The 143,099-nt window shown below is 44.2% G+C and overlaps 4 protein-coding genes, 1 long non-coding RNA gene and 1 other non-coding gene across 29 annotated transcripts in view; 2 read left to right on the forward strand and 4 right to left on the reverse strand.

The window, feature by feature from the left end:
- Window positions 1-9,840, reverse strand: part of TRMT61A (tRNA methyltransferase 61A) — a 22,991-nt gene extending 13,151 nt beyond the window's left edge. Inside the window, exons 1-2 of one of the 2 annotated variants that reach the window (XM_071426363.1) lie at window positions 9,654-9,840; window positions 6,714-7,073 (exon numbers count right to left, since the gene is read on the reverse strand). In XM_071426363.1, the coding sequence (XP_071282464.1) occupies window positions 6,714-7,073; window positions 9,654-9,744 (451 nt within the window). In that variant the 5' untranslated portion in view covers window positions 9,745-9,840. Of the gene's footprint in view, window positions 1-6,713; window positions 7,074-8,853; window positions 9,204-9,653 lie in introns of those variants that run through there. The other variant, XM_071426362.1, reaches the window with a different exon arrangement.
- A 4,251-nt stretch (window positions 9,841-14,091) lies between these two features.
- On the forward strand, window positions 14,092-23,824 carry CKB (creatine kinase B). Of its 3 annotated transcripts, none has more exons than XM_071426359.1 (8): window positions 14,092-14,252; window positions 15,119-15,331; window positions 16,449-16,603; window positions 17,501-17,633; window positions 18,527-18,698; window positions 20,264-20,387; window positions 21,084-21,273; window positions 21,856-23,824. In XM_071426359.1, the coding sequence occupies exons 2-8, from the start codon at window positions 15,139-15,141 to the stop codon at window positions 22,032-22,034; spliced, it is 1,146 nt and encodes a 381-aa protein (XP_071282460.1). In that variant the 5' UTR covers window positions 14,092-14,252; window positions 15,119-15,138; the 3' UTR covers window positions 22,035-23,824. The 3 variants fall into 3 exon arrangements, with proteins under 3 accessions (XP_071282460.1, XP_071282461.1, XP_071282462.1); XM_071426360.1 differs by lacking the exon at window positions 15,119-15,331 and adding an exon at window positions 15,780-15,967 and having other exon boundaries at window positions 14,095-14,252; XM_071426361.1 differs by lacking the exon at window positions 15,119-15,331 and having other exon boundaries at window positions 14,186-14,252.
- An 18,716-nt stretch (window positions 23,825-42,540) lies between these two features.
- MARK3 (microtubule affinity regulating kinase 3) lies at window positions 42,541-104,980 on the reverse strand. 19 transcript variants are annotated; one of them, XM_071426372.1, is made up of 21 exons: window positions 104,255-104,980; window positions 96,135-96,173; window positions 91,626-91,817; window positions 85,811-85,864; window positions 78,914-78,962; window positions 78,134-78,199; window positions 75,564-75,634; window positions 70,342-70,398; window positions 69,210-69,446; window positions 68,984-69,103; window positions 68,195-68,294; window positions 67,837-67,949; window positions 66,944-67,097; window positions 65,267-65,484; window positions 60,657-60,734; window positions 59,893-59,996; window positions 55,121-55,285; window positions 54,109-54,282; window positions 51,740-51,766; window positions 47,051-47,095; window positions 42,541-44,988 (listed from the first exon to the last, which is right to left on the reverse strand). In XM_071426372.1, the coding sequence occupies exons 1-21, from the start codon at window positions 104,303-104,305 to the stop codon at window positions 44,643-44,645; spliced, it is 2,460 nt and encodes an 819-aa protein (XP_071282473.1). In that variant the 5' UTR covers window positions 104,306-104,980; the 3' UTR covers window positions 42,541-44,642. The 19 variants fall into 19 exon arrangements, with proteins under 19 accessions (XP_071282473.1, XP_071282469.1, XP_071282465.1 ...); XM_071426368.1 differs by having other exon boundaries at window positions 54,109-54,324; XM_071426364.1 differs by having other exon boundaries at window positions 54,109-54,366; window positions 104,255-104,977.
- A 2,661-nt stretch (window positions 104,981-107,641) lies between these two features.
- On the forward strand, window positions 107,642-115,287 carry LOC139589743 (uncharacterized). The gene is made up of 3 exons (XR_011679101.1): window positions 107,642-110,595; window positions 111,068-111,159; window positions 114,917-115,287. It is a non-coding gene; the product is annotated as an uncharacterized lncRNA (long non-coding RNA).
- Window positions 115,288-134,534: 19,247 nt separating this feature from the next.
- On the reverse strand, window positions 134,535-142,126 carry EIF5 (eukaryotic translation initiation factor 5). 3 transcript variants are annotated; one of them, XM_071426385.1, is made up of 12 exons: window positions 141,983-142,126; window positions 141,623-141,815; window positions 139,325-139,604; window positions 138,999-139,080; window positions 138,620-138,792; window positions 138,203-138,314; window positions 137,386-137,525; window positions 136,722-136,880; window positions 136,359-136,520; window positions 135,940-136,104; window positions 135,585-135,719; window positions 134,535-134,933 (listed from the first exon to the last, which is right to left on the reverse strand). In XM_071426385.1, exons 3-12 carry the CDS (start codon window positions 139,394-139,396, stop codon window positions 134,841-134,843), a joined length of 1,293 nt encoding a protein of 430 aa, XP_071282486.1. In that variant the 5' UTR covers window positions 139,397-139,604; window positions 141,623-141,815; window positions 141,983-142,126; the 3' UTR covers window positions 134,535-134,840. The 3 variants fall into 3 exon arrangements, with proteins under 3 accessions (XP_071282486.1, XP_071282487.1, XP_071282488.1); XM_071426386.1 differs by lacking the exon at window positions 141,983-142,126 and having other exon boundaries at window positions 141,623-141,976; XM_071426387.1 differs by lacking the exons at window positions 141,623-141,815; window positions 141,983-142,126 and adding an exon at window positions 140,127-140,277.
- LOC139590748 (small nucleolar RNA SNORA28) lies at window positions 137,727-137,850 on the reverse strand. Its single transcript, XR_011679427.1, has one exon. It is a non-coding gene; the product is annotated as a small nucleolar RNA SNORA28 (small nucleolar RNA).
- Window positions 142,127-143,099: the final 973 nt, after the last annotated feature.

Genomic DNA, 143,099 nt, shown 5'->3' on the forward strand with positions numbered 1-143,099 from the left:
TATAATTATTACACTAGGATGCTCCTTTTCTGACAGCCTGCACAATAAATAGTCTTAGGAACTGTTTGCTCTCTACCACAGGACAATGCCCACTTGACTACCATGTTTTAATCATGAATGGACTCTACAGAAGAGAAGTAAAACAACAACAATTCAAACTGTACTGAAGACAACCTTAACATCACAGCTGCTGCTTTAGAGCTCACTTAGGTGAGCACTTATGTCATTGCTAATTTTCACTTGGAAAATGTGATGCTCTTTTACATTGACTGTTCTGTGATCTCAAACATCTTAGTCAAAAAGCAGACATCTGCATTGCAGGCATTTAATGAGACACTGCAGGGGCCCCAATATGCCATTCTCAAAGCTCAACATCTGAGGAGGCAGCACTGTGCAGGGGATCAGCACAGAGTAAACCAGGAATGGGCTCCACTTCACTCCAGAGGCAGGAATTAAGCTCCTGTGTTACACCCATGATTTAGGTGGCTAATGGCCCTGCACACTGATGCAGTATTCTTTCCTTCTTGGGCTCAAGCACATGACATTCTCCTTCTCTGATACCTATAAGCTCTAAGGGAATGTTTTTGCTCCTCTCCTAAGACATGCAGTTTTAGGATTTCAGTCCTAGCAAGTGGACATCTGTATAAAACACTCTAGCTCAGCACCTACTGATAGCTCCTTCTGATTTGCAGACAAGCAAGTATTGATCAGATTAACTTCTCAACTGCTCTTACCTCCAAGAGATCTGTTCTTCTCACTCTCTGCTTATTCAAGTGACAGGTTTTCCACAGAGAAGCCTCCACACACCTCAGCCATCTTGAAACAATGACCAGGTAAAATAACTTCTCACCTTCTCAAAAGCTGAAGTGGACAATATCTGAGCTGTTCAAAAATATAGCATGTACAGAATACTGCCAAGACTGAGTGTCACCACAGCATCAAGCACAGCACTTAATTGATACAGGATACAAAGTACATTTTACACTGTTTTCTGTTAGTCTGGTTTCCTTATTGCAAAGTGTATTTGTCTAATCTCCTGGAATCCTACCCATGCCATAAATATAAGTGACCTGATTCTGTGCTCCACTACATTTTCTCTTTGCAGGCTATTGCTTGGCTTGTCTTCCCTAGAAGTTTCTCATCGTGGTGCTTCTTTTTAAAAAAGGAGCTTCAAATTGTCATTTAGGATTTATAGATGTGTACAGCTGTGTGTAAGCAAAAGTATTTTGGAATAAAGCTGAATAAGCTCTTAAGTGCATAAAAAGGTTCATATTGCTTGGAAACAGGAATAAAAGAAAAGCATGCAAAGTGCTATTTAATACTGGGTCTCTAAAATATCTAGTAACATTTTAGGAGAGCTTAAGCTTCTGATGCATAATTTGGCTACCTAAGATATTCTGAAATGCGTAAATACAACAAAACAATGACAGTGTTGCTCTATTTGTCTCCTAGCTACACCACTTAGTCCTAGCAAAGAGTAAGATAGGTCATGAATCAGCCATGAGAACGGAAGGAGCCTCAAAACCAAGGGAAAATTAATCTTGAGACAGAGCTAACAACTCCACAGCTAAAATCTGTCAAGAAACAGAAAGACTGAACAGAAAGACTGCTCACTCTACATGACAAGTTAGTGTAATGACTTATAATGAATACATGAAAAGATATTAAGCATTTGATGGAAATTAACCTAAATATCTTCCTGGGAAGATAGTCAAGGGTCCAAATCATGGTAACAGAGGTAAGACACAGGAGGAGCAGGGACAGAGAGAAGGAAGAGAGGGAGGGAGAGAATTTCAAGGAGTTGAACTGATAGATGAAAGAGAAAACACCTAATAAAAAAAGTTCACTTTGCAGTCAAGAAGTTCCCATGACAGAAAATTAGCTTATCTGCCTATGTGTCATGGACACCGTGCTGAAGCAGGCATTTTAATTTTAGGCAACAGGCTGGAGGTCAGAGAGGGCCACTGCTCACTGACCAGACTGAGGAGCTGAGGGAAGGATAGTAGGGAGGTTTTCAAGGCTGGCACTGCCTAAAAAGAATATGAAGAATTAATTTTTCTTTAGAGATTCAAGTGAAGAAATACATTTTCCTTAGAGATTCAAAAGTCTGAATTTTTTAGGAGGGAATCTTCTACAAAATGAACATAATATGGTTAACAACAAGGTTAGGTTCGGAGCTAAGTGTAGTGGTCAGGTGAAATTACAAGATCAAAGTGAGTCCAGACAGTCTGAAAACAAACACTTGAGGGTATGAACAGCATTCCTCATCAGCTAATGACAGCCACAAGTCTGAATACATTCCAGTGATGCCTCGTGTGGTCAGAGGCACAGAATAATAGAATCATCACAGACTCACAGAATGGTTTGGGCTTAAAGATGTTTAAAGATTCTTTAGTTCCAACCCACTTGTCTGGGGCAGGGACACCTTTCCACCAGACCAGGTTGCTCAAAACTCATCCAGTCTGGGCTTCAACACCTCCAGGGATGGGGCATCCACAGCTTTTCTGGGCAGTCTGTGCCAGGGCTTCAGCAGCTTCACAGTAAGGGGTTTCCTCCTAATACATCTTTCTATTTAAACCTATTACCCCTTTTCCTACCACTCAGTGCCCTTGTAAAATTCCCTCTCCCAGCTCTCTTGCAGCTCCTTTAGGTACTGGAAGGTGCTGTAAGGTCTCTCTGGAGCCTTCTCTTCTCCAGGCTGAACAAGCCCAGCCTGTCTCCATAGGGAAAATGCTCCAGCCCCCTGCTCATCCTCATGGCCTCCTCTGGACTTGCTCCAAGAGATCCACATCTTTTCTACTCCCCTCTGTTGGGGCCCCAGCACCAGTTCAGTGTTTTGGTGTGGCAAGAGAATGTTGTGGTTTGTGACATTTGTACTGATGAGGCCTTCCTAATACTTCAAGAGGTCCTATACAAGGATCAGGTTTTCTAATTCTTCTCCCACTCAAACCTGAACAGCTGCTAAGAGGTAGATAAGGGAGACATTATAAAACACAGACATAATTAGTTTGGGCACATTCCAGAATCAAATTAACTTTGATCCATACTTTACACTAAAAACAGAGCTGCAAACAATTTAGATGTACTTATGACACAAAAATAATGAAGACAGGAGCAGTATTTGTCAATAAGTCCATAAGCACTTCAGAAGAGTCATAAGCATACAGCTGACTTGCTGGGACTTCACAATAAACTCTTAATCATTTATTAAGTATCCATTAATCATTAAGTCCTCATTAATTTTTAATGGGTGTACTCTTTAACAAAATCTATATCCAGGCTGTGAGTCTGAAAATTTCATAATTGTTTTTGAGAAGCTCTAGGGTAAGGCTGGGTGGCAGCTCCCATTACTCCTTCTCTGAGAAACTATGAGAACCCAGAACACTGCTCTCAGCCTTCAGAAATCCAGTCCCTCAGCTCAGAAACCCATTGCTGTGCAGCAATGAATAGGGTTTAGCAATTTTTAATTTGGGATTTAGCTGAAGGGAAACAAAAAATCCAATTAACATTTTTGCTCACGTGAATCTGATTTTGTGAATGCTGAAGGATCACTGGGATGGTGGTTAAAGTACTTTTGACTAAATTATGTTTTGTCTAAATACTACACTCCATCAAAGCCAAAATATTTCTGAGATTTATCAGATTAAATGAGATTTCACATGCTGTACTATTAAGACAGGCACTATTTTACATCTCACCATGGAGAGAGAACACTAAAAAGCCTTGATGTGTGGGGACTGGAAAGAAAAGGATTTTGCTTGGAAAAAATAATTGAAAGGTTTCATAGTATTAAAAATAAACATGAACCCCTAAAACCAGTTGTCAAATGGAATTATCCTACAGAGAGCCTAGCTTGGGAAATTGATGATTTGGAGAGTGGGGTGAGACAGAAGAAAAAGATTTAGCCTTTTCCTTTATCTAGGCATTGCTGCACATGCAATAAACACAAATGGGATTATTAGAGTTACCTGACAACAATGAAACTTTCATACTATTGGGCCACTCACAGCAGATATTTAAGCAGCTGTTTTGAATATCATAATTTTGGAAAGATAGAGCTGTTAAAAACTCTATCCAAGTGTGGAATTTCTTAGAGCAGGGACCAATATTTTAAAAAGATCTTAGCTCTAGTAACAGTGCTAACAGTTTTAAAACTCAACATACCTTTATAAATTAGAAATTAGCAGAAGACAGAAAAAGGATCATATTCCTACACCTCTGTCATGAAACATCAGGTAGATGCAGAGTCTCCTTATAGCCTCCTCAACAGAGCATGCCTGGGTCATTTTAATTATGCATGTGCTGCTGACAAGCTTGCTCTTCATGTGTTTATTGAAGATGATTAAACATGGTAAAAACTATATGAATATGTTTGTATCTTTTAGGACAAATAATGACTAATCAATTTAAACTATATAATTAAAGTGACATAAAATTAATCCTTCTGGTTATTCTACTCCATTTTTATAATCAAATGCAGAAGATCATTTATATTCAGAGCATTTCAACACAACACAGAGGGTATTTCCTCTTACTTTTTCAATCATTTCTTCTCACAGCTGGGGAGACCAATTCAAAATTCTGCTAGCTCACAATGGCTAAATACAGGACACACCTCTACAGCTGAGTTTGTAAGACAAGAGGAAAAGAGCCCAGCATGTTTTACAGAGCCTGCCTTGCCAGTTCACACAGCAACTGTATATCTAAGTTCAAATAATAAAAAATACAGACCTCTGTGCTAATTAATGCTTAAAATACACCTAAACTGGGCACCAGCAGGAAGCAGACTCAAGTTTTACTATACCAGATTTCCTGTCTTGTTTCTACTCATCACCATTGGGCTGGTTCTGTCTAGCCCACACAAGGCTGATCTAGAGCTAATGATTTTGGATCACCAAACACCACAGAATTTAGGATGGCACCAAAGCAGGCACTACATCACCACAAAGCAGGCACTACATCAGGCTACATCACTGTCTTGATCTCACCACACTGCAGGCTCCAATTGTCAATACCTGTCAAGTTTTTAATTCACAGTAAATCTGCAGTAAGGTCTCTTGCTTCAAAGTTAGCCAGATGGATTTATTAGAGTATTCTTTCTTCTTTCCTTTCTTTGTGAACACTGAACCTTGCAAGCAATACAAGCATAACTATAGCTGTAAAAGTATTCACTTTGCCTGGAAAGCTGAAGTTGCAATACAATGTCAGTACAAGCATTAAAATGAACCTGGACAGTTTCCCCTTAGCAAAAAGGATTGATTTGTGGCTATGACTTTTGACGCACAACATTTTTGGAAATCATCAAGTATTTCCATTTCTTAGATGTTTAGATAAGCAAGAGATTAAACATTTTCATCCTCTCCAGGCACCTTTGACATTATTGAAAATATTTTATATACAGCTCTGTACATTTGACTAGTCTGAGTGAGACAGGATATGGAGCAATTCCAATCTCTTCCCCCTGCCCCCCAAATAATTTTCTGCTTACTTTTCCCATCCTGTCTAAACATAGCAGGGAGGGGAAGAGCTGATGAATACAGAAACTTCCCATGACAAAACTAAAAATGTCTGGTTGTCCCGCAAACCAAATCACAAACTCACAGGACCCAGCTATTTTCACAGTATCAGAGGCTTCTGCACAGGGTTTTGCCTGCTTCAAGGGCTGCTGTACAGCAAGCAGCTAAACACAGTGCCTGGTTCTCAACTGGGTGCAGAGATAAGTGCTGTCTCAGTTGTGTTGGAAAGTGGTCATTATGCCTGAAAAGCTGCCCAAAATTATGCATGAGTGGGAACAGGAAATGGTGAATGTAAGAAAGCACAGTGCATCACAGCCCTATCATGCTGATCCTTTGCCATATCTATGCTTGAGAGGGAGGTGTATGAAACTGCTTCAAAAAATGCTCTAACAGCCAGAAAAAAACAAGGACAAACTACCTCAGCTGCTATTTCTCCAAACTACAGAGATTCACTCAAATGAAGCAAGCCTCATACTGCCTGTAGTAATAAAGTTATGAAGACATTATTATAAACTCTATGTAACCAAGATAACATTTATGTCAATTTTCTCCTTACTGCCAAATTAAGCAAAATCACAAAAGCTGTAATAAATTAAACCAAGTTTAGAAATAAACCAGAGCCCTGTGATGAACGCATCATCCATTGTATTTAATCAGTGATTTTGCATGAGGTTGTGGTGCTACAAGTAGATTACACTTGGGAAAAGAAAAATGAAATTGATGTATTTACATGGTACCATATATAAATACTGCCAATTTATTTCTCTTATTAGTTCAACACCCGATCACCAGAGTCTCTTTCACCAGTTTATCTCAACTACATCCTCTGAAGCTGCAAATTCAAAGCCTGAATCTTGATTTAAATCATGTATTTACAAACATTTTTTAAGTACTCAACAACGGTTTTAGCAAAGGGAAATGAAAATGTTTACATATTTGTTCTAAGATGAATTAACCAAACACATGCTCAGAGGTTTACCCACATAAATGGGGCTGCATGCTGAGGTAGCATCAATTTTTCAAGAAACAGTTGATAACGTGCACATGACATAGAATTCTTCAACACGTGGGCAGGGAAAATTGTATCACAGTGGGAAGAAAGTGCAACTTTTTGCAAAATATAAAGAAAACCCTGTTTTTTTCATGAAAGTGTTGGTGTTAGTTCCTAAAAAAGGATTTCAACGTAGTAATTATTACCTGATTCACATACTATGGAGCCTGGCTTCAGTTCCAACATCATGGTGATTATGGAGATGTCAGTGGAATACAGAATCTGCGTCCTGTGCGGGAGATTCATGGTCCACAGTTCTGGAGTTGGATGAAGAATGAACACCCATCCTCCTTTACTGCAGGTCACTTTGGAGCCATACTTCTTGCCTATGAGGTCTGTGGAGTGCCTGATGACCCCGTACTTAGTCTGTGTTACAGAGCCATGCTGCACCTTCACAGGAAACATGGACTCGTGGCCCAGGAACACAATAGCCGTGTCACCATCCTTTATCGTATCTCCATATTCCACAAAACTCATGGTCACAATCTTGTGATGATGATTGTCACCTAGAGAAGAATAAATATGTCAGGAGGGTTTCACAGGACCACAGTGGAGCTGAACCTACAGACATAAAACCAAGTAATTTATTTTCTCCAATACAGAACAAAACCGCACTGTGCAAATAAGATGCTACAAGAGAGTCCAGGGAGTTCAGGGAGCTGCTCTCCACTGTACTCTTGATCCAATTACAATCAATGGAAGGATCCCATAGATTTGAAAATAACAAGTATTTTTCTTGGTTTATGGTACATTTTAAAGAAAAATCAGGAAATACATTGTAATTTACTCAGCCTGCTACTGAGTAAATGCTCAAAATGCTACTGCAGGTTAGTACCAATTTCAGCACCCTGTTCAATTACAGTTCCTGAGCATGTTATTAAGTTTAACTTCTATTCCCATCTTCTTGCTTATTTTTTGATGATTTACAACATAAAGACATTCTGCTACTTGCCTGGACCTCAGTCACCAGCTATTAGGATCACTAACAAAAGTATACTTGAAAGTTTTCCAAATGAACGTTTAGAGATAGGCTAAGGGCATTAATTTATGCATAAACTTGACTAACTACATGAAAAAAGAATATTGTGGCCTTTAATTTGCCATTGGGGGTGCAAAGTAATTGTCTGGGAAGTGATCTCTGCTCCAGCTAAATGTAAACAACCACTTGCAAGCTAATGCCAACAGTTGAATCACTTCAGCCCCATGGTCTCAGAGCTGTTTTAGAGAATTACAATTAAATTTTGATGGCTTTGAGAAGACAATCTAGAAATCAGAAGGTGGCTTACCATGAAATCTGACATTGCCTTTCAGATAAAACAGCTAACTGTCTAAGCTGCAGGTTGATCAGTTCATGCAAGAATTGCTTAATGAAGTAACAGGGATCCTAAAGTTAGAAATTAAAGCCTATGACAGCAGGCTTTGAAAGTCAGATTTCTGGTACACCATCCCTGGCAGAACCAAAAGCAGTGTTACTTTTAGTTTCAGAACAATTACTGAATTCATGCACTTTTGTGTTGAATGTTTAAGAGTTTGGTCCTGCTTCATCATTTCAATTAAAAACATTCAGTTCTCAAAGTCTAGTCTGGTGTCTGTAGTCTGGTTCCTGCCTGGAGCTCCATGTAGCTCAATTTACTGTTAAGCAGCTAGATTTATAATTTTTCCACTGCTGGCACTGAGGTTGATAAACAGATGTGCTTGTGGCTGAAACTTCCAAAGCTTATGACATGCTTATTGCATAAGGTGTTCAGATGCCACGGCAGAGGAGGCTTGTCTGGACATCTGGTGAAATAGTAAGAAGAGCATCCCATGAATTCAGAAATGTATAGATAAAGGACTTTGTGAGATAGAACAAATGCTGTCTTTTATAGCTTGCACCCTATGATTATGTTCATGTCTTAATCTTTCATAAATGATACTCAGAGTTCTCATTCCAGATACTTTTAATTCAGTGCAGTTTTCAGCTCTCACAAGCGTCATCTGAAAGGACCTCGAATGGAATCCATTTTTTTCACAGTATTTACTGCAGTTACACCCATGTGAAAAGAATCTTGTAGCAAACCTGCAGGAACACTGAACGAATTCCTCTCCCGTTGATTACACCAACCAGCTGGTTCCCAGCTTCCTTGCCTTCCTTTGAGCCACTACACTTACCACAGCTAATAGTCACAGCAGTGAATCACAGAATCTTTAAGGCTGGAAGGGACCTTTAAGATCATCAAGTCCAGCAAGTCCATCCATGTCATGCAAGGTGACATCCCAAGTGACATCCCATCCCTTAGGCCTCACCTGCTACATTATATTCACACACTTGGGGTATAATTGGCGTCTGTGAGGAATTTTGGAAGTTTCTTTTCCTCGCCCCCTTGTCAAGGAGCACAGTGACACCACCACCTCCAGTATTCTCCATTGCCTGGCAGTGCAGAGGGTCCCACACTGTTAAATTTTCCCCCGGGCAGCACTCAGGGGATTGCTGCAGCACCGCTGTCGCGGGAAACTGAGGCCGTGCCGCCTGACACGCGGTCAGGACTTCTCTCTGCGTTTGCCATGGCTGCAGCGACCTAAACCCAACGCCCAGGGGATCCCCCGTAGCCGCACAAATAAAACCACTAACATGATTCTGCCTTCCCTTCAATCACAAGGCAGGCACACGTCTCTCTTCCCTGAGCAGCTCCCACAGGGACCTGGCAGGCTGCCCCTGCCCCCTCCTGAAGCCTGGCGGCTTGGCACGGGGAACCTCCGGCAGGCACAGCCGCCTCCCTGCCCAGGCGCACGCACAGCCGCCTCCCTGCCTCCGTGCCCCCGCTCAGAGGTGACCCCGATACCAGGGCTGCCCTCAGCCCCTTCCGTATCCCGAGGGCGGTAATGCGGCTCCTGCACCCCAGCAGCGCATCGGCCCGTGCCAGCGGAGCCGGGAACCTCAGCGGCGGGCAGGTGAGAAGCACGGGCTGGGCAGGGAAGGGGGGAGAGGCGGCATCCGCCTGCGGGAGAGCAGCGTTAACCCGTAACGGCCCCGGGGCCGGAGCGCCCTGGCCCCGGCACCCCGCGTCCCCGCGGGGACGGTTCTCCCCGTGCCCCGAGCCCTTTACCTCCCCAAGCCCGGCCCGGCCCGGCTCTCCTCACACGCGGAACCGCCCAGCGCCTTCTTCCGCCTCGGTCGCAGGCTGCTGACGCTCCCATCGCCTCCGCCCCCGCCAGCCCTGCCTGGAGCCGGGAGTCGCCGCCGCTTGTGCCCGGCGCGATCAGACCTAGTTCCTGCAGCCCTCCTGAGGCGTCTGTTTCTCTCAGCCCGTCGTGCCCTCAGCTCCATCAAGGCGCCCGTTCCCCTGAGCCCGTCATGCCCACAGTCCCATCGAAGCATCCGTCCCCCTGAGCACACCCCTGCCCCCAGCCCCTTCGAGGCGCCTGTCCCCCGCCTGTCCCCCTGCTGACCGCCCCCGCCCCGTCTTCTCAGCGCTCCTTGCTGGCTCCTGAGCAGTGGGGACGGTCACTGACCACCCTCAGCAGCCCCCAGGCACCCCGTGGGGTGCTCCTGCCTCGGGCAGCTGCCCTGTCAGTGAAAGTGACGGGTCCCAGTGGGTCAGTGGGAACAGCTGCAATGGGGACTGAGAGCCCCAGTGGGAACTCGGCGTTCATCACTCGTTGAACGTGTAGGGGGTCGCAAGGGCCACCACCAGCAGGGCTGAAGCCCTTTCCCCAGGGAATGGCTTTGCCATTGGCACACCTGGGCCTTGCCTCCATGGCCCCCAGGCAGACAGCTTCCAGAAAGTTCTGCATGCCCTTCCCCCAGGGCAGCCTCGGGGAAAGGCAGCTCAAGGCCAACCAAGCTCTTCACAGAGGTTTCATAAGGCTGCAGGAGAAACCACACTGTGGGCTCAGAAGCAGCAGAATTGTTATCTAACCCCCTAACAGCATGGTACTAACTCCTACTTCTGTCTCGTGTTTAGGATCGAAGTGATGTGGAGAGCCCTGCCTGCCCTGTGGTACGGGGGCTGTAGTCAGGAGGCAAGGAGGAGCAAAGGAGGAGAATGTTGCCTCATCTTCTGCTCACAACAAGCCCAGGCCACCTGGCATGGGAGCGGTATGGGCACAGCAGGGAGCATGTGAATCACCTTGGACGTGCTGCAGGTAGTGTTCCCAGCTAAATCAGATAACGCTCTGTACTGTGGTGCATTCACCAGTAACCTGTAATACACAATAATGGAGAAAAAGTCATCCTTTCACAATCACAAACCCAGTAACGGAGAGCTGTTTAGATGATGATCTGTGATTTTTTAAATTAATGTGGTTACACCAAGAATAAGGGATTTTTTTCCCATTACCTTCAGTGAAAACATATTTTTTGTTATGGTGTTGACCTGCCCATAGCATAATTGCAGTAGACTTTGTTAGTTATGAAACTCTTCTCCATCTAATCTAAACATAATGTATGCAGTTTCAGAGGTTTCTTAAACTGCAAACTCCTACTCAGCTGTTTTTCTGACTGGCAATCATGGCTCTACTGTGCCTTTATATTTGCACCCACTTTGTTTAATTTTCTGTCATTTTTAGTGTCATTGGTTATATTTGTCATTGTTTATGTTCTCATGTCCTTTCTTTCCCATGATGGGCTGCTGTTCAGATCACCGTGGGCCTGACTGTGTGCAAGATTGAGACACTCAGCAACTCCTCATTTCCATAGGCACTCAGCTCACTGGAAACAATCAGTAATTTTCAGCAGCCTGCCTAAGCAGTGAGAAAAACATACACCAAGGATAATAACTAAGCAAATACATTTTAAGTGATAAATGGGAAGAGAAGTTTCATTTGACAAGTTAAGCAGATGGAGCTATGGCCAATTTCCTTAATCTACTGGTACGTGAGTGTTATGTTTAATTTTCAAGTGCTGTTTAGTTGTAGATTAGGAATTGGAAACAATTCAGTTGTTCACAGCAAACCACTTTCTCTTGCTGTCTCCTAATTTGGAATATTGTTCTGTGTTTCCAAGATGATGTTTATCCCCTAATTCTTCAGGTTCATATTATGTTCACGCAAGTAATTTCAGAAGACACATTCACTGGCTAACACCCATTTTGTCTTGCACTTGCACACCACACAACATTTATAATTAAGCCTCTTAGGAAGTTAGCTTCGTGGCCCTTGATTAACTTCCCTTAATTCTTCATTGTTAAAGCTCAGCGCAAACATCTCTGGAGTAATCAGCCCACCTTTCCAACTGGAAATGTAGCATATAAATCAGTATTCACTAAGATACCATCCCAGCATGGAAAGTGAGTATTGGTGCCCTTATCACAGCCTAACAGGCCATACAGGCTTATCCAAAGCCAGTGTTTCCCAGCAGATGAGGCAGATAAAGCGGGCGATCAGAGGCTGTTGACACAGGGCACAGCATCTGTAATTAAGTCACTAGGGAAGCTGGCACGGAATGCTGTGACAAAGATAGGATCCAATTTACACACAGCTTTCAGCAAATCTTTAAGTGCTGTCTGAGTAAAACCCAGTCACTTCTGACTTACTGTGTGCTAGAAATTTGTCAAATAGTGGTGAGAAAAGGGGGGTAGAGGGTGCATTGTTTGTCAAACGTGTAAATTGGATATATTTTAGTGATTTTGTGTTCCTGACTCTTTCCATGCCACTCAAGTTCTGTGAAGAAGAGGTGTGTGTTTGTGTTGGAAGTGCTGTAATGTTTGGCACCCTGAGACTTCTACCTGCTCACCATGACTGGTATTCCCTGTTCTGCAAGACTGGGAGGAAAAGAGCATATGCAATGAAACGGATCCTTGGGTTTTGGATCTTGAGGTGACCTTGACTCCACAAGTCTCCTGAACAATTAAACTACAGAACAGTTGATTGCTTCTTTGTTTGTGTGGCAACAGATTATGGAATAAGATAAAAGGAGCCTTCAGAACCTACCCTGGTGCTTTTTTTTTTCTTTTTGTGGAGAAGACCACCACAAAAATATGCATAATGTAAGAAAATGGGTTTAGTATATTCCTGTTTCAAATTAAGAATAAAATATTTGTGGTTTACATTTAAAAAAAATCCAAAATCAGAATTATGTTTGTAGCTGAGGTAATCCAGTAATATTACATTTCTATTGTAATTTATTGAGGACTCTAGGTACAATTTTACACTTATAATAATTTAATACTTGTCTAGCCATGCATTATTTGCAATTTACACTATTCTGAAACATGAGCATTGTGTGAAACTATTAGTGCATAGGGGAAGACTTTGTGAGGTTAAAAGTGCAGAGGAGACCAAGAGAGAGGATTTGTTCTTTGATCCGGAAGCTGAGACCGGACTTGCACAGATGCTGAGCCCTTGGCTTCTCCTGGAGATCTGTATACTCAGCATCTCAGTCTACCAGACCTGGAATAACTCGGAAATCTGGATGGCAGCCAAACACAGCACATTTTTATTTGAAGCAGTCTAGGCTTTTTATTTTGCAATGATTTCCTCTATATGTATATTATTATTTTTAAGTCCTAAACAGTTCTGTAAAGTGCACATACTTCTTTTCGTTAGGGTGAGGGTACTGGTCATGGTGCTGAAAGGATTGTGATGGGGAAAGAGTTTCAGGTGATGTCTCCTGACATTCACAGCTCATGTCAAGGAAAGCAACTCTGCAAGTCAGATCTGCACATTCATGGATAAATACACTCTGTTTGGACAGGAGCATAAACATGGGTTCTGCTGTGAGATAAAGATACTATCATGTAAAGGTGAAAGTCAAATCAAGATACTCATTCAAATTGTTACCATACTGCAATTTCTGCAAACGGCAGGATTCTCAGCTGCATCTTTGCTTTGGGACAAACTTGCTCATTCCTACAAAGACCAGTGGAAGTCACTATTTTCATGAATTTCAGGTGAGCTTTAGATGGGTCAGATCCCAGAGTTCCTGTGCCTGTCTTTAGCAGGAAATCACCCCCTCTCCAATCAAAGCTGAAGAATTTATTTTTTTTTTTTGGCACATGACAAGAGCAGAGGATTCATTGCGATTTACACCAGCACCCTACTTCCTTTCGAATTAAACTGTAAAACGAGCCCACGGTTTCACAGGTGCTGGAGGCGAGGTGCAGGTCCTCCCTCTGCAGAGCCGGGCTGCCGGGGGCTGGGCGCCACATCCGCAGGCGCCTCAGAGCTTTCTGCCAGCTCGGGGCACTTGCCACTCACCAGGCTCTCAGCACGGCCAGTCCGCAGGCCACATAACCCGTACTTTGGGGTGATGCATTACCAGACCCGCGTTTGAACCCCCGACCAAGGTGTTGGCAAAGGTGTGAAGCCTACAACCAGCCACGCTGGTGTGCGGTGGCACGCCTCGGCCAGTGGCACACGAGATGGATTCCTGCCCTCACGCCGGCGGTAACGGACGCGCCGGGGCCGGGGCCGGGGCCGCCTCAGCGCCGCAGGAACGGCCCGCAGGGTCCCGCCACCCACAACCGACCTCCCCGACGCCGAGCAAAATGGCGGCGAGCGCGGGCCCAGCCGGCGGCGCAGCACCCGCCCCGCCCGCCGCTGCGCGGCCCAATGCAATGAATGGGCTATAAATAACGGCCAATGGGGGTGCGGGCTTGCACTCTATATAAAAGACGCGCGGCGGGGCCGCTGGAGCTTCACTCGGACTCGAGCGGTGTAGTACGCGGAGCGTCGCGGAGGTTCTTGCTGTAGCTGCGAAGCCCGCGGTAAGTCCCGGGGCAGCCGAGCCGTTCTGCAGCCTTTAAACAAAGGATTTTTTTTTTTTCCGTTTTTTTTTTCTTTTTCCCTTTTTTTTTTTTTTCCTCCCCCGCTGTGTGGGGCGGAGCCGGTCCGGCTGAGGAGGAGCGCGAGGGGCGGCGCGGGGCAGGGGCGCAGCCGGTGCAGGGGGCGCGGGGAGCGGCGCAGGTGCTCGCCGGGCTGGTTGGGCTCTAAAACCAGATTAACCCGGTATTTAGCAGGGTAGTTACATACGCTCGCCCCGTCCAGGTCCCCTGAGGCAGCCGTCTGTTGTGTAAGGGCTTTTTGGATGCTGCGCTGCCCTCCCCTCCCCGGTCGGGGAGCAGCCGGGTGTCCGCGGACGCGGAGGGCGCCGTCGCTCCTCCGGCTCCCCTCGCCCTTTAGCGGCGAGAGGAGGCGCGGCCGCGCACCGAGGGTGCGGCGGTGCCGCCCCGCTCACCTGCCGGCCGGCCCGGGGTCCCGGCGGGGCCGAGCACCCCCCGGCTGGCGGCGGCCCGGCCGCTCCCCGAGCCCTGGAGCCGCGCGGGGTCCGCCCGCTGTGCAACGGCTGCTCCGCGCGACCTTGGGCGCGTCCCCTCACCCAGGCGGCGCCCCGGAGCCGGGAGAACCTGTGCCCCTGCGGCCGGGATGGCGGGGACGGGGCAAGGCTGCTGGAGGTGAAGAACTTACTTTCTTTGCTCCTCCTCGGCGCCTGTGGAAGGTGGTGTAGCCGCAAAGGTGTGAAGGGCGCGGGTGGAACGTGAGCCAAGGTGACCTTTTGGGTGCCTGGCGTTCCCCCGGGCGGTCCGGAGGCTGCCAAACCCCCAGTGAAAGGCTTCCCGTCTTTCTCCCCTAGTGACTGCGGTAGGGTCAGCCATGCCCTTCTCAAACAGCCACAACCTTCTGAAGATGAAGTACAAGCCTGAGGATGAGTACCCTGACCTGAAAGCTCACAACAATCACATGGCTAAGGTGCTGACCCCGGACCTGTACCAGAAATTGAGGGATAAACAGACTCCCAGTGGATTTACCCTGGATGATTGTATCCAGACTGGGGTTGACAACCCAGGTAATGGGATCGTTAGGTCTGCATAATGATCTGTTCTCCCTCCTGACTGGAAGTGCTTCTTGACAATACTTGAGAACCCAAAGTTCTCAAGCTACTGAGGGACAAATCTAAAGCATTGAGAGACTGCTCTAAAGTCATGGCTCTGTTGGGAGGCCATGTTTCCATCCAGCTATGTTTCATGCTGTGATCTGACACACCAATTCCCAGACACTTCAATTATGTAACTGCTCTGCTAAATACTTTCAATCTGGAGAGGGAAAAAAAAAGTCAAACTAAATGCATTCTAATTATAACTCATCTGAGGAGGGGGGGGAAAAAAAAAGATTACCTGGCAATCTTGGTCTCTTCCTATTCCAGACTGGTTACATGATGTTTTCTAGCACTTCTATGAAAAAGGGGGAGCAGATGTATTTACATGTTAACATTACAGTATTTATTTTTACTCTAGCAATATCAAAATGGCCCAACTAAATAATCAGAGACTGCCTCCTGATGAGGAGTATCCGGACCTGAGCACCCACAACAACCACATGGCCAAAGTTCTAACCCTGGAATTATACGAGAAACTGAGAGACAGAGTCACGCCCAGTGGCTTCACCCTGGATGATGTCATTCAGACTGGGGTTGATAATCCTGGTAAAATGCATTGAGAATATTCTGTGTGAACCAGCTGAAGTAACTGGTGCTTTTGAATATGGTGACTTAAAACTAATCTTGTGGAGGTGGCATTTATGAGCAGACTACAGAAATGTAGCTCTGTAGCAGAAGGAGCAAAAAGCAAAGCTTGCTTGCTTGCAGCAAAGCATGATTGTTTAGACATAAAGTTCTATTCAGTGATCTAAATTAGCTAGTCAAATTAGATGTGCTGTGCAAATTTGTCCTAAACCAAGCTTGACAAATGAGCCTGGTTTAATGACAATAGCTATGGGTTTCCATAGCACTGCATTTGACAAACTGGATGAAGTGTAAAATGTAGGGTCTCTCCAAATGTTTCTATGTAAGAATGAACTTCTAAGTGACTAGACTTGCCACTAAAGAACTTGCCTGGTTAGTGCTGCACTGGAGTACAGCCAAATGTCACCCAAACTTAGCTCTTCTGACTTTATTACCACTCCAGGCCATCCCTTCATAATGACAGTAGGATGTGTGGCTGGTGATGAAGAATCCTATGAAGTGTTCAAGGAGCTCTTTGATCCAGTTATTGAAGACAGGCATGGTGGCTACAAACCAAGTGATCAGCACAAGACTGACCTGAATGCTGATAACCTGCAGGTATAAAGTTTTGATCAATTACAGATTATTGGTCTGAGGACTGTGAAGTTGTTGGCAGCTGCCTAAGCTGGTTGCTCAGGCTCTGTCCCCTTGCTTCCACTGAGCATGGACACCTGGGCTGTGAGTCTGGTGCAAGCAGCCTGAAGAGCTTGCTGCTGTGGGATGTCAGTGGCTGGGCAGCTTGTGTGCAGCAGGAGCTTTTTTCAGGTGCTGCTGCAGTGTGGGTTGTGCCAAACACTTCAGTGTGTGTTTCCGTGAGCTGTGGGCTCTAAAAGTCAACTTAAACACTGTCCTGGAAATCAAGGACTATCATAAAATTTAAACACTTTCTCTATCTGATCTTGGATCTTAATTACCAGCTGATGGCGTCATGCTATTGAATAAATATTTTTACAGCTAGGAGTAAGGATTCTTAACAATTTTACAGATTTTAAAGGTTATTGTAAACTAAATTCTGGGAGTTCCTAACTCCATATTGATTTGCTAGCCATAAATCATATTGAAAATAAAGAGATTTGGGAGAACAGAAATGAATAGTTCTCATTTGCAAGAATAAACACTTACCTAAAGAAGGTTTTGCCTCATGTTGATATCTCTAGATTGCAAATCTGTAGTGGGTAACAGAAGCCCAGACCACAGTCTGAAACGGACATGGAACTGATGTTCTGGTCAAATCCCTGTCTTCTAGGACTACTTAGTATCTGTAGCCTTGACCTCAGAGCAAGAGTTAAGTTACACAGGTACTTGATGAAATGCTGAAGAGAATTGCCCTGAAGTGAGGCACTGGCTTACAGGCCAGGGAGTCACTGCCTCAGGTGTAAAGTGGGTTCTTAAATGCGCAGGGGCTACGTGTGTTTAGGTATCTTGGTAACAGGGTTGTACTTGCTCACCTTGCAGGGAGGTGATGACCTGGATCCCAATTACGTGCTGAGTTCCCGTGTCAGAACTGGCAGGAGCATCCGTGGCTTCTGCCTCCCCCCGCACTGCAGTCGAGGAGAGAGGCGTGCCATCGAGAAGCTCTCTGTTGAAGGTAAGGTGAGAGCTGGGTGCATCAGGGACACTGTCCTGTCCTTTGTGCAAGAGGTGCTCTTTGCAGTTTGAAAATGGAGGTACTTGGCAAAAGGCAGCTCCCTGGAGGCTTAGTATGAACATGGAGCTTTTCCTGGAAAAGGCTCATTGCTTTTGAGCTGCCTCAGCATTGCAGCTTGTAGCTGAGAGCAAGAACACATGGCAGAGGGAAGTTGGACTGCATTAAAGTTGACCTCTGCTGATCTCAAAAGCTTTTGTCTGTGTGTGTGGGGAAAGAGGTTGGTTCATCAGGGCTCAAACCTGAAATGTAACAGGTATGTAGCAACTGTAGGGCTTGCGTCATGGGGTGCAGTGTTTTGTGGCTACATTTAATTGACTTTCATTAATGTTCAGCTTGCTTAGAGATGTAGTCTTGTTCCAAATCTGCAGCTGACTAGAATAAGCACTGGTTTTCATTGAAGCTCTTCAGCTGTTGTGTTTTTTTTCCTATTGCCTCCCAGTGCTCAAGGTGCAGTTCTGGAGGCTGAGAGTGTAGTTGTTTCAAAATTTCTCAAGGGCAGGGTAACAGTCCTTGACTAGAATAATACTGCTTGTTATATTCATAACCTTGGCTCTCCTTGGAAGAAAAAGCAGTCCCCTTTTTTAGAGTTCAGCAGCAGTAATGATCCAAAACTGCATGTAAGGGAACAAAGGCTACTTGTATAAGCCTGGAAGGTGCAGACAAATCATCTGACACTGCCTCAGGTTCTGCCACAAGGGCATTGCCATTGCAGATGAAAGCAAGGGAGGAACCAGACCCAGCAAATCAAACATTGGAGACCACACACAAAGTATGGCCGAGTGCTGGGAAAGTGTAGAACCTTTAGTCCCATTCTAAAAGTCTCTCTCTTTCAGCTCTGGGTAGTCTGGATGGTGATCTCAAGGGGAAGTACTATGCTCTGAGGAACATGACTGATGCAGAGCAGCAGCAGCTGATTGATGACCACTTCTTGTTTGACAAGCCAGTTTCTCCTCTTCTGTTGGCATCTGGGATGGCACGAGACTGGCCTGATGCCAGGGGTATCTGGTGAGTATGTCTGTGAGGAAGCAGTCATAGAAGTTGAATGCTGTTTCAGTGGTGACTTGTGCTGTTGGGCAAAGTAGTAACTTCTCACCTTATATTACTGTATTTGATGAGAAACCTCTACAGAGAACTTGCAGTTAACCAGCAAAATTTGGACAAGTGCTCTTATGCTGGTAAGAACAAGCCAGCTTGGCTAGCCCAGAACCAGAGCCTGCATGGGTTAGTGAGCTACAATGCAAAAACTTGCAGTTAACCAGCAAAATTTGGACAAGTGCTCTTATGCTGGTAAGAACAAGCCAGCTTGGCTAGCCCAGAACCAGAGCCTGCATGGGTTAGTGAGCTACAATGCAAAAACTGAATCAGCTTGTGGAAGTGGATCACTTGTAAAGGAGCAGATGTGCCACTACAGTCGGCTCTTCCCACAAGAGTCAAGAGTAACTTGTGGTACAAACCATAGCATTGTCTTAGCCCAGGGTTGATCCTGGATGCATAGTTAGTCCCCTGTAGTCTCTTCACTTCTGCTTGCAGAAACTCACTGGTGCTGGACTGGTGTGGCTTTATCTGTGCTAGTGATGAGATCTCCCCCTGTCCCCAGAGACTCAGTGACAGGAATTGACTGATGCAGAGGTGTGGAATAGAAGGATTCTGCTTGTTTTAAATGTAGGTCACCTACATAAAACTGCATCTCAGGAGCTTCTGCAGCATAATTAACTTGCTCCCTTGTAAGCTAAGGGCTAGGTTTTTATCAACAGGAATGCTCCAATCTTATTACTGCAGCTGTTTCAGTACAATCTGGAGGAAGCACACTTTGTTTCTGTAGGTCACCTTTAAGATTGCATCATCTACCTGCAGATTGCCAGCACCAGATAGCGCTGTCATCTGAGCATGACTAATCTACAGACTTGAAGTGTGTAATGTCTTAGTGTTGTCTGCATAAATAACTTTCCTTGGGTACCAGCTAATTTTTTATCCTAATCAAGTTCAGAAATTACTAGCAAGATAAACACGGATGATAGTACTTGCTGTCAGCTGCAAGCTGGGGCAGGAGGAGCCCATTGTTCAGAGGATTTTTATATAGCATCTCTGAAGAGCCCTGATCTAAAATTCATAGTGAAAGTAAGATACAAAGTGCAGTTTGACATAATCTGACAAAATACTGCTAAAGAGGCTTGTTATGCATGGTGTCATTATGAACATTATTGTGCAGGACTCCCTCAAAGTCTATTGATTACCTTTCTGGAAATTGCTGAGCAGAAATACCTTAACTTGTAAACTGGAGTCACAAGTGAGCTAGGGTGATGAGGGGGTTTTGGGTTTTGATACTGTAAGACTAGGTAATGCCATGTTATTACTCACTCTGTAAAGGCCAATTCAAATTACCTCTTGAAAAGAGCAGGGTAACAACTACCAGCTTAGCTCAGGTCCTGTGTGGGCAAAAGAAGGAAGATCAATCTTGTTGAAGCAGCTAAGTGAGTATCTTGAACTAAAAACTGCAGTGATGAGCAATTTGGGGCCATCTTCAAAATGTGAGGTGGGCAAGACAGCAAACTGATTGCTTTGTCTCCTAGGCACAATGATAACAAGACTTTCCTTGTTTGGATCAATGAGGAGGATCACCTCAGAGTTATTTCCATGCAGAAAGGTGGCAACATGAAGGAAGTATTCAGCCGCTTCTGTACTGGACTAACAAAGGTAAATCACCATTGTCTGGGCTGTGGGTTCAAATGGCACATGGCTCTCTGGTTAGAGCTGAGAATGCAGTTTTCAAGCCCCCTCTGGAGTCTTCCATGGTTGTGTTTCACAGTCTGGATCTCTGAGAACAACCTGATGAGATCCAGAGCTGTGAGGGCTCCAAAACAGGTGTTTTGGCAAAAAGCCTTGTAGCTGTGTAATCTAGAATGCTTGCTTGATGTGGTGGCACCCTTATCCAAATGTCTCAACTGTATTTTAAAGAAATTCTACATAGTTCTCTAAAGCTTTGAAACACCTTGGGGAGGAGGAGAGATTGCTTGAATGTGCATGGGCAAAGCTGGGTTCAAGTTCTCTATTTCTAGTCTTGATAGAAGCTTGAGCTTTACCAGCCCCTTTCCTGATCCTAAGAGATGTGTCAGCTTGACATGCATTAAATCCAGCTTCCCAACAGATAGTGACATAAGGAGTGTAGCTTTTAAACTTAGCCAGTTTCACTGCTAGGAGCAAGATGAAGGCCTTAAAAGCCCCTTGTTGGTGGCCATTTTTTCCATAGGGAGGAGGCTTATGTGGCTGAAATAGCTGTTCTGAGTGTTGTGGCTGTTGCTGAGTGACTGAAGCTGCAAGTGAGCAGTAATGGATGTTCTACAGTCTTAAAGTAGAGAACAATCTCTAAGCATTCATTCTTTCTATTTATAGATAGAAAGTCTCTTCAAGGCCAAAAACTACGAGTTCATGTGGAATCCACACTTGGGCTACATCCTGACTTGCCCATCCAACCTTGGAACAGGGCTCCGTGCTGGTGTGCACATCAAGCTCCCACACCTTGGGAAACATGAGAAATTTGGAGAAGTCCTCAAGAGACTTCGGCTGCAGAAACGAGGCACAGGTGAGAGTTGATAATAACACTGATGGGCTGAGTCAGTCTGCCCTAGGACACCAGCAAATGCCTGGTTATGGCCAGAGCCATCTCTTGGTTCATACTGTCAGTGCCTGTCACACCACCCAAAAGAAACCCTTGTAAAGCACATGTAGAGAAAAAAGTTTTCACATTGTATAGTGGAGGAGTTTAGGATGCCACTGCTCTACTTAGTTTGTACTTTGTCTAGTTAATGTCCTGTGTGTCATTTTGAGCACCAGGTAAGGTGGACCTGGGGACAGCTGTTCCTGTTCCTACGCAAGGGTGGGAATCCTGGTTTAACCTATGGCTAGGAGATGGCTCCAGTGGGTACTTGTGACCTCAGGTTAGATTGCTCATGGGTCAGAAGAATAAAGAACTGGCCTAATTGCATATTCTGTGGTTCATGTTGGCAGTCACACAGGGCTTTATCTCCTGCATGTAGGACGAGGTACCAGTGGCAGCTTGTAGAGAATGGTCCTGCTGTGTCCCTGCCTCAAGCTAGTGAGGGAGGAAAGGCAGACTCACGTGCTGTGGCTGAGGTCAATGTTGTAACTGCATCTCTTGCTGCAGGTGGTGTGGACACAGCTGCTGTTGGAGGAGTGTTTGATGTCTCCAATGCTGATCGTCTCGGCTTCTCTGAGGTGGAGCTGGTGCAGATGGTGGTGGATGGAGTGAAGCTTCTCATTGAAATGGAGAAACGCCTTGAAAAAGGCCAGTCCATTGATGACCTCATGCCAGCTCAGAAATAAAGCACTTTATTCTCATGCTTCCTAACTTATTGGATGAATAATAAAATGTCACTCCAATTCAAACCCTTGGGGTCAGAGCCCACTTAGTTACACTGTAGAGAAGTCTTCCATCCATCTGTGTTAGAGTTTATTTTTTTGATGGTTGAGATGTTGCTGAAAATGAAATAAACTATTGTTTGGCCTGAGATGTCTTAGATATGTTAACTGAATGTCTTTGAGATTTAAGTGACTTGGTTTTCATAGTTATGCTAGGTGGTCTGGTTTTGTGTGCAAGCACATCTTCCTAGGTGTGCTGCTGCAGACCAGCTGAGTTGAAATGTTGTTAAAGCAGTTTCAGAAGTTGAACCTCTTAACTTGATTGTAGTTGCTGTAAATTTGAGAACTAATGTTAAACATGAGTCACTGCAAACATGCCCTACCTCCAAGGCTTTGACTTGTGCATCTGCTCATGCCAACTGTAAACTCTCATTATCCTGGGTACTGCAAGCTAGGCTGGTTCCTGTGAGGGAGGGGAGACAGGGCTGGGATCAGAGGGCTGCTGCTCTCTCAGCTGGGCCCTCGGGGGGTGCAGGGCAAGGCTCTGAGGTCAGACTCCAGCCCATGGTATTAGTGACCCTGAGCTGCTTTGTGGGGAGGAGCTTGTCTTCAACCTAGCTAGTGTAAACAACCAGTTGCTCTTTTGTGAGTGTAAGGGGTGAGGTGAAATCTAGATTAATTCAGCCCATGCTTCTCAAGTGATTTTAGCTCAGCCAGGGCAGAGATGGGAGCTGGAAGCTGCCACTTAGAGGAAAGTACCAGCTAATGAGCTTTAGTCAGCTGACTCTTGCTGGCCCCTGCACCAGTTGCCCCATGAACCTAAAACTGAGCAGTACAGTCAATTAAAACATGAATAAATAGTTTTTTCCAAACTGGGCCTGGCTTGCAAGCTCAGGTAGTTCTCTGGATATGAGCTCAAGATTGCATCAAGTAGGTCTGTTCTCCAGAATGGCTGTACATGTGTGCTTGCTGTGTGGAAGCATCACATTATTAACATACAGGAGCAGTATTTCCCACAAGTATTGCTAACTGGGAGCATCAGACCCTTGGGAAGAGCAGCCTTTGCAGCTCATGCAGATGCACCTGCTCAGCAGCTCTACCCACTGCTAAAACACAGATTTGATGGAGGGAGCGTGATGAGAGGTTGTTGCAGAGCTCCTTGGCGTGCAGCTTTATATAGGTTTGTGTAGATAACTGAAGCTTTCTTTTGTAAAGGCTGTGATATTTCTAAGGCTGTGATTGCAGGCTGTCACTTAGCTGAAGAGATGATTCCAGCTGGGGTAAGCTAATTTAATTTTGGTGAGAAAAGGCTGAGTGAACATTTCAGATAAGATTTTTTTTTTTCTTTTAATACAGCTTTGTATGTGTTTCAAAGTTAATTGGGTGGGGGAGAGGAGATCATATGTAAGAGTTTTGTTCTGTACTGGGTGTTCCTGTATTAAGTTAATCAGCACAGGAGTTTTCTGTGTGAAGCTTGTGAGAGCAGGGAAGAGAAAATGGTGCAAGATACAACCGATTGGTTCTGTATATTCTTTAGATCCCCCATGCTGTGCTTCATGTCACTGTTCACAGACGCTTGGCAAATAGCTGGTTTTGCTTCTTGTAATCAGAGAGTGTTCATTTAGTGGTGCCTCTCCTCAACACAGCGTCGTTACTGCGCTCACAGCAATTACCTAATGAAAGGAGTTGCCTGAAAACTTGTCTATTTTTTTCTAGCTATATCAGCTGGACTAATAAAAACATTTCTCTCTCTATGCATCTTGTTTCTCCTATGTTCTTAACCCATCAGAGCTGTTACATTTGTCTGCTTTCAGCCCCTGAGTCCCTGCAATCTGAGACAGCACCTGTAGCTGGCTAAACAATCGTGCTCAAAGCAGCAAGCCAGTCTTTAATGCCTGCATCCAGCTAGAAAATACTTCTTTTTAATTGGTTTTCTTTCCCACGCACTACCTTTGCTGTGTTCCCTCGTGTTGCTGCCATGCGACCATGCTTTTGTTTCAGCTTGTACAAAGCAAAGCAATTGCAAGTATTTCAGAGAAAGAATGTGTCCTGGCAAAAGGTGGATACTGTGACCAACCCCAGGTGGGACTTTCTAAAAACCTCTGATCAAGAGAGAGATTAAAGCTCCTGCCCCTTCACCTTAAAAGCTTTGGTTTGGTCTTTGGCATTACTCACCCTTGTGCCCTGGGTGCCCATCGTGGATTGTATGGAGCAGCCACTTGTTTGTGCTCTGGGCACTCAAATGGTGCCAGGTGCTGGCAGGCTGCCATGGGGCAGGAGAGGAGAGGAAGCTTATCAGTCAGTGCTGTGCTTTATCCAGGGAACCTGCATTAACCACCTGTGTCCCGTAGCTTTTGTAAAGGAGCCATGTGGCTCCTGCTCTCATCACCCCCACGGTGATGGCAGTGTCCTCACCAGGCCGGAACGGGGACTGCTCTGTTGGTCCCAGCAGTGCTGGGGGAGGAGAGGGGTCAGGAGCCCTTTGTGCCATCTTTGGGCTTTCCTGTGATGCTTCAGCTGAGCTTTTCTCCCCTATAGACTGGTGAGCAGGGATGGTTGCTGCCATCCTGCTGCTGCAAGGCAGCCCCTTGTATTGTCCTGTTTCACTGCCCCTGCTCCCCCAGGCCAGCACATTGTCCCTTGGGTGCTGCGAGACATGCACCACTTTTATGATGTTCTAAAGAGAAATTTCTGTTTGTCATTACATTTTCCTCCTGTTCCTGCTTCCCTCAGGGAGCAGCTGGCCAGCCCTGGCTGGTGTGGTGCCAAGCCTTGCCTCTGGACACGTGTGGCACAGGCAGCGCTCTGCCTGCTGGCACCCCAGAGCCCTTGCTCAAGAAATGAATCTCTTTGGGAAACCATTTGCCTCTCATGTTACACTCACTGGCAGCTTAAATGCTCCTTATCCCACTTCCGTGCTATCTACTGGAAAATGATTCATGGTGTCTCACCCTCTGGAGGACTCAGCACCGCAGCCCTGGTGGGGGAGGCTCCCAGCCCTCAGAGCAGGGCTCAGGCTCCCCGCACGCTCCCCTGTGCCTCCGGCCAGGCCAGGGACAGGGTGGCTGCTTCCTGAGCAGCTCCAGCTGCTCCAGAGTGGCTCCTGCTTCCCAGGACAAGGTGGCCAAACCGTGTCCCTCCTCTCTCACAAAAATAAGGGATGGAGCAAGGTGGTTTTACCTGCTGGATTCCTGGTGAGTGCTCTGCCTGGGGCACAGGAGGCTCCTGCTCCAGTCCGGCTCTCCGCAGAGGATTCTTGCTCAGCTCCAACCACAGCCTAGGGCAGGGCAATGCTTTCTTCCAGCTTTCCATTTTGCTCAGCATCCATTGCTAGGCCAAGAAGGAAAAGGAAGGTGCTATTGCCTAATGTCTCCAGCACTCACCTGGGAGGGTTTAGGCTCCAGCCTGTCCTCAGATGAGCATTACCATATTTTTACGCAACATGGAATAACTTGAGCAAAGACTTTGAGTGATCTTTGTTCTTTTCTCCACCCACCCACCCACACACAAAAAATGTGGTAGTGTGGTAGGCAAGGCACTCTTCTGAGGATGGAGATGGCATCTCAAGCTTTTCATCTCCTGTTTGCTTTGCTTTTCCCCTGGGGAAGCAGCAGGCCAGCAGGCTCCTTTGGCTGCTCCACATTCCTCTGGCTAGTCTGCCTTCCCTCCTCCTAAAAAAACATAGTTACAAAGCTGGAAATAGCCTGGTGACATTTTCTCCAGCTCTCTCCCAGTGGGGCAGGGCACTTCCCCACCATCATGGGGTTTTGTTGGGTTTTATTTGTCTGCAGTGGAGGGGAGCCCAGCCCAGTGATGGAGAACACCCCACAGCACAAGATGAGAAGCTAATCATAACTGGGCCTCTTGCATTGCTTGACCCTCTTCCCCTGGCTATGACATTTTAGATTTATTTTCTTACACAGAAATCACACAAGCCCCAGACAGCTGCTGTTCAAGGGCCATGTGGACCACTTGCCCTGGACCCAAGCACCTCACCAGCCACGAGCCACTGGCCAGGGGTGAGGGCTGCCCAAGGTGTCAGTCCTGAACCAATGGGCTTCCCCCACCTTTTGGAACACAATCTGGGCAGGTTTTTTCGTCCAAATGCTGCACAGAGCCAGGCTGAGTGTGCCAGGTGAGAACTAGTACCTGCTACACCCACAGTGTGAGTCTAGTGATCAAATTGGCAGCGTGAGCTCAGCCTGGGGTTGAAAATTAGCAGGGAAATTCTGCAGTATCAGACAGGGTAAAAATAAACTCAGATGCATCCAGACCTACCAAACATTTTTGTTTTTCTCATTCAGCCAGTGAGTAAGACTCTGAGAAACCATTTATATATATATGCACGTACACATATATATATATATGAATTAAACTTTTAAAAGGGCAGAATGCCTCATGTTCAACACCCAGGAAAATGGGTAGGAAAATGTTAACGTTGAAGTTTTTAATGAATGTGAAAAGTTCAGCTAAAAATACACAAGAATGGGCAACCCTGAGCTTTCTTCAATGCAATTTCAGAATAAAATCAAAAGTGAAGTTTAATTTACCATATGCATGCAAGCTCCAGATCTTTGCAATGACCTCAGCTTTTCCCCGTGTTTTGTGCAGGTGGGTGTGAGGTTTGGCTGACAGCTGCAGTCTGGTTGCTTTTTCCACATCCATTATTGATGACCAGGGAGTGAAACTGAGAATAACCTGGAAGACCTTGGAAGTGTCAGCAGCAGTGCCTTATTGTGATGGTGTTTGATGGTAGCACTCAAGCACAGCAAAGCTTTCCTGGATTACATGTGAAAGAGTGAGACTGGAAAATTACTGAATTAACTCACCTGAAACCCCATGCCTGGACCAGCAGAGCAGTGAGCACATTCACCAAGGGCAGGTTTTCTGGGGTGTGAATTGTGTCTGTCTGCAGTTCAAATGTGCTGCACATCCAAACTGCAGCTAAGCTGGAGGGTTCTCTCTAGTGCCAGCTCTGCCCATGGGAGCTGATGGAGGTTGGCCGCTGTCTTTGGCACAGAGGTGACTCCTCCTGCTGTGCTGTCCCAGCTGGCCAGGGACAGGCTGGAGGCAGTGAGGTGCAAACCAGGTGGCTTTGGGGCATGGCTGGTGAAGCCATTTCAGGCAGGGAACCTGGTGTTTCACTGAGGGCCTGCGGTTTGCCCACAGAAACTGGCCCTTCTCCCTGCAGGCTGTGGTGAAATCCCCTGAATCATCACTAATCCCTGCTGGGGCTGCCAGCGCTCCCAGGCTGCCATTACTGGGAGCTGGCACTGCCATCCCCTGCTGGCACTGCTGACCCAGAGCCTGTGCTGGAGCCAGGGACTGCACATGTCCAAGTGGGCAGGAGAGGAGAGGTCTCCAGGGGGAATGGACACAGGAGGGCCATGGAACCCCTGTGGTCCATGAAGGAGTGGGCTGTGTTCAGCAGAGGACAATGAGATAGCTTTGTCTTGGATTGTTGCTGTAACAGCCTCCAAGCTGGAACTTGTCTGGGAGAGATGGCTCCAGAAATACTTGTGGGAATGGGAATATGCATGACAAGGGGATTGCAATGGATGGCCCCAGAGTTTCATCTCCTCTCCATGGGAGAGTCATGGCTGGCTTTTTTTTGTTTGTTTGTTTCTTTCTTTCTTTCTTTTTTTTAAATAAGCCATTATTTTAAGGGAAAATGGCACTGAGCATCTTGAGGATGGGTACCTACCTCCTTCCCTCTGACTCTGGCATGTCCCCCCTCTGTCCCTGTCAGTGCCCCTTCCCCTCCTCCATCTGGTGGGTGGCACAGGGTGCTCTCTGATCCTGCCAAGGGATGGCTAGTGGGCCCCCCAAACTTTGCACTTGCCTAAAGGGTGGGAAGGGCCATGAGAAATCAAACAGCTCAGCTGTTTCCTACTGCTGAGGGCTTCAGGAGAGGCTTGAAGGTTTCTTACAGCTGTCCTGGAGGCCAAGGAGAGCTGAGGAGGGAATGCAAGGTCAGGTGTGCATGGCCACATGTGCAGGGGCTGCAGAGTGCCCAGCTACCCCAGTGCTCAGCTTCTGTGCCCACCAGGTGCTTGGGCACCTCCCAAATCTCCCTGTGGCTCTCCAGAGGCTGATCCCAGCCCACAGTACTGCTCACAGCATCCCTCAGTGTCCATGCTTCCCACCTCCCAACTCTTTTTGAAGCCCTATCCCAGCAGCAGGAGGCATGTGCTGGGGATGGATGGATGCACGTCCCCACAACCCCAAAAGTCCTGGACAGGGTCCCCAGCCTGGTGACTGTACAGACTGCTGCTCAGTGCAGCCAGCTCCTGACTGCATTAAGTGGAAGAGAGCCAGGTGGATGATCATCAGCAGGGGCTGGGCAGGGCTGTGTGAGAGGCACCTAATGCAGCAGCTGCTGGGAATCACACCTTGCACCTGAGCAGCACCCACCTGGTGCAGCAGCTGAGCTGCCCACTGCCATCTCCTGCTGTGCTTGCTCCAGCTCATTCCCTGGGCTGCTGTGAAGTGGGGCAGGGCTCACCTGGGCACCAGGCTGAGCCAGCAAGCAGGGACTGGCCAGCACAGCGCCCCAGGTTGTGTGTTTTCTGTTATGTGGTGGTTTGGCCTTTTTTTTCTGTGTGGGTTTTTTTTTTTTTTTCTTTTTTGCAGTGAACCCTGTGCTTTGCAGAGACTTGTCAGCAGGACAGAAGAGACCTTGCAGCTTAGTGTGGGGAGCTTCAGATTTCAGGCAGCAGCCTGGGTCACTGCTGAGCTGAAAGAGGGCTGAGGACAACCTCAGCATGGAGACAATCCATCTCTGCCACACCTGTCCCTTGCAGCAGGGCAGCACTCCTGGCACAGGCTGGATCCTGAGTGTGTCAGTGGTGAAGGGTCCCTGTGGCGGCACGGGGCTCTGCCCTGGCTCATGTGCATCACCTCCTGGCAGGTGTCTAAATTTTGGACAGAATCAAGCCCCAGTCCCACTGGGAATCATCAGTCCAGCTGCACCCATGAAGCATCCAGCCTCTCTCCCTGCTGGCAGTCACAGGTGTTTGGCAGCATTTCATGCTAGTGGTCACTTGTGTCCTCACACCAGCAGCAGGACTGCATGTTTTGGGATGCAGCCCTCAGCTGCTACCCACTGTCAGAAAGAGACAGTGTCCCTCTCCTCTCCTGGGGGTACCAGGATGTTTCCAGGGGCAGAGCACCCCTCCCTGCAGCTCCCTCCTGCTCCCTGGAAATGCCTTGGGCTCAGGTGGCTCTGCTGCTTGGGTGTGACACCCCAGAACATGTGTCTGGGAAAACCCTTGCATATGGTATAAGATGCAGCTTTAAAAGCAGACTGAAGCTGTATTTTGATTTTCCTCACTAGGACTAAAGGATTGTCCCTGTAACAGTTTTTATGAGAAATTACATCAAGCAGTGGGTCAGCTGAAGTGGCAGATGACAAGAGTATCTTTTCCAAATACTTTTGTATAAATCAGTGCCAAAACCAGCAATGACATGTTTTTCTGGTTGGTGTATGGTCTCCATCAGCCTGGACTTTCCTGAGGTATCTGTACAACTTTCTTCTCTTTTAAAATAACTTCCACTGCCACTGACATGGCCTATGGAGATTGTTTTCATACTACTTAGTTCAAGGGTGAAGCTTCCACCAAGAACAACTTCCCTGGAGAGCCACCATCTTCTATAGGAGTTATTTAAGTGCTCACCTGACTTGCCTTTCAGCTCAGTTTATTCACTTCCAGTTAAAGCCAGCCCTGAGCAGGGACCACCAAAACCAGGGATTAGATTACCTAAAAGGGATTTGGAATAAATGCATCAAAAAGATACAGAGAAACAATGAAATACATTTAGAAACCCAAGAGCTATTTGAGACTGAATGGGCATGGGAATGCTTATTAAAAAGACTCAGAAAACCAGCAAGTGAGGTAAAACAATTTTTAAGATATTAAGAAACATCTACCAGCAAGGGGGGAAACATTTTGTTGTTTGCCAGCACTTTTAGTCCCATGACACTTCCAAACTCAAACCTCCACCATTAAACTTTACTAATCCTCCCTTCAGACTTCTGTGTGGGTCATTTAGAATTACTCAATACTGAGCTCAGGGGAAAACCTAATAAGCCAACCACTAATCTTTGAACTTGGCATAACAATTCTCTCCTTGCTGTTTCTCAACATGTTCTGTCTTGTCCTGCCACCCCACTGAGAAAGCCCTGGAGTGCTGGCAGAAGTGGCCAGTCCAGGCTCACACTGGCACCCAGGGCATGGTGGCCATGGCCAAGGGACTGCAGTTTCCAAAGGAACTGTTGTGGGAGACATTTTGGGACTTGGAAATGAACCTCTCAGAGAGGGCAACCTGTGGTGAGAGACTATGGATAAGCCACCCTGAGACTGGGATCTTTGGAAAGTAACACAAGGAAATTCGAGATGTTTGTATTTGTTATAAGCAATGGCACTATACTCTGCATGAAGCACGAGGCTAAAACATGATTTAGATGCAGGTGAAAGCTTGACAGCATTTTCTCTCCTTTCCAAAAAAGCCTCCTGACACACCACCAGGTGCTGACCCAGGTGAAGGAAATCCCAAAGTCTGTCTTGGAAAAGAAAACAAGATTGCTCCTTCAGCTTATGCCAGGCTTAGTGCTAACAGTACTTTGTGCTTCTGTAATGTTGCATTTAGCAAAGCATCATTCAGGCTTTTAACCAGCCCTTGGAGAGTTATCTTAACCCCATCTCATAGCAGGGAGGAAGCTACTTTGCTGAGGCTGGGGACAGGGTGAGAAAGGTGGCTCTTGGACATGATCCTCTGCTGTGGACATGATCCTCTGCTGTGGACATGATCCTCTGCTGTGGACATGATCCTCTACAGCACTGCTCACCCTCCTCAGAGGTGAAGGTTAACCTGGTCATTCTCCTTCTTCTCCAGATGGAACATAGAGAAAGATAAAAAAATCCTGGTTTGAGATGCAGAATCCTCCTTTAGCTGAGTGTCTCTCTCACGTACAAACTCACCCACAGCACTGGGCAAGGATTTCAACCAAGTATCTTTGTCCCAACTAGCTGGATTTTATTTATGCCTCTTTTAGTCTGTTCCTTCCTCAAGATTAAAATAAAAACAACAACAAAAGTAAAAATAAAGTACAAAGGTCTCGAGAGAGATCAACCTTTCATCTCCCTGCTGCCTTTCCTGCAGAAATAGAAAATTCCTGCAAAGTTTCTCTTGGGAATGGAAAAGACTGTAAAAAGCACGCTATCAAAGGTGAAAAGCTTTGTGGCCCACTCGCAGCTGGACACCTTGGTCTGTCCCACAGGTCACCTCCCACCAGCATGAGGAGAGCATCACAGGGGCCCTATCCTGGCCCAAGCTCAGGACAGATCCCTGTGCCAGCCCAGGAGCTGGCAGCAATATTGCCCTGCTAAAGATGTGGCTGAACCTTTGTCTCAGCCCCCAGCCTCATTGTTTCAGGCAGGGGGCTTGATCCTCCCAGCTGTGCCCGTTTTGGGGGTGGGACCCTTTGTGGGACCCCTGCCTTGGGGTGCTGGTGGTGGCAGGATGGGGCTTTGCTGCCCCAGGAGGGCTCAGAGGCCTTGGAGGCAGCGGGAGAGGCTGCAGAGAGCAGGGCCACAGCAAGGGCCCACCCAAAGGATCCCCAAGAAGGAAAGGGGGGAAAAGCAGGGAAAAGCTGGGCAGAAACCGAGCGGGGTCAGAAAGCCAAGGCCAGGGCTGAGCTGCCGTGGCAGGCTGCGTTCCCCGTGTTCTCATGGAAACGGGAGCGGTGCCCTCCCGCCTGGCTGTTTCCTCAGGTTATTTTTAAAGGCAGCTCCTGTGTAGGCAGAGCAGCCCCTTCCCGGGAGGAGCAGGCAGGGCCGGGGCACAGGAGGGAGAGCATTATCTAATCTGTTCGGCGGGGGAGCCCCATAAATGGCAGCACCAGCAAAACCGGGAGGCTCTGGCAGGGTGGGGATGGCTCCTGGGCCTGCTCCAGGTCCAAGTCACAACCGGCAGGGCCCAGGAGCAGAGCTGGTGCCTTTCGACTTCCCCTCTACACTGAGCAGGCCAAGCATCCTCTAAATAAAAAGCCTCCCTTGGCCTCTGCGTAGGAAACAGCCGCACTTCGAGCAGCTGGGTCGAGCAAGAGACTTCCAAATGAGGGCATGGCAGCCCCGCCGCAGCCCCGGCGCTGCCTGAGGAGGCTCCGCCGCTCCCTGCGCTGCGAACTGCGCTGCCCGCTCCTATTAAAGGATATTGTTTACTCTCCAGCCCGGTGATGCTCACGCAGGCTGGAAGCTGCAGCCCAGGAGAAACCTTTGGCAAGTGTCATTAGGACGTCAGGTCTGTTTTGGGATGCCAAGCAGGCCCGGTGGTGCTGCTACAGCCGAGAGTGCTGAGCCCCCACCCCACTGCCTGTGTGGGGCTGCACCCCCTGCCCTGCCCCGGGACAGACCCACACTGGTGTGGGATTGTGAGTCCTGCAGCTCTGAGGGGTGCTCTGTGAGCCTGGGTGTCACTCTGCAGGTGACAAGACCACGTGTCAGGAGAGGGGGACATGGCCCCCTGAGGTCTGGCAGAACAAGCTCCACCATGGGGGTGACAGGTCAGGTGAGCACCCACCAGACACTGAGGGGTCACAGCACGCAGGTGCACCAGGAACCCCAGCACCTGGCTGGATTTGGGCTGGGCTGGCAGGTGAAAGCTGCCTGCACAAACAGTGCCAGCAGGAAGGGCACAGTCCTTCACTGACCAGGGTTTGTGACCTCCAATTTCACTGCTTTCAGCCCAGGCTGACCCCACAGCAGATAGGATTCCACTTCCCTTTGAAGCTCTGTTTCCAGGCATTCACCTGCAGGTCACACACCTGAGGCCACCAAGGGTTACTGCAATTTGTGACCCGTTTTAAACCACAAGCGGTACTTGTCACCTGTCACCTCAGAGTCCACCAAGCTGAGAGGGGCCAAACCTGACACGATGTGTCCTGCAAAGCATTAGAATTTCTTCTGATGTCCTCACCTCACTGAGGTGTAGCTTGCCTCAGAGGTTCACAAAAGCCATAGCTGATGCTGTCCCGGAGCAGTGAAAGGGGCAAAGAGCTCCCTTGCTTTTTCCTGCTCACACACCAAGGCATCAAACTTTGCCTTTAGTCCAGGCACAGCCAGGTCTGTGTGCACTGAGCCACCTCCATCCCTCCTGTCTCCTCCTCCTCCCAGCTCCCCAAAGGCAGGGAGGGGTGCAGGCTCATCACAGGGGCAGATGACTTTTTCCACAGAAACAGATGCCTGCTTCAGCCAACACATTGTCTTTGTGTTGAGCTCAATCCCATCTATTCTGATTGTCACTGTTGTTATTATTTCCATAACTGTTTTTCCTCCAGACTTCTGGCTCCAGGAACAAATTACTTCAGCCCTGCCCACTCCCAGGGCTGTGAGGCTTCAAAAGATGTCTGAAAGACCTGTCCTTCCGGGTGACAAGTGCTCCTTCCTTTGTATTCTCCGGGGGGCAATGTCTGCAGCATGTCACAGGTAGGGAGGAGCTGCCCAAGAGAGCAGGACCATGGCAGGAGGGATGGAGTTCTGGCAGCCAGCTCAGGAACAGCTCAGAATGGGGCAGGAGGGGAAGGGGTGATACTCCTGGCTAGCACCAAATCAGAGGTGGTTTCACTTCTTTGCCAAAGGAGAAAGCTTCTCTTGAATTCAAGCATAAGACAGTGTGAGCAGGTGCCTGGGCTCGAGATTTTTACGGATCACTGCAGGCTGAGAGGTTCCCAAAACAGCCTGCTGCTTCCTTCAGCAGTGGAAGTGAGGCAGTCACAGTTACCCATCCAGGGAGACTTCAGCATGGATCCCCCAGCTCCCTCCCTGGGACATGCACAGGATTCCCCAGGTCCAGCTGACACAGGCAGCCACGCCTCAGCCATAGCCAGGGCTGTCAATGAGATGCACAGTCCTTTTCAGCAGCTTCAAACACACATTAGCTCTGTACAGTGAAGATCCAAGAGACTTTCTGGCTCCCCAGAGACTTCACTGGCTGACCCTCGGAGCTGACTGACTATTTATGACCTCCAGGAAGGACAGCAGCAGCTTGAGCACAGGACAAGTAACCACAGGGCTGGGTATTGTGCTTCCTCCTAGTTGTTTGCTGAGCCTTGTGACTATAAAACAAACCTCAAGGTCCTCCTTGCATACTGTGAATCCCTTCTCCAGGACAGAAAATTTCAGGAAGGTTCTCACAGCACTGTGAAAACGTATCACCTCACTTTGCCAAGAAGAAAATTCGGGACCTTCTCAAACTACTCCACTTCCATTTACCAACAGAGTGCTTTTGTTGTCCTACACGTCAGCGTGGCGGCCAGACAGAGATCTAACTTGAGCCTTGGGAAAGTCTGACTCCTACTCTTCCTGCCTTGTGACAGACACTTGTACGAGCTGCACCACTCCCTCTGAGTGAGAGAGCAGGACCTTCCCTTCCTCTTTCACACAGGCACCAGTCTTGGCCACGTGGAAGGGCAGCAGAAAAGCATCCAGCCAGCCAAAGAAGAAGTTGGTTTAGCAACTAGACAAGAAACCAGGGCTCAGAAGTGTCCTGGCCCCAGCCCAGTGTGTATTCAGACCAGAACAGAGAAATGAAACCAGCTGAGACAGGAAGAAACTTTTTGCTATCATCAGGCAGAGTTTTGTCCTTCACCCTCCAGCTCGCCCCTATCTGGAGCAGCTACCACCCCTGCCAGCCAGAGCTCTGGGATACAGGGTAACACAGCAGCAGACCAGGGTGCTCTGCTGAGGAAATCCACGCCTGGAGAGGGATGTGCCAGTGGGGCTCTTTTTCTTGTGGTGCTCCCAGGACTGCCAGGCTGGACCCTTGCTGCAGGCAGGGGTGACCACTGTGACCATACACTGGTACTGGGTCCCTGTCATAAGCACTGGGAGAAGGAACAAGTGACTGTCCCAAGAACTGACCCAATCCTCCAGCAATGCCTGGGAGAAGTGTGCCAAGGGAAGGAGCTGCTGCTACTCCCTTTTCAAATGCATAGATCTATTCCACCTGCTTGAAAATAGGAGCCAAGATTAGATCACCCCAACCTGTCCTCCTCTAGATTTGCCTCCATTTCTGCTCAGTCTCCTGCCTCAGGACATGGCCTATTTAGGGACCCCCATCACCCACAGAGACAGATTTTAGTACCTTTCCCTAAATCTCAGCACACTCTAGGATTTTCCACATGGCAGCTGGTGAGTGGGATTGCTGGCAGCCCTTTTTGTCTCCGGTGGCATCAAGGCTGAGCAGGGCTGTGTTCTAGCTCCTACTGGGTTTAACACCTCATTTCCTTTGCTGTCTGCCCCAGAAACATGAGGAAGGGAGGCTCTGTGCCCTTCAGGCTCAACAGCAAGTTGTACAGCACCACAAGCACCAGCAGCTATGAGCTGAAGAACTGGTCTGGGAGCCCAGGTTTGCTGGTGCAGACTCTTTGCACATACACTGATTCCTAAATGAGCACAAGCAGCTCTTGGGTGCTCCCAAGCTGCATAAATTTGGTCTATGAGCTAAATAAGCTGCTTATAGAGTCACAGACTGATTTGGGTAGGAAGGGACCTTAAGGACCATTTAGTTCCACCTCCCCTGCCATGGGCAGGGAAACCTCCCATTAGACCAGGCTGCTCAAAGCCTCATACAAGCTGGCCTTGAACTGTTCCAGAGACAGGGCATCCACAACTGGAGATGGCAACCTTTTCCATGGGCAACCTGGTTTTATGCCCCTTGCAGCAGAAGCCAGGCTGGAGGGTGCTCTGCAGCCAGGGGGGTGTTCAGTCCCCTTTGAGAGGAGACTAAGGCTCAGTTCTCAGCTTGAATGTTGTGCCAGCCTTGGTTAGTCACCATCAGGACTGGGGGTGCCTCCTCTTCTTCATTGCACTTCCACACCTACAGCCTGGCTGTGAGGGATCCAGAAAATCCTCCAGCATAGCCAGTGTAACAGGTGCAATCAGCATAGCCACAAATTTCAATGCAGCACAGTGCTGATCCAGAGCTTTACTTCCAGGCTTTTGGTTTTTCCTTTAGCAGCATGTCTATCTTTGGTTCAGTCCCAATTTAGGACTTGTTTTCATCCCCTGCCTTCCCTGAACTCTGCTGCTAGATCAATGAAACTCAGCTTTGCAATGAAATGTGGAATGCTACTGCTCCCAAGACAGAAACTGGGAAAAGGCATCATCTGAGTGACAAAAAAAGGATTAAACATTCTTTATTCTTACACGTTGTTGGAGGACAGAAGGGTAAGGTAGAGGCAATAGTAAGTTAATGAGAAGTGCTGGATGCTGGTTAAATAAACAGCATGTGTCTGTCCCTATAAACCTTGGCTCTCATCCCTCTGCTTTATTTTTAGCCTTGATGAATGCTTTTGTCACTGCCTTTACTTCTACTGCTTTGCAAAGGTGGTTCCACAATTCCCCACTTCTGCAGCAGAATTAGCCAGACATAAGACCATTTTTTTTTCCTGACTATTTTGCATCATGCAACGCCCACCCAACAGACCCAGCTCATAATGTCAGCGGCAGACAGAAAATTGGAGAAGCATCTTTAATATTTTAAACTACCCAAGTTATTTGGTGCACAAATCAGAGCTCAGCTCCCCTTTGCACCCAGCAGAATTCTCCCCTGTTCCATCAGGATTCACCCCGAGTGCAGCTCTGACCTAAAAAGTGACCTTTAAAGACGAGATACCTTTTGGCTAGCAGCTCTGGTCCCTGCTGTGAACTGTCACAGTTTTGGGCTGGTTTCCCAGAGAAACAAGCCTCATGTGGCCACACACTGTGTGTGAGAGCTTGGGCTCAGTCTGTGCCCCCTGGAGCTGTGGCACCTGCAAGTGAGCAAGGCAGAAGGGTCAGAGAGAAACCTCCCTGCTTGTGCCCTGAGAGGAATGAGCCCCTCCATGCAGCTCCTGTGGGCTGCAGCTTCACTGCAGGAGCTGTTTGTTCCAACAGACTGTGAGACAATATGGAAAACAGTACACTGAGCTCCAGACTCAAATCCACACAGGCAAGGGGCCCTTTGAAGTGGTGCTCACTGAGCTCCTCTTCTGTCACGGGTAAGCTCCCACCATGTCTCCCTTTTCACCTTGCAGTATTCATTTCCATGTCTGAGTGGAGCTAAAGGGCAACCAGGAAGAAAAATGGATTTCCCACAGCAACATGGCCAGGATGAGCTTTTGCTCCTGCGTGTGGCAGCCTTGCAGTGAGAGCAGGCTGCTCCATGGCAGCCCCAAGAGCAGGACAGCCCTGCCCTGTCCATGAGCACCCGGAGCCTCCCAGCCCTTCTGGGCTATTCTGTGCTCCTTGCCCATCTCTGCCCCATGCATTAGAGAATACACCCAATAAAGAGCGTTCTGGTGAGGTGGTTGATTCCCTAATGAGAGGCCTGGAAAACACCCAGGAACTGAAGCTATCCAGAACTGATGTCTCTCTTTTCCCCTATCCCAGGGACTGCTCTAAATGCTAGATTCATTACAGCCTTGGCTTTAATTGAGCTAAGCCATCCTGCAGGTCTGGATTTACTTCAGCCACTGAGCACTGAGGAGATTCCGTTGCTCTTGCCATGCTCTGCACTATGGACCAGCATGGAGATGCTTCAGGGACCCCAGAGCACTTGGACTCTTTCTCCAGCCAGAAAAGCACTCACAGATCTGGTCTGTAGAGACTCATGGAGCTCTGACACCATAGGAGACCTTAAAAAGGGACTGTCCCTTGAAGCAAGACTTAGCTTAGAAGGGTTCAGCCAAGGCTTGTCTCTGGAGATACGGAGTAAGCAACAAGTTTTGAAAGCCAAGGATAAAGAGGTTCATCAAGGGGTCAGTTAGATAAAACCACTAAAATATATTTGACCTAACAAAGTGACTCTGGTGCTGCTTCCAGATCAGTGATGAGGAACAGGATCTTCCCAACAGCAGAACTCTGCTTTTACTGCTCCCACTGCAGTCACACACAGCGGGGTGAACCCTGTGCACGCCTCTCACCACAACCAACACTCCAGGAATTGCCTTGGGAGGCTCAGAAAAGGGCTCAGCAGCAGCCCATGGTTCTGGGACTGCAGGAAGGAGGGGATGAGACACAGACTCCTTCACAGAACAAGCACCAAGGAGCCTGAAATAAACAGCTTCTCCATTCCCACTTGCCAAGTCCAAACACCCCAGTGATAAATATTAGTACCAGTCACTATTAATCCCACAACAGCAAAACTTGGATTACAGTACAAGTGAAAGCTGGAGCAAAATAGGCAATTTGAAAAAAGCTCCTGAGCAAATAAGGAAGTTTCACTTCTTGCCTACTTGAAGCACATGTGACATGATTTGTTTGAAGAATAAAATAGACTGCAGGCATGGAAAATGCCAGGCATAAAGCTTTAGAGAGTTACTAATACTGTGGAATATAAATGGCAAGCGATCCCAGATTATTTTAGAAAAGGCTGGCTGCAATTTACAGCCTTGATTAGACTGATTACTAAAGGATGAACAGCAAAATAACTTCACTAATTAAATTTCCGAAGAGGAAACCGAAGGTTCTTACTCGTGAAATGAGCTGCAAATGAATTTAAATATTCTGTATGACTTTTGTCCTTCTCAGCAGAAGAGCATGCTGCCTGACATGGTCATTTTCTAGGAAAGGAGATTGAACAAGGCTTAACAAAGAAATGAAAAAGGGCTTTGTAGCCCTTTAGCTTTTCCATGGGAAAGCCCATTGGAACTACACTTCAGCTCAGAAAGCAATATAACTGAATGGGAAAATAGAAGTATCATTAGGGTGTGTTTCAAGGTGAAAAATACAGTTTCCATCAATACCTTGTGGTCAGTTTCCCTCCGTAATTAAGTGAAAGTTGTCCGAGCAGATGGTAACACCGATAACCGATGTAAAATCGCAGGGAGGGAGTGATCCGTGGAGTTCTTTTCTAAAAAAATTCCATGAGAACCCCAACCAGAGCTGTCTCTGCGTTTGGGAGACATCCTGTGGCCGCTGCAGACACTGCACGTGCCTCTGCAGCTCGCCTTGCCGTGCAGAGGGGACCATCCATCCATCCATCCATCCATCCATCCATCCATCCATCCATCCATCCATCCATCCATCCATCCATCCATCCATCCCTGACATTTCAGCAGCCACACTCCACCACCAGCCCCTGCTCCTCTGGGCACCACAGACACAGGACCATTGTGACAATGCCTCCAAGCTCCTATCAGTGTGGTTTTCCCATCCATCTGGAAACACGTGTGAAAACACTTCATTTCATGCCTTTTGACTGCTCCTGTGTGAGCCAGGGCAGGAAATTATTCCATGCTCAGAAACTTTGCTGTTTGTGGTGCTCAGGCTGAGGTCTTGGTAAGAGGCACCTCCAAGCAAAGAGGATTTTACCTCAAGACAGGAAAATGATTGAAAACCATGTGATAGAAATGCCAGTAGAATTTTACTTTCTGATTTTGCATCCCCATATGTTTTAACAGAATTATTTTCGTGGTGAGCTATTTTGTTATCTGATTTTATTCACCTAATACATTCAATGTGATCAGCAACTACAAGGAAACATGAACTGTACAAATATTTTCTTTTTATGCCCTGAATTTTTAAAGGATGTTAAATGATAACATAAGGGTATAAATGGAATGAGAACTGCAACATATCTATGCCTTGAAACTCCATGCTGTGGTTCCCACAGCAACCATAACCATGGCCACTTCTCATGGATTTTACATCCCAGTCTGACGCTGTTCCAAGTGTTCAACGCACATAAGCAGAAACCAAGCAAAAGCATTTTTTCCCTCTGCAATAAACGTCTAAGTCACAACCACTACAAGGTGTTCATGGCACTCCTAGGTGAACTCCCAACAGCTGACAATTAATGACCTGAATGTGGCTTCTGTGCAGAGATACTTGCAGGATTCATAGTTGGTATTGACACCCTTCTGTTTTCTGTTAGTGCTGGACAAGAGCCTGCTGTTTGTACCAAAGGTTAAAGCATTCTTAGAAGGCTAAAAGAGAACAGTTAAGGGTCTTTCAAGTTCCTTTGTTTTGAATACCAAACTGTTTCAACTTCAGAAGCACTGAGTGGCTAAGAGACTGTTCCTCCATGGTTTTGCTCATTTTATCCAGCCCCTTTGCTGGTAGGCAGTACCTGGTAGTGCACTAAAAAGAGACTGGCAGAAACAGGAACATGGAAACCCTCAAGTCATCCAAGTTTACTGGTTTGCCTTTTTCTTAAAGGCAAACATTTTTAAAATTTTAAAAATTAAACTTTTTCTTGCTCTTAAGTTTGACAGAAGTAAGGAGCATGCACAGAGACAGCAATTCCAACATCCCCCTTGTTCCTGGTTTTTTTAAGCATTTACTGCTGTTGCAATGCAGGAGTCTGACTGGTCTTGGGTATGAAAAAGTTGAACTTCTAATAAATTATTCATTTCTCTAGGTTGAGCTTTATCCAAAGCTCACGCCCCTTCCTGCTGGATAACAGTTTATTCTATGAAGTGATAGAGTAATTGTCAGTGGTGAAATCAATGAAATGATTCACTGCTACTGGAAGGGAAAACCTCCAGTCAAAGGTGGAATTTTCAAAACTCCACTTCATCAGAATGTCAAATCAAGGGTTTAATTGGCAGCACCGGTGACCTGTAATAACATGAGCCTGTCTTTACTGGAAAGCTCCAGGACTCTTCTGTGAAAACTTACAGAAATGAGATAGTATAGACAGTTACAAGCCTACATATTTAAAATTAAATGTTAATCCACAGTGGTACCAGTTTTCCAAAACTGTATTTATTCCTAAACATCTGCTGTAAATCAGAAACCAAAATGTTACATTAGTATGACCCCCCCACCCCCACCCCAGATGGCAGAAATACCATCAACTACTGAAATTCTCTAAATATTTAACACTTTAGGTTACTAAGAAAAGATGTGGTCCTGGATAGCAGAGCAAGAAACACCCAACCAGCCCCTCCCAGAGATACAGAGAGTGACACTGGCTCAAGGGGCCTCTGCCCACACCCAGGGGGTACCTGAGCCCTCTGGGGACAGTGGCCACTGTGACTGAGCAGGTTCCAGCACAGGGGCACACACTGCTGCTCCAGGGCTGCACAGGGAGAACAGCTCTCTGGGCTGGCTGCAGGCCTAATTAAATTGCAATCCACAACATGGCCTGTGACACAGCAGCTGTGGGAAATACTGATTAAAAGCATCTACACATTATCCCAATGGGCCCATGTATAGCTGAGCTTTTAACTGGAAACAGCTCTTATTTAAATTCCAGATATGCCACAGTCTTTCCATATGACTGGGAGGACTACTGAACCCTGCACTTCATTCCTGCAACATAAACGTGTGGATATTAATAAATAATCTAATTTATCTTGACACAAACTTCTGTAATTAAAAAAAAAAAAGAATACAGTATCATGGTATATTTGATCTTGAAGCCTCACTGTAATGCAAGAAAAAAAGCTAAACCTTGCCCAAATCTGTACTATAAGTCCTTAAATCCCCAAAGATTGGACCAGATGCTGTAGCTTGAACAGAAGTAGTGTGCAAAACATTTAGCCCAGCAGGACTAGCTGTTCCTCCAGCCTACCTCTCTCTACTTCTCAATATGGTCAAGGACCTCAGGTCCTGTAAAGAGGTCAAATAAACTGAAGTGTTTCAGAAATCCTAAGTACAGGGAAGGTTTGCATAAGAAAAAGTGTATCTGAATTTGTTCCTGCTCAGTGTTGTTTTATGTATGTATTTTTAAATGCTTTTATTAAATAAAGTAAAACCCCACAACCCAAACTCTTAATACATTTTTCTCTGCCAGATCCAGCAATCAGATGATGCCATCAGTGCAGGCTGACACAGGTTTCAGTGATGCAAACCTTCAGCCATGAGCCCATTACAATCAGCCCATAACACAGCACTCGGACCACACGCTCCAGGACTCAGCCATGTCAAGAAATAAAAACCAACCAAACAAACAAACCAGCTTCTTGGTCTTTGTTCACTTATCTCAAAACCTCTGCTGCTGCCTCCTCACCACACACTGACCTCTGATTATTTTTAAAACTTGCCCCTTAAGGTGAGAAAAACCGGGTGTGGTTCTGCAGAGTCCCATCAGCAGTGGTGCCTGCAAGCCTACAGAGATTCCCAAGAAATATGAACAAGTAAAAAGCCTGTGCTGGGGAAGCAGTTCATCTTTGGTTCGGAGAGCTGAAGAAAGAACTTTCCTTCCCAGGCAGCCCCCAGAGGCTTGAACACCAAGCATGCAGGGTGCTAAATATTCTCACACAAGGTAATTTTACAAGGCATTTGGGAAGGAAGCTGTTAAAAATATTTTTCTGATTATAATAAGTGATTTTTTTTAATACCTCAAATAAAGATTTACTGAAAGAACCTTTTGAGAACACTTTAAGAAAAATACCAAAGTACAAACTTTAAATATCCAAAGTATGATACTGGTGCACTTTTTAGAAACACTTACATACTTAACAGGTGAAGTAGGAAGAGAGTATTTCAGAAAACATTTAATATGAAACCTTTTGGAACTTCCATCGAATACAGATTTACATAATTTATCAGAACACTTTTTCAGTTCAGACAACAAAGTGCACTGCCAGGTGAAAAAAATACATTTGGAGGAGTGCTTAAAATGTAGGGAGTGAAAGGATAGGTGACCATTCACCTGAGAAAGTACAATGACTGCCCTGAAATGTCTTATTGCTATTACAAAATGGAGTTTTCATGGAAAAAACCCATACTGAGCAGCACAGGCATGGGCAGAGCACTGAAAGCCAACTGAACTCTGGTAGCACCTGGAGTTCTCAAGCCATGGCATGATACAGAATATACAGAGAATAAAATGCAAATTCAGGAATATTTACTACATTTAACAACTATGATTACCCTTTAAACTAGCATAATCAATACCAATGCTTAGGAGGGAAAGAGAGGGGAAGTCTGCTGCCTTCATAGACTACAGATCACAAGAGCTAACTTGCAAAATATTAAGGACTTTGCATTTTCACCTCGGGTCAAATCTGAACTGTGTACTATGAGTAACTATTAGCTCACTGCAAATTTAAAATGCAAATTTAGGCTCCAGTTTAAAGCACATGTTAAGTACATGCGTAAGTGCTTCACTGAAATATAACCACAAAACATTAATACAAAAAGTCAAGTAGATAATGCAGGGTATTATCTACACAAGTCCTCGATGAAATAAACCGAGTATCGGTAGGAAACAACGCGTGAAGAAATCTCCTCGTTCTAGTTTGCAAAATCAAATCCCTTTCACCGCCGTGATGGTTACAAGGTGGGGGCTGTCCCAGAGCAGCTCCATGTCCTACCCAAGGCTAGTTGGCCATCAGAGTTCATGGGGGCAGGTGCCACACTGCACGGGGCCAGGGACAGGGGACTCCCTTGGCAGCATGGGGACACAGACACGCTGGCACAGAGCCATCCACAGCAGCAAGCCCGAGCCAAGGGGCAGCGCACTGGGAGAGTGCAAGGAAAAGCTCCAACTGCTTCGGCCTATGGCTGTAGTTTGGCAAGCTGGACTTTGGACAGAGCAGATCAGGAGCCAATCTGATTCCCACTTTTGGGTTTCAATGCTGAGGGTGTCCAGGAGGCGAGGGACAGCACTGCCCAATGTGCAGCAAGGCCTCGGAGCTGGCAGAGAATGGCCATGATTTGGGAGTCCCTTTGTGCTTTGTATCTGACCTAGTCTAACGTGGCAAACTCGCTCTGAAAGAAAACCACTACTCAGCAATTAGCACCTCCTTTTACACTGCCTCATTCCCGAGAGGAACAACAGAGAAACGTTCTTAGCTGCGGTCAATACTCGTAAGCCAAAAGGACAAAGATACAGTTTTAGTAGTTTAGCAGAAGCAGAAGAATGGAAGCGTTTACCCAAATATTAATGCACAAATTAACTACATTATTAAAATTTGATTCAGACTTAAATAATAAATAGGTGGGCAAAATATAATGCAAGACTTACTCAGTAGAAGTGAATTTTTAATCATCTCATGAGATCTACTTAGAAAACAGGACTAATAATGTTCACAACCATAAATCCAAACCCTTCACACACTTTTTTCTTAACACAGCAGTGAACTGTAAACCTGCATTTACTGGTTAATGCTTCAGTCATTTTAAATATTAACTCAAGTGTTTCCTCCTTGGCCATTTCAATTTTTAGCACCAAAATTAGCCCAAAAAGAGGTACTGGTACAGCTCGATGTTGTAAATGAATCGTTTACATATAATACTTTATATATTATACACACATACTGTACATTCACACATCCACACAAACAGGAGGCATATTTAAATGAATATATTCTGTGTTTCAATTTGTTGTCAAAGACTTAGGAGCAATGGAAATAAAGCAGAAGGGGTAATATTTTACATAGTAGGCAACTTTAATGCTGTAGTGCACTTATAAAAAAGTCCAACTCTCCCTCCCAGCTCAGCAGCTTTTTTTTTTTAATATCACTATTCAGAAGGATGCAGAAGTTATTGCCTAAATGTTATTCTATACATTTCCATCGGAATTCTCAAAAACACTTTAAATTGCTAACTAATTTACAACTTAACTATTTTTTTCTTGTTACAGCTTTAACTCATTGGCAATTTTGGAAGCAATGTTTTTGAAAGCTATGGATGTTCCCGATATCCGCTTAAAGCGAACTCCGTTCAGGGACAGTCTTGGCAGTTTACACACCTCCATCTCCCACTGTACGAGGTTTTCTGCGTGCCCATCTCCATGGACACAGAAAAGCAAGAAACGCTCTCTTTGTTCATAGTCACAATTATTGGCATCCAGGACCTTGCGGATTTCCCTCATCATGTCATTGGGATCCATGGAGCTGGTGGTTTTCATGCTCCAGGTAAAACGCAGCGACCGAGGCTTGGCTTCCTTGTTCTCGTCCTTCTGATCCACGGCTACATTGCGGCTGAAAGACAGGAATTCTGGAGTGAGCAGGGCCAGCCACCCTCCCCAGGGCCACCTTAGTGAAGCCACCACTCAACCCACACCAGGGCAGCACTGGAGGCTCTGGCTGTGGCCCAGCCCAGCTCCCCCAGCTGCTTACACACACACAGGGAAAGCTGTAGCTGCTGGGGCTGGAACGAAGGAATGGCACTCACTGGGACACAACTGGCACTCACTGGATTCAGGAGCACGGGGGCAATGACCTTCTGGAGGCAGAACTACATGCAGCACCTACAACTTGATATTAAGGCAGGTTCTGCTCAAAACTCTACTCTCGGGCCATGTGGGCAGCTGAAACACCAGCTCTGTGCTAGAAGTTTCTGGAACATTGAAATAACAGCTCCCTGTGGCACGAGGGCTCAGCCCAGGCCTTGGGAGGTGCCCACTTACACAGAATGGAGTGAGCCCATGCACAAAGGTGCTGGCGTTCCTCTGCACCTCCTCCTGGGCAGCAGCCAGGAGACAGAGCCCTGGGAGGGCCCCTGGAGCCCCACAGCAGCTGGCTGCAAGCAGAAGGAAGGACAGCAGGACCAGGGTCACCCACCTGCTGCCCAGGGTCACCCTGAGCCCCCCGACCTGGGCTGGCTCAGTTCCACTCTGGCCTTCCCGCTGGGGCGAGTTTGAGATGATCCCTAGGGACACACCCTGGGGGCTGCTCAGAAAGGAGATGCCTCCTCCTGAGTTGGTCAGAAATTCATTAAATACCAAGCACTGACTGAGGTACAGTGATGAAATCCTCTGCAGCTACAAGCTCTGCAGTTAAGTGCCTCTGAGGGGGATGTGGAAGTCACTATTAGACACCTCTTCAACACAGTTTGTAAAGATGGTGAGAGGGTACCATTATTGTCACACTTTTAAGAGATGAAGCACCAAATATTGAGGGTCCCAAATTTGCAACTTTTTTTTTTTTTTTAATAATAAAAAAAGCTTTCCTTTTGGTATGGATAAGTGAAGTTAAACAGGACAAGGGAAAGAAATGTTCCAGAAATTTCTAGTTTGTAATCATTCTTCTACTTAAATTAAAATCAGTAGTCATGCAGCTAAAGAATAAGGAACTACATTTGGACCTCCAGGGACAAAATACAGATTTGCTTTGTGAATATTTGTACACTGCCAGTCACCTCTTCAAATTTAATTAAATATATTGACTGTCATACTTAACTATTAGCTAACCTGACTGGCCCCCAACCATGCAGTTTAGGTCTCATGTTGAGCCTCCATATTAAGAAAGCTGCCCTTTGAAATAGATGGCAATGGTTACACCAAGTCTTATTTCTACTACCATTAAGCAGGCAGTTATGAAAAAGTTAAATAAAAAGTGATAGCAAGGCCACAACTAAATGAATATATTTCTCAAATATAACCTATTTCATAATTCTTCTATTAAAAGATTTCTTGTGACTGTGAGAATCATAAGACTATGCAATGTGATTTGCCAGATGTTACAAAATTCATCACACAAATTAAACAGTATTTTGTTTTGAGGTTTTAATTTAATAGGGCTGTAAAAGACCAGGGAAAACCCCAATTTTTATTCAATGCTCATTTTCTTTTTGGAAGCTTTTTCTACTTGAAAACAGTCGGCAAACCCAGCAGTTTGATAATTTCTAATATTTTTTTGATATGCTGATTTTGCAAGAAGTACAACATGAAAAATATTTAACTACCTGTGATTTTGGAGATGAGAAATATCTTATCACCTTTCAGTGGTTATTCCACACATTTGCAGCCTCACTAGAGACCACTTATCTACACATCTACACGACAACAGCAAATTACAATGACTAAAATGCAAAAAAAAAGAAAAACCACACAAGGAAAAAGGCAACAGGAAAGCTGAAAGTTTAGAACCAAGTCAGTCAGTGCTTTAATAGCTGTTTTGCAGACAGAAATGCTTCTTTGTTTAGTTCCAATGACTTACATGAAAAAAAAAGCTGCTGCCTGAAGCCACTATGCCACATAATCAAGGGAAGAAAGGTTCAAACTCACCTAAGTAACGTTTTAAACAAAAATTTTACCCTCACCTTGAGCCCTCAAATCTCCCGTTCCTCTCATATTCAGTCGGGAGCCTCAATGAAAAGAATGCAGAAGCAAAAGGAAGTGGGAAAGAGAAGACAAATCTTACACTACAGTATATAATATCTGAGTAGTTGCTAAAAGATACTGCAATCATACCAAAGGTGTGTTAAAATACAAAACAACAAAGATGTAAAGAACTTGGTAGGTCAGGACAAAGACAGAAAGTAACATATTGTCAAACCAAATGGAAGTCTATAAACTTCCATTTTTTAAGTTTTTAAACTGTCCATAACTAATTTTAACAGTATATGTTTATATTTTAAATCTGTAGAACTCATGGAATAAATCTGAAGTTCTAAAAGCAGAAAATGTGAAACTAGTTACAAAGCATATTGAAGTGACTGTATTATTTACTAAGTACCTCCTAAAAGAGAAATAACTCCCAAATATTTTTAGGTTAATGTTATTTCAAAGTTTTATCTGGAATAAAGTATATATTTGAAAAAATCCCCATAACTATTTACAGACAAGTCTGATCACCTTGTGTATTTGCATGCTCATCAGATCTGCATGTTCAAACAATACCAAAATACCTTAATGCAAAAGAAGATGCACATACATTTTAACAGAACTTTAAGAGCCAAATCCAAGATTTCTCAAGCTGTGCTAACTCCATCCCAGTAATTCCACACTGATGCATCTTCCCCATCCAAGAACAAGCTTAAGCTTTCTGTCTTCTTGCAGTGCTTAAGGCTACACTGCTGGTCACTACCATCTATTGAAAGCCCAGGGTCAAGAAGAATTAAGGGGAAATTATCTTTCTCTACCTTCCCATTGTTGAAGGAGGATGGTTCAACACATCAGCATTAATTCTGCTCAGGGGGATGCTGCCTGTACACTGATTTCATCCAGACCAAGGCATACATGGCTTCCCTGAGTAACACAAACACTGCAGTTTGGGTGGCAGGTGTCTAGGGACAGCAATGTAAGACAGTAACCTTATTTCTGATGCAGAGAGATATTTATATCAGGGTGTGTGGGGTGTTACAAGGTGTGATTTCCTCCTTTCCTTCCTTTTGAGAGCTCTGGTGAGGGATCAGCCTTGCAAGGTGCCTCTGGCAGTCTGTGTCACAGGGGACCAGGAGCTGTGCTGGCACTGTGAGGGGCAGGGTGGCAGCACTGGCTGCATGGGCCACAGAACCAGCCCAAATTCAACTCAGGGGCTACTGCAAAGCAACTGCAATTAACAGAGTGCAAAGCTGCTCAGCTGAGAGCTGCTGGTCATGGCAGCATCCGAGCAGGACCCTGCTCTCTGAGGTACCACACAGCTCATGGCACAACAGGGACAATGCCACTGGCAAATGCACAGCTGTGAGCAGAAAAGATACAGAAAAAATGAGAAGAAGACAATTGGAAGTCCCAGTGCAAAGTGGGCAGTTGTTGAATTTATTTTCAAGAGATCTCATGCTGCTAATCTATGGTGGATATAAGAGAAGGTGGAAAAAGATTTTTCATGCCTGTATATACCAAGAGCATGAAGTCATCCCCTATGAGAGCTCTACAGGACCAAAAAAGGGGTAGGTAGGAACCACCACATGGACCAACTGAACATATCCTCCCCTTTCAGATGATTATTTTACTGGGCAAAGCCACCAACAAGTTAGAAAACACTTCCCAACTGAAAAATTGAAGAGTACTTAAACTTCAGAGAGCCTTCTGTGTTCCTAGGAAGTGGAAGATGGCAGCTTTAAGAGCTGCAAACATTTACAGATTTTTGTTGGGTTTTTGGTGTTTTGTTTTGAAGCTTGCCAAAGGTTGTAGAAAATGGGAGCACAACCAGTTTCCCCAACAATGAACAGCCTTACTGTTGCTGGAAGCTGTCCAGAAAAGTCTGTAAGGAAAAATCCCTAGTGATGTTCTGACACACTTCTCAGTTTGAAATTAAGCCAAAGTGTTCAGTTTGTAAACCACAGTACTCTAAATCTAAGAAAGGTCATTATTTAGAATATACCTGCCACTTTGAAATAATAAACATTCTCATGGAAGCCTCTCAGAAAACCCTCACTTTGCTCAGTTTTTCCATGCATCAATGTTCCTTTCATTGAGCAGGAGGAGCTGCATAAAGTGACACAGAACCTCAAATGTGAGCCATTATGCCAAGCTTAGGAGAGCTGTGGCAGTCTCTCAAGGTGCTCCTTCCTTCATGGCAGACATGGTTATGGTCCAGCCCTGCAGCCCAGCACTGCTGCTCTGGGAACAGGCACTGTCTGTACTGCCAGGATTGTTCTGCTTGGGCTTTGAGAGTCAGAGGCAGCCCTGAGGCCTCCTCAATTGCCAATGCAATCTTCACTTCTGGGCTAGTTTATGCTCTAAATTTTCTGCTTTGCTTGTGTTTTACATAAACTGATTTTATGGACCAAGATGCTTCTTGGTCTTGAGAATGGAACAAATACATAGACAAGTTCTGTTCTCATTTGTCATGGCATGCTTACACATTATCTACCTTATGGTTTATGAAGGGCTTTCACAAATCTGATTGTTTCCACACATCTGTCCCAGATTATGCTGTGTTTCCTGTTCTTTACATCTTTGTATGCTGTTTTAAATATCCAAGTAAACACAAAGAAAACTGTCTAAAAAGATACTGAAAATCAACAAAAAGTGCAAGATGATAAAATAAGATCAATTTATGGAAACAGAGAAATGATGCTGCAATAAAATCCAGAACATTGAGTCATTTTTGCTGTCAGAGAAGAAAAAAAAAGTTAAGACTTCCACAATGTGCAGATTGGCAAAGACAGTGCATAGTACAAGATAGATATATATATATACACTCACACATATATATATATTTGATACTTCTGTGTACTGAGCACAATATTAAAACTCAGCAGTTTAACAAGGAGTGCCTGATCATCTACTTTCATTCAGCTCCCTAGAACTGATGTTGTGGCACTATGTATACATGCTACTGGGCTACTGTAGTTCTTTCAGAACTAAAAAGACAGTGAGCTCAGGTAGGATTCATAGCAGATAGAGCCAGGAGAAACTGCCAAAAGCCCCAGCATTTTCAGTTTTTGTACCTACATATAGATCAGGAATGGAGGGACACCACAGATTCTTAAAACAGAATTTGAAAAGCACACTGCTCCTGTTGCAGGTTGTGTGAGATTTAACAAATTTCTTATTCAAAAAGACACATTCATGGAAGCTGTAGCAGATACTTCCACCACGGTCTAGGACTCCTGGCCTCAAGTCAACGGTAATTTTTAAAAAATTACTTTAAAATTACCTGAAATCTCAAATTTAAACAATAACCTTCTAGTTTAAAACTGTACCCATATTAGCATTTCCCATCTTTCTTCAGAACAAATGTAGATGCATCCAGCTGTGGAGGGTTGCACAGATCACAGAGCTTTGTTTTAGAAGTGGGCTGCCCCCCACAGCTGATGATGCACACTGGGTTTAAGCCACTGTCCCTGCTCAGTTCCAGCTGTAGGCTGAGTTGCATGGTTTCTTTCCTTAACTAAGTTGTTGCATTTTCTCAAGTCAGCTGTGACAATGCCAGCCAAGCCAACCAACACCAGTTCCAAACATGGACATGTTTGGGAGAGCACTGATTATCATCACCATGGCATGGAATTCACCCAGTTCATCAGGTAGGGTACTTTCAGCCTTGCACTGTACACAATAAATCCAGATTCAGGCAGCAATTTACATATGTCAGGACTCTCTAAGCATTTCCTTGAAATGGTCTAACTCCAAATTACAGTCACAAGCAGAGCCTTGTATTCTGAAGGTTAAAACAGATGCCTGGTTTCTGGCCCCATCTCCCTGGTTTTGATCAGTAGTAGGAAACTGGAAGTACCACCCTTTGAGAAGTTCCAAGATGTGGTAGAACTAAACAGGCTGTTACAAAACTCTACTGGAAAATTGACCTGCACATCAAAATTGTATAAGCAATTTTCATGAATCATAATGGATTAATGAGAAATACAGCAGCTTAAATCATTCCCAAATTGCAAAACTAAATTCAATCCTTTGGTTTGAAATGTGAATCAGACTTCTGAGCTTTTCCCTTTTGCTGATAAATTTGCATAAATGTTGTACTTTTTGTTTAGAATTGAAGAGCTCTATTTGCACTTCAGCTGCAACTCACTTCAACAAATGCACCCCATTTTAAAATAAATATACAGCTATTGAATCTTCATTCAATCTTCCACACAAAACTTCAACTCACAGCTGTGCTCAGCTGCAGGCAATATTCAGACCTTTTTTCTCTTCAATATCATAAAACAGACAGAGAGATAACAAATTTAACAACACTTACCTTTATTTGCTTGTAACCTTATGTTTTGTTTATACTTTCATCATTGTTATCAAACACCTCATTCTTCAAACATAAGCATGCTAAGTGTATTAGTACAGAGAACAGAATTACTTTGGCACTACCAACTCTATCAAAGAAAGAAGAATTCACAAGGCATGCTTAGCATCTTGTTATACAACACAGATGGTGCCACAGATTCTTAGGTATCATCATGAGTTAATGGATTTATTCTATGCTTTCCTCTGAAGAAAGAAAGTATTTAGTTCTCAGCAGGAAGTTTAGTTTTCAGAAAACCAAGGCTAGAAAAGCCAAATCTTTTGTTAATTGCAGGAGCCACTTTTTTTTAAATATAAATAAATCCTACCTTTTGATAAACCTGAATGACATGTTTCTAAAAGAAATTAAGCCAAAATAATAATTAACAAAAAATTTGTACAAAATAAATTGAAAAAGGCATTTAGAGCGAAACATGCAAAAATATCTCATTTTAAATGCACAATTAAATTACACTTCAATACATTCTCAGATTAGGCAGATGATTTAGGGGCTGAAGAGTCAAACTCCTGGCACTGTTACTTTCACTTTTTTCAGGGAAATATGTAACCAGTATTTATTATGAATTAAAATATGTACTGGTGTCAAAACACTTGAAAACTCAAAATCTGCAAGGTCAGGTAAAAATATGTTTGGATCTTCTTCATATATTTATCATGGAAAGCAAAAATCAGTAACACTACCATGATTCTATCTTGAGTATCTTCAGAGTTAGGTTGCCTCCTTTCTTCATAACATTAGGTCAGCCATGTTGTGCTAAAAACTGCCTTAAATATTTAGCTTTTTTAGTGGCAGAAGCTGTAACAATTGCCTACACCAGAACATAAGTAGTTAATCACCAAAAGAATTCTGATTCCCCATTGAGAATGCTACAATAAATTAATGAGTAATAAGGTTTAAAAAAAATCTAATTAACAGGAAGAAACATAACCATGTCCTTCAGTGGCACTATCCACCTCCTCAGTAGTTTGCACAGCACTGAATATAACAGAGCCCCAGCTGCAAGAGATCCTCCAAGAGCAAACTAATCATCTGTAACTATGCTATTGTGTTACAATTGCTTGTTATTTAATCAAGTCCAGATGGAATTTAAACTACTGTCAAAAGTCGTGGGGAAAGACTTCTTCAAGAAAACCACACTGCACTGCAAAAGATGAAACTCTGAGGTAATGATAGAAGTTTGAATGCTGCCTAAACAACTGAGTGAAAAGTTTGCATGTTCACAGTTTGAGCGTCCACATTTGGAACGTCAAATGGAAAATTAAGTAAGGATATTACAAACAAAAGTACAGAAAGAAAGACATGCCAAAAGGATGTGCCTGATTAAGACTTCACTTGACAGAAAGCAGATGGCTTAACACTTAAAAAATATTCAAATTAAACTTCTCTCTCTCTCTCAACATAAAAAGAAGGGGAAAAACCCAAACCAAATTTCCTACAGCACAGTTTTTCCCAGAGAAGGGTTACCTGGCAGAGAACTGTGCAAATTAAAACATTTATCAAAGGCTAGGCTCTCATGTTCTTGTTTTGCAAAGAAGCAACTTCTACATTTTTAAAGAAATTCACTCTCTAAACTGAAATCAGCCATTTGTGAAAAACTGGAGTGTGGCTTAGCACTATTTTGTAGGAATGGGAGTCTGCAAAGGTGATACTGAGAGGGAGGCATCCATAGCCATAAAGTAGATAGGAAGGAAATGGCTTGCTGCTGACGTGGAATAAGCTTAAAACAAAAGCTAGCAGGCCAAGATTAGAATGATCTTGTCCAAAAAACTTCACCTGATAAGGAATGTACAAAAGCTTGATGATTATCTTACATCAAAGACAAACAAGCCCTCAATTCTGCAAATGCAAGTTGTGGAGATCAGTGGTCTGAAGTATGTGGTGTGGGAACTGACAGGTTTCAAATAGAGAAGGAAAAAAAAAATCAATTTTAGGGTTTGTAGTAACTAATCTAAATAATACATGGATTTGGAACTAGAAGTTCAGTTAGAATAAAATTGTTAGTGCAGGAGCAAGACCTGCTGAAGCTTGGCTTTGGCTGGACCACCACACCTTCACACCTAACACAGAACCTGCACATCAACTAAAGGCCAAAGTAGGAGTAAATTTTTTTAGGTTTGACCAGACTCCTGTCTGGTCTGAAACAGACTGAAACACTAATACTGCCATGATTTTAAGATGGCCTGTGACAGCACTACTGCCAACAGAAGCTTTTTTCTCCTGCCCCTACTGCTTCACCTGTGATATTTCTATTTCTGTGTGGCTAGCAAGGTTATACTGGAAACACTGATGGACTAAGTGACTGGAAAACACAATCTGAGCTGCTAATGCTACATGAAATATCTAGACTGGGCTCCTAGTTTATGCCATCTACTGAGCAGCTTTTCAACTGAGCTGAAATGTTTCATCTCTGCAGACATGAGGCTGAAGAGCACAGAAGAAACAGCACAGACCAAACTGTTTCCCATTTAATCCCATTTGACTCAACACCCAAAAACAAATGGCTTCTGTAACCAAAATAGAAAATATGAAAATATCACAAGCAACTGCATTTTAAGTCGCAGAACTTCAGCCATTAATCAGTGAATGTGGACAAAAATTGTTTAAGCGATGAAGTATTCCTACTACAAAAAGGAAATAAAAGGCAGCCACACTGCACTGGCATTTTAAGAGGCTTACCTTCTGGTTAGTTTGGAAGTGAGTTTGCTGAAGAGGTTGGTGGAGCCGCGGGCGCGGGTCTGCGAGAGCGGCGTGGCCTCGTGCGACAGGCTGGGCGAGGCGGGCGGGCCATTGTAGGTGGCGGTGCGGCGCTCGCGCAGCTGCCCGTGGAACGTGCTGCGGCTGGCCGTCCCTCTGGGGAAACGAACACGGTCAGGGGTGCTCGCACTGCTAATGCTGTGGGTGGAAGCAACGGGAGTTCTCTGATCGGGAATAGCGCTAGGGCAGAAAACAAAACAAAGAAACCAACGCTAGAACGCCTCCGCACGGGCACTGCGGCTCAGCAGGAAACACAAAACGCTACGTTCTACGGTAAAGCGTAAGCACACACTTTGGTATAGGCCGAGGTTGGAAATACCAACATCATTACAGCACCGTATGAAATCAAAACTTGTAAGAAGTTAGGATTAAGAGGCTGCCGAAACAGAAACCTACATAGGCAGAAAAGTGCAACAGGAGTATCCTGGAAAAGACCAGATAAACCAGGCCTACGGTGTTTTGCTGAGAAGACTGATAAAAGAATAGACTGGTAAAGTTTCCTCCCAGGAAAGAGAATAGGTAACTTTAATGTCTCTCCCTCCACGTTCTGTACATACATCTTTGAAAGTCTTGCTAATTTGAAAGTATCCTACACAAAATTAATTTGAAAGTCTCCTACACAAAATTCTCTACAAGCGAACCGCTCCAAGTAGTGAAGTCCTTCGGGATACACAGTTAAAAGTCTCCCACAAACTTTGACAATAGGGAATGTCCAATACTCCTAACAATAGGAAAAAATTAAGGTTCACTATTGCAGGATTATGTCACAGACAGCCTGACACACCACAAGACAAATGTAAACGAGACTAAAAAAATGAGGAAACACACATCTTGTGGGCAAAATATACTAGAACAATCTAGGACTAAAATTCCACAGCACAAAGTTAAGAAGCAGTGGGTATAAGTTAGTGTCACAACGATTTCTGGTTCTTACATAGGCCTGAAGTTATCTGCGCCATTGTCTATTGGAGGCAACATCATCTTCGTGTGCACAGAGGCTGACATGGACATCGACTTCTGATGTCGCAGCCGAACACTGGAGAAGGATGTGGTACAAACTGAAGCAGGGCTAGCTGCGTAAGCGAACATTTCTGTCAGGCTGCGAGGGGGTTTGGGTTCAGGCAGAGGCAGAAAGAAGAGCATGATGGACCAACAACAAACTACTGCATAGAAAAAAAAAGCAAACTTTTCCTTCTATTAACTGGTTTATCAAAGAACACGAACTCTAACAGCCCTCCTCTTCTATGTAACAGCAATAACTGCCCTACACTCCCCTTAAAAAGCATCCTTACTTACATGGTACTGGACATCTCTAAAAGATCCCCTTAAAAAGCATTCTTACTTACATGGCACTGCACATCTGTACGTGCCCATGCTCTTACCATTAGCATTAGTTTGCAGTGATACCCTCCTTGATGTACAGAACCTGAATAACTCAGAATTCTATGCCAAAGCTCTACGATAAAGCACTGATGTAACTTGTATTGCTCTTAACAGTAAACAATGCATTAAAACCCCCACCAAATGCACTTTCCAAAAGACTCATGATAGTTCCATTACTACAGCAAAATCCTTTGTTTTCAGAATGTTAAAAGAAATTAGTGAAAGCTGGTCAAGCTGTTAAATCTACATCAGATAACTGAGAGACTTCACAGGTACAATCAAAACCAAAAATACCATGATCTTTAACAACTCCAGAGATGCCAAAAGAAAAAGGCTGCTAATAATGAACCTGTATGTGTAATAAGCACTGACATGCTTGCTGCTCCCTGAAGAAAGAAGAATGACTGTTGAAGAGCATCTTGTATTGCTTTGACCATGAGCATTAAATTTTCCAAATTACCGTTCAGGCTTTGAAGGAATGTATAGAGCACTGTCTTAGCAGAATGGCCAGTAAGCTGCCAGCTGCATGGTATGTTCAAATAGAAGCATTAAATTTAGTTATTTATTTAAGCCAAAATACTTTTGCAGCCTTCACATTATCTAGTAATGATAAGGATAGGAGAAAAGTGAGAAGCCACAAGATGTTTTGGCCCTTTCAGACTACACCACCACCTCATTCATCTGAAGTTTGCTTTAAAAGTAAGACAGCTATAATTCAGAAATTCTGCTTGAGGTTAAGAAATCAATAATTCTCAGTGACAGTTTCATGACACTGCATGTTCACTTCCAAGTTACTTCTTGGTTACACACAAAATCTCAAATCCTGTTACCAAATTCTGGCACATCAGACTCCGGAGAGAAGAATGCTAGTGCAGCTACAAGTGTCAGCTCCCCCACTTCTCAGGCTTGGCTCCCAAAGCACCAGTGCAAAGCACCACACAGCTCAGACATCTGAACTGCTACCTAAAATGCTTAGCAAAACATACTTGCTTTTGGTTTGTTTTTAACTTTTCAGGATCTGAAAAACTTCATCTGAGTCATGCATACGTCTCAACAATGTTGAATCCATCAGGATGACAACTACAAGCACTACTTACAATGAAGCCTTCAATACAGGCACAGCATTTACATTACTCCAGGGTTTTAAGGAATTTTCAGAAAATGAACATTCATCCCAAAACTAATACCCTGAAGTCACAAAATTGGTCACTAGTCTCTCAAGCTCTTCCAGCTCATTTCCTGTACATTTACTACAAAAGATAAAGAATCTAGTTTTACAATACAAGACTCCAATTTTTAGTCACCCGCCTCCAAAGATGTGATATCTAAAGATATCAATAAAGGACCATCTCTTCCTCTGATGCTTTACTAGAAATCAGCTTCTTTGGATTACTAGCCTGGGAACACAGGAACAGTGAACTAACAATCACCAATTAGTGCCAAGGCTTATTAAAAATCTGAAGCTGTTGTAAATCATTTGTGTTACAAATGATTTAAAGCAATTGCCTATCATTATGAAGAGTGTTTCATGAGTCCCCAAGTGCGTTAATTAATGCTCAGGCTTTGGAGGAAAGCCAAAGGAGTTGTCTCCAGCAGAACGCCTGTGTCAGCCACACAATGTGTTAAAGAGAGATGGGAGACTCAGAACTCTTTGCTTCCACCAGTCTGGCATGGGTCTTCAAGACTACTGTCTCCAACATCAGATCTACTGACTATTGATTCTTTAAAGCTTTCACACTTTCAGAAACAGTGCCTTCTCATAATTCAATGTGCAAGATAAAAGCAGAATAAGCAATGTTTTAACGCTTTCTCTACAGAAAAAAGTGGAGATTTTAAATGTGTGCATCTTGCCTTTTATGGTAAGTCTCCCAAGTTTTTACTGAGTCACAGTCAGTATCTGAGTAGCTATGGAAAATCTAAAATCTAATCTGTAATAAACCAATTCCAGCAATTACTCTAGCCTGTAACATTTGCCACCAACAGACATTTCAAAAGCATAGAAGTAATTTTTAACTAAACCTTGTATATGTACAAAGCCCAGGTTCAACTTCAGATCTTGCTTTATAGAAGAAAAAAGAACAAGTTTCTAGAGTTACTTTCTGCCAAGCTGAGAGTACAGTAACATTAAAGATTAATTCTGAAGAGCCAGTCCCATCAATCACCACGTTGATTTTTCCTGCATTAAAGGTCCCTGCACTTTGTGTGACCAGTCAATGCTTTACCCAGTTACAGCAACAAAATACATTCAGATGTAAATTCTGAATTCTGTGCCAAATCACAGTAATTCTGAAACTGTGCCAAAATGAACATGCAGTTTAGTATTGAAGCATTTCAGACAATGAAAGGTCTCCAACTGTAATACAATTAGCAATGCATTCTCATTACCCTTTCTGTTTTTAACCCTCTATGAAAAGTAATGAATGTAATAATCAAAAAATGCACAATAAAAGCTATAAAGACATTTTTACATGTGCAAATATAAATTCTCAGACATTTCAAATGACCCACATAAGGTTGGTTTATAGAAAAAGCTAATGATGTTTAAATAACCACATTGACAATAAAAGGTAAATTACACAAGGATAACCAATTATGAATATAAACCACAACTAATATAGTTGTCAAGTGCTACTCAATCTTAACTTTAAGGTCTATATGTGACAAACCAGAAAACATCAGTTTCCTGAGAAACTGAAAGCTGGGGAAATAAAATTACTTCATAAGATAGTTCTTTATGAGTATGAACTTACTCCAAAATTAAGGGAACATCTAAATCTCAAGCATTCCCAGTAAACAATATCTAGTAGCTTTTAAAAATGCAATAAAGAAACTGTAGGCAAGATATTAGTTTAAGGATGAACAGAAATGGTACTAAACCAAGTAATCAAGTAGTAAAAATTTATCAAAACTATTATGGACAGAAAGATTCATTTTTTCAAAGAGTGCTTGGAAAGAAAAAAAGCTATTAACACATCAAATCAGAGAAAGGATGATGACTTTTACCCTAAACAACTTGGTAACATTAACAAGGAGTAACCAGTGGATGCTGAGACAGACACACTAAGGGACAGCACCAAAGAGCTGGGCTGTACTTCACAAAACAGGTGACTGCACACCCAGCTGGCCAACTACACTTTTGGCAGTCTTCAAACTTACATCTGACTCTTTCCTTAAGCACTTTCCATTTGCAGAAAGCTAGGAGGAAGAGACAGGGTCAAAATCATGCTCTTTATCCCTAGGCTTCAGGAATCAAACAGGGAATAGACAGGCGTTCCAGTCAACATCTCAATTCCTCATCAACTCCCAAAAGGAGGGGAAAAAATTTGTGCAAAAACACAAGTTAGAAGATATAATACTAGGAAGGGCTGGAGAAAATTGGGAAGCACAGTAGAAGGGTACACATTCTTTCTTTTAAGTACCAGGCAAGGGTTAACTACTTAATTGTTACCATCTTTTGACAGCAGTAAAATTCTGACAAGAAGGGCTGGATACTAAAAAACCTCAGCCAGCCAGGAAATTTGGTGGTGTTCCTCCCAACTGCTACTCTATACCTGACATCTATGTTCACTATAATATTATTTCTGACAGCTCTTCTCAGTCTTCACAGGATGGCAGTAGATGTGGCCACAGTGCCAACACATACAGTGGTTAGCTCCAGTTCTACTGCATGCTCTACTCAGGCCTTCATTCAGTAAATTAAAAAGAAATGTGTTATTTCTCTGACTGTTTTCACTCAGAATATGGAGATATTGCCTCAGGAGGGAAGCAGCTGAGTTCTGTAAATCCTGGGAAGCTAAACTGCCAGAGTATCAGCAAGGAACACTGTTAGCCCCAGACAATGGTGGATCACCATTTCATCTTTGCTCAGAAAAAAATACCTTCTCCCTGAGACTTTGCAGCAAAAACAGTATTTCAAATAATTCCAGTGAAGCAGAGTTTAGAGTGAAATAAAAAAAGAGAATGGCTCAAGAGAGATGGACTTAGTAGTCTGACACTAAACAAGGCTCTTCTGCAAGCACATGCAGAAGAGTTTGGCCACAGGGGTTCATAACAGATTTAAGATGAAGGCTGCTACAAATATTTCATGTATTTAACCAGAAATTAGAAACTTCCTTTCACATTCTAAGTATAAAGACTATTAAATGAAATACAGGAAGAAAACCCAAGCCCCAACATACTTACAGGTGCTCCATAACCAAAGATCTGTACTCACCTTTCATCATGAATTACATTAGAATACCACTTATTTTAAAATAAGGCATTAGAATTTCTTTGGAAAGGTGAAGACAAGTGACATACACCATAGGAAGACATTTCATATACCTGTTCTCCTTGCCATTTTGTATCACTGAATGCCTATCAGCAGTGGTTCTTTCACTACAAACATAAGTGTTGCGCCGTGTCATTGCTCCAGGGGTAGTATTATTCTACAATTAAAAAACATAGGTTTGTTATTCCCCACAGAAGGCTTTTCTGAGGTTAGTCTGCATATAACTGAAGGCTTTTTACTTAATGCTAGTTCTACACAGCTCTAAAACTTACAATAATGAAATAACTTAATATACAAACTCCATCTAGTATTTGTAAGGAATATTGCAATCAGAAAAATAATTCTAACAAGTTGTTCTTGTATTTCATACTGATGGCTCAAAATTAATATTCCTTAAAGGTTTTAATTACAAATGTTCTGCATTACAAATTCTCAGTATATACAGCATTCTTCTACATCTGCATAGCCTGTGTCTTTATAACCTATTTTTGAAATACTTTACCACTTGTAGCTTGGAGAATTTTCCTTTAAGTTAAAATCATACCCTTAAACAAGATAGGAAAAGCAAAGACTTAACAAACAAATGTGGTAAAATTCAGTGGGAAGGTAAACATGGACTTTTAAATATTAAGATACTATGAAACACTAGACAAGTTTTAAAAACAGGGAAGAATAAGAGACAAATTGCAGAGAATTTTAGTACGACAATTTTTAAAAATACACATTTCAATGCAAGCATAATACATTGAGGACAAGAGAACCAGGGGGACTTAAACTACAGACCTTACTTTAGAGGGGAGAAAAGAAATAGAATTACTTTGCCTCTGTCTTTACAGAGAAAGAGGGTGGAGATATGCCCAAGTTGGCGGTCAATTTTCCAGGAACGACTGAGAAGCTATAGGTAATTCACAGATAACAGAATTATAAAGAGTTAGATGCAATTACTGTAGGAAAAGCAGGGTGGTCCAGACAAACATGCACCCCCAGGTCGTAGAGGAAGTAAAAGCTGGCAAGCCTTTGTATTTTTTTCTCCCCACCCCAAGAACAAAACACAGGAAACTGCAAATGGTTGAAAAAGTAGAAAAAAATCTTTCAACGTTTTCTTTAAAGAAAAGGATCACGGGGCAAAGCAGGAAGCAAAAAAGGCTATAAACTTCAAACATCACTGCTGGGGAAAGTCTTGGAGGAGGTCAGCTTAAGGGAATGACTGGTCAGCACCTGGATAAGCACATGTTGAGTAAGAAGGGCCACTAAGAATCAGGCAGGGGACTTCATGCTCAACTAACCTTTTGGAGCTCTTTGAAGAATTATGCTATGACGGACAAGGGAAACTCAGCAGATTTTAAAAATAGCATTAAGAAAAGGTTTCGCATAAACGGTCACAGGAGAGAATCATGGCAAGAAGGATTAAAAAAAAAGAAAGGAAAAACTAGTTCAAGCACAAAAGCAGAGTAGCCAAACCTTTTTTGTTTCCGAACCTGAAATAAAACTGTTAAAGTGGAGTATTCCCAATAAATACCAAAAGCTCCTCCAGTGCCTTAAGGCAAAATATCTGCTATGTAGGGAGTCTCAAGCAACACATTCCCTGAGCTATTTAACCTTGAAGCCATCTTGTCTAAGGGACTGCTGACCTGTTTGTTACACAGCTTTTTACACAAATGTACAGTGCACAACCTCCTGGTGTTAAAAAGTACAAAGACAAAGGATATTTTAGATTGGCAGAACAATTAATTAACATGTTAGATGCATGCAGCTGTCTAAAGGGTTCTCAAGTATTCTTCACTATAGTCCTTAGGGATAAACATGTGGCAAGTGTCACATGCCTTCCTGACCCTTTCCTTGTCCTTTCCTCCTTATACATCACTTGTCTTCATATACATTTATTTATTTTAAAAAACCCGACCACCAATTCTTCCACTCTGACATTTATCACTGTATAAACTCCTCTCTCTTTACTAAGCATGCCAGCAATGAAAGCTGTGCACCTAAGGTGAAGTTTTGTTTATCTGCTCTTGGGAAGCCACACTTTGCAGGACACTTCATGCAGGCCTGACAAACCAATGGTACAGCAAAATATTGCTTATTAGTATTTGCAGATCATTTTGTTCCTGAACATACTAGAGGATGAAGCACCTAAAACATCCAACACTGCTCTTCTGGTGGGAAATAAGCAAAATAATCAGTGGCTTCCTTCTTTCCACCTGCTCCCTTTGAACATGAAATGTTGGTTTCCCTTGAGAAAACACCACATAACATTACAATGTATTGTCATGTGGCACATCTGGAAAGACAAGACTGCAATCTCTGTGCTGGACCAGACTTTTAAGACTATGCATTTTCAGGTTTGGGAGTTTTGGTATTCATATCTGAAATCAGAGGACTGCAAGGACAGGCTCTCCCAGCTCATTCTGAAATGCAAAGATGGAAGCATCAGTATACATTTTTTCCTGTTTGACTCAGATTTCAGAGGTCAGAGGAAGAGATTAAGCACTTCAAAGTTTCAAATTTCAGTTTTGGCAAGAATAGTCTTGGTATTGAGGCCTTTACACTTTCTAGTGTATGACCTTTCACGATTCATCAAGGAAGCTCTTCAGCTGTGACTTTTTGTTCAGCCAATCTCCAGACTGTTAATCTCTGGACTTGACTAAACAGCACAGGTGCACAGCACTGGAAACTGGTGAGAGCAGCCTTCCCTGATGGAATGACAACCCCCAGGCTCAGGGGTAGTGCCTAAGTTCATCTTCATGGCATTGTGTGCCTTCTTTGCAGGAGGAGCTGACACAGCCCAGCACATGTTGAGACTTGTGAGCACATGCACAAGGTCCAGTCAGAGCACAAAGGATGAATCTGTGCTACAGAGTCCTCCTCTTTTCCTAGAGAGAGTCTTGTGTGCACTGCTCAGACAGGCTATTTCCTATTAAGAGACACCAGGGGAAGGACTGATGGAAAACTTTCATATAAAGCTTCTGACTTACAGCAGTGAACCAATGTATTTAGTTAAGAGCACTAGTATGGTTTTTGGTCCTGGATAATTTTTCAAAGGTAACACCTATTCTCCTATTTCAGTTTTCTCAAAGCTATTCTAAGGGTTCTGGGACAGCTTTATTACAACACTGAGAAAAAAATCCGAAGCTCTAAGAAACAAAAAAGGAATTATTAAGACACAGATATATCAGTTCCTGCTAACTATCCAATGTCTGTAGCAGGTTTTCATTATTAATTTGGTATTTGCCCAAATAGCTTGAAGATTTTTGATCTGTACTTGTTCAGCTTGCAGAACAATTTTGTTTACAAGAGTTTAAACACTCTTATCAACTTTAGAAGTACAGCTTGGAGCCCCTCACTCCAGTCCCAGACTCAGCTATCTGCTCTCCAAGCACAACTCTTATCCTCAAGTGCAGGCTTTTATGCTTTGTTACTCAATAACAGCAGCACACATCTGACTAAGGGTCTCCAGCAAGGACTGGTTCCACTGCTTTTGCTTTTGTTCTGTGAAAATTCTGATTGTTTTTATAGGATATTTTTACATCTCTTCAGTGCTTTTCCATCATATTACAGATTTCAGGACTTCAGTGCTCAGTAAAACAGAAACTCTCTTCACCTTAAACTTTTTTCAACCTCAGGACAATATGGTAACTCCTGTATTTTTTTTCCTTCTGGATGCATGCCAACACTGTAAGAAACAGAATTCCCTACTCAGCTGCAGGAAATGACTAAAAACTCATTTTTTGAGTGCTTCCCTTCACTCCCAACAACCAGAAAGCCAAAGTGTCATCTTTGCAGTCTTTTGCAGGGGAGAGAAAAAGGAAAAGGAAAAAAACGAGTTTGAACTGTCTGGTGTGAAGAGCTATAAACAGAGACAATTTTAAACACTAATTATTGAGTGACAACATAAGTCTGATTTCCTGTTTACCACCTGGTCACACTGCTAGTAAAAGATCAGCTGGACCAGTTGCACACTGAGTCAGGGAAGCATTGAATGGTTATGAGCTGAAATTTTGTTTCAGGTACAGGGGTAAGAAATTTGAAATAAGCCTACCGGAATAAATCCCCAATATTTGGGAGTGGCACAGAATAGCAGATGAAAAGCTACTGAATGTAAAGTCTGTTGTAACTGTGACACAAATCTTTTGAACAAGGCACCATACAATACCAAGTGAAGTCCAAAGTAGGACAAAAACTGATTTGTGTATCCTACCATTTTGAGATTCAATAGCTAAGAACTGTCTTTTAAGAGAAAACCAAATCTGAATGGTTTCTGGACTGATCAAGGACAAAGGGAAACTGTGGAGGACCACAAAAATAAAAAAGGGTTCCCCAAAATCCTGAATTCTCATTCACATTTATGAATAACAGCTGCTACAGTAGAAAATGTGTTTTTCCAAGGAAACTCTTGGGCTGATATCCTTGAGCCAACTCACTACTAGCCACTGAGTCAACTGACAATACAGGGGCAATGAAGTAAACCAAATTTCATTTCACTTCTTTTGCTTCAGACTGTCCTGCAGCCTAGGAAGTTATGTTCTCATTTGCTGTAAGTAATGGTGCTAATTATTGTGACCAAAGGAACTGTGACAGCTTTGTGGGATGAGTTAAAAAAACCAAAAGTTCTGTTGCAAGTTGAACAAATTGAATAAAGGACTGGGAATTTTTTTCTTCTGAAAAGAAGGAAGTTTTTCAATACAAAATCCCAAAGTTTTAGAAATTAACTGTCACATGACTGAAGCATTATGTGAAAACAGATTTCCAACTTTGCCTTTGAGGGAGGAACCACAGAGAACACAAGTTAAAGCCAAAATGAACAAAGGATTTTCTTTCTTTTGGCACGCTGCCTGTTGCTAAACCATGAACATTTACTACTTTTGCTCCTTTGTATGTTTTTATTGTTGTTGTTGTGGTTTAGAGGCAGGTGGGGGAAGCCCACAAGGACAAAAGCCAGGAACACTCCTTTTGAATACAGGCTGAAATACATCTTTAAAGAGTTTTTAGAACTACATTTCTTTGATATTCTTAACAACATAACTATGACTTAAAATAGTAATGTTTGAGGACAAAGATTAGGTGGCTCCTTATACACATGAAACTATAAAACAGGATAACAAAAATAGAGATTTCATTCTTCTGTACAGAGGCCACAGAGGAGTGGTTGGTATCAGGAGTAACATAACTACCTTTTCCTGCTTTACTTTTTCTTAATACCCAACTCATGTCTGTTTACCAAGAGCTACTAATGCTAATTATGAATACTGACTACTTCAAGACTATTAAGAGGTAAAGTGAATAGCTGACATTGCAAGGGAAAAAATACCTACATTTACTCTTGATAAATGAAAAGTAAAATCAGCACCACTGATAAATCACATATTTAACACTTTTTTACACCTCGAAAAAAATTTAAGGTTTTGATAAATAAACATTTCTACTTACACTAGGGACAGCTGAACTTTTCTTACGTTCAGGAATATCAGCCTTATTGGGATTGCTGGCATTCCCAAGCATTGGGCTAGCTGGTGCAATTCCTCTTCCTGCAACAGCACTACTGCTGGATTTTCTTGACTGAATTCCTTCCTCTTTGAGGTCACTGTCTGTAGTACTAGTCTGGCTTCTTTTAGGATATGCCACTACTGAGGGGATGGATGGTCCAGCTTAAAAAACAAACAAAAGAAACAGGAAAAGGATTTTTCTTCTCAGAAGTTCAGTGACTATTTTTTATCACAATGGAAATGTATTCAGGAGAACCAACACAGTTAACACTGGGAACCAGAGATGCAAAAAGATAATTAAATTATTGAAATAGATGTATTTCAGGAAACAGTAGAACATTGTGAAAAACAAAAACCTTGTAAGGTGAACATACAACTTGATTTCCATGAAAGTTCCAAGAATTTCATTAAGGTTTCTCATTTGGCTTGCTAGAAAAATGCTTTAGAGACATCTTAAAGACACTTAACAAGTAACTGACTCATTCAAACCAGAGCATCCCTCATTAGCACAGAGCTGCCATGTGCTGCTCAAGCCAATTTCCTGAGACAGGCAGGTGGTGACACAGCCCTGGTGGCTGCTGCTCGGTGCTCCTGCACCAGTGGCAGTGGCTCAGCCTCCCACGTGTGCCAGGAACACAAAACTGCTCCCACACCTGAGAATGAGGAAGTCCCTTCAACAGTGCCAGGCTCCCTCTTGCTTTAAGAGCCTTCTTCAGACTGGGTGAAGTCTGTGGGGTGTCAGGATTGTGTTACTGACATCTCACACCTCTGAAGAGGATACATCATGTTACATCAACTTCTTAGTTAAATGTTTTAATAAGAATGAATCAAAAAGTGTATGTATGTATATACACAGACAGAAAAAATACATTTAAATGCATAAACATATAAATATATAATATGTAGCTAAAACATGTTTTACAAGTATCAAAACCCTCAGTAACTGGCATCCCAGTAGACTGCCCAAGCAAAGGAACCTCTGAGTGCAGAGAAAGCTCATGAAAGGAATCCCAGTTTAGGCAAAGTGTCTGAGCAGGAGGATGTTTAAGACATCTAGAAAATCCTAATCTACTACATTGCACTCTCATTAAGCAGAAAAGTTGTAAGTTTGTCAGAGTCATTGTTCTTTAGAAATTAAATTCCTGGGGGACAACCAAGTGACACTAGCCTCAGGAAACAGGAAACCAGAAATATTGGCAAACTGACATTTCTTCAAGTTTTAGACACAAGCTGACCTACTAGTGTCAAAAGAAAACAAAAGCTGAACAGACATACAAGAGGATGGGGGAGGAGTGCTGTGCTTTTCATGAAAAAGGGGGTTGCAACATTCTCTTCAATTTGTGTAACAAGATTTTGCCAGCACAGTCAGGAATTTATGGGACAACACAAGGCAGAACAAGAGAATTAAGTTGGTGTATTCAGTGTTCCCCTAAAAGCTCTTTTGAAAGCTTTATAACAAAACCAATTTAAAAAATCAATTATTCACTAAAATATTTAACCACCATGCTATGAACTATGCTGTTGTCATCCTCCTTACACTTGGGGGATGGAGACAAATCCAGAAACTGAGCAGAACTGGAAGCCACTGTACCCTGCAAGGCTGAAAATGAGAGAAGCTCACCGTGATCACTGTACCGCCGCTGCTTCTGGCTGGAAGATATGCTTCTCTGAACTTTGTGATGAGGAGATTGTCCAGTGCTATTATTAAGATCACTACTTGGCCTAACTTTGGCAAGTGAAAGGTTGCTGCTGGAGCTTGAGTCACTTGCATCCAACTACAATACAAACGAGAGTATGAAAACGAGAAGTTCAGACAAAACAAATTAAAGCATCCACCACATTCTGGGAGCAGGAACAGGGGGGTGGAAGGTGGCTCTGCTACATGGGAAATTACTGATGGCATGGGCAGCTGCTTAGAGGTCCCACCCTCTTTAAGGTTGTTGCACAACTGTCTTAGGTAAAACTCAGTAGAATTTGCAGCTCCTCAAAGGATAATCAGTAAAGAAAATCCATTTGTCCTTTCAGAACTCCCCCCTTAGAGTTCTCCAGGGTTTTAACAGGAAGAGAGGATATACTTTGTAGAGGCCACCACACCAACTCCTCCAGCAGAGGAACCAAGAGCAGCTTACTGATGCTGAGCCCTCTCAGCATTGCATGGAAAGGTAATGTACAATGCAAGAACTCTTTCAGGTTGGTCAGTCCTGCTCCTTGGTTCTCCTAAAATAGTTACAGCTGGCACATTCACACCTGAGCTCCTAGACAAGCCAGGACAGTAACTGCTGAGCAAACAGGGCAGTTCTGGAGAGCCTAAAGGAAAGAGTTCACTGGCTCAAAATCAGGTGAGAACAAATTTGCTTAATTTGGACTGCTGATGAGTAGAACAACATAACTTAAAATGCAATGGATTTTTGTGCAGGAATGCAATGCCTACAGTAACTGACTTAATTTTTGCTTCTAACTCTGCTAAGGACACTTTCTGATTTGCTTCTTTGCAGTTTTAAGAATGGTACTTACCTCTGATGACTTCCTTCCTAGCAGTAAGTATGTAGCTGTGATTTCATCATACTTCATTTTACTAAGGGATTCTTGAATTTCTTCTTGAGAATATCCCATTCCTACCATAATATCTAAAACCAAGCAGACATTTTGTAAGTAACTGAAACTCTGATGTTCAGGCTGGCTGAGTGTTCAAGAGAAAGGATTAAAACAGAATTATTAATTTTGAGAACATAAACCTGATCAAGTATCAGTTTCAAAGGACTAGTTACTTTTTCCAAATGTCAAACAAATACAGAGTGGTGATGGAGGAAAAAAAAAAAAACCCTCCCACATCATGCAAGCAGTATTGTGGTTCTGGGAAGTACTCAATTACCTATTCTTTTCTGGTCCGAGATGTCTAGTTCTGGTTCAACAAAAGGTTTAAGTTCATCCTCCTCATGCCCTGCATTGATCCACCTGTCCTTCATAATTTGCTATGGAAAAAAAAAAAGTTTTGTTAGTACAGTACACTCAGCAGCAAAGAAATCAAGCTGTGAGAAGAACTTCTTTATACAACAAACACTAAGGTCTTTCCTAGTTTTTATTTTTCAGAACTTTTCCAGCTTTGCTCCAGTGAGGAGAATCAACTACACACATCAAGCCAAGCTTCTCCCCACAGTCAGCTGAATTCCAGCTCACAGCAGAGAGCCAAAAGCCTGCAATGCAGACCAGGAGCAATGTGACAACTTTGACATGGCTTGGAATTCCAAACTCCACCAACAGAATTCCATGGAAGCCCTGTTTTAGTCTTTACTCCTCCAAGAGGGTACCAAAGGCAACTACAAGAGCCAATATCTCCAGCTCACAACTGAGAATGTGGAAAACAATGTGGTGGATCATCCATTAATTAATTAATTAATTAATGCATTAATGCATTAATGAATCCACAAGCTAACTGCCAAGAAAAGTTATATGACATGGAAAGTGTTGTGACACACTGAATTTGAAAGTAACTGGAGTCAGGTGTATTACAACCCCAGTAAAAAATATCTTTGAAGAGTCATGTGCTTTCATCAGCAATCCCACCTCCACCCCAAATATGCACAGGAACAGGGTGGAAATAATAAATTACACCTCAAAAATGCACTTTGCAAAATTTGATGCACCTCATTTGTGCAGTTACCTCTAGAGTGCCTCTTTTTGTTGGGTTTAGCACCAGGAAACGTTTGAGGAGGTTTTCACAGTCTGTGGACATGTAGAAAGGAATCCTGTATTTTCCCCTTAGCACTCTTTCTCTAAGTTCCTTGGCAACAGAACAAGAACAGACAGTAAGTTGTAAGCAGCAAGTCACTTTAAATATTAGATAAAATATTAGATAAACATGGCCAACATAGTCCACAAAAAGCTACCTTTAAGTTCTGTCCATCGAAGGGAAGAGATCCACTCACGAGAGTATAAAGAATAACACCTAAACTCCAAACATCTACTTCAGGTCCATCATATTTCTTCCCTTGAAAGAGCTCTGGAGCAGCATATGGTGGGCTGCCACAAAAGGTGTCCAGTTTATTTCCAACTGTAAACTCATTGCTAAAACCAAAGTCAGCTATTTTAATGTTCATATCTGCATCTAGCAATAGATTTTCAGCCTGGAAGAGAAAGAATGGTTTGTAGATTAATAAAATACTTGATTTAAAATGCTGTTGGTTGCTTTCACTCTTTCTTAAAAGGCAAGAAGCTGAAATATCCATTAACATTCCTTTCCTTGCAAAGGTGTGCTTTAGTCAATTATTAGCATGTCCTGTTTTAAAAATTTCTGTACAATGGCTTCAGACTATGGGAGCTGTTTCACTCCCCAAGAACCTGTTACCATGTTTTTCTCCACAGAAATGTATCTTACATTTTGATCTATTCAGATGAAAATAAGATATAATCTCACTATCCATATACTTATTAGCATGGTATTCTTGCAGTAGTTTGGTAATAAAAATTATCTTTAAAGTGCTTTCAAGTGTTCTTTTTTTTTAATGGTGGTATTGGTTTTTGCTTTTTTTAAGTTACAAAGCTATGACAAGTTGAACAAATTATGTAGCAGTACTATTAATATAAAAGGCACAGTTAAAAGAAGAGATAGGCTGTTTCATGCCAAGCTACAAAGAAGCCATACTTCAGTTTCATTATCACTACTGGTAATTCATTCTGTTCAACATCAATTCTTGTCATATCTCTACCAAACTACCACTTTAAAAAAAAAAAAGATTTCTCAGCTAACACTGACCTGCATCAGATCTGAATGCGACCACTGGGGGAGAGGTTATCTTTCAGCAGCCATTAAATGTTTGCATTTAAAAGCTTTATAAATCCTCTTCCTTTTACTTAAACTGGTTCTAAGCTGCAAATATTTCTCAAGACTCACTATAACATATGTAAATAAATAAATAAATCAGAAAGCTCAGTATAAACTGTATTTTATAAACAATAAAGGTCACACCCACAGGTACAGAAGCTGACACACATACAGTGCACACACTTTTTCCTACTCACCTTGAGATCTCTGTGAACAATATGCTTTTGATGGCAATACTGCACTGCAGATACTATCTGGATAGAAAACAAGCCAAATTATGTAAGTGACATCTCAAAGAAGCAGGAGCTTTAATTAAAGATTTCAACATTTATTACTGAAGTTGACATGAAGTTATCCACTCAGAGCTACATAACCAACTCCTACAGTGACCAGTATATTTGGGAAAAAGCTGCTGAATAACTTCAATGTTATTTGATCTATTTGCTTTCTCCTATACTTGAACCAGGATTTTGTTTTTCCTGTGGGGCTAATTATAGACCAGTAGAAGCAATGACTTTCAGAAAGGTTACTGAAGTATTTCCATTCCAATACTGTATACAGCTATAAAAGCTTTCCCCCTAGACTGAGGTTTTCCAGGCCCTCTCCAAAGGTGGTTTTTCATGCCATGCCAGAGAGAAAAGGATAAGAAATGGGCTTTGATTACTTGAGAAACTACTGGGAAACAGCCTGTTTGTCCAAATTTATGCAATGAGAAGCAACTAGGCATGTGACAGAGATCTGCTGTCTAAGTGCATATGGTTATGTGTATTTTGTATACCACAGAAAGCTCAATGGAAAAACTCTCTTGTGTCTCTCAAGTGTAATGGAATAATTTCTTCCATGATAATTTCCAAATATCATAAAGATTTTCCTGCTTTATATAGCAAACCAAATAAGCTATTTACACAGTGCAGTGTCATAGTACATTGCTTTTCAGAGTCATAAGCATTGCTGCAGAAATTCACATGTATGGAAAAGCTGGATAAAGTATTATTCTTACATGACCACAAATGCAGTCAAATGCATTTTGTCATGCATGCATGGTCAGAATTGAGGCAGATGGTATGACTTGTTAAAATAAGTGGAACTGCACATAAAAATAGTAACTACATTTAAATAAATATATTTTCAGTCTTCATTCAAGAGTAAGAAGACTTCCCCAGCAGAAAGATGAGGTAGCATTACTGTTACAAGAAAATAACTCCTGATCTGATCACCAGTTTAGTGTAAGGATCCCTTGTACTGGTGAAGGAGCAAAGGTTCTCTCCCTCAGCATTTAGAGCACATGAAAGTTTTTGGTAGGTTCTTGGTAGGTCAAATAACTGATGCACCAGTAAGTTTTGTATTTGAAACTTAAGCACCAAAGTGATCTTTGTGCCCTGTAATGTTGAATCACTCCCATGCAAAATGTCACCTTAGACACCAAGCAGACGGTGGAAAGCTGAAGCACTATTTCCATTCCCTACACCTTCATTCTGGTTTGGCTTTTTCCTTTATATGCTGGTTCCCTCTTTCAGACTCCAAGTTCAGCTTTTTCCAGTTACTGAAACTGCCAAAGTGCTCCCATGCCACCACTTGTCTCCTCCTTTTGGTTTCCCTTCCTTTTCTCTCTGCTACCATTACCTCAGCCCCAGTCACAAGCTCGCTCTGCAGGGGCTTCCAGTGCTGCCAGCATGACAAACACCTCAGGCTTTATTCAGGATTGCAGAGACACAGCACTACCACCACTCACTCACTCCTGAGCTGCTTTATTGTGCCTGCCTAAGAGCAGAAGGCTGAGCAGATGATCAATCAGCAGCTTCCTTTGGAGATGCTTTTGAACTCCTCTGCACTGCAACAGGATGGCACAGAGACTGCAGAAGTGAGTCCAATCCATGTGAAGTGAAATAATCAAATGTGTAGGACATTAATAATTGAAGAACATAACTGAATGAAAAATAGCACAAGGCATGGCTGCTTCAGACTGAAACCTTTGTCTTCCAGCTTCCATCACTGTTTCCATTGACAGCTCCCTCACTTCCTAACCTTCTTGTGTGAGGAATTTTCTGACACTTGGCAGGTGAAGAGAAGGGGAGAAAAAGCATCTGAGCTTTTTGCTAGAAGTAACAATTGGAACACTGAAAAACCTTTCTAAAGAGTGATTTCAAAAATCTGTATAAATACAGGTTTTGAAGAAGTTCTCTCTAGGCAGAAGAACCATTCTCTAAAAGGATAAAATGACAAAAGGATGAATGACCTCTCAAGGCCCCTTCCACACTGCTAAGAGTATTCTGTTGCTTTACTAGAACACACCAATAAGATCTATTTTGTAGATTTTATAATTTTCTAAGATCTGTTCTAACATCTATCAGCATTAAGAATTCTAAACTGTTTCAGCAGGGAAACAGTGAGAACACTGAAAAAGGCCAGATCTCATAGCTTGCAGAAAAGACAGGGAATTAACACACACAAATTTAACAAGACTTGCTGCTCTGCATCAGATTTTTTTGTGGAAAAAGGATGAAACTGAACCAGAACTGCCTGGAAGAAGAATAAGGTGACATTAAGAATGCAAAACATTCTCAATTTGAATTTCTCACACATGGCTACACAAAAGGAGTTTGAAATGGAGAACTGTATAGCATAGTTGTATTCTTAGACTTTGTACCTTCTCCTGTGTTCCTTGTCAAGTGCAACTGAAATAATATGATTACTGTCTTTTATATTCTCTTTTCCTGCTAAAAACCTTACATATGTTTAACAAAATCGACTAAAACCCATTTTTTTAAATCTTAAACAAGCAAAGAAGGGAGAATTACTGAATCCTGCTCTTTGCCTGCTAGAGAGGAAGTGTCTCCTCAGACAAAACACAAGTGTTTGATCCAGAAATCACATCTACTGGAAGAAGAAACATGATCTGAAAACAAGATATAATACAATCTATTGTAAGAACTCAATACCATGGCACAACTGTTTCTTCAGTTTAGAAAGAGCTGCTGTCTGCTAAAACAGTTAAGAAATTAAAAAAAAAGACTATTATGTCACAAGTCTCTATCTAACAGAGAACAGCTGCACTGCATCAGATAAAAGGTCTGCAGAGTGCATTCTTCCTCCAACAATGACCAAAAGTCATACAAAGCTATTCCAGGACTACAGTAAGGTGAAATGAATAGTTTCATGACCTGTGAACCCAGCAAGATCTAATTTCCTTGTTTCCTTTGACACTGTCCCTCAGGCTGAGCTTTAGCATCTAATAAAATGCCAAGCTCTGATCAAAGTTACCTGACTTTCATCCAGCATGAATGCTTTTCTCTCTAGCTTAGCCCAATCAGCTTGTGCTACAGTTTCTCTCCTCTGCTTATTTCCAGGCTTCTCTCTTTTTTCCCAGGAACTGAGGCTTTTGAAGCTTTCAAGAACCTCCCTTCTTTGAGATCAAGGTCCTCTAAAACTGGTTGAGCTCAGCAGCCAGGAAATCAGCTGTTGGGGGAGGACAGAGCACAGCTGTCTGCACCAGGAGACTTACATGAAAAAACTGAAAAGTGTATTCCAGTACATACAAGTGAGGCCATCTATATACGTTTATAAACAGCATTTATTCTACTGAAATACAAAAAAAAACCCCAACAAACCAACTCAAAAAATCAGGCTGAGAGTACATAAACCCAATTCTTGATAGATCAAACACTCAGTTCAGCAGGTAACTCCCTTGTAAATTCTTTTCCTCCACATTTCTTTTTAAAAATGAAGCTACATATCTCCTCTACTACCCACATTATCCCATAAAATTAAGCACTAAGGGTACCTGTAAAACATGTTTGACCTGTTTCTGTATGTTTTTACTTAAAGGGGAGTAAAATTGTTAGGAAAAAAAGGTATTTATTGAAGAAACATGTAATTTTAATGTAATTACTGCAAGATCTTTTTCCACATAGTTCCTGATGAAAGAAATTGAGGACTGAGAGCAAAGAGTCTATCAGCAGAAGTTTCCAATATTCACATGTGAGAGAGAACAGTCAATCCTCTCAAGTCACTCTGAAGCTCTTCAAGTGACATTACAAAGGCAACAGGCAGGGCTTTAGAAGAGAGGGCTGAAGTGGGAATGGCTGTTTCACATCCCACCACTCCTACTGCCAACACAGCACAGAAGCACAAACCAGAAACCTTCAATCACAAAGAAAAACTCTCTACCTACCAAATATAAAAGTGAAGGCAGCAGCTTTAAAAAGACACATGAGAGTGTTGAAGAGTGAGAAAAGTTTTCCTTACTGTCAAGCTGGATAACTCCAGTAATCACAAATGAAGAAGATGAAGATGGGGAGATGAAGTCTACAGCTGCTTTTGCGTTGTTTTGTTTGTTTGGTGGTGGTGGTTTTGGTGTGGGTTTTTTCCCCCAGAAGATTAAAAAGGGTAAATACAAGATTTATTAGGATGAGAGAAAACAAAGCAAAATAATTAATTTGGTTCCTGGAAGTCTCATATCTTACATCAAATTTCTATTATGCATGGCTATACTTAAGAAGTGAAACCATCAGAGCCTCCCCTTCCAAAAGGGCAACATCACTGCCCTGATCCAGCAGTTCCAAACCCCTACATACCATTCAAAAAACCACTCTTGTCCCTACTCATGTCCCTACTCATTATTTTCAAGTGTCATTAAGCTGGAGCATAATCTTGACATTTATTATTTGTCACAACATTACTGAGGCTATCCAAGTGACCAAAGGGAATAGGCATTTACAAATTTCAGCAGAGGAGCAGAAAAAAGGGTGTAAGACTGGTCAGATCTGAAACTCCAGATGCTACAAGAGCAGACATTTGGATTTGAATTAGTTATGTAAAAATATCTGGTTTTGTTCAGTACAGCTTGACTGTAGAATGGAAATGCTTTTTGCAGATCAATGAAATTCCAACACCTTGGCAGGGCTAGCTTATCCATCATAAAGAAAGCTAAACTAACAAGTCTAGACATTACTTTTCTGTCATTTTTTAGAACAACTATTAAACAGTATCTTCTCATGTAAGCAGATGAATGTGAATGGATCCCTACTACATGCACTGTCTGTAGTTTGAAACAGGTCTGTTAGTAGCCTGCTACATTTGAACAACTTCCAAAATGTTACAGACCTGCTGAGCTAAGGACATATGAAATCAGCCCAGAGGAAATGCATTTTGGAATGGAATACACTTCCAAACCAAGCAGTCTCTGTGTTCTGGCACTCTTGGACACCCTGGCACTCAGCACTAAGGAAACAGCACCACTGAACAGACTCTGACTCCTTCAAAGTACTGCTGTGACATAAGATTTTTCTAACTCAGAGCTACAAGCCCACAACATGCTGAACGCTGCTGTAAGTCAAATGCAAAGGACAGCTGTTTTACTCATTTCACCATTAAAAACAGGGGTGAGGGGAAAGCTGACATATAGGAATGTTACACATACCTGTCTAAATTTAGCTCTAGCCTCCTTTTCCTTCATTCTTCCATGTGCAACCAGATAGTCAAACACCTCCCCTACAATTCAATAACAAGATACATTAATGCCAATTTCAGAATGTAGAGATTCTTCTCCAGCAGTTGCCCACAGCAGCTTCACTGGAATTACTGTACTTCAAGTTTATGATTACAGGACAGCTCAAGAGAACAAGGCACAACTGCTGTGCAATTTACTACACCATCATCTCTTTTACAAGAAAATAATGAGTGACTGGATATACACAAAGGAAACCATTTCCTTCCAATTACTTAGGATAGAAACTGAGCAGCATACTTCTGTTTTGTAAACAAAGATGACATCTACCCCTTCACAGACTTTCTCACCAGAGTTTCTTTTGCTTCAGAAAGCAAAAGTTTCATATATGAGAACAATTAATGATATTTGTAAATGTAAATGTAAAAAATACCAACGCTAGAATTTTAATTTGTGCATGTGTATAAAATGGTTCTAAACAAAATCAAAACCTTAGCTTTAACCTAGGCTTGGAAGAGGTACCCACAAGGAAGGTCAAGAATGAGCACAGCAGGACACACTGATAAATCCCTCACACAACCATCATACCTGTGAAACACACAGAACAAGGCCACTGTTCTACAGCTGTGGATGACCAAAGATTACTAAAGATCTACTGTTTTTCAGCTTTTCCCCTCTTTAATCAATGCAGTCATTTTAGAGCACATCAATACAGACTACAATGTCTGAGCTTTAGGTGCAGGCCACTGGCCCATGAAACACTGACATGTTTGTGAAAGCATGGGAGATTTTCTCTACTAAAAACCAACAGTCATGTACGTAAGAACTACAAACACAGAATAATAGCACAGTTTTTGAAAATCCTCACTAGTATGCAAAAACCATAAAATCAGAAGTGGTTCAAATATTTAAACATGCCCTACTGAGCAAGGAAACATGCTTTTGTAGACAGCCACCGCACAAGGGAAGAGCTGAGTAATATATTTATTTTTTTAAAAGACACAACTCCACCAGATTGCAATAAAAAAAAGGGAGTCACACTGCAGGAAAAGCAACCACTGAGCCATCTGAGGGAATGTCAGGACATCCCATAAAATAGTCTTCCCTCTGCAGTGCATTCTGTAATCCTCAACTCAGGTAACTCTCCCAGCTGTATTTCATGGCTGTTTCTTAAAAAACCTTGAAGCAGCAAACCTGAACACTTCTTCATAAATCAGGGAAAAAGACACCAGGGAAAGAACTATCCCCAATTTATGTGAAGTGTTGCAGCTGTAGCAATAATGTCTTTCATCCTGCAGCCAGAGTTCATGTGCAACATGATGACCTCTACCTTGACAAAGAGCAAACAGGGAAGCTGATGCCTGCCACTGTGCTTGCCAGCCATTCCTGTCTTGCACAGCATGGCACATCAACAGGTACAGCTCTTGGCCTTTGAGACCAGTACAGTACTTACCTCTCCCTGATCATCCCAGGAACGGTCCTCACTCCTTCAGAGAACCACTGGCCTTTCTACCTCCTAGAAGCCAATCACTAGATGGCAATAAGACTTCACTTTTAAGTCTAGTACTATCAAACAACACAGAGTTGTCTCTCCAAACACCTGTACTAGTCAATATTTTAATGGGATAATGCCCACTCTGTTCCTGTTTGAGCAAACCTTGGCTGAGCATTCAGGAAGCTGCTGGAAGAAAAGACAGGTGGGTAGAGAATCTTGCTTTAGTTGTAGCAATTCATTCAACTTCACATAATCTAATGTAACAGTCTGAATTCAACACTGATTTTCTCTGAAAAAAGTCTATCTCCTTCCTGCCCCTAAAGAAAAGCCCCAACTGTTTGAGATTCCTACATGCTGGTGCTCCAGGGTCACACTGACAAGCTGAGTGATATTAAGTTCTAGCCAGCAAGGAGTAACTTAAGCCTGAATACCTTAATTCTGGCTCTGGTGAAAATATCTGACACTGCACAAAGTGCATTTTTCCATCCCCTGTAGAATCAGGAAGAGCATTTAAGCTCCTTCTAAAATGGCATAAGGCTAAGCCTAACAATTCATGACAGTAGAAGGCCTGTGATTAAGATATGTAAGATGTCATCAACATCTAAAAACAGAAGTTGCAGCGCTCATGCTTTTGAAAGCAACAATTAAAGAAACACAGAAATATTTCATCTGAACATGATTTCACCAAATATCTTATACAAAATAGGACACCAGAGGTAGGGAACTGAATACAGTAAATTGAGAACATTAGTATTTGTTATGGGCAGGAACAATCAGTGGCTGAGAAAAGATTCCCAGTTAATTTGAGTTGTGAAAAAAAAGCAAATGTTACTAAGTTGTAGTGAATTTAGAAGCTGGTTTTACAAGTTACATGAATTATTTATGTTGACAAAACAAGTCCCAGTGAATATTAAAGATTTTGCTTAATATTTTACACTACCTTGACATAAATATTTGCTGAAAAAGAAAGCAAAACTTTCAAGAAAACAAGTGCTTTCTCTCACTTGGCAATCTGCTCAGTGTGTCACTGCAGAAAAGAGGTACTTACCCCCACTTGCATATTCCATTATTAAATAGAGAGTTTTTTCAGTTTCAATGACTTCAAATAGCTTCACTAGAAAAGAAAGACATTTAGTCATCAGTTAACTAGCTGCAGAAGCATTATGTTAACACCCCACAGAATTCTGTGAGAGAAAAATGCCCAAACTGTTTGCCTGCCACTTGATAATATCAGACTATTTACTCTAAAGAAGCTTTCTGTCCAATGCTCCTAAGTAGAAAATACTATAACACATTTGGTCAACTCATACAGAACAACATATTCTCAAGAACCAATACTTTGCTTCTTTTACATGGGAACATAACTAAACCAAGCAGAACATGCACAGATTTGAGCATCAGCAATAGCCACACATGTGCACTGAACTGACACATGTGGTGACAAATCAGTTACCAGCCTGCTGACAGTCCCATAGGAGTACCACATCATTTAAATGTACAAACTTGAAAAAATTCTTGACCACTTCTTGGTTTTGGTGTATATGTTAATTTTTAATGAGAACCTGAGTTCAGTCAAAGATCAATACTATATTCAAAAGGAGAAAATTTATCAGTTAGCTATGCAAATAACAGTTCTGTGCAATGGGATCACAATGTTTATTTTATTTTTTTAAACACACAGTTCTGAAATACCAGTTATTACTGCTATCTTAGAGTAAATTCACACTCCAGTGCAAAATAATCTTTTAAACTCATGCCACAGCAATCTTAACAGTGAAAAAGCTAAAATTTCTCCAGAGATGGAAATAATGTGAAAGAAACAAGATACCTATATTTGGATGATTTAAGATCTTCATTATTCTTACTTCTCTAAAGAGCTGAAATAAACATAAAACGTGAAATAAGTTAATGAAATCACTAACAAACAGCCATTCTCCTTAAAGACTGAAGACTTTGATATAGTCATTTAAACAGAAAGAGCAAACATTATTAAACATTATCAATGTAGTTCATGAAATAAGCACTTTTTGAAAGGAAGAGTTAAATGCCTGCTTAACACCCCTCCCAAGCAAATCAACACTCCAAAACCTGCAAACACCCAAGAAGAACTCTAGACAGCTCAGGAAAGAAGTGACCTTAGCCCTGTGGTTTGCAGATTTTTGGGGTCAGAAGAGCACTGTGAGCCCATGCAGCTTCCTGCTGACCAGCACATCTCACACATCTTTCACTCCCTTCACAAAAAGCACAGCTCCAAATTCTTGTGAATCCCCACCAGAACACCTTCAGAAGACCACTGCAGTATGAATTCAGCATTCTTCAGAACTTTGTTAAAGCCCAAGAACTACTGTGCTACAACAGCAGCTCACAGGTGAAAAATCAGCTGTTTATATTGTGCAAAAACCATGGTATCCACCTACACCAGCAAGGAGCAAGTTCTAAGGAGAGAAGGGAAGACAAGGCCACCCCTGAGCCCTTCAGAAGCATTGCTGCAAGGCAACTGAGGCACAGCTCCCCTGACTCACCCCCAGGCACAGCCTGGTCAGTGCAGCACCCTGCATGTACTGGCCTAAGTTAACAGGGCAGAACACAAATGGTGCTTTCCTCACCCCATCTGCTGCTTCCCTTCCTGCAAGCACTGCTGTTAACCCTGACTGACACACAAGGTACAGGAATTATTTAACAAAAATATCTCACAAAACACACAATTTCCCATATAAAATCACTCCATCTCTAGCTCACCCCAGCAGGATGGTGGTGAGGGACAACTGCCCATTTCAAGCTGCAGGATGACATTATATCCCCTGCCCTAAATCCAGAGATTGTAAGGATACTGTCATGTTTCATGTCCTGTGTATCCCTCCCCCACTGCCAATACTTGTGTGAAGAGGGCTGTAATTGAGTAACTATTTCTGAAGATTTCAACTTTGCCTGTCACACAGAGCAAACTCTGTCCTTCTGCAACTTAATGAAAATATGGAGTGACATTTAACAAACTAGAAATGAAAGCAAAGTCATGACTAAACAGTTGTAAATTATTTTCACCTCTCTTCTGCAAAAGACTATTGTAAGATAACACAAATTCATAACCATAATACTAAAAATGCCACAGGTGGTGTTTCTGCACTATAAAACATTGCTTTGAACAAAGCTGGTAAATAGCAGATTAATGAAAAGCAGTTCCAAGATAAAATATTATTACAAAAAAAACCCGTGAAGCATAAATACTCTTGTTTTCAGAAAAGCAAAGAATTCTCTTTTTATGCACAACACTACATGGCAGCCAGGTGTGCAGCTGTTCTCCCTCTGCAGCTCACCCATGCCAGCCCAAGACTCCAGAGGGCTGATGTTCTTCAGTGTCAATTATTCTCTAACAGCATGCTTCAAAAAGTGGGAGTAATCAAGAGGTTTTATTAGATACCTAACACAAATTTCTACTGGAATATCAATAACCTAACATCATACTGAACTTCGTGTAGAGACACTGAAGCAGAATAGAAGTCCACAGCTCCAAGCGAATGCAGACATAAGAAAAAACCCAAGAGTTTTGTAAATACAGGATAGGGATAACAGCATAGTTAATTACAGTAAGGAAAAAAAAAAAAAGTGGTGCTGGAAGATTTGGCTCAGGTCAGATGTCAGATAAAGTGAAGAAATTTGGTATGCCTACACCTATTAGTAACAACTCAAAAACTTGTAAGTGTATTTACTCAGTAATACCAAAGAAAAAGTGAAACTTTGTAATAAAAAAAAAAAAGGTGAAACATTAGAAATAAACAGAAATAAACCAAATAGTCAACAAAACAAAATCCTTGTGCCTTTGTGATTTTTAATACAAGAAAATGCAAGGGGTGGGTTTTCAATAAATCTATAGGACAAATTCACAATTTGGAGGGCAGCTGTTCAAACCATTCTCTGCTTTCTGATATTTCAGAATCACAGAATTTCTGCAAATGCCAACATCTGGGGAGCAATCCTCACTGCACTGCCCTGGAGACCTCCCTGCTACAGCACCAGCTGGGACTGGCACACGACCTGAACAGAGAAAAACCAAACAGTTTTCCAAATGCTTTTGATTATCTTGTTACCCAGGTCTGTGCCTGGGTAGATGACTTTGCTAGATGACAAGCTGCTCAAGTGAAATCATGATTGATTGATCAGGTAAATTACTGGCCATGCAAAATAGTTTCAAAACCTCTGTGCACACGTTTTCTTTATCCTCTAGAGAGGTAAAATTGCCTTCTTTTCTTTTTTAAACTATGTTATTTCTGGAGCTTTTTCATATGTAATCAGACAGGGTAGAATACATCAGACTCTCTCTTGATCATCAGGAATTTAAAAGCAGCTGAATCTATAGCTATTTTTTTCTTGCTTTTCATTCATTTCAGCTAAACTGGTGTATAATATATTCTGAATACTCCATTAATACTTTTAATCACAGCTTATATAACGGAAAGGCTCTTATCAGTTTTTACAATTTCAAAAAGAGTTGGATTAATTCACTCTCAATTGGTATCTGAAATCTTCCACCCCCAATACCCAGATAAAGCCTACTGGGTCAGACCTTCACCAAAACACTGGTCCACAAAATAACTACCCTGCTTTACTAACCCAAATGAAGCATGTCAAAAAGCAGCTTCTACTTCATGAGCCATTTGTTCAAGTGGGTGACTAGGAACAAGCTCTTTTAAAAAACAGACTATTTCTGCCTCAGAGGAAATTAAAAATAAAAATACTTGAGAATAGGATACAACCACCACCAAACTGTAATTTTAGTTAGATAAATGCACTTTAGATCATGCACCCTTAGTCAGTTTATCTGTTGTATGTCATATTTTGACAAAGATGGGGATATCTGGCGAAATAGATATATTTTCTATAAATTCCTGACATTGTAATATGTATTATAGTCTATTTCTGATAGAGGAATAAAATGTACACATCATACAACTTTCCCAAAGTATGCTGGATAAAGGTTTTACAGATTTTGTTATTTGCATCAGCTTCTGGGAGATGACCTAGTAACTATCATCACACAATAAAATTCATTGCAAACAGCCAGGTATGATAAAACCTCACACCTCTGAGGTTCCCTGCCCACAGGAACACAGAACAAGGTGTAATATCAGAAAATGTAACACGAGGGTTCTCAATACAGAAACTTATTTTCTTAGTATTAGGAAATTACTTGTCATAATGAAACCATAAAGGCACACAAACAACTGAAAACAGTTCTCATCAGTTTAATTTCTAATACTGAGATCCAAAACTACTCCCAGCTTGTTGAACAGCTCATTTTCCGTCAACAGGAGCTCTACAAACGTTTCCAGGCAAAGACAAACATCCTTAGTCTGCCAAACAAATGGCTTTCAGCTTTGTTGTGGTCTGGTCCTTTGAGTGCAAGCCATGTCAGATACAGGAAAAGAATGCCATTTAATTAATGCTGTGAGCTAAAAAACTGAATAAAAAAACCCCAACGAACCAGTGATGGAAGCTGGTTCTTTTAGGTTAACTCTCTTTGAACACAGCAAAAGACAGACTAGAAGTGCTCCCACAGTAGTTATCACAAGACTGTAACAAATTATTTTAAAAATACTGAAAAAGTTTGCTAAAAAGTGAGTCAGTGCCAGCTGCAGAGCACCAATCCCTCCTGGTCACCTTGTCCTTTAAAGGAGGAGGCTTTTCACAGGATGCTGTCCCAAGCCAGCTCAAGCCTGACCTGTGTATGAGGCTTCTCCTGGTAACTGCTCACTGAAATATGCCCTACATCTAATAAAGAATCTCAAGCAAAAAGCCTTTACACAATACAAGTTTGCCTCAAACTAAGCACAACTTGGAAACAGAAAGGGATACACATTACAAACAGAAGAGCCTGAGCATTTAAAATTCTCATACTTTTCTTGAAGTTCTTAAAACACTGATTGACCCATGGTCAGAAAGGACATGAACCATGTTAAAATTGATGTTTAAGAACACTTAAATGCTTTAACAATAAGTATTGCCCAAGTAAGTGGCAAAACATCTGCACATAATGAACAAAAATATTTGGCTGAGGAGCCAAGTTCTAAAACAGGAAAATGAGAAATGATTTAGTGCTATTACATGGGCTTACTAAAAAAAAACCCTTGCATATAATAGCATTGGTAAATCAAAGGAAAAAAAAAAACCCAAACTGTTTTATTTTTTGTCTAGGAGGAAGTGAACTCTGTAGCATCAGCACTTGTTTGCAGTGAGACCAAGATCCACTGGAATTGCACACCCAAGTCCATTTGTGGAGAACAGTGATTATGACTAACACTGCCAGCATGGGAAAAAACCTCTAAGAATTCCCTTTTCTTTCAAAGCAGGGAAGTACCAGTTACAGCTTCCTCTTCACCAAGCAAGAGCAGCAGAGCAGTAATTAGGTCCTAAAACAACAGTAAGGAGTAGCTGCATGTGGCTGCCACAGAACTTCCTCAGCAGCAGAGCAGAAACCCGACCCTTCAGAGCTGTGCTGCTGAGTGTCAGCACAGAGCTGTCAGGGAGGGCATACCAAGAATTACTGCTCCGGAAAGCAAAGCCTGTCCCTAACAAGGTTAACTTCTTCCTGGCAGCTGAAGTATCGATGTGCAAGATGGAACACAAAGAAACCAGAACTGGCGGCCTTTAATCACCATTTGTTTCCCCACCTAAGGATGACTCGGGCATGCAGCTACACCGCAGCTGAGACGCTGTACACCACACCCTCTTCTGGGCACAGCCCTTCCCTCCCCACCATACCTCAAATATTTTATCTCTCTCTGCAGAAGTGCAAGATCAGAAGCACTTCCATCTGAGCTTCCCCCGCATGCACAGGTCCTGTGTGCAGCTGGCTCCAAAGGCACCGGGGCTGCGGCGCTGGGGGAAGGGGCAAAGGCTTGCAACGTGAAAAGCCTTGGTCAGGCAAAGCTGGCAAGTTGGATGTTGGGCATTCACCCTGCTTCCTATGGCAAGCAGGAATTTAATTTTAATACAGATGCTTTCAGTTTTTGAATTAAAAACTGATACGCCGTACTAAATTCTTTTTGTGCTCGTATAACAAATGAGCTTAGAGATGAGAGCACATTTGCAATTTCACTCCATAAATTTGATCTGATATCTGCCCTGCTATTTGGTACTATTCTTCCAGATTCCCAGGTAAGAAATCCAGTGGTACACAAGATCACACTACAAATCACACTTCATAATCTAATTTTATAAATTGTAAATAAAAATTAAATTACAACAGAGATGGAGCCGTGAGTGGACACTGAGCCAGCTGAAACCCAGTAATCAAAGGCCCATCATGCACACTTCCAGCTTGTAGCTTTTCCAACTGAACACCTGTGACTTGTAAAAGGTTTGTATTGTATCCCCATATGAGCTCAAACTGGCATTAGAGCCCAATCTCAAGTCACACCATCTGAAGGACTATGATTTTACATTTTTAACTGAAAACATGGCACCTTTACTTCTCTCTGACCATTCTTCCCATGCTCTGATATTTCCCATTTTTATCACACAGCTTTTGTTTCAAGTGCTTCAAGCATTCAACCATTTTTATTTAGGCATTTCAAGTTGCAATCTGCCACAGAAATCAACTTTATCTGATCCACCATATTACCTAATTTGCACTTTATTTTCACCCTGCTTATCCAGAAACCACCAGTAATCTCAGGGACTAAACTGAGAAAAATTCTGAGAAAAATGGAACCAGATTATCAACTTTTACCCTGTCTACAGAGTCATACAAAGCTGCCACCTGCTCAGCTGATGGAGCCTTTCTTCTACAGGTTATTCTTTGCCTCTCAATGAAACCATAAAATGTAAGAACTTGTGTGTTTTTCCAATTTACTTTTGCACCATTAATCTTGATAAAAAGTCTAGTCAAGTGATCTTTTTAGTATTTGCATAAAATACAAATGTGTATATTCTCCAGTTTACTCTAGTTATCCTCTTTCATTTTGTTTGCAGGTTAATTCTGCATATTCTCTTGTTCAAACAGAAATATTTCAAGGGTTTTTTTATCAAAGTACTCAAAAGTAAACAAAAAGCCTTTGACTGCAGAACTTAAAAGGACAGAGTTAGAGAAGTCCCAAGCAAAAGTAACATTTAAATGTACTTCCTGCACGGATTCCCAAACAGACTGGGTTGCCTAATGAAAGAGCAGGGTTTATCACTCTGTACTAAAAAGATAAGGTGATACAACTCTAACAGCACATTAAACATTCAGAGCTAGAGGGAAGAAACCAGAATAGACATGGCCCAATTTGTTTCATACAACTGCATCACCTCTCCTGCTGCAAGCTACATGAAAGGCACAGACACTGCCTGGCCTTCAGTCCACAGGCAGTATTTCCAAGGCCAGTTTTAGAGGACAGAACATAAGTTTTGCATTTCTAAGTTTAACAAAGCAACCGTCACAAAGGAGACATGGGGGCATGACACCAAACCACAGGTCCTCTCTACAGAGTCAGCTCTGCTTGGAAGACAAAGGAAGTGGCAAATACCACTGTTTTCTCAGTTTACAGCTCCACATGAGTTCAGCTTGAACAACTGCAGGGCTGTCAGAAATATCTGTTACAAAACCAGTTATTAAATACAGTAGTCAGATGTGTGCAAAGGTATGCAATGCTTCAGATTCTCCAGCACAGGCATTCAGGGTTAATGGAAGGAGGTGGGGAAGCAAACAAGTCATAATAGAGTTGAAAGATTAAATGTAAAAACATACCTTTTGTAGACTAGTTGGGTTCAGCTGTGTTTTGTCAATTATTTTAATGGCAACCTAAAGGAAGAGTTCATGATCAGTGTTTTCCATAGGAACAATACCACATTATTACAACATGCTCAAATCCAGTAACAGACATGGAAAACATGAAAATTACACAAAAAACGCTTAAGGTCCTTCTGCAAATTATACACTTGTATTTAAACTAGAAGCAGGAATGCAAAAACCCTGGCATTTTAAGGATATTAAGATGAGAAGCTTGCTGAGTCTTTGACTTGACATTAAGACCATCACAGTCATGACAGTGGAAGCTCCAGCAGCAGACAGTGCCCCGATAGAGAGCAGTGTGCCTACAGATAATATTTACACAGCATAATTACACAACAGATTATACTCTAGTGACTGGGCACTGGCAGTTTCTAAAAGCAGAGATTTCTGAGCATATTGAAAGCATTTCCACACAAATTTGGCAAGAAGTAAGTTCATCTTTGGAAATTCACTAAATATTTGTGTCAATTTGTTCCCTGATGGGTATTAAAAAAAGTATCACTTGGAAATCAACAAAAATACATTGGCTGTAGTACAACACTTTGGGTAAGTACATTCCTTGTTCTCCTCTTTTCAGTAAATGTTGCACAGAAATATTAAAGAACATAATAAAAAATTCACACAATAAGCAGAAGAGAATTCCATACCATGCTAACTAGTCAAAACCTGAAGATTTGAAGCAATAAATAGGCAACAGAAACTTCAGTGCAATGCAGTTTGCATACTGGATGAGGTTGAACAAGAAATGAGAATCTTTCTAGAATTACACGTCAATTGATATTTTTTCTTTCTAAATTAGAGACTAAACATACCAGAAGAAGCTCTACAGAAGGAGATGGTGCCTCTCAAAGAGGCAAGATGCTGCAACTCAGCTGATTATAATACCTCACTGGTGCAAAGCAAAGGCTTTCAACTCCACTTCAATTTTTGGCTCAAACAGTAGATGCTGCTCCTTCCCATGCCACAGCTCCCATTTCCCTGCATCACTTGGAGCTATCTTTGTCACCTCATTAACTTGGGGTTGGTGACATATGGAATAAAGAATATCTTACATCAAAGCCAATTTATATCCCTACATTCAAGTGCAAAAACACAGGGATGGATTGTCACGATGGAGAGGGTAAGAGGGGAACAGTGTTGGATGCTTGGGTGCATCACAGAGTTATATAATGGACATGGTGTTTTCTGAAACAGATATTCAAGACTTATTTTGAGCTCTTCTAGCTGCAAGATACGATGAGACATGACTGAGAAGCCATCTAAGAATGTTTTTACTCTGGGAGTGTTTTCTTCTAAGGCAAGCTACTGAAATTATAGATCACTGTTTCCCGAGGCAAAATTCCATTGCAAAACCTTGAGAAATCACTTCAAAAATACAAACAAGAGAGAAAGGCATTAAGCAATTGGTATTTTTATATTAGCAGCTGTGTACAAAACCAAGAAAGATTTTTATCTCTACCTTTAAGCCTGTTGTTAACGTTGTGACAATAGTTGAAAGTTACTCACTTCCTGCAATCTCTTATAATTCTGGATTATACTGCTGGACTCTTCTAATGCTGGATGTAGTGAGCACTGCCTTTGTCAACAGCAGATAATGTTATTTGAAAGTGACCTGGTGCCCCAAGACTACCCACAGCTGTTCACTTAGTAAGCACATTCCACTTAGAAAAGTTTGCATTTTTGTTCTTGGCTGTACCATTTTGGTGAATCTTTACAAGATGTAAACTTTTTTTTAACCCACCAAGCCTTAAGGTGCCGTGTTACTGCAAAACCAGCTCACCTCAGCTCTGACACTGTCAAACAAATTCAGCCCTGGAGATACAGGGAAGGTACAGACCTCAGTTTTCCAGAACACAGACTCTCAGGCCTGTTCAGTGCACTAATTATAGCCTTAAAGGCAGGGTGAATTCAGAGAATTCCTATCCATATGAACACTGAGAGTACAATGTGTTAACATGGGCTGTGAGAGCTTGAACCCATCATCAGAACAGGGAACAACTTCAGGTGCCTTGATAAGGTCTCCAAATCACAGGCAAAGGCAGCTTGCCCTCAAGAGCAGTTCTGACCAAGTTAAATGGAGACTTTTTTAAGTACAGTTAATAAAACATTAAATTGTCTTTTAAAGCAGAAACTTTGCTCTCTTTATGTAAAGTGCATTTGGAATGGTTTCATGCACTGTGAGCTAGGGCCAGTGCTGAAAAATGCAAGTCCATCTACACTATTACACCACTGCCATGATATTCTGTGTGAAATTGTTAATAGAATTAAAACTGAGTTTGCTTCCACCATTCACAACAATGTGACTTAAAACATTCCTCCTACATGATTTGAATAAGGGAGTGAAAGAAATCAGAAGTTGGGACACTGACCAAATTGGCCAAACTGCTACTATTCAGAATGCTTTCTCCCTCTTAAATTTCACTTTTTCCAAGAGAAGAACAGAAAGAAGATGACAATAGATTCCTTGGAGTCAGACTTGGGTTCTGAAAGAATTCAGCCTCACTGGGAAACTTCAGCTCCCTGGTTATTAACTGAACATGTCTTTAAAGAAGGGTCCAGAATAATTTTGGCCACCTCAGTAATAGCAGAAGGTAGCTTCATCTTTTAGATTCATTTTGGCAAGAATGGAAAACTTGTCAGAGGAAACACCTTTTGATAAAACTACAACAGCAAATACATGGATTGCAGTCAAAGAATTAAGAAAAGCAGATTGACAATGAAGACTTGTGGTTTCAAAAGGGCAGACAGCCTACAAATAACACTCTCCTAGGCAGAGGACCAAGAAGGATGGTGTGTCCAAACACCAGCCCTAATGCAGGGAAGCTGATCTCTGGCCACACACTCCTTGCAAGACAATTCAACCCCCCAAATTAGGCTGCTGTTCTGATCATCCCCTGAAGGGCTGAACATTTCTTCCTTTCAGTAATTTGAAGATGGGCACTCATCATGCATCCTGCAGACACACTAAAAATGGAAATTAAAGAGAGTCCTAGAACTTATTCTAGTTGGAAACATGAAATCTTCATCTCAAGCAACAGGAAAACTCCCAGGGAAGGACTCCAGATGCAAGGAGATGAGCAACTAGCCTAAAAGAATGCTTAAACAAACATATCCTCCTCCCAGGAAGGGACAGAAAAGTGCTGATCTGCTTCAGGATTTGGAAGCTACTCAGCACAGAGATATAAAGAAGGAATTGCCAAAAAGTGAACCTGACATGGTCACTTAAAAGGACATTCAGAACAGAGACACAGTTAACAAGGAAAAGATAAGTGGGGTTCAAATACAGCAAGAACACAGCAGAGATGAAAACTCATTTCAGTGTAACTCCCAAAACTAAGCATTTAGTTTAGGTTTTGGTACATAAGATGGAAAAAAGAACAGGAACAAAGACAGGACAGGCTGCAGGAGAAAGACTGTAAAGCAGGAAATCACAAATTCAGAAAGCTAAGTGCCATCTGGCTGAGGCCAGGCTGAGAATATGACCCTGGAATTCTTACAAGAAGCAGATTTTCAAAGGAGAAAGAAAAAAAAGCCTTCGTGCAGCACAGGTTCCTAGCATCTACCAGGAACAGAAGAGCAGAGCTGGGTTTAGAAATGAGCAGACAATTTTTTTTTTCCAATTCATCATAAAATTCCTGAACTCAAAACTGGCAGGGAAAAACCAAGGAAAGAGAAGGTTTAAATGCAACATATTTTCCTACAGTTAACTGTACCCTATGGAAACACACAAGATAGAACTACCTGGACTAATGAAAAGCCTCATCTAAGAGGCTGCATGGAAATTTTTCAACTAGATAAGCTGAAAAGTGCACAGAGTTGTTTTTATTTTTTCCTAAAAAAAAAGAGGCTAAAGAGATATTAAGTTGGAAATAAATGAGTAAGAGTTTTTCAAGGACAAGATTTTGGGACCAATCTTGTTTAATATCTGTATCAGTGGCCTTGGCAGAGGATGTCAAAGCATAATGATTAAATCTGTTGAAGGAGTTAAGAGGCACCATCAAACACAATGGAAAACCAATTTAAACAGCCTTGGAGATGAGTTAGCAATGAAACTGAGATTCAACATACAAGGTTGGTGCTGTTGCTGATCACAAGCAAAACATATCAATTTAACAGCCATGAGAAAGCCTAGCACAATCTGAAGATTGATCAGATAAATACATATAAAAAGTAAGGGCAAGGGTGAAGTAATGACATTGGGGAAATTGCTATCCAGCATATTGGAAACAATTCTGGTCACAGGCATCAAAAATTATCAACATTGTACAGTTCATCTAGCAAGAAGAGAAATTTTACTCTTCTCCCTCTAAAAAAAAAAGTTTGAAATATCTTGAAGAAATTCCTATAAAATTAGCTTAATTGTTCCCTTCTAAGGAATAACACTCATTCCAATGGCCACAACCCAGAAAGTATTTATGCTCTGAATTGATTGAGCTACATCAATTCCATGTGAGTGGAAGAAACTTAGTACTCAAATCTTTCCATATTTAGCCAAAAATTTTACACTGTCCCCTTTATTTGTTGAAATTTCAAAGAAAAATAATGAACCAGAGGTCAACACAGTTATCTGCAAGTAAAAAAATACATACTTCACTTTTTGCAAAGTGTGGCACATATCTACCTCCAAGTTCTATAGCTACAATAAGAGCAAAGAAATACTAAACAAGTACTTGCATATCCCATCTTAAGTATCAGTAAAAAGAGGAGGGAACTTAAGTGGAAAGGAATTAATCAAAAACCTTCTCTACAAATGAGAACTAACTTTAACATCAGAAGACAATGGGAACTGTCAGCCAAAAAAATTAAAATCTATCTCAATAGCTCTTGCAAAACGATGTCCCCTCTCTTCTTCCCTCTGTTCCTGCTACTGAACCCTGTATTAGCTCAGAAAAGAGAAATTCCATTAAAGCACTGCAGTCAGCAACACAGCTTCTGTAAAAGTCCTTGCTGGTATCAGCAAACATTCACTTCATCAGACAGGTTTGGCAAGAAAAGGTTAGCAAGGTGCTTCTCCCTCTTCCAGTACTTCAGAGTTGCTTTTAATAAAACAGCACCAAGAAACACCTTCTTGTAACAAGCAGACAGGACTATAGCTCACCAAATCAGAACCACCATGAAGTGATTAATTACACTGCAATACCATGCAGAATATGGAGCTGAGTTTGACTCAAAGAAGAGATGCAAAAGAAAGTTTGTCTATACTGCACACATTGAGCAAACTGTCACTGACACAAGACTATCCCTGAACAAACTGAAGCGTCCTCCCAAGGCCACCCAGCACTGCAGACACCCTGGGATGATCCACCCTAGGATTCCTGGGAGATACATGGCTCTGGCAAGAAAATACTGCATTTGGGCTACTTGGAACATAATTAAGACAACATTTAGTTCTCATGCCCAACTTTGCCTCCAATACAGCCCTACAGTATAGAGACACTAAGAGGCAGTCCTTCCAACAAGCTTATTTAATTGCTGTATATTGATCTGGTTTTTGAAAATGGAGGATTTATCCAAGAATATTAGTAGCAAATTTTAACATAATTCAGCTGGACAGAGACTCACCAAATATACAAGTTTAAGAAACCATTTCCAAGAGAAATTGTTTTGTAATCGTTTCTAAAAAAATAGTTTTCAATTTCTGTTTTTTTCTACATCAGTGGCAATATCTCTAGTAAAATGTGCTCTATGTTCACCAACTTAGATGATGCTATTCCAAGAGAACCTTCACACCTACAGCAACTCACTGCTGTTTACACCCATACCACGTTACCTCTCTGCCAGTTAGGATGTGCCTTGCCAGCTTCACTTTTGCAAAATTCCCCTTTCCAATGGTTTTAAGGAGTCTGTAATTTCCAATATGTGGCTGCTCATCAGCACAGGAGGCTATGGAGTTCCTGCAGCGAGCTCCAGAGCGCCCAGTTCGAGAGGAAACTTCCTGCCGTCCATCTCCATGGGACGTGTGCTGCAACAAAAACACACACGTGGTAAGGCTGAGGAACACAGACAAAACACATCAATGAGGAGAAGCAGACAGCATTCAAAAACATCAGCAATGCCTTTGAAGAAATCTTCAAAGGATCCAACTGAAACTTCACACTCACACTGAACTTTGTTCTGATGGGGGCAATAAAGTGGTGCCCAGTTCATGACACAATATTCACCTCATCACCTGGTCAAGACAGTGGAATATCACCTGCACTGCAACAGCTGAGCCTTTCTAAGTAACTTACATGGACTGCCAGATCAGGCACAAAATATAGAGGTGTTTAATGTTATTTCCCATTTGCATAACTAGTGCAGGAAAGCCTTTGGAAAGGAAACACGAATACAGATTTTCCAAGATCACAAATTGTTAACCCTTATTGGACAACTTATACTAATAAAAAAAGGGTTCTTTCTTTCCTGTGGTACTAACTTGTGTTCCTACAGATCCACACGACTGCAAACACCCAGGATGATCTGGAGAACAAGGAAAGAAATCTTACCTAATCTACTGAAACCTTGAATATTGATAAGCTGAAAGCCAGTTACAGAGATCTGAGACACTGTCTGCAATCTTTCAAGTTCCTTTCACTCTCATTTCCCTGAATAGCTACTGATTGCAAAAAGGAATGGTTATATATTATCTATAACAGTCTTTACTCATTAGATTACATGGTTAAGATTTAAGTATTTTTTCACTTCCTGATAGCCTGTTTATGAAAGAGCAGGTGCCCTCTTACATTCTTAACTCATGGTTGAGGTCCATACACCACCCACACTCATTAAAGTATTATTTAGAAATGTTTAGGGGCCTCCAAAGGTGGAACAAATATCTGACTCCACCAAAGATGACACATTAAATTCACAGTCATCACAGAAACCCTAGATCTTGCTCTTCTACTACTCCTCCTCTTGCTGAAACCCATTTGGGACAACCAAGAAACTGGCATAGAGCAACATTCAGTCTGCAAATCACTGTAGTGTGAGGATGAGATCATACCTCAAGAGCTAACAACCATAGTACAGGCACAAATGAACAAATTCGTGCTTGCTTGACACTTGGCAAGTTTCACTTGCCTGATGTAACCTTGTGACCATACACTCTCACATCTTGGGCTCCTTGATTTGTTAATTTGAGTTCAACAGTTGTGATCAAATTATTGTTAAAAACACTTTCATTTAAGAAATGCTACTGATAGGAGTCTATGGCAACTCCTGGGAAATTGTTTCAATAGTTCTATTTTAAAAAACACACAATGTTTTAGTATCAATCTGGCTTTAGCTTCTCCTTACTGCCTGGCTACTGCATTGCCACAAGATTTGCACTTCCCATAGAGGTACTTCATTTCTCTGGTCACAAAACCCTTCCACCACTTCAGGAAGTGATATGCATCTTGAGCTCCCTAAACAGGCTGCTGTACAAATGATTAAAGACAAGAAAACATTTCCTGTACTTCTGCTGAGAACCGTCCTCTATTCTTCCAACATCTTTTTGTGGGGGTCATGGTAGACATGGGCCTGCCATACCAAGAGTAGGTGCAGCAGGGCTAAACACAGAGGCTGCATCTTCTTTTCAACACCCCACTGATTTCACAGGGGCAGAACTAACCCTCTTTGCAGAAGACCATATGTACCTGACCACCCAACACCAACCCTGATTTACTGCTTCTCATTCCTGGATTCTTACAGGCACGATCACATTTGGCTGAAGTGAAATGCAAAGTTTCTTTTCATGCAGAATATCAAGTGCTCCTAATGAGAGGCCCATCCTGCCCTATTTCATAGTCTAACAATTTTATCACAGGTCAGGAGCAAGAGTACACGTTTTTTCCAAACCACTAATAACTGGCCCAAGAAGCACATCCATAACAATATCCAGTAAAAATTCAAGGCTTGATAATAACTCAGTGTTCTCAATAATATCTTGAGACCTGCAACAACTGGGTGTTTATCAATCAGTAATTCTCAAGGAGATGAAGGGTGAGCAGTCAACAACTGAAGGACCTACTAAAGCCAGTGAAATCCTATATTAACAATTTCAGTATTTTGCACGTCCTTAATGTCAGGCTGGTGCTGATTGTTCAGGCCACCTTAGCCACCCCTGTGTGCACTAGCACAGCAATGCCAATCCTCTGTATTTCCCTAAACTTTGACTTCTAACAAACCTTGCAACACACAATGCAGAGAACTTCTCTGTCAGCTCCTTTCATACCTCTCAGTGTCAAATTATTCAGACCAGCTAGAAAAAAGCAGCAACTGCTGATTCTAGGTGTTAACATCCTCCTGCATTGCTACCCCTGGTGATCAGGGACCAGGATGTTCTGTACAGGGCCATAAGGATATTTCTTGGATATATCAGAGGAAGGTTCATTTCAGTTCAAGTACAGCATCCCAGGAATACAGCTGTACTACTTACACTTCACTTCACTAAGTTGATAACCTTCCTCAAAAGAAGAAGTGTATCAGAGCTATTTAAACTGCAGCCCTTCCACACCTGGGCACTCGGCACAAGCTGCCTTCAGCAGGAGCCAGACTGCCTCCCAGCAGGGCTTGTTAGCTTAGGCTCTCCAGCAGACAGATTCAACAACTTGAATTCAACAGCTTTTGAACCACATAGCTGACTCTGAAAACACAGCAGTTGTGCTGGAACTAAAACACTGTTAGTCCTGAGCTAGCCTAAGAAGCAGCTGAGATGTGGGCACCAGGCACGACGTAGTCACAAGCCAGAGAACAGGTTAGCCAAAATTGATCTGACTCATACCCTACTTCACATAAGCACTATCAGGAAGGTTCTGTTATACTAACAAACTCTATTCCACATAGCAAACCACCCAGTAATTGTGTCTTGAGAGCTTCACTGTCCTCTTGTTGAAAAATGACTTCTTGTGTCCTATAATTTTTTCATGCTTCCTAGCTTTGCATTTAAAGGGCAGCATGAAAAGCTGTGAACTGATTTGGACTAGGGTTGATAAACTGAACAAAATCTCCTTGTATGGAGGTCTGCATTTCCACTCCAACCCAGATTATTTCTTTTCAAGAATATGACCTTTTTCAGCTGTGGGTTTTAAGTATCAAGCTGCGTGTTCCTAAGCAGTTCAGTTCTCTCCAACCGATTTGCTCAGACATGTTTCCCTCTGTAGAAATCCAGCCATTTGCAACCATATCTAATTTGGACTATATTCCACTTCACATAAATAAATCTATCAGCAAGTCCTTCCTCTGTCAGTTACATTATTATACTGAACAGACAACAAGCTTTCTAAAAACCACAGAAAACAGATTGTCCATTTCAACATGGATTTTCTTTTGCATATGGAAATGAAGAGCATAAACTCAAAACTGAGCGAAAGTGTTTCTCCCAGCCTAGTCATTTTCAAGAAGCCATGATAGGCAGATGGAAAGCTAAATGGTGTAGGCAAAAAGCAAAATATAGGTGGTCCAACAAAAGCTCAAATCATGCATTGGCTTGTACAGCATCTGGCTCAAGTACTTCCCAGGGCAGTTTCCTCAGCAAACAGCTTAACAGTGCCAATCTCAGCCCAGAGAAATGGCAATAGCATCTTCTGCTCTCCAAATTGAGATGAATGCCATTTGTCTTTTCCCTCAAATATCCAGATTTTGCCTTCCTCACTACACTGACCCCCCAAAACTCTGTTGAATTTCAGGCTTCTTTTCCAGGTCCGCATTTATATGGTTTCAAGAAGATATGGGCTTTGTCTTAAAACCATAAAATTTAAAATCAGCATATGTTCATTTCTAATAAGTTTCCATATATTGTGGTAGGTGAGTTGTATTTCCTGGAGGTGTTTTCTGTGTAAGAATAACACTTGCTAATGAACTCACCAGGGCTAAGTGTTTCCCAAAATATCTGTCTTCATGTAAAGCAGGACCATTACACTGTAGAGGGAAACTAAGGCAAGGAGATGAGGTACTTTGTGCAATTTCGGGTTTGCCAGTCACCACCTCTTTTAAAAAAAAAATTTCCTGAAATCCACTCATGACAATAAAGCACTTTTTTTCCATATCTTGGCATGCACCAGATTGCATTTAAAAATCTTTTAAATACTTTAAACGTTTGTTCTTTTTTTTGCACCATCCATTTCCAAGCTAACAGGACAACCTTTGTCATTTAAAAAAACCCCAAAACAAAACATTTTCCTCCTCCCCTCAGCCCCACCCTATTATTACTCAACCCAGAAGGAAATGAAGTAAAACATCTCCATTTGTGAGAGACCTTACTGCAAGGGAGGGACTGAACCCAAGACCGACTCCATTTGGAACACAACACAAAACCCACCTTTTCGCAAAAGCCTTCCCCCAATGATGAGCCGACATCCTTTCATAGCCAGATAATGATTAGCATGAAGAGAAAGAAAAAAGAAAAGGAAAAAAAGTAAAAAGCAAATGAAGTATGAGGGTGTCAACAACTGAAATCTTTTTGGTAGATGTTAGTTTTATCCAGCATCTGTATGGTTTCAGATATCTTAACATTCAGAGGATTAGAAACACACGGGGCAGGGGATGACTAGTATCAAAGTTCTTGAACTGCTTAAGAAGGTGACAAACGTTGAGGAAAAAACCTGAAAGAAACAGAATCTGATATCCATTCAAAGAGCTGAAAAACAGTAAGAAATCAGAATGTCCAAGACCTGCAAAAATCCATGTTTAATTACAGTAAATAGGAAACTCTTTCTGAAATGTAGGGAACAAATGGCATCAACTTTTTTAAAGTATTTATTTAATTAAATAGTGACAACTAGCTTATCATCAGCAAAACTGAACTAATACAATTTAATCTTACTGAAGTTTCCAGGAATATTTATTACCTTAGCTGTTACCTAACCTGTGTATGAAATACTACAAAGTGATATTACAGAATTTCTTGGAAATCTGTCAGACCAGTAACAATCATGACAGCCTCATTTCATTCAGCTTGTTTAATTGTAATAAGAAAAAACCCATACTTAAAGCCTATACCTTATAATGTTAATAATGTAAGGATTCCAGGACATGAATTTTTGAGACACTAAATTGCTTCATTACCTTAACCTGGGTACACAATATATAAATAAATGGTAATTTCTGGCAGTGCACTTGCCACTACCATTCTATTTACAGAAAAACTTAACAGGAAACTCAAAAATATTTTAAATCAAACATGCAAAGACAAAATTTCACTGCAGCCCTTCCCAACAATGTTTTGTATTTTATTTCCCATTCTCATTAACATCTTTAAGAACAGACAGACTGCTGAGTACTGCTCAGTGTAAGAGCAAAAAGGCAGCCCTAAGGATATGCACAGAGGTAGCATCTTACTGAGCAGACATCCCTGAAACAGCACAGCAGGGCATCCTGCAACTGCTGACACAGGAGTTCTACTGGAAAGTCAAAACACAGACTTACGTTTCTGGCAGCCACCAAAGGGTGTCACAGCAAACACTCATCCACAATTGTTTATATACCACTTACTGCTCTGGGATTCCCTAAATCATCATGTATTATAAGATATTATATTATTTTCCTAAATTATAAACAGGAACACATCAGGTGAAGATGTCCTGTACTTGTCCTGATTTAACTTCCCTCCTACCAGTGACCAAAGCACAAATCAGGATATGGAGTGAGGTGGGTTTTGTCAGACCCAGCATGCATATGTTGATGTTTGCATAACCAATTATTTGGTTCCAACACATATAATTAAAAGGCAGTTTTTAGACTAGCTTGCTCCATAATCAATCTTAAGGGTAAACAGTCATGGCTTCCATCTCACAAAATTTTAAAGGGTCTCCTAAGAAGAAAAATGCTATCCACCTAAAATGGCACTGAAGTTATCAACCCACGAGGGCAGATTTATTCACTGATGTAGGCTACAGCCCAACCATTATGGATGTTGTGATTGAGAGGAACAACTGAAAGGGTCAGAATTCATCAAGGGAGACAAGCAGACCTTCTAGAAATGTAATATAGATGTTAAGGGAGAGAAAACACTAATTGGGATGCTTCCATTGTCAAAAGGGGAAGATTTCACTGTGCAGTTCTCAGCCTGTCACAGTGCTCATTCATGTAATTGGTATGACATTCATGAAAAAGAGTGGCTCTTTTAATTAGGTCAGATCTGTCAAACCACCGGATTAAAGGGGAACCTGGAGAGTAAACAGCCTTTAGCACATGGAAGCTATACCTCTGACACACATTCCTAATTCCTCCACACCTCAGTGGGGAAGGCAAAATAAAAGAAAAAAAACAGGAGTAACACTCAGGATACAGCTCAAAGTGAGCACAGCAATTGAACAGCCTACACTGAGCAGCCTGATGGAGGGGGACAGTAGGGACACAGGACACCTGGCAAAGTGAAACACTGGGAGAAGAGGGAACACTGCTACCCAAAGCAACACTTGCACACCCCTAATTCTGGCTACTGACCAGCAGTGGGAAGTGCTAGTGACAAGTGCAGCAGTGCTCTGAAGACCAGAGTGGGGAAGTGCTGACAGCAAAGCACTAACAGTCCTCAGCAAAGGCAGGATGCTTCACACACAGGGTCTGGCTCAAGAGTCCTCCCATGCAAAACCACTACAGCCTCTGAGATGTGTTTGGCAGTATGTGGTTCATGCTCTATACAGCATATGAAAGAGAGTGAATCTGTAATTCCATGATTAGCACTGAACAACACAACAGTGAAGAAATCCTGCTTATATAATCAAAAAGATAAGTCTGGTGCCGGTTAGAAAAGCTCTTTAAAAGCTCTTTTGTTGCTTCACATTATCAAGATCTGACATTCATCATATCTTTCCAGCCAAAGTTCCTTTACTGCTGATTAAAATGGATATTTATTGACATCAGCCTGGGGAATAATAGCTAAAGAGCCAACCATATTCTATTCTTCATCAACAATACTGCCAACTAAGTTGTTTCCAGAATCATCACTGTCAGTAATTACATGCTAAACAAAAAAGAAAAAACCCAACCACCTCACAGTTGGTTTTCAAAAACCACATTGAGCTTGCAGATAGAAAGCTTTGCTTAGGCTTTAACCCTGCAGGAACAAATTTTATTTGAAAGTCAATTTCTGTTTATATGTATATATACACATATTGAGCTCAGCAACTTGCTGCTTTATGGGGCAAGAATTCCTCCTAACCCAAAGAGGGTTAGGGTTTCTTCCTCATCACAGGTGTACTCAGTATCTTTCAGGTTTATGTTTTAATAGCAGCATGCACCTATTTATCATATGTTCTAAAGAATTTTAGTGGCAGATGATCTCCACGCAAAGCAGAGCCAACCTTGATATGCCATGAGCCTAAAAAAAAAGTGACCTCCATTTTTGATCTGGCTGACACCCATGAGGCAGCATTACTTGACTGAGGAGAAGAGGAAGTTGCAGACACATGCTACTTATATATCATATGAAATGGAGATTGGGAGAGACAAATGCCTCCACTCTTTGAATTCCTTTGACTTGAGTCACCTGAGACATGTTGTCAACAGGAACTGTCCGCTCACATCAACATGAATGTATCTTTTGGCTAGAACTAAAATGGAGAATTGAGCAGGTAAGGATACCAGGTGAGTGGGTAACAAAAGTTAGGAAGAAGACTGTGAAGTTCAGTGTACTAAATACTGTATTTACTCATTTATTTTCTTTCAGCAATTCCTGTAGCTGTGTTGTGTTTTTCAGACTGCTACTTCTAAGCCCACAATATAAGCCACATTTGCTGGTGGTAACAAATGAAGTCTAACTATGTAACATTTTCTGGAGTAAGGTCCTGCAACTTAGTTTTTCTGAGGTATTGAAATAATGTAAGAAAGGAAGAAAAAAATATATTATTTCCAGGAATAAAACATCCCAAATTACACTGTTGTAAATATGTATCTGTTTGTACTTGTGGCACAACTCAAATTACCCTAGCCCTAGGGTGCTGTGCTATGACTGGCTTAATTCAAGCCAAAACAAAACCACTAGGAAGCATTTCTAACCTTCCCCACCTGCACTGGACATTCTGTTTACAGCCACAGAATGGAGATAACTCCACTTTTCTTAAGGGTTTCTACCAGTCGGATCAGAGCTGACCAGACTCATCTCAGAGCCCTGTGATAATCAGTGCTGGCACAAACCGCGGGTGGGAAGGGGCACCCGAGGCTGATGCCCCCAGCAGCCTCCCATCAGTGTGAGCTGACTGAAACCAAGTGATTAAACACCACAGCACAGGCTGCTCAGCACAGCTGAGAAATAAATGTCTCACTGCAAAAATGTGAAAATACTAGCAGTTGATGACTCGCAATGTCATGCAGCTCACCAGGTATTTTCTGAGGACACAGTACCAGGCCTATCGAGCATCAGCATTTTTTTCTGCTCTGGGGAATTTTGGCACTATAAAATACATGCCAGGTGAATTCCTAAAATATTTTTTCTTTCTAGTTATTTTGCCATCTTTGCCCAATTTAATTCAAATCAGAACACTTATTACAACTGGTGAAAAATATGGAATAGTGTAGATGGTCCTGTAGAAGAAAATCTGTCAGAAGTGTTGGCCACAGGAACGCTTCCCTCCTCAATCCTTTCTTTAAAAAAAACCCACAGGATTTCATGCTGAGGAAGAAAGCATTCAAATTACAGATCTATCTGTAATAGGAGAAGACTGATAAATAATATATAGAACAATGCAAGCTTGCATATTGTCTGCAAATGCTCTAATGCATTTCATAGTTAATTGGTAATAAACCAAGACATACTGCACTAACTTTCCCAGTAGCTCAAAATACATTTTGTACCTAACTCTGCCTTTGCTAAATCTTTTTAAATAAAAGAAAAAAACAAAAACCAAAAAGGGGTGGTACTTCTGCTGCACAGAATCCTTTTGTGCAAGCACAGTTGCCATCATGCTGGCATTTTTCAATAGCAAATTTTTCACATTAGGCACAGTCATGGAGATAAGAGTATATTTTAGTCTTGCTTTTCCTCAAATTATTTAAATTTTTAATTCAGATTGGCCTGCAGAACCAACACATTCAAAAGAGTTACCCTTTCTCCCCCCCAGAAAACACAGCTGTGCAACGAACACAGAGGTTTTAATTAAACTCTTTAATGCAAGATTATTCTTTTCTATTTCATGCTGTTAAAAAAAGTAATCTTCCAACCTCCATACCACCTGTATTTCCTTGTTTCTATCTATAGTTTGCTATCATCTTCCCACTCTTTGAATATTTTTTTAATGAATAGTTGTCCTACTCCTCACAATCTTGTTTCTTCTGCTCCTATTTCTTTGTCACTGGCTGTCCTCCATCCTGCCATATGCACATTCCTCTGTGACTCCTCTCATCTTTTGTTTTCCACCTTCTATCTTCCTTTTCCACTTTGTTTCCACACTCTATTCTCCTCCATCTTCTCTTCCTTCCTTCTCATCACTAGTAAAACAGGTTTACTCATTCTTCTGTCATCTAAAGTCCTTCTTCTGTGTCTATCCTGTCTCCCAGATTTGCATGAAGGAGGTCTCTGCTTGTCTCTGTTGCTTTCTTTCTCACATGCAGGACATATTTTTGAAAAAGACAGAGAAGATCTGATCCTGTCCTGCACTTCTGTCCCCTAAGCAGCCCCTGCTGCACAAGACATGGCCAGAGAGGAGCTGCTGTGTCTCTGCTCATGGCAGGCCAACAGCCAGCTTCCAACTGTCCAAGTGTGAAGTTCCTATGATCACAGATCATCTGGGATGCCTTTCCTCTCAAAACCAGGTGACTCGCAGCCAAATTCTTTAATCTCAAAGGCACTAAAGGCTTGGTAGCTCTGAGGAGCTTTTGGGGAAAGTCACTGTGACAGTATTTCCACTTCAGCATGTCTTGATAAGAAGCCTTAGGAAAAAAAAATAAAAATCAAGTACTGGCAATTACACTTTTTTATTCAACAGGACCTGCCAACCACTGAACGTGGTTAAGTGCAAGCACAGACAATGATAATTTACACTCACTGTCATTCTGGAGGCTAACTTCATTTTCAAAACTGCAAGTATAGGCATGGATAAGCTATGATCAGCACACTTCAACCAGATTCAACACCAGCCAAGCCTTTGTCAGCAGTGGTAACCTTCCAAGCAGAGAGGAGGCATTAACAGGGTCCACAACCATGGCCCAAAGGCTAGCTGAATACCTTGGCACCTCCTAAGCCTCTTCAAAGAGCCCTCTGAATATTAACTAATTAGACTTCTCTTATGTGAAAGAGAATGAATCAAGGCTCAATTTACCTGCCAACATAACACACCCAGGTTTGGGGTATAGAACAGTTAGCTGAAGTATCAAAATTATTGCATTTGGTATTAAAAAAGAGACCTGGCGTTCACAGCTCTAGGGGGAATTCAGACAGACTAAATGTCAGATTTAAATTTAGTTTTTAAGCAAGGCATAACAAAATAGTTTGTAAATTTCTAGATAACTGATGGCCAAAACATCAGAGAGCTTCCTGAGGAATATGGTATTGTACTGGGGAGGGCTTGGCTGGCTGGATCTGGCGAGTACTTGGATTAATCACTCCCTGTCAATATCACTACCTACAGGTATTTCTGTGGACACCAGCACAGAATACAGCACTTTAAAAATATGCCTTTTTCTAAACCTAAGGCAATTTATCTGCAAGCAAGACAATCCATGTATGTCAAATTATGAAGATAACTAAACAGAAGTGTTAGACCAATATTTTGAAGTGAGAATAAGGTGCCTTAAGTGGAAGACATGTAAAAACCTAACTTCAAGTGCTAGAACACACAGCTTGTGAATAATTATGTTTCCTCAAGCACATATTAAGTCTTTCCACTGTTAAGTTATCCACAGTAGAGTTTGAATTAACTGGGGAATCTGATCTGAACACTTTCTGAAATGATTTACTATGTGGCTTCCATACATTCACATGGAGCTTGAAAAGTCCAGTCAGGTTTGATATAGACTAAAATCACCCAAATCAACCATGCACAGTATTTTGTAGAGTGTTTCAACTTCAACTCTCCCCATGGCATAGGAAGGGCTGCATAATATTTTAATTATTTTCTTCCACAAGACAGGAAGCTCATTGAGATTTTACAACCAAATATGCTTAGTTGGCTTTTTGCTCAGTACAGCCCTTAGCCTGCAGGTTGCATGTAGTGCTAAAGCAAATAAAGATCACAGAAGTTAGAAATGCCTATTATGTCAATAAAATCTAAATCCCTAGTAATGCAGTAATTGTTCCATGCAGCATGTTTTCTAACGCTTTGTCTGGTCTTGTTTTAAACAATGGGGCTACCATCACTTTTCTCAGACTATTTATGGTCTGGAACAATCCAACAGTTTTTCCTGATCTTTAACCAAAGTTTCCACCTTTTATGCCAGTCCAAAACATAAGAAGCCCTCCCAAAAAAAAAAAAAAAGAAAAACAAAAACCAAACCCCTCAAAAAAAGCCTCATCCGTCAAGCTTAGCATCTATCTTGTAAAGAATATCAGATAGCCTTGACAAAAAGCTGAATACAAAGTTCACCTATCAACTCATTTTAGACTACAGTGAGTGACAACTCCCTTCTGTTTATCATTTGGGGACATGTCAGAGCCTCTGCAGAAAAATGGTTAGACAGGATACACCAGGATCAAGTAAGTTTTAACTCAGGAGAAACACAGTTTCTATCTGCAGAAAGGGAGTCTCCTACCGAGCTTCGTTTGTTGCTATATGCTCATGTGGTAGGACTAGCTTATTTTTTTGTTCTTTCTTCCTTTAGCATACGACCTTTGTGACTGACTTAATATTGTAAATAAAGTGTCAATTCCTAAACCTTGGCTTTGTCAAGGTAAAAAAAAAAAAAAAAAAAGGAGGGGGTATTCGGTGTGAAGGGAACAAGCTCCCTTGCGCAAAGGGTAATTCCAATAAAGAAACCCTTTTAATGTCATCTGAACAGGTGACTAGCCTAACAGCGTCATTACCATCGAGAACCCTGCAAATTAAGCAGGGAAGAGGCCTATTATCTAGGTCACCTAGCCCACCCCTAGCCAAGCTGAATTATTCCCATCTGTTTACCAGAGGTTTATTCGGGTGCATTGGCAGTAAGTTCGCATATCAGGAGAAGGCAGCAGCCCCCCAGCGCTCCCCTCCCCACCGCGGATCCCCGTTACCGACATAACCAACGCGATCCTCGCCACCCTGCGACACTCAAATAGAACCGGGGGAATTAAAGAGGGGACACCGGCTTTGGGAGGGATGCCCGCAAACGCCACGGTGCCGGCGAACCATGCTGTGGAGGGGTTAAAAAAATAATCAATTCAGAATAAATCGGCAATTTGGGCAGCGTACGGGCGGAGGGCGGCTGCTGACAGCGCCCCGCGGGGCGATGCCCGCGCGGCGGGGCCGGGCGGCGCGGGCCGGGCGCGGTGCGGTGGCGCGGCGGGTCCCCCGCGGCCGCGGTACTCACGTTCTCGGTGTCGCGCTCGTTCACCGTGGGCAATGGAGTCCGAGTGGACATTTTCCCTCACTCGGGCGGCCGCGGCGGCGGCGCGCACAGACACACACACGGGCCCCGGGCTGCGCGTCTGCTCCGAGATGGTGGTCGCAGGGAGCCACCATGAAGGACGAGGTGCCTGGCGGGGGGCGGCGTCGCGTCGGTGCCCCCCCACTAGATCCTCCTCGGGGAGCGGAGCGGCCTCGCCCCCTCCGAGTCCTTCGGGCTCATCCTACAGCCGGGGTCCGCAGGGGTCAGCAGCGGGCAGGGGGCCGCCTCATCCAGCGGGGAGGGGATGGAGCCGAGGGAAGGGATGGAGCCGGGGAAAGGGAGGCGGCGAGGGAGCGGCTCCGGGGGGGAGGGGGTGAGCGCAGGGCGGGCGGGAGGAGGCGGCGGCAGCAGGACGCCCCGCAGCCCGGCTTCTCTCCGCTGCCGCCGGGGCACGGCTAGCGCAGGCCCGCCGCCCGGGGGGCTGCCCTCTCCTTCCCCCGCCGCGGCCCCGCTTCACCGCGCCGCCGCTCGCATCGCGACCCGCCCCAGGCTCCGAGAAGGCCGGCGCCCCGCGGGCTGCGGACGCTCGGTGGGTGCCCGCCCGCTGCTCCCTCCCTCCCTGCCTGCCCCCCGCCCGCCCCGCCGCCGCTCCCGGACGAGGCAAGATGGCCGCGCTGCTCCTCCGCGCCAGCCCAGCGCCGACATGAACCGGAAGGTCCCGCCCCCCGCCCGGCGTGTGCGGGGGCCTCGGGGCCGGGACCGGCCCTGCCCTCCGTGCCGGCCCCGCTGTTCTCCGGGGATCGGCCCCTGCCCTCCTGGGACCGGCCCTGCCCTCCGTGCCGGCCCCGCTGTCCTCCGGGGATCGGCCCCTGCCCTCCTGGGACCGGCCCTGCCCTCCGTGCCGGCCCCGCTGTCCTCCGGGGATCGGAGCAGCCCCGGCGCGGCACGGCTTGGGGCGGGTTCGCTTTTGTGAGACCCCACCTGGAGCACTGCATGCAGTTCTGGTGTCCCCAATATAAGGAGGACGTGGAACTGTTGGGGCGAGTCCAGAGGGGACCTTGAAGATGTTAAGAGGACTGGAACATTCCCCCTACAAAGATGGAGAAAGCTGGGGCTGTTCAGCCTGGAGAAGAGAAGGTGGTGTGGGCACCTCAGCAACCTTCCAGTGTCTGAGAGGGTCTGCAGGGAAGCTAGAGAGGGACGCTCCATGAGGAGCTATAGTGATAGGACAAACAGTAATGGGTACAGATTGAAAGAGGGGAAAATTAGATTAGGTTTTAGCAAGAAATTTTTTACCATGAGGATGGTGAGGCACCAGAACAGGTGAAACTGTGGATGTCCCACCCCTACAAGTGTTGAAGCCCAGCCTGGATAGGGCTTTGGGGAACCTGGTCTGGTGGGAGATGTCCCTGCCCATGGCAGGGGGTTGGCACTGGGTTCTTCCAACCCCTTAAAAGCCTCTGATTCTGTAAAGAGGCCCTCAGGGAGATGTGGCCCCCCTGGCGTGGGAGGAGATGTGGGGTGGGGAGCTCAGGTTTTGGGGAGCACCGTGGGGCAGAGGGGAAGGTGCACAGAGTGGCTGGAGAAATGGCAGATCTCCCTACAGAGCCAGCCCTTGGCTGGGGAAGGGGACAGACCCCACTGCCCACTCACAGCCAGGGAAAGGGACACAGGCAGGCATAGTCCAGGAATGGTCATCCATGTTCAGGGTTCTGTCCTTGGGCCATTTGCCAAAGCATGTCCTTCCTTTCCTTGGGCTTTCCCAGCCCAAGGATGGTGTGTGTTACAGAAGGGAGCTCATACCTGGCGGGGGTCTGAGGCTGCTGTTGGCAGATCTCACCTGGTGCCATCAGACACCCATACAGTGTTACAGCACTGTGTTTTCATCCAACTTGATGCTTGGCTCATTTGTTGAAGGAGGGTGGAAGCCTGAGCTATCAAAACATTCTTTGTGTATCCAGTAGTTACTCTGCATAGTCCTTTTTAAGTCTATGAAGATGATCTTGGTATAGTCATGAGTAGATCTAATTATGAATGAAAAACAAGAAAGAGAAATAACTTTTGTATGTTCAGCATGTAGGTGGTTTAAAACCAAACCTATTTCTGGTTTTTTTGTTGTTTGTTTGTTTTTGTTTTTTTTTTTTTTTGGTTTTTTGTTTTTTTGTTTTTTTTTTTTAACAGAAAAAATATGAACCTCTGTAGAAAAAAAATGTTGGGTCTGGTGGGATTTGTAGAGACTTGGCATATCTGTGGATCTGGCAGCCTAGCACCTAGCAGTAACATTTTGTCTTTCTAAAGTGGAAGGACTAAACTAGACTTCTAAACGTTATGGCTCTCATAAATATTTGAAAGCTCAGCCCTGAAATCCATCCTATGATGTAGGTGATATTTCCCTTGCTTTTAGAGACATGAACAAGGAAAGATGGCCTTTGAATGCCACCGAATAATGTATGTCTGTTACTTCATCTTCAGGACTACAAAATGCTCCACAATGTCTGACCTGCAGATTTTCCTTCCAACCTCTCATTAAGCTGATGTCTTGCTCTTTGTCAATGGCAGGAATTTTGGATTTCAGGACTCTTCCCTTATGAAAATGTATTTCTGGGTGTACATGCACGTCCATGCGTGTCTTTGCTCAGACAACACATTCTCACAGCAGAGCCACTGTCCCTGGGAAGCAGGCAGGACCCCTTGCACAGAGCAGGGAGCGGGATTTGTCTATATCTGACTTGCCAAGGTCAGTCACAAATCTAAAGCAAAGCCAGGAAAAGTATCCAGATATCCTGACTCTGCTTTTGCCACAGGGTTGCTGCTTCATCTTTTTCTTTTTGGTTGCCAGTAGAATATGTTCTTTATGATGTGTTTGTAAAAAATTTTAATTGAGTTATGACGGAGTCAGAAAAAGGGCAGCAATTGGGCAGAGGTTTCTTTGGGCTGTCACCCAGCCTGGAGCTCTCAGCCTGCACTCATGGGCACTGCAGCCAGCATGGGAAGGCTGAGCTGCCCACGTTGGAGCTGTTGGCACAGTCTGGGAAGTACAGGTAATGCTGTTTGCACCTAGGAGTGTGCCTGTCCTGATCTGTGCAAGTTCTGTGCACGGGCATGAAGAGGCATTAAAAACAGCATTGTGTTTTACATACTTGCATTTCTGCTCTGTGGAAGCAGTAGTCACTCAGATAAAATCTGAGCTGTACAATGGTGGATAGTCAGATGGAATTCCTGGGCCTGTTGATACAGTAGGAGTTCCACTATTGCCGTTGATAAAGTCTACATTTAATACTTGCAGGCCAAATTTAAAGGGGCTGGGGAAAGGGCACAGGGAGCAGGGGAGCTGTGGGGGATGACTGTATCTTTCAGAGTCATGTTTTTCATTGGCAAAGGGATTTTGAAGTAAGAACTTCTGAAGAAGTGCTTAAGACCACAAAAATAACAGTAGCTGATTTTGCTATTTTATTGCCATTAAATGACAACATTGATTAGAGCTGGTTTTACTGTGTAGCAAAACTTGCACAGGGAATGACAAACTGCATAGCAGGTGCTTTCTTCTGCATTTCATTGTTGCTATATTCTGCTTCTCCCATTTAAACAGATAAGTTAATTTCAAAATGTATTCATGTTCTTCCTAGAAATTGGGCCATAGAAAAAAGCTGATTGTATGGGTTTTGTCTTTGTTTTCCATAAATATTCTGTGTATTATCAGGTACTGCTTAAACCACATTCACAAATCAGAAGGTGATTTCTTTTCCTATATAAAGGTTTTGAAAACTCAGAAAGCAGTCTGATAATCCTATCGTGCTTTCTGGTTCTTGTGCTATCGCTAGTAATGGTGGCAGTGATTTTGTAAGGGGGTCTTCAATGATAGTGTTTGTATCTTACCAGAATAGGCTGCAATTTGTGTTTTGAGCTGTACTGGCTATAGTGCTAGCAGTTATAAAAACTTTTGGCAGTAGAGCTGGAGAATATGACTCAAAAACATACAGGAAGCAGATGATGCCAGTTAAGGTAACTTTTTTATGTCACTCATTTGGCTGCCACCTCACAGAACAATAAGATACAGAATGACATCACTGTGGTGAATAATTTAGATTTTTTTTCTTCTGGACATTAAAAGCCACACTAAGAACCTTTTAACACTGCACTGCACAGAGTAGACTCCAACAGCATTTGCAGTCTGAGCAAAAAATGTTGGACTTGATTACAATTGCTGGGCAAAACATAAAGATTAGGTTTAATGTATTCATATGCACAGGTTTTGAGTCTTAATTCTGGAAGAAGGATTACAAATGCAGAACTGACTGAGGAATTTGTATTCCACTCACTGCTCTTTAAAGGCTGGGAACTGAAAGACATCAGTTGGTAGAGACAAGTAGAGAATCAGCTAATGTAATTGTTATAGGTGCTCTGTTGTGTTCTGCAGCTATGACAATGCTTACCAGCTGGAAACCTGCCCAGGTATTAAATCATTTTAGGTTATACAAAATTCCAGTTTAGATTGAGAGTTGTTAACCCTGATGAAACTTTTTTGTTTTTTCCTTAAGCCTTTGAAAAACACATTTTAAAATATGCTACATCCACTGAGATACAGATAATATATTCATTCTTATTCCAATGCCTTTTTCCTATTTCTTATAGAAATTCTAAGGTAATGAAGTGAATTCTTTCACATGCAGGACTGTTTTATCATTAGTGCTGTCTTTAGAACCGAAGTCATTCCTTGTGTTTGAAATCAGTATTTGTATTTGGTTTTAAAATCTTAACTTCCAGGCAATACATAATCTTAACAGTGTTTTATGGTAGGAAAAAGCATGTGATTTTAAAAATGTCAATGGCAAAGCTATTGATAGAAAAGGACTGATTACTGTCTGCAACCTGAATCAATAGTCCATGCTCTGTTATAATGAGGCCCAAGTGCAACCTCCTGCAAGGCTGGAGCAAAATGTGGTGTGGACAGCAGGGAATACATTGGAAAGGGAAAAGATCTTCCTTCTCAGCTTTGTGTCAAGCAGAGACTGAGATCTGAGAGGTGGGAGAAGATTTTGTGTGTGTTGACTTCTCCCTTTGGTCCATACAAGTGCCTGGGGACAGCAGAGTGGCCATGGCACTGTGACTGCTCTGCATTGCCCAGGTGAGGAGAGCTCCAGGGGCTGGGCTGCAGCCATGGGCAAACAGGAGCAAACAGTGCTGGCTCATGAACTGCATGCCTCATTTATTTCCCTTCCTGCAGGGCCAGGCATGCTGTGCTTTGCCTGCAGAGCCATGCAGTGTGGTGCATGGCACATGAACCTTCGTGGTGGGATCGCTACCAAGTGCCTGAACTGCACTAATTCTGGTGCCATTTGATGCAAATGCTTGTATGGATCGTAGCTCCAGGACAGAATCACAGTGCTGCAGAGAGCTGGTGAGAGCACTGCTCTCATGGCTTGGCACAAGGTCACTGTGAGAGAAGCAGAGGATTGAAAATACCTCCTTGGCTTTCCATGACCCTGGCACCATGGGGGTTATGAAGGCAACACAAAGGACAAGTAGCCAGTTAGTGGTGATGCTACTCTGAATTTGACTCTGTGTGTTTTAAGCTAAAATAGATGTTTTATAGCAAGCCTCTTCCATTCTTAGCACATGACCCCACCAAAGCAACATCCTAGATGCTTTGCCATCAAAGTCAGGCGTGTTACTCCTATGCCATTTCCTGTGTGGTTGATACTGAATCAATGACTCTATTCACAATGATGGGTGAAGAATAGATGACTCCTGAACATGTCATGTTTTCAAGTGCTGGTTAAGAATTGGTGTGCCCAAGCAATAGTGGGAAGTAAGTATTTTGTAGCAGTAAGATAAATTCCAGGGCTTTTGGGTACAGGTTATCCTAAAAATTGGTATAGCCCATACTTGTTAAATCCACCTTGTTCATACTAGAGTGTGTGTTGAGGTCCAGACATAGGCTGAGCTTCAGTATTTTCTGAAGGCACTTTAGGTGAAGACCCAGGTTGTTGCTCATATAGTCTCCAAAGTTTAGCAGAACCAAGCCCTGAAGTCTCTCTGTGTATTTCCCTGACGTAACTTGTGTTTGATTTGGATTGTATATTTTATTTAAATATTACCAGAGGCAAGGAATCAGTGAGCATTTAGGAAGACTGTCCATGTGATTGTTCCTCCTTGTTTTAGAAACCTTTGCTTCTCTTCTGGATATGCCTGCTAATGACATCTTCCAGCTATGGGAACTTTCCTGTTTTTGTGTCATGGATGATCAGACTTTTACTCCAAATCGGGATCCAGCTCAGCCCACATCCATCTCTTCAAGAGACTAAAGAGATTGAAGTCTTAGGGTCTGTTATCAAAAGGCATCCTATTCAAATTTGTAAGCAGCAGCATGCATGTTTCCTCTGATTCATTTCTGCCTTATCCATTGGTTTGTGCTGTGGATACCAGATGTGAACATGTTTTTTCATCTGTAATAACGTGAAACCCAAATACAGACATGATGTAGGTTATTTAGCTGATGCCAAAAAACCCATTTAGCCCTCTCAGATACTGTAACTCTGAAATCTGGAAACTCACATTCAGCTGTGTCTCATGTGCCCTTTTGGTATCTCCTAGACTGAAACTACCCTTTATTATTATTATTCCTACAGGTGTGATTTTTTACCTTTGGTCATACTCAACTGTCTATTGTTCATCTGAATGCAATTTTGTAAACTGGTCTGCTTGTACTGGTGACATATCCTTTATTTTTTACCTTTTTTCTCTGTCTTGGTGTCATCCACAAACCTTATTAGCAATCCTTTTGTTTCTTTACAGTTCTTGATAAAATATCACCTGGTGAAGGTGAAGAACCAATTGTGCAGGGTTATGGGACCATATTGCATTTTTCTGATGTTAAAAAATTGTCGGTAAGTAATTGCTATCTTGAAAATCCACACAATGCACAGAACATCCAGGGTGGGAAAGGAAAAATAAACAGCTCTGAGAAAACACAGCTGATTAGTGAGGTCTTCCAGCAAAGCAAAGGGAAGGGGTGCAAGGACTGAGGACTGAATAAAGGGTTGGGGTGGGACACTGAGCTGAAGGTCCCAGGGTGGCACCCAGGGAGCAGTGCCTGCTGCTCACAATGCCCCAAGCACCCTTCCAGGAACCCCATGGTGGTGTCTCAGGGATGATTACTGAGACAGCCAATTTGTATGTGCCACACTGGCTTTGGATTGTTCCGGTTTCTTAATCACCAGGTCTTGCTGCAACAAGTTGAAGGCCTCAAAGAAATCCAAGTGTTTTACATCAGCTTTGTTACATTTATCACTCACCCTTACAATCTCCTTGGTGAAAGATAACAAGTCAGTTTGAAAGGGTCTCTTTCCATAAACTCCTGTTGATTGGCATTAATGATATTTTCCTCCTTTGATTCTTTGTTAATCTAGATCCATGTGAGTCATTCCATTATACTGCTGGGACTCGTGTCAGGAGACAGGCCTATAATTACTTAGATCCTTCTCTCTACCTTTTCCAAAACCTTTTCCAACATTTGCTTTCCTTTGGAGCTTTCCCACTGCCCAAAAAGTTACTGGATATCACAGACATCTGTATTGCTGTGCTTATGTGTTGATAATTACCCAGACAAAGTCAGCAACATTATATGTGCTACTGAAACAAGGGGGGCGTTGAACGATATAGTATAATAACTCTATAGTCATAAATAACCTTTGCAAAAGGAAAGAAGAAATATTTTATTTGCATGTTTATCCTGAGTCTCTGTATCACAACCTAGTGTTATGGCTACAAAGGGTAGAAGGTCAATAGCTGCAAACTGAATTGGAAAAATATCACATTAATGCTGTTGCCCCAATCCTGATTATAATTCACATCACACAAGAACATAAAAACACTTTTGGAGGGAGAGGGGATGTTTTATCATCTAAGCATGGGACAGTTTTCAAGATGCATAGAAGAGCAAGATGAATTAGAAGGAATACTTTATTATTATCAAAATGAAAAGCAAGAATTAAGACTGTCATTATTTCAAACACTCACAAAAAATAAACTCAAGTCCTTTATTCATATGCATCTGTATTTATGAGCAGGCATCTCAAGTTGCTGTAGAGGGCCAGGTTCCCCCTGGCTGCCCCTGCAGCCAGCCTGGCTGGTGCTTCCCAGTGGGAAAGATGTACTCCCTGCTCAGGCTTTGGAGGAACAGGATGTCTTTGTCCCAAAATAGTCAGGGCACCAGCTCTGCTTCTTCCTGGCCAAGAGTGCCTGTCACAGCTTAGCCTTTTTTCACTGATGACAATAAACATTCTGAGATTAGGTCTGTGGTCTGTGTGAATCACAGAGCTTTGTAGGACTTGCTTCAAGTGCCTGGCACTATATAACCATAATAAATGAATAGTCCCTGTTGGCAGTGAAGTCCATGCCTACTGCAGGTATTCTGAGCAGAGAAAATCAAGCCTGTGGTGTACAGCTGAAGAGTTTTCTCCATGTGTCATGGAGTTTCCTGTTGAATAACTTGCTTCAATTTTCTTTTCATGTTACACACCATCACATGATTTATAGGCAAGCATCTACCAACAACTACATAGCATTAATCACCTTTCACTGCTTTTATTCTCTTTTGCCCTTCTCTCTCTTAGCCCAGTACTTCTATGACTTGTTGGACCAAAATCTCCTTTCACCATTCATAAAAATACATCAGAGCAGCCACAGCTGTGAGCTGCTCTGAGCAGGGCAGGAGGGGAGCCCTGGGAACCCTCTTGCCTGGGGAGTGCTGCTTTTTGGGGGCTCTGCACCCCTCCCTTGCCCTCAGTGAATGCCCCCTTTGCCACCTACCTTCTCCTTGGCCCCTTAGCTAGTCTGTCAGCAGAGCGATAATTCTCGCTGGCTGGATTTACCCTTGCAAATATAGGATCCCGTTGAGCTAGTAAATACTTCCTGCCATTGCCTAGGGTTGCCAACAGTAACATTCCCTTCCCCATTTATAGGAGATGCTGAATATGGCATTGGTACTATTAACACCTTTAACATTTCTCCCATTAACATTTTCTGCCTGTAAAAGGATTTTCATATTTTCTGTTGGTTCTGGTTTTACTTTCTTTGGTGGCTACTGAAGCCTGGACCACCTGAGCTTCGAGGAATCAGACCTTTAAATTTGTTTTAAAACTTTTACAATAATCATAGATTTTTCAGTCTAACTTTGAAAAGCAAGACAATATTGGAGAGAAATGTGGGTGTATGACTGAATGCTTTAGGAACCTTTTATATTTACTTTTTTTTCAGCAGCAATATGGAATCAAATACCCATGAAAAAGAGACACCAATAATTATTAATATAAGACTTTTCTGTAGAAAAAAAGGGGAATAAAAGAGGGAAGATTGAAAAAAGGGAAGATAATGGAATGGAGAGGAATTTGCAGGTTTTTAAAGGTTCAGTAAGTGCTTGCTCCTGTTTTTCAAATAGCTTTTCCTGAAAGCATTTCTGTGTGTCTACATTAGCAGATGAGATGGTTTTAACCCCAGTAAGCAGGGACGTGGGAGCAGTGCTGGTTCCTGCTGCCTTGTCCCAGGAGGGGAAGTGAAGGATGGCATTGGAGGAGCTGGGTGGGCTGTGGGAGGCTTCCCAGTGAGAGAGGAGGAAGGGAACACACATGTGGACATGAATGAAGAACTGACAGACTGGGAAGGCACATGGATCTGAGGGATGGGGAGAGAGCTAGCAGCTGGAAAAACATGCAGACACTAACCCTGGGAGTAAATCTCTTCTCACAAAGAGGAGTGAACTCAGAGCTACATTAGGTCCCATGCTGGGTGTGATCCTGGATGGTTTGAGTTCTTGTTTCCTCATCCTACTGAGCTTCAGTGAGTATTGCAGTTGGTTATTATGGGGCTGACCCTCTAGGCCACCCTTTAAGAGGGAGAAAACCATTTTGCCTTCTTATGTGATGGAGATGACCTGTGAGGGCACTTGTCTCCAGGGGACACTGCTGAAGATCAGACACGTCACCTTTAGTCACCTGAGACCGAGCCTGGGCTCACCTGGGGCCAAAGTCTGACTGCAGTGAGTTGAGCAAGGATGTTTGAGGACATTGAAGGGCTCCTTTGGTGGGGCTGTCCATTAGAGAAAAAACTGCTGTTTCCATTGGGTTGCATTTGCCATTCAGTGCCACGTCCTGCAGGCCTCCCCATGGCACTGTGCCATAGATTTCAGGACCTCTGGGGAGACCCAGCACAGACTGGGAGAGGACTCAGGAAATGCACTCTGTCCTCAAGAGACAGCAGTGTGGGGCAGGCACAGCCAATGCTCCTTGGCAGTGCTGACAGATGCTGTGTAAGCATCCATACACACACACACACACACACACACACACACACACATGTATATTTATATTCCTCTGTGTCTGCATGCATATAGCAGGAAATCTTTTGCTCCCCTTGTAAAAGACCCTCCTGGTATCTCTAAGCATGACACACACTCCCCTTGGGAGTCCATGGAGGCTGTAATGTCTTACAGGGTAGGATATATCTCCTTCTCTAACACCTAGGGAAAAGCCTAATACTATTTTCTAAAGTGCTGCCTTGTTTTTGGGTTCATCTATATTGCTTTTAATATTTTATGTATGTGAATATGATGTACTGCAATGAAAATACCTTTCTATCTTTTTCTAGTAAGTGCGTCTTTCAGAACTAGAAATGATGTCAAATGATGGAGAGGAGCTCTGGGTCTGGAAGGCACAAGGAAATGCATAAAAGATGAAGGCCTATTTACGTTTCTCACACGCACAAAAAACCCTCCAACCAAAAAAACAACCCACCTACATTAAAGGAACACTATTCAAGCTACAAAGAAAACCAGCCAGCATGTGGTCTCTCAGTACTTGCACATTAGGATCCAGGCTTTAATTACAGGAGTTCATGCTGCCTTCCCAGAGGGCCCTGCACACTCTCCCTGCACTGGGAGCAGAGCTGTGTGTGGGAGAGGAATTCCCTTTGCTGGGTTAGCTGGGTTACAGCAGGTACCTCTACCAGGAGCAGTATAAATGCAATATTAGCACAGCAGAACGGGCTGATTTCCTCTATGCTCAGCAGTTACACTGCTTTGGGGCTCACACAGAGCTGCTTCAGGTATCTCTCAGAGCAGGATTGTGGCTCTGGTGCTGTTCTGCTGCTAGGAACCATCCATGTTGTGCATGGAGATGAGCCTGGGTGGGGAGCCTTGAGGAAACAGTGAAATGGGAAACCTGCAGAGGCAGCTTTGCTCATGCCCCTGGAGTGGCTGTGTGACCTCGGCTCTCTGAAGGTCACTTGCACACATGCTCACATCTGTGGGGCTGCTCCTGGGTTCCAGCAGAGCACATGGCAGTCCCCAGCAGGCCCACCTGGGGGTGACAGGGCCAGCAGCACAGCCAGGGTACAGAGGCCACAGGGACAAGTGTGATGGGTCCTAGCAGTGTGTTTGTCCCAGTGAAAGGCTGCTGTCCAAGCATCAACCAATGTTTATGGGACATGGGACCAGAAGGTTCCAGCTGATGATGGAGGAGAAACAGAGGTGGGAATATGTGATTCTCCCCAGACATTGCTGAAGGCACATCTCAATGGGGAGAAGGGACTCCTCTTTCCTGCTATCCCATGTCCTCTGAGGTTCACTCCTTCCTTTCCCCTAGCTCCATATCCCAACTTGCCCCTCATCAGCCATCCCACCCCATCTCAGACTTTCCCCCTCTATTCCTGGGATGCCCACATCTCTTCTCTTTACCTCTTCATCCCAGAGCTATCCCAAAAGGTCAGGGACAAATCTGTCATCTCCCAGCCTCACCCTTGCCAGACTACCTTGCCTGAGATCTCCTGCTGTGGCAGCCAGCTGGCATCTCTAGGGCCAGCCCTGGTGGTTAGAGCCTGACAAACTGTGTCTGAAGCAGGTTTTACAGAAAGCAGCCCATGCCATGGTGACAGCAGGCAGTGCTGCCATCAGCAGAGACATCCTGTGCCTGAGCAGCCTGCGAGGCTGGCAGAGGCAGGGCCTCTGTGTTCCTGCAGCCCTGGTGCCCATGTGGTTGTAGCCACTGGAGCACGGCTTGAGGATCATTCTGCCTTATTAATCAGGAAAAAATAATTGGCTTCCTTCTCATGAATATCCCTGAGCTCCACCAGCTCTGGGCTTCATGGTGAGCCAGTTCTGGGAACCAATTCTGCAGTTAGGAGCAGACATTCCTGCTGAAGTCAGTGGCTTCTGCTTTCCATCAGGCAAGGTGCTGGCTCCGAAATTCCTTGCAGTTGCCCTCTCTCCTGAGGAAGCTGAGTCCATGCATGGTTTTGTGGGCTTGTAAGCATTTCATAACTTAATAATAGGTCATATAAATTCATTTTTTTTGCTCTGCCTTTACTCTTTAGAAAGATGGAAGTTGTTTTTTAAAAATAAAGCATTGCATATGCTGTATGTGGGAAGTGGTGATTTCTAGCTATGGACTGAGGGGGCAAAATTGTATAATGTGTAACTGTATAAAAAATAATGAGTCTGATGCCTGTGTTACTGTGATTTTATACAAGTCTAAAAGTGGAGTCCTGAAGCCAAGACTCAGCCCTAATATGTTATCACTCCATTGCAGAGCTACAAAACAGTAGAAAACAGGTCCGTAGTTAAACAAGAAAAGTTTCTTTAACTTTATTTTTCAGTTCAGCCTATGAGCCAGGCAGTAAATCCATCGCATGATTCAAACCTCTCACTTTTGCACCAGAAGATAGTCTGGAGTAGGTGTGGAGTCCTGGACAGGAATCAAGGACTGGCAAGATGTCAGGAAAATACCTGCTCATCTGGACTGCCTCAGGGCAGCTACCCTCACTTGTCCCAGCTGATGAGCTGGCCCTGAAGTCACAAGGCAGCACCAAACCTGCAGCATGCTGTTCTGTGCCTCTCATTTGTTTGACAGACACGAGTGCAAGGCAGGGTGAAGTCTGAACTTTCTCAGCACTGTGAGTTCAGAGAAACAAAAGTTGCTGCTGACTTGCCAATTCTCAGCCTTCCTCAAACATACCCACATTACCATAACTCTGCTGCCTTGAGGGCTGAGGTGTTCGGGCTGGATTCACAGCACATGCATTCAAACACAGAATAAGGGCAGGGTGAAAATCCAAACCAAACAACAGCCACACAAAATGCCAAGGTACAGCTGTCCAGATAATATAATATATATTTATATATATATATATATATATATAAATATAATAATTTGTGCCCAGCAAGTGTAGGCTCCAGCAGAGTCTGAATAGGAGGGAAGCTGAGGGTCTCTGCCCTGTGCTGCTGGGGATGCTGTCCCAGGAGATGGCAAAACATGGCAGACTGGACCTGTGTGCAAGGAGCCCCAGGCAGGCTGCTCCTCAGTACACAGGCACAGTCCCTCTCCTCCACAGCCTCTCACACTGAGACAGACACACTTGTGATTTGTCCCCATGGGCTTATCCATCCTGACACCCTTGGGCTGTTCTGTCCCCACCCCACTGCTGGGAATATTGTCCCCACTTCCAGTGCAGCTGCCCCTGGCTGTTTGCACCCCTCACTGCCTCTTGCTGTGCCCACAGGTTCCAGGAGCTCAAAGGCCTGATCATCCTTTTGTGCCAGAAGGACAGTCAGTATCTCCACTGCTGGCTGCAAAGCCTATCCTGATGTTTCCATGCTTAAACAAGAGAAAGCTCAGGCTCCTTCACTGTAGGAAGAAGGCTCCCTGGACAAGGGTAGAAGATATCCATATTTCTATTCTCCTGCCAATGAATCCTTTCATTACAAGTACTAGCAGACCTTTCACTACAGTACACAATAGGGAAAACCATAGGTTTGGATGCCAACCAGAAATTTTCTAGTCTCACAAATTTCACACTTTTCATCTCCCTGACCATCCCTCCAGTTGCAGGACAACACTGCAGCAGGACTCCTTCATCTCCATGTGTGAGAGGGATGGGATGGTCCTTCAGTGGGTTTGCCTTTCCCTGGGAAGGAAGATCTCTGGGCCCATGGCTCCCATCCCAGAGCAGCTCCCCATCCTGGGGCACAAAGGAAGATCTCTGGGGCCATGGCTCCCATCCTGGGGCACAAAGGAAGATCTCTGGGGCCATGGCTCCCATCCTGGGGCACAAAGGAAGATCTCTGGGGCCATGGCTCCCATCCTGGGGCACAAAGGAAGATCTCTGGGGCCATGGCTCCCATCCCAGAGCAGCTCCCTATCCTGGGGCACAAATGAAGATCTCTGGGGCCATGGCTCCCATCCTGGGGCACAAAGGAAGATCTCTGGGGCCATGGCTCCCTATCCTGGGGCACAAAGAAAGATCTCTGGGGCCATGGCTCCTGTCCCAGAGCAGCTCCCCATCCCGGGCTGGCCGCTGCGTGCTTTCCCAGTGAGGTTACACAACGGCTCTGGGGAACGGCGTGTTGGGACAAGGCGTGTGAGTCACCAAAGGTACCAGAGTCTTACATAACCCCAGTGTGCATTTTTGGAGTACACTTCATCTGAAGGGGTTGTCAGGAGCCCTGACTAAAGTGACAGCCTGGGAGGAGCAGGGAGGGCAGAAGAAAACTAATACTTCTGTTTCTTTTCCTCTACTCTTTATGTTTGATCCTGCTGGCAAGACCTTCTCTAGATCCAGGAGGCCTTGGTCAGTCAGAGGACCAGGGGAGTCCTGGTGCGTCCCACAGTGTGTGACAGAATCTTCCCCAGAATGGGCTTCACTGTGGTGTTTTGGACAGCCAAACCACTGATGAATGTCAGATCTACATAAACAGAATTAATTTACCTCTAACCCTCTGTCTTCTGATTCTGACTTTGCCTTTTTCTCTCTCAGCTGAGCCTGCACAACCCCACTTTCCCCTCTCTGCTCTTCTCTGAGCTGGTATCATGAGCCTTTCCTTGGATTTCTGCCATCCCATCTGTACAAGCTCTGGGTCTAGTGGATGCAGCAATAGCAGGGCTGACAAGACATGTCTGAACCCCCTCGTACAGGACCCACCTCGGGATCCCAGCACGGTCTGCTGGGCAGAAGGACTTTGCTTGGCTCACAGTCCATCCCCCTCATTGGCAAAGAGGGACACAGCCCAGCTTCAGCCTGGGAGTGTGGCACACTCAGAGGTGTAGTTTGGGAGAGTGTAGGTGGGGATCAGAAGAGTTTCCAAGTGATGGGGTAAATTTCTGATTGCTTTAACTGTGAACTGAATACATCTTCCAGTTCCCACATCAAGTCTCATGGTGCAGCCAATATTTCATGTTTCAGGTTCAACTGAAGTTTCATCAGACAGCTCTTCTGGCTCCAGGATAGACTCTTTAGACAAATCCAGGACAGAGGAGTGTGAAGGGTTATGGCATTGGCTTCTCGCGTAGGGGAGAAAGTGGCAAATGAAGGAATCTCTTGTTATGATTTGAATAATTTCTGCATAAACAAACCTTTAAGAAAGTCTTGGCTCCCTCCCAGCATGGAAGGGGAACACTGCCTGCAGCCTCTACATTATGGGCTCCCCTGATGGCTGAGGTTTCCTGCAGAGCAGCAGAGCAGGGCTGCTGTGGAGGCACCCAGCAGGGCCAGGGGCTGACTCACCAGCAGCCAGGAATGAAATGATGACACATGGACTGGGAAAACATGGGCACGGCTTGGAGCTGGACTTTCCCCAGCAGTGTCCCCTGTGCATGGGCTGGCATCTTTGCAGGAAAGCAGAGACTGGTCCCTGGCACAGCTCCCTCTTACCTTGCTGGGGGTTTCTCTCCGTGGAAAAGTGTTTCAGGGTTGAGCTTGGAGGCTGCATGTATCATGTAATGAATGGAACACGTTCCCAGCAGTTGCCTCTTCCAGACATGTCCTAGCTCATTCTGGGGCACCCTGTGCAGCACCTTTCCCCCACAATGCTCAAAGGCAGTGAGGAGACTGAGAGCTGCCTCTCTTGGGTGAAAAGCCCCTCTGCATCCCATCAAAAGGACCCAGACTTGAATGCCATGAACTCAAGTTCCATGCCTGCATATCTCCATATTTCACAAACACAGGCCAGCCCTGCAGGCATTACTCATTCTGGTGAGCCTGGAGGGGTCGGAGGGGTCGTGTGAAAGAGCCATCAGCTTCCACAGCTGGAGGGAAATGATGCACTTGGCAGTGCACCCCACGGCTGCAGAATGAAATGTGAGTGTGCACACCAGCCCTGAGCACCCCTGCTTCCCCAGCCAGCCTGGGCTTGGGAAGAAGCAGGGCTGAGAACTGACAACCTCCTCACCCTGATGGGGCTGCCTGGACAGAGCCTGAGGCTGCCTGGGGCTCAGATGGCAAAGTGCCACCACACCATATGGGGCTGGTTGCTGTGGCTCTTGCCCCACACCATTGCTGGGCCAAGCAAACCCATCAGGGGATTGGCTGTTTGGGGTTTTGCAAATTTTGCCAGCCCAAGGCGTGTCCCCAAAGAGGACAGCCAGGTGCTCTGAACAGAGCAGGGAGGGATGGCTCCAGAGTCAGGGCTCCCCTTCCCTGTGCAGCAGCTAATCTTAACTGGGTACACGAGTGTCAACAGGTGCCATGGAGAGGAGAGGGACGAGGGGATATTGGTGCAGCTGGAGGAAGTATTTATAGCTGCTTTTTAAAAAACCCTGTATAGATCACATCTCTGTTAACGTATGTAACACAATCGGGAACCTGAGCTTTTCATGATCCCATGGCTGCAGGATTTCCTGTGGAATCCTCTATGGGCCACAAAAACAAGCTAAAAATAAATGCATTAAAAAGAGACACATACTGAAACATGTGCATGCCCGTGCCTCCTCTCTGGCCAATGAGTTGGATAGTGGCAAGCAGAGCAGGGAAGGGGACAGTCCCTGGAAAACCCTCTGTAGTAACTCCTCCGGTGAGACAGACCCCAAAGGGCTCAAGGCATGCAAAGGTGAGAGCACACACTGTTGGTTTCAGGAATCCCAAACACAAGCAGGAGTTATAGAAAAGTTATCTATCAGAAGAGAGCAGAAACAGTCGGGATTCCCCCAGCTGGAAAGCAAACCTGGAGAGTCTGTCTGTCTCCTGTGCAGGCTGGTCCCAGCTCCTTCCAGCAGCCACACAGCAGAGCCAACAGCTACACAGCCCCAGGCTCTGGAGGAGCAGACTTGCACATTTGGCACTCCCATGTATTTTAGGAAAAGGTGCAGAAGTTATATTTTCTTGTGCACTGAGAGATGGAAAAGGCCACCAGTTCATCCTACTCAGCTCCTGTCAGGCTGGCCAGCAAAAGGCAAGAAGAGGGTTTTGGCACTGTTGTGATGCTCATGGGCCAAACCCCACAGGTAGCCCCATCACTGCTCTGCAGTATCTCCCAAGCCCCTCCTGGCACCATAGCTTGTCACTGCCACATCCCCACAGCCAGGCCCTGGGCACCAGCTCCATGAAATCATGGCTGAGACAGGATACAGCTGAGCTCAGGAGGGAGCAGACAGGAGCTGGAGCTGGTGACAGCATCACCTGGCAGCTCAGCTTCTCACCCTCCCTTGGGCTCCCCAGGGTAGCAGGACACCTCCTGCCCTCCCCCGGTGCAGAGCCATCGCCTTGCTGCTGCTGCTGCTGCCTGAATCACGCATTCCTGACACCTGCATTCCCTGTGTACGCTCAGCCACTACCGGGGTACATCGGTAACAGCTTGTCGAGCTACAAAAGGTGTTTGCAAGGGGGGTAGTGAGATTCCCTGCAGCTGAGCAAGATTCCTTGAGCTGAGCCCAAGCTTCATGCCCTCTGATTGCTCCAGGCTGTCCTTTCAGCAAATGCCCTGCAGGCAGCAGCGGTGGAAGGCGGCTTTCCCTGCAGATCTATTCAGCCCTGTGGTGCTGCACAGCAGCTGCCTACCCCGCACACTCCCGGAGCACTTCTGTCAGGAACATGAGCTCCTGGCCGTGTCCAGCCTCTGCTTTTTGTGGGATCCCTCCACACAGGGGTGCTCCATTCCCTGCCCCTTCTCGGAGCCGCCTCCTGCAGCCCACACAGAGGCAATCCCCTACAGCACGGAGAGCAGGGAGATATTCTGGTACCTCCCTGGCCCCTCTCTCTTGCTAGGGGGGCAGGTAATGGGATTAGTGAGAAGGCACCTCAGCTGAGCTGCTTTGGCATATGTTCCCTTCCCCCAGCACTCTGCTATTAGCTGCCAGGGATGAAAAGCTGCAATGTGCAGAAAGACAGCTGGAGGTGTCAAAGATGTCACCTGCAAGCTGCTCTTTGTGGGGTGGGGATAGGATGGGGATGGAGATGGGTGAGAGCAACCAGCTGGAGGCACCAGAGCAGCCCCATACCCCAGGGGAATGTGGTCAGGGTTGGGGCTGCTCAGCCTGCCCACTCTGCATCCCCACCTGCAGCCCCACTCCTACCTGCATCCCCACTCTGCATCCCCACTCTGCATCCCCACCTCCAGCCCCTCTCCTACCTGCATCCCCACCTGCAGCCCCACTCCTACCTGCATCCCCACTCTGCATCCCCACTCTGCATCCCCACCTGCAACCCCACTCCTGCCTGCATCCCCACCTACAGCCCCACTCCTGCCTGCATCCCCACTGCTGCAGGGGAGCCTCTGGCACTGTGGGAGTGCCTCTGTGGGCAGGAGCAGTGGGAGGGAAGGGGCTGCTGCAGCACAAGTGCTGGGGGCTCTAAATGGGTTTCCTGCCATCACCAGGGCTCTAAATGGGTTTCCTGCCACTCCCTTCCCAATGGGGTGTCTTGTGCAGAACGAGCTACAGATGTAAGGGCTGACCTGTTTTTATTTTTATTTTTTGGATGATTTTAAATCAGCACCCAGGGAAAGGAGGCAGCCCATTGAGAGAGAAATAGTTTTAACCATTCTGTGTTGGGGGAAAGAAGCACAGGGACAAAGGCTGTTGGTGTCTACCTCTGTTCACAGTGTTTGGAAGTCAGACCCTGTGTGCTTGGTTATTTCTGGATATACAAACTAGAGAAGAGCAGGAGAAGGCCCTTCATGTCTAGGCCAGCATCATCTCTCATCTTACATGCTTTAGCCTCTCTGGCTCTGATACATCCCCTGTCACAGCATGTGCAGCCCTTCAAAGCACTTCTGCAAAGCTGCTTTTCCTGGCTTCTTGCTTTGACAGGTTTCCTTTGTATCGCTTCCCTGGCTCTTCTTTCCTCCTTGCATTCAGGAAAAAGTGATCTGCCTTTTACAGGAAGGCCCTTTATAACATTTTCACAACAAACCTGAACTGCCAGCCAGGGACTGAGTGCTCCTTTGTGTCCCAGCAAACAATCTTCTTCCTGCAGAGGTATTTCTTCCTCACAAAAATGTTCTTCCAAATACCTCATCTTCTTTTCAGGCCTTCTTATACAACCTTACATTAAACATTAGGCAAATTTAGACACCTGCAAAGTCCCACTTGCTGCTGCAGCTGTGACCCTCCAGTGGGTCTGAACCACCCCTCAGCCCCATACATGGCTGCCCCAGATAGACATGGCCTTTTTTTGGGTTTTCCCCTCCTGCAGCACTTATGTGAGTCTTGAGAAACCTCAGGAGCTCCTTGAACCCACTTTGAAACCAAATCAGCCCAGCCTCTGCCATCAGCCTTGTTGAATGTCCTGCTTTCTCAGCAACAAAATTGAGGTGAATCAGCCCCAAAACACCCTCCCACCCTGGGCTGATATGCTCAGAATAGCACTCAAAAAAGCACAGTGCTATTAATACAGAAGGGAAGGGGAAAGGATTGTTTTTCAGAGATGGATTTGGGGTTGTTTGAATAAGAAAGACTTTCTTTGAGTCAGTGTATGGCATCATGGCTGCAGTGGAGGCAGACACATCATTTAGACCTGTCCCTGTCCCAGCTGGATGGACTGGACAGAATCCAGTCCTCACAGGACTGCAAGGCTGGGGTTGTTTTTCTGTAGAATTAGCCTTGAAGGCCCACAGCTTCTCTCTGTCCCCCAATAAAATCAAATTTCTATGAAGCTGGAAACCTTGATTAGCAGCCTGCTAGGAGAAACAAATCCCTGGGGTCTTACTGTATGTCCAGAAGACACTGCTCCAGGGTAAATCTCTGCTTCATTTTGCTCTGCAAAAGAGAGAAAGAATTGAGCTGAGCTGTCTTCAAGGAAGCCTACAGATTCACAGGAAAAAAATAGGGAAAAAATGTAGTTTCTTTGGAAGTCATTTTCTCTTAAGAAGTTCTGTCTGCATTTTTTATTAATGATACAACACCCTGGATGTGTCAAAAAAATATGAGAATACATTTCCTGGTGGGGAGCTCCAACCTTGCAGAGTCAGGCAGTGCAGCTGGGCTGTCATTTTCTTCTTGGAATTTCATTTCCTAATCAACACATCCATGAAATGACTGTATTTTCAAAGCTTAGTTTCCAGAGCTGCTGTGATCAAAGACTGGGGAGCTGGGGGGAAGCAGGGAGGGGGAACCTGCCATCCCCATCAGCACCCCAGCACAGAGAAATTACCTGCCTGAGAAAGCCTAAACAAAGGATGGTTTAAGGCCCTGACCAGGCTTTAATGTTTCAGAGCCAAACAAGAAAATTGGGATGCAGAGACCCAACTTTCATCATATTCATGCTTTGGTGAAAAAAAAAAAAAAAATCTACTTCTTAGAAATGTGGGGGCCACGTTGAGATTTGCAGGATCTGTCTGTCCCCTTCTGGGGCAGGAGAGTGATGGAGAGCCCTGGAGCAGAGGGGAGGGGCCTGCAGGGACCCTCCTGAGCCACCCTGTGCTGCTGAGGGTGACACCAGTGCCTGTCTTCACCCTGTCCCTGCAGGCAGAGCCATCACCCAGGCCCAGGATCATCCCTCACCTCCTCTTTGCCTGTGGTGTCCAGCTGGTCCATGCAGAGACTTGTGGCCACCCAGCCTTTCTGTGAGCATCTCATCTTACAATTGTCAAGTAAGAGGAGCTCAAACACATTAAAATTGCCCCAGTGTGACCCAGGCAATCAGGTTTTTGCTTCTCCAACACCTGCAAGGCCATAAATTCACTTGTCTGGCAGTCACCTTAAAGCCCTCCCACAAGGAGCCTAAGCTTGTCTTTGAAGAATTTAGGAATACTGGGAAAAAAAAAATTCTGTAAAAACACCCAGACCCCTCTGGTGTCTTCATTTATCAGGAAAAGTGGATGTGCACTCACTGATCATTTGCAGATGAGTTTTGGACAGTGGCTGTGTCTGTCCTTTCACCCTGCCTGGCAGAGCTACATGGATGCAGCCAGATGCCAGCAGCAAGATTTTGGACAGCTCAGCCTCCACCAACCCACCCCACCACCCTGCACCACCTCCCTCACTGCCCAAGCAGAGCCAAGATGCTCAGCCCTGCTTCCCAGGACCAGCTTGAGGCAGGATTCTGTGGGGAGCTCTCCCTTCCTGCACTGCTGATACTCTTGGCTGCTGTGCTTTTCATTTCAGTTTTGCTGTGAGGAGCAGGATCACAGAAAAATCATCAGAGCAAAATGAAGAAAAAGAAATGGACTCTCAGATTCCCCCCATTGGACTGCTGAGCAGGAGCTGGATGGTGTTTGCCATCAGTTTTATTTTCTCTGTGGCTCCCTGCAGCTCTGGGTATGCCCATGCTAACACAGCTCTTCAGAGGTGTTTAATTACAGAAATGCAGATGGAGGGGAGGCCACGAGCTGCATGGTGAGTCACTGCTGTGTGAGAGAGGGCACCATCTTCTTCCCTGCTGGAGGAGGAAATCTGAACAGCCAAGATCATCAGCAGGGCAGGGCAGGCATCCATGCAGGCAAAGCAGCAACTGGCTGTGTGTGCAGGATCTCCTCACATGACATTTGGGTGAGTGCAGCTGGGGAAATGGCTCCTTACAAGACATCTTACTGGGAATGAGTCAGGTCACACACAGATGTGGAGGTGAGGAGGTTTGTTCCTGCAGGTAAAAGTGCTGCTGAGGGTCAGCAGGCTGTGTATGACCTGAATATTTCCTCCAAAGGCATCACTTTGCCCTCCAAGCATGTGCACTGAGATTACATGGACCAGGGGTTTAAGAGCATCCTGGTTGGAAAATGTAAACAAGCAAGCTCTCCCTGCATGTGACACGGATGTACCCATGGACAGTGTGTGATGGAGAGACAGCTGCAGCTCTCCCTCTCTCTCTCTCTCAAGTATTTTCTTGACAGTACTTTCAATAAAGCATTATTTGCACTACCCTCATGCCCTTCCCCATCACACAGCTCCCCACTGTTCCCTTCCAGAGGGAGAGAGACATCTCCCTCACTGCAGTGACAGAGCCGCCCTGGAGCAGAGGGTGACAAGGCAGCCGCTGTGCGGCCCCGCTGTGCCAAGGCTCCGCACACCGCCCGGGGCCCTGCAGCAGGGGCAGCTGCGAGGCTGGGAACCCCCTTTCCATCCAACACGGGAGTTTTGCACTTATTCCCCAAAACCGTGCATCAGGCAACGTGAGCTCAGAGGGAGAGGTGCAACCGTGGCAGATCTGTAACCAGGCAATATTCGGGAGGGTGAAAATTGGAAGGAGGAAGACTTTTGGGGAGGTGGTTTTCTTTTTTTTTCCTCCTGCTTTTCTTTTTTTAATTTATTTTTTATTTTCCCCTTGTTTTTATTTTTTGGGGTTTCTGTTTGTTTGTTTTGTTTTCCTTTGGTTTATATTTTTATTCTGTTTTCTCCCTTCCGTTCCCCCCGGGTCCGTCCCCGCCTCGGGGCCGCTCTGGGCCGGGGCGGCGCCGCTGGCGCGCGGGCGCCCCCTGGCGGTCACTGAGCCTCGGGCGGGGCGGGGCGGGGCCGGGGGGCGGGGCGGGGCGGGGGCCCCTGGTGTGTGCGCGCCTCACCGGCACCCCGCAACCCCGGCACCCCGCAATCCCGGCACCCCGCCCGCCCGGGATCGCGCTCTCCTGGCACATCGCATTCCCTGCACCCCGCAATCCCGGCACCCCGCATTCCCTGCACCCCGCACTCCCGGCACCCCGCAACCCCGGCACCCCGCACTCCCGGCACCCCGCAACCCCGGCACCCCGCAATCCCGGCACCCCGCACTCCCGGCACCCCGCACTCCCGGCACCCCGCACTCCCGGCACCTCGCAATCCCGGCACCCCGCAATCCCGGGACCCCGTTATCCCGGCACCCCGCACTCCCGGCACCCCGCAATCCCGGCACCCCGTACTCCCGGCACCCCGCACCCCCGGCACCCCGCAATCCCGGCACCCCGCGCTCCTGGCACATCGCATTCTCTGCATCCCCCACTCCCGGCACCCCGCACTCCCGGGATCCCGCATTCCCGACACTGCATTCCCGGCACTCCTCATTCCCAGCACCCCGCACTCCCGGCACCCTGCATTGCCTCGCCATTCCCCGCAGGCGCGCCAGTGCCCGGCCCCAGCTCCCTCTGATCCCGCAATCCCCGCCACGATCCCCCAGCCTGATCCCGCATTCCCCGCCACGATCTCAGCCCCGATCCACGATCCCTCTGCCCCACGCAGCCCTGCCCCGCCGGGAGTGGCAGATGCTCGGGGTCACAGGTGGCACCCAGTCCTCGTGGCGGGTCAAAATGTGCTCCTGTGCCCTCCCCGTCCTGCCTGCCCGTCTGGGCTGTGTCCGTGCACGTGTCACGGTGATGGGGGGAGCAAGGTCAGACCCGGCTGGGATCCCTCCTGCAGCCCGGGGACTTTCCTGGGGAATGGGTCTTTGCCAGTGTCATCAAACAGAATTTCGGGAGGAAAAGCAGGTCCCAGAAAATTGCCAGCACTGGTGGCTTCTGTGACACTTAGGTGTCTCCTCAGGGCATGGCCCTCGATGTCAGCCCTCTGACAGCTACAGGCATCTCCCTCCTAAACTCCAAATCCACTGCTGACCAGCCTAGACCAATGCACAGACTGTTTGACAACACAGCAGAGCAAGGCCCCTGGAGCAGGAAAGGCAGGAGACCTTCCTTCCCATTACTCCTTGAAGGTTATCAGGTCAGGCCCTGAACAGCACGTGGCCTCTTTGCCCAGAGCTAAGAATGGGTTCATGGGAAAGGGGAAGGACAGGAAGGAGCCTGTCATCCCCCATCACCCTCTGGCCTTCCGTGTGCAGGGCAGGGCAAGTTGGGTCATGAGTGCTCCTTCCCCATCCTGCACACATCTGCAGGTTTTCCTGCAGAACAGGTTTTCTGGTATTAGCGATACCACTGCTTCTTTCTGTTTCCCAGTCCCACCCCACAGTGCTGAGGTGAAAAAAAAAGGAACAAAGGCAGAGACAGTATCATAAAAGACTGTAAAAATAAAAAGAAGAAACTGCAGCAGTCAGTACCTTGCGTTAGTGAAGCTCCGCAGCTCCTCAGCGCACATCCCTGAACGCCCCCAGAAAGGCTCTCACAACAGACAGGTACCTGCTCTCCCACTTTTCCTCCCACCAGGAACACTCAGTTCCCCTTCAGTGATTCAGATAAAACCACCCCCTTGCCCAGGAAAAGCCTTTTGGTGTTATAAACAGGAAGGCCTCAGTGATCACCTCTCAATCCTCACCACCCACACACCACAGCCACCTTCACTCCTGGCTTCCCTCTCGGTGACCCGGACCAGGATGCAGCCAGCCATGCCTGTGCTGCTGAGCCTGGCTGCCCTGAATCTCTCCCCCAGACCACACACTCCTGTCCTCTCCCAGGAACAGGTCTGGAGCAGATGTTTCACCCAGGCACACAAACCTGGCCATGCAAAACTGAGAGCACCCCCAGGTCCCCACAGGTGAGGAGGAGGTTCACAGAGGCTGGTTACCCACTGCACAGCTCTGGGGACTCCACGAACACATCTTGCTTCCTACAGCGTTTTTTTCCCCAAGTCAATGCATTGCTCCTGTCTTCTGGTATCAGGATTGACCAGGAGCTGGTTAGGAGGACTCATCACCCCTCCATCTCCTTGATTTTTGTCAGCATGAGGAGTGCACAGTTGATTATTTCTCTCCATATGTTACTGCTTTTTATGGTGGGGTTTTTTCATCCCTGGACTCACCTTCAGCAAGCTGTGCTACTTTGATGAAACTTTGGCTCCTTCATTGACTGCAAGGTGAAGGTGCTGTTCTTCAGTGACCTCTGTTGGGTAGGCTCCAGCCTGCTTTCCTCACAGAGAGGTTTTCCCCTCCCTGTTTCTGTACTGCTCCACCTAAGCAGGGGTTTTGATCTTTGGAGGTGGTGTGTTGCTGACAGCAGCCTGAGTGGCTGCAGCTACCACATCATTCATCTTGTATAAACTGTTTCTTGGGATTTTGATGAAGTCAACCAACAGTCAAGGGTTTTTTTTTTTTTAATTTTCCTTAAAATTTCCCCTTCTGCATTCTCGATCTTTTATAGGCATCTTTCAGCAGAAGAAATCAAAACTACAATCTAGCCAATCCTGTTCATGGAGAAGGCAAACTCTTGTATGAAATGTCAGCTGATAAATAAGAATCTAAAAGATATTGTTTAAATCTCATTACTTCGACACAGAACAGTGTTTTTCTGTCATTGGAGCTGTGCTCCTCTTTGCAATTTTGCCTGTGTTTGCCCACCATCCACAACCACCCCAACTTCCACAGCATGTCCAGCTGGAACCACCAGCTCCTCTGGCTTGTGATACAGAATGTGAGCACAGGCTGGAGGAACAAAGGAGGCAGGAGATGGAAGCTTTTAAATCCAGTTTTCCCAATCCAAGAGACCACCTTCAGTCTTTTCATTTAGTATTTTACTTCTTTATTTAGTATTTTACTTCTTTACTTAGTCTTTTCCTATGTGAACTACTCTGTTCACAATTTGTATACCTGTGACTTTGTCTGTAAGAGTGATAATTGATTAATAAATAATTTATTAACAACTCCCTGACAAGACAGGGATAGGATTCTCCTAGGGAAGTATACTTCACTCATGTTTCTTTTAAAGATGTCAGATGTCTACCTTAATTGCACAGAATCAAAGCCAAACTTCATTGACGTCAATGCAGTTACTTGGGTTTTATTAATATCAGATAAATATAAAAAACAGTATCAAGCACAAATTCACAGAGAATAATAAAGCACCCACACAAACCTCCAGTTGAGTTGTTCCTGGTGCTGATACTTCCCTCATTTGGAATGTATGGCTGTAGTGCCTATGACTCTGTGCTCAGAGCACTCCTTTGAATCGTCTCTTTTCCCCTTGAGAAAATGCCTCTAACACCAGAGTAATGGGGTGAGAGCAGCACCAGAAAATCCGCTCCAGACTCAGAAAATATCAAGGACCTGGGAGCAGGAGTAGGCTCTGCAACCCCTTTCCCCTCCTTGCAGGGCAAATGTGGAGCAGCTGAGTAACCTTGGAGCTGAATGACATGGAAGGAATGGTGGGAGAAAGTCCTGAGAGAAAACACCTGGGGCCAAGGCACCTTGGCACTTGGGCAGGGCCCTTGTAAAGCCTGGTCACCCCCATGGGCAGGGCTGTGCCAGCCCTGAGCCTTGCTGGTCCCAGCCCTGACTCACTGCCCCCGGCTGCCTGGCTTCACTCCAAACCTGTCCTGTCACAGCTGATGCCATCTCATCCACAGGACAACCAGGATTGGTAATTTAGCCACAACAAATTAGCTTAAAGAGCCCCAACTATTGAGCAAGCAATGACTTGGAAGCACATGCAAGTAGAAAAACTGATGTGCAGAAAAGATGGTTTAGCACTCATTTGGTTTCCCTGACACAAATAACAACAGGAAGAAGAGCTCCCCCTGTTTGAGTGAATCTGTTTCTTAGGTTCCTAACCCAAACTATCAAGATGCTTTTTGATTTTGCTCTGAAAAAAATGGAGGAGTTTTAGAATTTTACTGAATAAAAGCAGCATCACCTGGGCACTGGGGCCATGCCCTTGATGGATGTCAGCTGCAGTAGCTCTAAGGGAGCTGTGGAGATACCCTGGTGCTGGTCTGCACGAGGGAAGGAAGGGACATCCTGGGAAAGCTGCTTGCCAGTGGCTCCAGAACATCTCCTCAGCAATTCCAGGTCCAGAGACAGATTCTGACACCTCTGTGGCAGCAAGATGATCACTTACAAAATGAAAACACCAGCAGCCTATCAAGCATGTAACCTTAAGCTGGAATGTAACCACGTAGTGTTCCACAGATAAGGCTTAAAAGAGCATTGTTTTATTGTTTTCAAGTTTGTTTTTATTTTGGTGGGGTTTTTTTTGTTTTGTTTTTTGTTTTTTTTCCCTTTGAGGTTTTTTTCTGTCTTTACTTCTGGGTTTTCTGTTCCAGAACTTCATGGTTCCTCGGTGTTACCAAACGCCAAGGAGTCAATCCTCAGTAACAGGCCTCTGAGGCTCTTTGGGACTAATTAGTTTGAGGAGAAAATAGCTGCCAGAGTTTGGCAAGACTAATTGGGGGTCAGCTACTTTTGTTCCCTCTCTCCTTGCCATGTCCAGTCCCTGCTTTCTCTGGAGCCCAGAGGTCCTGTGATCTTTATTACAACTTCATAGCAGCTCTTAGATGAAAGGACACTTCATTACATATCACTACATTAAATACTTTATTTGAAAAGGAGGTGCCTCTCCTTTTCAAACAGCAAGGTTCAGAACTTTCACAACTGGAAGACACCCACATGCTACGCATTATTTATTATCAACTTTTTAAACTCTGTGGTACATCTGGACAGCAACAAATCAACCAAGCTATTTGACTTGGGTGGAGATCAGGATCTTTCCACAACCTTCTACCCCAAGGAACAGGGCAGATCTTAGTGAGGAGGAACAACAGCCTTGTGGTGATGCCTCACACAAGTGGCCCGGCAGAGGTGACCTCTGGGGGAGCACCACATCACAGGTACTCTGGCAAGGGAAGCCACCACCACAGCAAGGTAAAACAAAAGCATTGAGCACATTGCTCTGCCTACTGCAATCCCTTCAAATCACTTTTCCCATCTTTACTCCTCACCTCACTACAAGCCCAAGCTGTGCACGCTCAGGAGCAAAGAGCACATTTTTATGTAACAGATGTACAACCAGATCCAACTGAGGAGGCACTGGGCACTAATGACAGCTCATAGGTTTTAACAGAGAAAAGTAAAACCAGGCAATTTTATGTGCTCAACAACAGTCAGGATTTCAAACCCTGGTTGAAGCTGCTGAGCCCCAAGCAGAGCTGGCAGCTCAGCATCTCCTTGTCATCCTTGCTGGAGAAGAGAAACCGCTGCCAGAGGCTGCCAAACTGCAGCAAAGCTCCCAATCTCAGGCTCCTGCAAGGAGATGAGGGTTTGAAAAGCTGAGGCTGATGGACCTGCCACAAGCCCCTGCAGCTGCCCAAGGGCAGTGCTCACACTGGGGTTTTCAGCAGAGACACAGTACAGCCCCAAGTGAGGGGAATCACCCAATGGGGTTTCCTTCCTGGGTGCCAGAAGTTTAACTTTGAAGCCTGGAGCAGGTTTTATCTGAACTCCCAGTTGCCTTTTGAAGATGTACTTGTTATTTTTAATCAGATAGCAGAGGCAATACATTCAAAGACTCATGAAACTTTTAAGTCAGACTTCCTTCCCTAAAGAAATAGTCACACAACCAACACTCAATTTTTATGAGCTAGTGGAATCATTGGTTAATGATCTGAGACAGAAACAGCAACATGAATGTGAAAATGGGGTCAAAAGTGTAACTCAGCACCAGGAATTTCACCGTGGCAGCCTCAGCACTTCTAGAAGCCTCCACCATGACTGAATTAGGGTAGCACTTTGTGATACACTCTGATCCACCTGTGGGTAACTACAGACAAGAACACCACTCTGCCCTGCATACCCCCACACCTTGTTTTACACCAAATCTACCGTCCTATAGCTTTGGTATGGCATCATCACTTCACTGACCCTATGAAACACTTTTTTGGGTAATTTAGTTCTTAGTTTTCCTGAAGGAAGGAACAGGTATGTCTTGCTAATCTTTACCTCCTGGGGGAAAAACCACACTCAAGATTATCCCTATTGGTGGCAGCCTGCAATTGCCACCAAGTCTGCTCTGGAATGGGACTGACCACCCCTGAAATGGCACTTCACTGGTGTCACCAGTCAGAGCAGCCAACACCACAAAGAACCTACTTCAGGCAGAAACCTGAGTGTTACATGAGAGTAACACTTATCCGGGTGTGCTCACAACAGTAAAAGGAGGCATGTGCCTGCACCAGGAGGAACAGATGTCTTCCTGAGAGGGTACACAGGGATCAGTAATCAATCTTCCACGTTCCCAAACATGCATGAAAATGGGTATTTTTGAAATACAAACCTGGTTTAAACCCAATGGGGAACAGGTTTTCTTTCTGACAAAAGAAGCCAGGAATGAACCTGTCTCTAAATTAAAAATGGTGGGTTTGTATTACAGCAATAAAAACCCACATAAAAGGGCACTTAGAAATGCTCCATGGCTTTACCCCATTGTTCTAGTGCTGTTTGCCACAGCTGCCAGTGCCACATGCAATACAAGACACTGCAGAACAGAACTGCAGCTCAGGGCACCCCTGCTGCAATTACACAAACACAATCTTTACTTTTGTCCAATTCATAGTTCTGCCAGAACAACCTGAGTAGAAAAAGCAGCTCACTGTGCACAGCAGCCTTGATCTCTCTAAACTTCTCATACTGAATCCAACAAAAAAACCCAAAACCCAAACCCACTTGATTTTCCAGGCAGGCAGCTGTGAAGGGCAACAAAACCCCCATCCTTATTAACTCGTGCCTGGCCAAAACCTGTCACACACCATGTCATACCAGGTTTCTGATTTTGATGGACCAGGTTTAGTTTTATCCTACTTCTAAAGGAATCTGATTCCTCAACATTGGTATTTAAGACACTCACTTCCAGAGATAAGCACGTGAATTTGGGTCCCTCTGCACTCAGGGTGGTAGATCTCCTCCTCTGCCCCTTCCCTCCCCAAATGAGGCTGGAGCTGGACACTGCTTGGCCTGTGCACAGCTGAACCCACAGCAACGCCAGGTCCACAGGGGCAGCCCACACCAACCACAGCAGTACCAGCTCCTGCTGCTTTAATCCTGGATTTGGAGCTCTTGAAAACCACAGGAAAGGAAAAAACCCAAGCCAAAACCCAACTCATGTATGATTACAACTAAAGTTTGTTTAAAAAAACCAAGCCTCCAAAGATCAGAATACAGACACAGCTGTCTTGCTTTAAGAACCTGGCAGCTGCACATTGTTGATTATCCAACACCTGCTTCTCGCCCAGGTTTCAAATCTCCGCTGTTAAGTGGAGTCTAGGGTTAAGGTGGTTTTTTTTTGTGTCATTAAAGAGATTGTCACTGTGTGATCAGCTTCACAAATTTCATTGAGATGTGTCAATACTTACTTGAAATAGCAATAAGGGGGTTGAATCACAAATGAAGATTGACCAAAACCAAATCCTTTATTTCCACAACTGTATAAATGTGCTCCAAGTATGTGTCCAACACAAGTTAGAAAAACAAAATAGAACATGCCAGTTGCAAACTAGATCAGTTCACCGACGTGCCGACTCCTTGTATTAGGCTTAGTTACACAAGACCAGTCACAGTAAAAAGATACATTTTAGAGTACAAAGTAGCAGGATGTTAAGCCATTTCAGCTTGTGCACATACAAGTCACACTTCTGGCAGAAAACGCAGAGAAGTTTGCATTATATTATGCTGGAAGCTATGTTGCATCACTTTAAATGGCATCGATATCGATATCATCATCTTTATTGTTTGCAGGCTTCACAGTTTCAACTTTAGGTACACTGGCAGTTGTGGAGTACACCACCTGTGGAGACAAGACACTTCTGTTAATTACAGCACCTACTACTATTAAGCACTGGAGTAATTCCAGCACCCGAGCACCCAACCACCCTCCTGACCATGGCCATGAACCCCTGCTTTGTAAGGCAGAGCTGTGCATTTATATCTGGAAGAAGCAGCATGTCCTACTCAGGAGCAGAGTAATACAATGCTGGGAGGAGAACAACCAACCAATCCCTGTGTAAAAACACTTCCAGCCACAGCCAGCTGGAGTGTAACCAACAGATTTTACCTAGGCCTAAACTGTGAGGAAGACTGTGGTCAGTTATTCTTCCATCAGCTTATCTAAAAACACATCCCCACTAACTCATCTACAACATGAGACACAATGCTTGGTACCTCCTGTCAACCTTGCACTACATGAGCTGCTACTCTCACTGTAGAATGGTAAAATCTTGGGCTACACCCAGGTGCAACTGCATTACAGTGATCTGATGGAGACATCTGACAACAACTAACAACACTTAAAGCATTGTAAATGGAGTGTTCCTCCTGTTCCTGCACAGTAGTACCCCAAGTAATCCATTTCAGAGTGCACCAGGACAAGGTTACAAGACTTAGGCACGCAGGAACAGTGCAGCCTTGGAGCTGCTGACAGTAAAGGAGCCTTTCCTACCTCTATGTTTTCATCTTCATCCTCTTCTTCATTACCGGAAGATTCTTCTTCAGCTTCCTTTAGCCATTTAATAAATGGTTCTGCTTTGACACGGATTTCTTTGGCAAGCTCCTTTGAAACATATTTCTTTGAGGCCTGAAAGACAGATACTTTGTGTGAACACTGAAGGAGTTTACACCAGACTGTATCCAAACACTGCCTAAACTGGAACTCTAATTTCACCCACTGCCTTCCACAGCCCATTTTTGTGAAGGAGGCTTCTTGCTGCACAAGCTACAGCAGAATGGGGAAGCCAGATGCAATAGGCTGCCTTCAGGTGTTTAACTGCTGCAGTACATTACAAACTGCCCTTTACCTTTTCTGCCCAGCCAAGGATGACTTCTTCTTCCAGAAGATCTGCATCATACATTTCCTTCAAAATATGTGGTATTTTTGAAATAAGCTGAGACTGATGCATAGCTACCACACACTCGAAGCCATGGAGAAGGTACCTCTGAGCTTTCTTGTTGTTGTGGCAGAACTAGAATTGTGATAAAAGCAAAAGTGATTGAATGAGCTTTTTTACCCTCTCTCCAGACTGAAGAGAGAGCAGAAGCAGCTTTATGAGATTGCAAAGTTTACAATAATTCATACTATCCCTTCCCAGCAGCTCCCCCTAGCTAAGGGGAAGTTTAAAAATAAAACACTACAAAAAGTCCTTCCCCACAGTACCAAGCCAACTGCTACAAAAAACTCTGAACAGCTGTCACCATGAGTGTAGAAGAGATGGCTTACACGAAGGAAGTGACGTCTGTATTTCCTGATTTGTTCACGAATCTTTTCATCAAAAAGGACTTCAGTGAGAACAAGTGGGCCCATGGCCTTTACATCCAGTCTCTCTGCTTCTGCTACAATGTCTTTGTCAGAAGTATCGATGACACCTTCTTCCTTCTTTTTCTAGAGGGAAACGGGTACAGAGAGAAACTTTTTAATGCCACTTGAGGTCTGCTTTAAGGCTCCTTGCAATCCTCCCTTCCCACTGCTGACAGAGCCAGTACTTTGCAAAAGCTTGAGCAAGTTGCTTTTAGTTTCCTTACAAACATTGTGTACAATTCCAGCTGAGTGATTACATCAAGCCAACAACCAGAGGATAGTTACCTTTACAAAATCAAATAGTAAGTTGACTCTCTCTTCTATAGTTCTTTCCAGATCTTCACTAAGTGTGAGGTTCTTCGCATGGTCACTGATTTCATCCATTCTACGCCTCTGGGCTTCTTCTGTTGTGTCCTCACCCCAGTCATCATCATCCTCCTCCTCCTACAACACAAAACCAAAACAAGAGATCCACACAACATTACTGCAGGCTTAGTATTACGTGAGGATAGAAATGATATGGACTCAATCGCATCATAACACTGAAGAAATGTTTATAGTACAATTTGCAAGTCAAAGATCATGGAGAAAGTGCAAAAATAGGAACTAAGTAATGGAAGCTAAAGCTAATTCTGTAGTCATCTGTAGGGCTAACTGAACTGCAATTCAACCATTCTACCCAGTACACAGGAGACAATCCAGGTTCCTGAAAAGCACAGATAAAGGACAGGGAGCTTTCACTTAGCAAGGAGCACAAATGCTGGTACTGATGAGCTGATAAAGCTGCTATAGAGGAAAATCAGGGACCCTTCTATTCCAGCACTAAGTTCTGGATACAGTAAGACTTTCAGGTGCAATGTTGACCAGCAAGGAATGCCATTGACTTCAGAGGTTTAAATCTGAGCAACACACCACACACCCTTATTTCCCCACTTTCCCTTCTACTTACCACAACCTGTGGAGGAGTAATCTCCTCTGGTGGTGGGGGTGGAAGTGTCTCATTGCTGGACACAGAACCATTCTCTTTGTCCTTGCCTTTTCTGTTCTTCTTCTCCTTTTCTTTCTTTCCTGTACCAGTGTCACCACTTTCTGCAAGTGAATTTTAATGTTTTGTTCTATGAACTAGAGCAAACTATAAAGTCCCTGCACCTCTGCCAAATCCCCAATTGGGTTTGGATGCTTTCATTAGCTGCAACTTATGGGTAGTACCCATCCCCAAACACACTCAGGGAAGATGTACATTTGGTGGGGAAACCCCCAGCTGCAGTCAATGTCTTGCTTGTCACCAAAATTGTCCAAGTCTATATAACAGGTGACCTCACAAAGCAGAGACCCCTGGAATAGGTTAGACTTTTCTATTCTAGCAAGCTTAAATTGCAGCAGGCAACTAGATGCTTACTACAGAGTGTTGCTTGCACAGATTACAGTTTGTGTTTACTACAGTTTTTACTTCCTACTCTCACATTTCATGCTGACCTAAAGGAACAACTGCCATGAGCTACTCTAACTACCTTCCTTCCTTTTAAGTTTTGTCCTGCAGAGGCAAATTCCAGCTTTTAACAAATAGCTCTACTTGGGAAGGACACATTGTAAGGAGAAAAGACATTACCAGCACAGCTCCTTAATCCTGATCCCCAAACACACTCTAGGAGTATGCTGGTGCCTCTTCACATTTCAATTAGATGTGAGCTATTTATTTTCCTACTTCCAGAACACCACTAATACAGAAGTTCTCTTTATCCCCAGAAGTAAGGAAAGGCACTTACCAGGTGGGTTTTTGAGAATGAACGTGCAGAGTTTATGGTTTGTGTCAAGCATGCCTCGATAGCCACAGGCTTTGCAAGAGTTACCTATAGTTTGTTTCTTAGGATTGACATGCTGCAAAGAGAACAACCATAAGTTAATTTACTACTTAGAGAACAACTGCATTAAAGCCCAATGTTCACGTTTTAAGCCAGAGGTTTAAATACTTTGTATCACCTTCTAAAGACAAAGTTTAGAAGTAGGAATTTATCCCACAAGTTATGAACTGTTAAGAGATGTAAAACCTTCCCAAAGGGTGCAAGAACGTGTACTTGATTTTCTGTTCATAGATACTGAAGTCTTTTAACTTTGCACCACTTTCACAAATGTCTAACACAGTGTTTCCATAGTGTTACTCTTAATGCAGACAGAGCACTCACCAGATCAGTTTCAGGATTCTCACACTCAGGACAGAGAACAAATTTTTTAATGAATCCATCCAACATGTCTTGCAGCTTATTCGCCTCATGAGATCCATTGACAATGTAACGGTCATTCTTAACATCAAACTGGGTCTGTGCTCCCAGCTCACAACCAAAAAATTTGGTAGGATCTGTAAAGTAAGAATTATAGTCACTACCACATTCATATCTTTGTTGTGATTCTTAAATTTCTGTCCATTATTTAATCCTGAGATAATCACAGTTTTTCCTTACAAATCTTTAAAGAGCAGTATTAATGCTTTACTAGCCAATCAACACTACCACTTCAAACAGAAAAGCATTACAAAATACTGTGTCATTCCACAACGCTACTTACACGTTGGAGGCCGATTAAGCGCCTTTGCAACGTCAACCATGTTGACTATAACCGTCTTTATTCCATTTCCTTTGCCCTCCACCTAAAGAAAACAAATAATATTTTAAGGTTAAATGCTTGCAACAGCCAAACCCAGTGTGCATTTCCCACTTAACTACAGCAGAATTCTGCTCAGAAGTGCATCTCCTTCTAAGACCTAATGTGCACTTAGTGTGGACTGAAGGAGCAGACCCCCTCCCTGCTCTGAGTGGCCAAGCATCACCATGACCTCTCTTTCCCCTCCTGGGAGAACACTCCCTGCTCCCAGCTGCTGCTTAGGAAGTTACCTTGGCAATCAGACGGGGCATTTTGTAGCGATAGAACTGATCTGAAACACTGCGGTTGACGTTGACAGACATTTTGCCTTATTAGTAGCTTTATCAATAAGATGAAGAGATCTTTGATTGCAGTTTTTTGGTATCTTCTGTCTGGAGAAGACGGGATGACATAAACGACTGCAAGAGTTCTCGGTCTCTGACATGAAAAAATTTTCGCCACCGAGGCTGTAAGGTTCTTGCTTGTACGCTATGTTTCCCCAATACAGGTACCAGTGGCTGCGCAACAGCTCTGCAAGCGTTAACACACAAAAAAATGGAAGTTTAGCTCAATGTACATCAATCCACTCTTGCTACAAAGCTATATAAGGGATGAAATCTAGGCTGAGAAAAAGGGAAAAGTACATTTGTTATGCTATGGCTTTCTTCAACCTATGGAACTGAAATCCATCCCTGGCTTGTACTGCTAAGAACTTGAACTGCACCAAAGCTTTCCACCCTCTCTTACCACCCTAAAACCACTGAACACCCTACAACTAGTTTTTAAACAGTTGGCTCCAGCAGTAGTTCTGGGATCACTAAGGAAGGGCACACTCCTCGATTTATCATGCAGACCAGTGACTTGCATCATAAGGGTCACATGGTATGGTTGCAGGCTGAAGGGCACAGGAAATCAGGAGAAAGATTTGGAAATCCATTTCAAATTCCACATCATAGCATCAACCTGTCACAAACCAAAGTCTGCCAAAATGTTGTGAAATATAAGACAAAGTAGCAGCAATCTGTAGCCCAACATAGCTTCTACATGGCTTACCAGTTTTTGAATCGGAGTGGAAAAGAGTTGAAAATTATGTAATTCTCCCTCTCAATTATGGATTCTCATAGCAGCTTCTGTTGAGTTCTGACTTAACAATAAGCCTGAGAAAGTCTGACAGAAGTTGCTTCACTGTAGAAAGCCTAGCAATGCAGAGGTACAGAGCAGTGCGGCAGCTTTTCCAGTTGATTTTTTTCTTGCGGGAAAGGGAGGAGGGGGAGGAAGGGGAAGGAGGATGAATCCTATTATTAAAGTTACCTTGAGTAGTATTTACATATTTAAATTAACACGTGCCTCTATAATCAGATCTAGGAGTACTTAAGCCACAATTGGTTGACTACACAGGCAACCCTGACTACACAGAGCGTGGCTATTCTGACACGTCATCATGTTGTTATCGTTAATGACAGAAGCGTTGACACATTAAAAAAGCCTTCTAAGTATTTATGTGGAAGAGCATGCCTACGGTGCAACACGATCCGAGCTCCTCTGGTCAGGTTTACAACTTCTTTACATAATAAGAACATAGATCTCTACGTGCCTTGTGTTCTACATTAACCCTGATACAATTTTACCCTTCCTCAGCAAAACTACACCGCGAACTCCGTTTAAAACACACAACCTCCTTCCCCAGGATGTCTAAAAAGAACCACCGCGTAACCTGACCACGTGTTTGCAGAAACGCTGAGGAGGCAGCTCTCTCGGCGACCGAGTTCCCAGAAGGAGCGTACCGCTTTTCCCTCCTTCCAGAGTGCAGCACTTAGTCTGCTGCAGGCTGAAGCTCCCTCTCCTGGTCCCTACGACACCTCATCCCAAGCACCACCCCCCCATATGCCGTACACGGAGGAAAGAGCGGGAAGGCACACCGACTCCCTGCCGCACAGCGCCGCGTCCCCGCCCCGCTCGCGGTGACTCAGAAATGCAGCAATTAAAGCACTGAGTCAGCGCCGGGAGCCACGGGGGAGTCACCGCCGGCCGCGCATGCGCCACGCCGCGTTCGGGGGAGCTCCGCCGCCCCCCCCCAGCCCGGGCCGCCCCCCAGCGTCCCCCGGGGCCGCCCCTCGGGAGCGCGGCCGAGCGCCCCCCCCCCCGCGGCCGGTGGGAACTGCGCCACCGCCCCCCCCCCCCCCGGCACAGCGCGGGAGGCGCGGCCCCGCCGCCGCCATCTTGTCTCGTCGCATGGCGGCGGCGAAATGAATATAAGTAAATAATTAAAAAATAAAAGGAAAGACTCGGCCCCCCAAAGAACAAACAACAGCCTCGCAGCTGAAGGTCCGCTGCTTTTAGAGTTGAATTTTGCTGGGCGTTTTTATGTTGTTTGTTCCCCCGCCCCGCATTGCTTCTCTTTCCCCCTCCCGTCAGTCCCGGACGCTTCGTTACACAAAACCTCCGCAAATATCCACCGTTCACCGACCGCCTGAGGCCCCAGCCCAGCGCAAACCGCCCGCCCGCCCGTCCCCCCGCCTCCAACGCCCTAGCCCACTATTAGCACTTACCGTTTTCGTCCAATAAAGACATAAACCCAACGCTGCTCGCCCCGGGCTGCGACGAAGCCGATTGTGAGAGGAGAACAGGGCCGAGGGGGCGCTTATATCCAGACGGAGAGGGAGGCGGAGGCGGACGCCGCAGCCTCCGGGTCCCGGCGTCCTGGGGCGGGCGGTATCACCAGGGAGAGCGGTGCCGGGATATCTGCGGGCAAGACACAATCAGGAGCATCGTTAGCGGCGGCACCTGTGAGGGAGAGGGAAGAGGAAGGGGAAGAAGAGGGAAGGGGGGAGGGAGAGGCGGCGAGAGGCGCGCAGCTGAGGCAGGAGGGGCCGGCGGACGGGACCCGGCAATGGCTGCCCCGTACTCACCTCTAGAATGTTCTCGCTCCGACTGAACAACGCCAGAGCTGGGATCAATCAGCCAGCGGTGCGCCCCGCCCCCCGCCATCGCCATTGGCTCGTCGCTCGCCCCGCAGCGAAGCTATTGGCTAAAACCTCGCCGCTCCCCTCATCTATTGGTCAAAGTTGCTATCAATCAAGGCTTCACCTCCCTCCCCCGTGCCCTCCCCCCGCCAGTGCCCCAAAGGACATCGCGTCTACAGCGACCGAGTCTCGCGAGAGAGCGCGGGGCGGGGGGGGCCGAGGCCGGGCCGGTGCGGCGGGGCTGGCGATGAGGGGCCGGCGGGGGCTGAGGGGGCTCCCAGCTTCCCCCGGCCCTTCCGTCCCGCCCGGTGTACCCAGACTCTGCCCCGAGAGAGGCGAGCTACTCCCTGGAGGGCAGTGACCCAGTGTTTGACATCTCAGCAACTATGTTACAAGTAATAATACAAAGAATTTAAAGCAATTAAGTTGCTGAATAAGTTGTGTTTTTCCTGCACAGCCGGCTTTTGGGGTGTGGGGAAAAGAGCCTGTTATTTAACTCCGGTGTCATAAAGGCTCGGCGTCGGGTGGCTCTGGGTGCCCGGGCTGCCTTACAAAGGATGACACAAGTGTCATATGCAAGTGCTCTGTTCTTAGTGGAAAATGTTGCCAGCCCTATGGAGCTGAATTGGGACCCTGAATGAAATGCATATCTCGATTTATTTTCACGTACAAAGCAGAAAACTTGCAACCTTTCTTCCCTGTGTCTTGTTCTTTCCCATCTTCTTCCATCTACACTCCTCCAGTATCACAGGAGTTATATATTTTGGGTATTTTAGAGTGTCAATAATGTTCAAGTGGCAAAGAATTTTTTCCTGATTTTGTGAATTGAGTGGGCAACCAGCTCTGTTACCCCTATAAACACTCCCCAGCAGAGCAATGCTCCTCAGTTCCTGTCACTGCCTTACTGAGTAATGTTGTAAAGCATCTTGATAGCTCTGTGGGAGTATAGAGGAAAAGAGAGGGAGCGACAATAAAACTAGTAGTGACATTAAATGATGTTATATACTCTAAATCTCTTCTTGCCTAAAGTTAGTTTTTATGTGTAGTTTTCCTGCCTGACTTT

This window comes from Agelaius tricolor, unplaced genomic scaffold, assembly GCF_023055355.1.
Source record: "Agelaius tricolor isolate 1412-34295 unplaced genomic scaffold, bAgeTri1.0.p SCAF_5, whole genome shotgun sequence".
NCBI lineage: Eukaryota > Metazoa > Chordata > Aves > Passeriformes > Icteridae > Agelaius > Agelaius tricolor.

Bases quoted from the DNA above. Each gene is read 5' to 3' on its own strand.
- CKB (XM_071426359.1), top strand. From the start codon at position 15,139: ATGCCCTTCTCAAACAGCCACAACCTTCTGAAGATGAAGTACAAGCCT. The intron at 17,634-18,526 runs GTAAGGTGAGAG...TCTCTCTTTCAG, and splicing joins CGAGAAGCTCTCTGTTGAAG to CTCTGGGTAGTCTGGATGGT. The intron at 21,274-21,855 runs GTGAGAGTTGAT...CTCTTGCTGCAG, and splicing joins GCTGCAGAAACGAGGCACAG to GTGGTGTGGACACAGCTGCT.
- MARK3 (XM_071426364.1), bottom strand. From the start codon at position 104,305: ATGTCCACTCGGACTCCATTGCCCACGGTGAACGAGCGCGACACCGAG. The intron at 69,104-69,209 runs GTAGCTTTTTGT...TCTGTTGCCAAG, and splicing joins TCGATGGACAGAACTTAAAG to GAACTTAGAGAAAGAGTGCT. The intron at 60,735-65,266 runs GTAAGTAGAAAT...AATTACCTATAG, and splicing joins AAAGTTCAGCTGTCCCTAGT to CTTCTCAGTCGTTCCTGGAA.
- EIF5 (XM_071426385.1), bottom strand. From the start codon at position 139,396: ATGTCTGTCAACGTCAACCGCAGTGTTTCAGATCAGTTCTATCGCTAC. The intron at 139,081-139,324 runs GTAACTTCCTAA...TGTTTTCTTTAG, and splicing joins TGCCCCGTCTGATTGCCAAG to GTGGAGGGCAAAGGAAATGG. The intron at 136,521-136,721 runs GTAACTATCCTC...GTTTCCCTCTAG, and splicing joins TACTATTTGATTTTGTAAAG to AAAAAGAAGGAAGAAGGTGT.